This window comes from Labrus bergylta, chromosome 6 (assembly GCF_963930695.1).
Source record: "Labrus bergylta chromosome 6, fLabBer1.1, whole genome shotgun sequence".
Lineage (NCBI taxonomy): Eukaryota > Metazoa > Chordata > Actinopteri > Labriformes > Labridae > Labrus > Labrus bergylta.
Genome location: NC_089200.1, coordinates 32,917,025 through 33,061,203, shown reverse-complemented (window position 1 = coordinate 33,061,203; position 144,179 = coordinate 32,917,025). Strand labels below are relative to the sequence as shown.

At 40.9% G+C, this 144,179-nt stretch overlaps 6 protein-coding genes across 8 annotated transcripts; 2 read left to right on the top strand and 4 right to left on the bottom strand.

Moving 5' to 3' along the window:
* The first annotated feature begins 28,770 nt into the window (after nt 1–28,770).
* Nucleotides 28,771–60,617, top strand: LOC110001969 (carnitine O-acetyltransferase-like). Its single transcript, XM_065956255.1, has 14 exons — nt 28,771–28,918; nt 29,179–29,451; nt 30,996–31,114; nt 31,251–31,304; nt 50,608–50,770; nt 50,887–51,061; nt 51,170–51,348; nt 51,953–52,053; nt 52,157–52,282; nt 52,551–52,673; nt 54,516–54,651; nt 58,727–58,789; nt 58,922–59,059; nt 59,909–60,617. The coding sequence occupies exons 1-14, from the start codon at nt 28,892–28,894 to the stop codon at nt 60,128–60,130; spliced, it is 1,899 nt and encodes a 632-aa protein (XP_065812327.1). The 5' UTR covers nt 28,771–28,891; the 3' UTR covers nt 60,131–60,617.
* A 6,054-nt stretch (nt 60,618–66,671) lies between these two features.
* Nucleotides 66,672–71,371, bottom strand: LOC136179434 (uncharacterized). 2 transcript variants are annotated; one of them, XR_010666579.1, is made up of 2 exons: nt 70,024–71,371; nt 66,672–69,323 (listed from the first exon to the last, which is right to left on the bottom strand). XR_010666579.1 is itself a non-coding variant. In XM_065956254.1 (2 exons), exons 1-2 carry the CDS (start codon nt 70,466–70,468, stop codon nt 68,226–68,228), a joined length of 1,140 nt encoding a protein of 379 aa, XP_065812326.1. In that variant the 5' UTR covers nt 70,469–70,971; the 3' UTR covers nt 66,672–68,225. The 2 variants fall into 2 exon arrangements, 1 of the variants encoding a protein (XP_065812326.1); XM_065956254.1 differs by having other exon boundaries at nt 70,427–70,971.
* A 3,232-nt stretch (nt 71,372–74,603) lies between these two features.
* lonp1 (lon peptidase 1, mitochondrial) lies at nt 74,604–96,058 on the bottom strand. The gene is made up of 21 exons (XM_065956252.1): nt 95,493–96,058; nt 95,153–95,241; nt 92,419–92,538; nt 92,070–92,229; nt 90,733–90,846; nt 90,535–90,596; nt 90,291–90,420; nt 89,848–89,931; nt 89,691–89,759; nt 88,891–89,042; nt 86,514–86,652; nt 86,174–86,352; nt 85,117–85,204; nt 84,111–84,233; nt 83,859–83,975; nt 83,083–83,223; nt 82,644–82,809; nt 82,460–82,546; nt 82,203–82,330; nt 81,766–81,930; nt 74,604–75,270 (listed from the first exon to the last, which is right to left on the bottom strand). Exons 1-21 carry the CDS (start codon nt 96,054–96,056, stop codon nt 75,115–75,117), a joined length of 3,033 nt encoding a protein of 1,010 aa, XP_065812324.1. The 5' UTR covers nt 96,057–96,058; the 3' UTR covers nt 74,604–75,114.
* Nucleotides 96,059–96,627: 569 nt separating this feature from the next.
* rsph4a (radial spoke head component 4A) lies at nt 96,628–103,721 on the bottom strand. Its single transcript, XM_020657090.3, has 7 exons — nt 103,425–103,721; nt 100,899–101,121; nt 100,193–100,474; nt 98,672–99,121; nt 98,015–98,159; nt 97,061–97,178; nt 96,628–96,970 (listed from the first exon to the last, which is right to left on the bottom strand). Exons 1-7 carry the CDS (start codon nt 103,526–103,528, stop codon nt 96,736–96,738), a joined length of 1,557 nt encoding a protein of 518 aa, XP_020512746.2. The 5' UTR covers nt 103,529–103,721; the 3' UTR covers nt 96,628–96,735.
* Nucleotides 103,722–104,225: 504 nt separating this feature from the next.
* On the bottom strand, nt 104,226–110,641 carry dohh (deoxyhypusine hydroxylase/monooxygenase). 2 transcript variants are annotated; one of them, XM_020657093.3, is made up of 6 exons: nt 110,539–110,641; nt 108,979–109,088; nt 108,190–108,357; nt 107,156–107,232; nt 106,403–106,658; nt 104,226–105,407 (listed from the first exon to the last, which is right to left on the bottom strand). In XM_020657093.3, the coding sequence occupies exons 2-6, from the start codon at nt 109,082–109,084 to the stop codon at nt 105,097–105,099; spliced, it is 918 nt and encodes a 305-aa protein (XP_020512749.1). In that variant the 5' UTR covers nt 109,085–109,088; nt 110,539–110,641; the 3' UTR covers nt 104,226–105,096. The 2 variants fall into 2 exon arrangements, with proteins under 2 accessions (XP_020512749.1, XP_020512748.1); XM_020657092.3 differs by having other exon boundaries at nt 110,556–110,635.
* Nucleotides 110,642–111,429: 788 nt separating this feature from the next.
* Nucleotides 111,430–127,205, top strand: cherp (calcium homeostasis endoplasmic reticulum protein). The gene is made up of 20 exons (XM_020657094.3): nt 111,430–111,608; nt 112,451–112,624; nt 114,271–114,309; nt 116,385–116,554; nt 116,962–117,099; nt 117,183–117,334; nt 117,497–117,608; nt 118,305–118,394; nt 119,540–119,735; nt 119,984–120,147; nt 120,817–121,071; nt 121,185–121,380; nt 121,471–121,781; nt 121,909–122,042; nt 123,755–123,841; nt 124,637–124,789; nt 124,885–125,001; nt 125,097–125,191; nt 126,112–126,297; nt 126,401–127,205. The coding sequence occupies exons 1-20, from the start codon at nt 111,584–111,586 to the stop codon at nt 126,436–126,438; spliced, it is 2,832 nt and encodes a 943-aa protein (XP_020512750.2). The 5' UTR covers nt 111,430–111,583; the 3' UTR covers nt 126,439–127,205.
* Nucleotides 127,206–144,179: the final 16,974 nt, after the last annotated feature.

Here is a 144,179-nt window from a genome sequence, read left to right as displayed (position 1 = left end):
GTCTTGTCGACGTTCAGGAAGAGGTTGTTGTCTCTGCACCACGTGGCCAGTTGGCTGACCTCCATCCTGTAGTGCGTCTCATCGTTGTTGGAGATGAAACCAACCACTGTTGTGTCGTCCGCGAACTTCACAATGTGGTTGCTGCTGAAGGATGGAGCGCAGTCGTGGGTCAGCAGCGTGAAGAGCAGGGGGCTGAGCACACAACCCTGGGGGGCCCCAGTGCTCATGACGATGGTTTTTGATGTGCTGCCGTCGACCCGCACTGTCTGAGGCCTCTCGCTGAGGAAGTCCAGCAGCCAGTTGCACAGGGAAGTGCTGAGCCCCAGCTGGTCCAGTTTGCTGATCAGCTGCTGAGGGATGATGGTGTTGAATGCTGAACAGCATGAACAGCATTCTGACGTATGAGTTTTTGGTGTCCAGGTGGGTGAGGGCTGGGTGAAGAGCAGAACAGATGGCATCCTCGGTGATCCTGTTACCTCGGTATGCAAACTGTTAGGGGTCCAGGGTGGCGGGTAGGGTGGATTTGATGTGGGCCATGACTAACCTTTCAGAGCACTTCATGGCAATGGGGGTCAGTGCAACGGGTTGATAGTCATTGAAAGTGGATGGTGAGGGCTTCTTTGGAATGGGTATGATGGTGGTGGCTTTGAAGCACGACGGAACAGCAGCCTGACTCAGAGAAGCGTTGAAAATGTCCGTGAAGACATCTTTGAGCTCCTCTGCACAGTCCTTTAGCACACGGCCAGGAATGCTGTCTGGACCTGCAGCCTTGCGGGTGTTGATCTTGGAGAAGGTTCTCTTCACGCTGGCTGCAGTCAGGCACAGGGTCTGGTCGTGGGGAGGGGGGGTGGTCTTCTGTGGGGGCGTGCTGTTGTGTGCTTCAAACCTGGCAAAGAAGCTGTTGAGGTCGTTCAGCAGAGAGGTGTTGCTGTCACAGGTCTGTGGCTTGGGTTTGTTGTCCGTGATGGTCTGGATACCACACCACAGGCTCTGCGCGTTTCTGCTGTCCTTGAAGTGTCCGGTTATTTTTAGTGTGTAGCTGCGTTTGGCTTTCCTGATGCCACGGGACAGGTTGGCCCTCGCTGTTCTCAGGCAGGCTGCGTCCCCAGCTCTGAAGGCGGTGTTCCTGGCCCTCAGTAGCCCGCGTACCTCTCCTGTCAGCCATGGCTTCTGGTTAGCCCGGGTGGTGATGGTTCTGGTGGTGGTGACATCAGCAATGCATTTGCTAATGTAGGAGGTAACAGTGTCAGAATACTCCTCAATGTCTGTGTGGTTGTTGTAGGTGGCTGCCTGCTTAAACATCTCCCAGTCTGTGGTATCAAAGCAGTCTTGTAGTGCAGCAGAAGGCCCCCTCTGGCCGCACACATACCTGCTTCAGAACTGGTTTGGTGACTTTAACCCTGGGTCTGTAAGCTGGCATTAGCATTACACTGATATGGTCAGAGTGGCCAATGTGGGGGAGGGGTGAAGCTTTGTAAGCACCTTTAACTGATGTGTAAATCATGTCCAGAATGTTACCTTCTCTTGTGGGAAAGGTCACGTGTTGGTCTTTAGATTTGCATGGTTAAAATCCCCAGCGATGATGAAAAATCCGTCTGGGTGGGCTGTCTGTTGCTCACTGATGGCGTTGTAAAGTTCCCAAAGTGCGTCGATTCTATCAGCGTTGTTGGTGGTGGGGGGAATACACACAGCGACCAGCAGTGTCGCTGTTATCTCTCTCGGTTGATAGAAGGGGCTGCACTTAATGATCATAAACTCCGTCAGCGGTGAACAGTGTTTACATACCACAGCAGCATCTCGACACCAACCATCACTGATGTAAACACAGACTCCACCACCTTTCTTCTTTCCTCCTTTAATAAGGATTCTGTCCGAACAGTAGCATGTGAATTGTTCAAGCTGAACGGCAGAGTCTGGGATGTGTTCGTTCAGCCATGTCTCTGTGAAAATGTACGCACAGCCGTCCCTCACGTCGTGGTGCGCAGCTCTCAGTAGCTCTATATGGTCCATTTTATTGTCCAGAGATCTTGCATTTGCCAGTAGAAGAGTTGGAAGAGCAGACCTGTGTGGTGTATTAGCCAGTCTCGCTTTTATGCCTCCACGTTTACCTCGCTTTTGTTTCCGCTCGCACCGTTTACGTCTCCTCTCCGGGGGGTAAACCGGCTCGCAAAGCAGTCCCAAAGTTTGAAGCTGTTGTCTCTGTGATTCGGGTAATAACTCCACAGAAAGGCTGTTACTGTTTAAGTCCAGTAAAAATCGACGGCTGTAATTGTGTTTTTTGTGTTTTTAGTAAAACACGGAGAAAAGTCAAAAGAAAAGTTAGAAAAGTTAGAAAACACCGCTCTATCGGGAGAGAGGGGGGCCGCTGTGACTAGTCGCGCCGCCAGTCAGTCAAAGAAAGGCGTGTAGCTGACCAGCTTGACAGGTGCTGTCTCTGCAGCTCTCTGGGCACCTCGACGGACATGTCACTAATAATCCACACTGTGTCTATAGAAGAAATACAAAGGTGTTCAATTAATGCCTCAGACAAAACAAAATGTACATGTGACAGCTCAGGGTGTTTTTTTGTTGTTAGCCACATCTGCAGGAATAATATTGAACAAGGTAGCTGCAACTCATAATAAAAGATGCCAGTCTTAAATACTATTTTTTCTAATACTTACAGTTTTTGGTGTGCAGTTGACACTGGCCACAGACTCCATGACTTCACAGGGTTCTATAGAAAACAAATGTCTTGAAAACAAATGAAAACAAATAAATACTAAATATTAATTTTTCAATTGTCACCCACATCGCTGTTGACATCAGTAAATATAAGACACAGACATGTCTCATATTTATTTACAGTCTAACAGTAGTTTTATCAACAATAACGAAAAGAAAAAAGACACCAACATCACCGTCTTTTATCGTTTAAAACAGACTTCTTATCCTTAAACATGTTCTTCCACCCAAGTAATGATTTGTAACACAATGTGAGAATTTAAATGTAAAGATTAGCCTCAAAATGTTTCTTACATGTTATGATAAAACTTTGCTAATGTATTGCTCTGCTAACCCGGACAAAGTCTAACTGCTCTGACAAATAACTAATAACCATAATTGTATATTTAACAAAGTGTAGTTTTAAGACTTCAATAAAATATTTGGGTTGAATATAATTTGTTTTAACTGTTTTGTAGAAAAGTTAAATGTTAACTTACTGTTTATAGAGTTTTCTCAGGACGAGCAGGAAAGCCATAGGGGATGATAGCAGCCTAGCCGTTAACTATGCTGTGAAGTGGACTGCTAACGTTGAACTGAATGGGTGGAGTTAAGTCCCGCCGGTCCCGCCTTACTGCTGTTGCTAGGTTGATCCGAAGTTAGGTTGAGACTGCAAATCCAATATGGATCAGCTGTCGATTGGACTCATTTGCTGCCTATGTAACAGACGGGTCAGGGTTGGTCCAGTAATATTTACAGTCGATGGTTGTCAGTCAAGCATCTCCCCTGACAAAAGACAAATGCGTCATCAGGGAGAGACAGGGTTTCCTACTGCGCGAGACGCTAGCTTATGTCACCACTGTTAACATTTACGACGAAACTAATGAATACCTTTATATACAAAACTCAAAACTTTGTAAAACTGATACAAAATAAAACAAATACGATCCTAAACAGAACACCACAGTTTGATTACATGTAAACTATTGAAAAGATACTTTTAATTGTGTTTCTGGACGGAACTGACACATCATCAACTTACCTCTAACCAAGCTGCTAACGGCTCTGACCATAGCGTGCACATACCGCGCACGCACATACCTCCGTCATCACACAGACTCCAAAATAAACAGGCAGGAGAATCATTTAAAACTGTGAGGTATATGATGAAAACAAAAGTGTTTTGATGAAATTCACATCAATATCAACCTGTTACAGTTCATTCATTGTATTCATCAATATACTTTGATGTTTTTGTAGGTCTGCAGGTGTTTGCTGAGTTCCATCACGTCACAAATATGAACCTTCATAACACCTGCTACAGCCAGCTGGACACACACTCAACGACATGAGAGACAGTAGAGGCGCTGCAGGAGGATTTATAAGATGTAGGTAAGTTACATACATGAGAATAATCATTTTAACCTAAAGGTGAGCTTAATAATGATTATTTATTCCTATAGTCATAATGAGAATTTTAAAATGAATTTATATTTTCACCTAGGAACAGCATGATACACATGCGAATCAAAATCAGAATCAGCTTTAATAGAGATCAGCGTAAGTGTAGATGCCATTTTAATCATGGTAACATTAGTTTCAGAAGTATGGTTTAAGTTTGTGTTAATAGAGTATATTTTTTGTGTTGTTAGAAATAAGTATTAATTTATGAGAAGTACTTGATTTGACATGGAAACCTTTATGGTGAATAAAGGGCATATTTTGGCAGGTATTTTGTGTTATGGGTGGAGATGAGTTAATTAATTTGGGTGCGATGCACAGGTGGTGAGGAAAAAAAAGTAGATCGTTTTGTTTGTGGACTGTGGTGGAGGTATAGGAGCCACACAGCAAATGTTTTTTGATCGTGACCTTTTGTTATGAGTTTTGATATATTCATTTTGGATCTGTTCTGGAAAAAAGTGGAATTACGAAATAAAATAAGAAATCAAGTGAAACAACGGATCTGTAAGTATATTTAAGTGGACATGCATCAGGAACGAACAGGTTGGCTCCTATGACACAAGTGACAATTTTTATATGACACTTAAGAAGAAATTGCCACTACAGTAAGTTCAGACAGGAAGACTGATTATATTATTTCACAAATTCATTCATCCTTTCACTTCAATCTAAACTACTTCCTCTGTCTACCTGCTCTGGTGATCAGCTGATTATGGGCATGTATCCTTTAAGTAATTAACCTACCAGATTCTGCATCAACTTCTCTCAAACCAATTCTAAATCAGTTCTCTCTCGTCCACAGTCATTCTGTCTTTTCAGTTCAACCGCTGCAACTCACTTCCGCCCCAGTGACCTCCATTCCAGCTCAGAGTTTGTTTAACACATATCAACACTAACATGTTGTCAGATAGTGTGTGATGTTAAAAACTAAAGATTCACCTCGGTGGTTAACCGCAGACTTATGGTTATCTGACGTTATGATGAATGTTATACTCCACGTAAAAGTCGACATTAAAAAACAAACTTTGTGTAGTAATTATCCGTCAGTACTTAACATAAACTAAACTCGACTGAACCTAATGTGCTGTGTAGGTTATAGAGGATGACATTAACGTTGCATGGTTGACGTAGTGTCATAAGATTTGTGCAAACTGTTCCCAAATTTAAAAAAAAACAACTTTGTATGAGCTCAGGGAAAAATAATATGGTTATTAATAAAGAAATAGTTTGAAGAATACAGCCATGTACCGAGCTCATATTAATAATAGATGAGCTACTGTATGTTCTGTACTAAAGCACAGAGAGTTGGGACCTGTTAATGATTTAAATAATTCAGGTTATATTTGTTTCATGTTAAGATGAAGTACTATCCACAATAAATTGCTTAATTTTTCCTAACACAAAATCTGAGACAATTTGATGTTGAATATCATTGTGCAAGTGAGTGAGAGAGCTGAAAATAGCATGATTACAATAAGGTTGATCTTCTTAACTTTAAATAGATGTTGATTACCTGAATACTGTACTTTTGTTGTCTGGGTAGTATACTGTTGAATTTATAAATGTGCTCTTACACACAGATGAATACAGAAAATGCACAAACAAATTGATTTAATGGATAACTGCTATTTTCTCTCTTTCTTTGTCATCCTGGATCCATGTCACATGCTCAAGCTTCTTCAGAATGACTTTTCAACAGTTAAAGTTCTGGTGAGAGAAGATGGCGAAAAGAAAAAAAGACGCCAAAGCTCTCGTCTTTTATTGTTTAAAACAGACTTCTTATCCTTAAACATGTTCTTCCACCCAAGTAATGATTTGTAACACAGTGTCAGAATTTAAATGTAAAGATTAGCCTCAAAATGTTTCTTACATGTTATGATAAAACTTTGCTAATGTATTGCTCTGCTAACCCAGACAAAGTCTAGTAATTGCTCTGACAAACAACTAACAACCATAATTGTATATTTTTAAAATAAGTGTAGTTTTAAGACTCCAATTAAATATTTGGGTTGAATATAATTCATTTGAATTGTGTTGTAGAAAAGTTCAATGTAAAATTACTGTTTATAGAGTTTTCTCAGGACAAGCAGGAAAGCCATAGGGGACGCTAGCAGCCGTAGCCGTTAGCTATGCTGTCAAGTGGACTGCTAACGTCGAACTGAATGGGCAGATTTTAAGTCCCGCCTTACTGCTGTTGTTAGGTTGATCCGAAGTTAGGTTGAGACTGCAAATCGAATATGGATGCGGCCGTCGATTGGACTCATTTGCTGCCTATGTAACAGACGGGTCAGGGTTTGTCCAGCAATATTTACAGTCTATTGTAGTAACTCATCCATTCATACACATTCACACACTGATGGTAGAGGCTGCTGAGTAAAGAGTCCATCAGTATTAACTAATCCATACATTCAAACACTGATGGTAGAGGCTGCTGAGTAAAGTGTGCATCAGTATTAACTCATCCATTCATACACATTCACACACTGATGGTAGAGGCTGCTGAGTAAAGAGTCCATCAGTATTAACTAATCCATACATTCAAACACTGATGGTAGAGGCTGCTGAGTAAAGTGTGCATCAGTATTAACTCATCCATTCATACACATTCAAACACTGATGGTAGAGGCTGCTGTGTAGTCCATCAGTATTAAGTCATCCATTCACACGCCGCTAACAAAGCAGAGGGAGCAACTTGGGGTTAAGTGCCTTGCCCAAGGACACATTGGACATGTAGCTGTAGGAGCTGGGGATCGAACCTCCAAATCTTCAGGTTGAGAGACCACAGACTCTATCGACTGAGCCACAGCTGTCCCATGCATAATGCATTTTACCTTAATGCATAAGCAACAACAGTGTCTTTTGAAACACATTTTTACTCCCACAACTTGATCGAAAGGGTCATAGAGAAGTTGTTATTAATGCTTGTAATTACTTATAAGGACTGTTTTAAAGCCTTATAAATGCAATGTGCTTATGATGCATTATAAGTGGTGGGTTAAAATGATGTGTTACCAAAAAAACTTGTTAGACGACTTCAAGTTCCCCTTTAAGATTGACTGTAATATCTGTTGATGTTAATAATTAGTTAATACTTCTCTGAAGGCTGGACTCAAGTGTAACCCAACAAACACAGAAGCTGGTCTTAAGGGGGTTTATTGTCTAAAGGACGAAGCAGTAATCTGGATATCCAAGATATAAGCAAAAAAAAACAAAAACTTTAATTCTCAATTCAAAAGGGCTGACTCGGAGTACCTCTGTTGATGAGCAGACAATCTGGTGAAGAGTGGGGCTGCATCCGAATTGCAAAGTACCTACACAATCTTTCAGTAGTCAGTAGACAGTCCCTACTATCTGTGCTGTATACTTTTAATATCTACTTTTCAGTAGGCGCGCACAGTAGGCAGATATTTGTTACTACTTCGTCTGATTCATTCAGTATGGAAGTGGCGTCATTTGAAAGGTGCGTTACCCGAACCGGCCGCAGCCATCCTGGTTTTTTGTTTATTTTGTTTAGCTTTATTCAAGAAGAGTAATGCACATACACAGTCAGGTAAACAAAAATAATATCACGATTTAAATCAAGTAAAAGACAGTAAATAACATACAGTACATAAAGATCAAATGAAAGACAGAAATATACAGAATATAAAATAAACCAGTAAAGACGCATTTAAATATGAAATCATTATTTAAATAGAGGGGAAAAGGTTTTATAACAATGCAGACATTTGTTATATTTCCTGTTGTTAATTAATAGTAGTGATTTCAGTAGGGACTTTAACTCTAGATTAAAAATTGATTCAATTAATCCATGCTCGTTTGTTTTGATTTGGAGGAGCACGTAAAGTGACGTTTTACATTTAATTTTGCACAGCATTGTGGGAGTTAAAATATAACTCATTTCCTGAAAGGATGCATCCGATCCATACTGCATAAAACCCGGAAGTTAGTGAGGTGGACCCAAAAAATGCCTACTGAATGACCACAAGGGTTCAGTCTACTGAACCTCCCTACTGACAAGTACACACTGCCTACTGTGGATATTCAGAAAGGGCCTCTGCAGGATTGACTCTGAATGAGAAACAGGTGTGCAGAAATGAGGAGGAGGAGGAGAGGCTTGACTAGGTAACAGACATAGACAAACACACACAGACAGAAACAGACAGTGTGGAAACACGAGAAAATACAAGTAAAGCTGAGGTTGTGGTCGACGCTGTAACACTCTATATCCCTTTAACACACTCCTCAGATTCTGATCCAAACATGTCATATGATGTCTGAGCAAACACATATGCACAAAACACAAAAATATGCCCATCAGCCCCTCATGAAGAATCTGACTAAAAAATACTTTTTCAATCCCTGGGGGAAAACCGGTCGGTACAGTTGCTCTTACACAATAACACGATAGAAATATGAATAAAATAAGGAAAGTAAGTAAGAGATGAAGCAATAAGTACAAGAAAGAGTGTTGAAGAAATACAGCTTAATGTTCCAAACTCGTGTTGTTGAAGAATATGGTTTGTATAAAGTCCGTACTCTAAAACAATCGTCGCGGAATTTTGAAAGAATATGGCGCTCGACCAAAATGGTAGAATCTCGTTTTTTCTGGCAGGATAGTCATAAAAGATATATGAAGGCTCTACGTCATGCCCGAGCTGCCTACTACTCCTCTCTAATTGAGGAAAACAAAGGCAATCCTAGATACCTTTTCAGCACTGTAGCCAGGCTGACATAGAGTCATGGCTCCATTGAGCCTTGTATTCCTCTAGCCCTCACCAGTAATGACTTCCTGAGTTTTTTCAACAACAAAGTTTTAGACATCAGAGACAAAATTGGTAACCTCCTGCCCTTACCTGGTGCGGATACGTCTGATACGGCAGAGACAGTTCCAGGACCAGATATTAGTCTCAACTGTTTTTCTCCAATCAACCTTTCAGAGCTAAATTCAATTATTTCTGTGTTGAAACCGTCAACCTGTCTTTTAGACCTAATCCCAACCAAGCTGTTTAAGGAAGTTTTTCCCTTAGTTAGCAACTCTATATTAGATATGATCAATTCATCTCTACTGGCAGGCTATGTACCCCAGGCATTTAAAGTAGCAGTAATCAAACCTCTACTTAAAAAGCCTACTCTGGACTTAGGAACTCTGGCTAACTACAGGCCTATATCCAACCTTCCTTTTTTCTCGAAGATCCTGGAGAAGGTGGTAGCTAAACAGCTGTGTGACTTTCTCCATGACAACAGTTTATTTGAGGAGTTTCAGTCAGGATTTAGAGTCCACCATAGCACTGAGACTGCACTAGTTAGAGTTACAAACTAGTTAGAATCTACTCCTAGCCTCAGACAGGGGACTTCTGTCTGTGCTCGTCCTGTTAGATCTTAGTGCTGCTTTTGACACCATTGACCATCGGATCCTGTTGTACAGACTGGAGCATTTGCTTGGAATTACAGGGACTGCTTTAAGTTGGTTTGAATCCTACTTATCAGACCGATCTCAGTTTGTACATGTTAATAATGAGTCCTCTATGCACACTAAAGTTTGCCATGGAGTCCCACAAGGTTCAGTGCTTGGACCAATTCTCTTTACATTATATATGCTTCCTCTGGGAAATATTATGAGGAAACACTCCATACAGTTTCATTGTTATGCAGATGATACTCAGCTTTATGTATCAATGAAGCCCGATGGCACCAGTCAGTTATGTCAGCTAGAAACGTGCCTTAAGGACGTTAGGACCTGGATGACCAGAAATGTTTTGCTACTTAACTCAGACAAGACTGAAGTTATTGTGCTAGGCCCTAAGAACCTCAGAGAGACTTTTTCTAGTGATTTGATTGTCCTTAGTGACATCAGCCTGGCATCTAGCACCACTGTTAGGAATCTAGGAGTTCTTTTTGATCAAGATATGTCTTTTAGCTCTCACATCAGTCAAGTTTCAAGAACAGCTTATTTTCACCTCCGTAATATATCCAAGATTAGGAATATCCTGTCGCAAAATGATGCGGAAAAACTAGTTCATGCATTTGTTACCTCCAGACTGGATAATTGTAACTCTCTTTTGTCAGGGTGCTCTGGCAAATCTCTAAAGACTCTTCAACTGGTCCAGAACGCTGCAGCTCATGTACTGACCAGAACCAGGAAATGGGACCACATCACTCCTGTCCTGGCTTCTCTGCACTGGCTCCCTATACAGTCTAGAATAGAATTTAAGATCCTTCTTCTCGCCTACAAAGCGCTAAATGGCCAGGCACCATCCTACTTGAAGGAGCTACTAGTGCCGTACTGTCCCTCGAGAGCGTTGCGGTCCCGGAGTGCAGGCCTGCTGGTGGTACCTACAGTCTCCAAGTGTACTATGGGGGGTAAAGCCTTCAGTTATCGGGCTCCTCTCCTCTGGAACCGCCTTCCAGCCAGGGTCCGGGAGGCAGACACAGTCTGTATTTTTAAGAATAGACTTAAAACTTTCCTTTTTGATAAATCTTATAGTTACTGCTGGTGTAGACCAGCTCTTAGTGCTTATAGGCTTAGACTACCGGGGAAACTGGCACCTTGAGCTCCTCTCTCTCTCTGTGCATACACAGTACATCATATTACTGCATGTATCTATCTGTAAATCTCAGTCACTAACCACCTACTTTCCTGAGAGCTCTTGAGCTCTCTTAGGCTCCTCAAGATCGTTGGTTGACAGCCTGCCAGAACAACCCCCACCCCTACCCCCTCCCCACCGGATCGTTGGTTGACGGCCTGCCAGAACAACAGACACTGCTGTCAGAGAGTTCAGCTCCACTCCAATAAAGTCAATGGCCCTGCAGGTTGTGTGTTACGCTCAATTAGTTAGCATAACACACAACCTGCAGGGCAAGCAGTTGGCAAACAGACTTAGCCAGTAAACACAGCAAACAGTAAACCAACTGACAACTTAATGCAAAACAACGCACACATTGTGATGTGCAGTGTACACCAGACAAAGATAAGGACAAGGCAGGACCCGAGGACCATCCACAATCTGTGAGTGGCGGTGATTTGCTGTACTTTGGAGGCAGGGATAAGAGGTGTGGATTCTGGCTAGAGCTGTCAGGCAACAACTTGTAGCCACTTCCATCCAAAGGTTGTGGCCCACAGCTTCAGCTAGAGTCTCTACCACCAGTCTCTGCCACACAAAAAATGGTGTCACATCCCCATTTTAAAGTCAACACATGTGCAGTCTGCACCCTTACTTTTCTAACCTAAGAAAAACTGCCAAATTTTCAATTTGTTATATTGGGTTTTTAATGAGTTTGATGGTTCTTAGGATCATCAAAAGTTTTAAGTTATTCTCATAACATGGAGAATAATTTAAAACTTCAATTCGCTTAAAACACTAAAATAACAAAACAAAAAAGTTGGTTTAAGCCTGACAACAGCAGTCTGCCTCAAGTGTTGCTGTCTAAGAACATTATAACACACACAATAAATATCAAAATATTTGGTTGTAAAAAAAATAGCATCAACTATGAACTTAAGTATCTCCAACAAGTAAATTGACATGAAAAAATGTTTGGCCCTTCAAACAGTTCCAGAGAGTTTAGTCTTCTTTAGTGTAATTTTCATTCACTTTCAGGTTTTATTAAGACCTTATAAATATTTGACTCATTATATTAGTCAAATTATCCACTTCAACTTCAAAAAGTATGACTTCATCTCTTCACACCAAAAAGTTTGGACAGCCCTTTAACTCTAACTGACTTAGAGTGAAGCCAGCCAAGAGAACATCAACTAGGCTATGTGCTATGAAAGGGGCTCATGAAGTAAGGATGCTTCAGAGGAACCATTTAGCCTACTGAGGTTTGCCCGATTTGACTTAGATCTGATTGTTCATACTGCACAGTCATCTCTCTGTTTCTCAAGTTTCCCAGCATAATTACATTTAAATTATTGATGCTCCGTGCTGTTATCATGTATTTGTGTGTGTGTGTGTGTGTGTGTGTGTGTGTGTGTGTGTGTGTGTGGGCGTGTGTGTGCGAGAGCATGTGTGTTGGTTTGACCTGTATATGAGGACTATAAGTCGTTTTACATACTTGCATTATAAGCACATCTTGTAACTGTGAGTACAAAGGCAATGTCCTCACAAGTCAAGTAGTGTTTCGGCATTCAACAAGCTGCAACCAACTCCCTCTCGCTTTTTCTCGAAATGTCCCCATATCCCAAAAAATCAATGTTATTGTGTGTCAGTGTGTGTGAGTGTGTATCAGTGTATCAGCGTCTACTTTGGAGGTGTGGCTTCTCCCACACGTTTTCCCGCATTTCCACACACTGAACGAGCGCCGTTCATTGGCTACAGATCCCTGGTCAGGGATTGGCTAAGTCACTCACTCTGACTGATCAGCGAATGTCTGCATGAGTTTATGTCTAAGTTCACGACGCCATTACAGGGAACAGCAGCGAAAGAAAGGACTGTTCATCGATAAGTGTTAGGTGGGGGTTATTTCTGTATGAGATGGACAATTATGAAATCGTGAAACAGACTGTGGATCATCTTAGATTTATTCAGCCATGGTCAGACAACACAGAATCACAACACACATGGCTGACAAAGTGCAGACCATCGCTGACCCATACTGACCAAGATCTCACAATCATTGACAATCATTGACAAAGTGGCCATCATGGGCAAAATGGCAAAATGGCAAAATGGCAAAGTCTTCATCACACAGTGTGGCTTATATTCTGCTAGAAGGTACAGCCCACAAATTCCTTTCCATTTGGGTACATCACTATAAAACAATAAAGATGACATGACACTGATTTGTATACGTAACAGATGTAGACTCTCTGTCTAGCAAACAGTTGCTAACAACATATAGTTGGCTCCTATCCATATATAGATCTGCTACTACTTAGGTGCTTCACCCATATAAGGTTACAGCTTCACAGACCCAAAGAAGAATTACTGTGAGATGGTTGACACAATTTAAAGATATGTCCACAAAATTATCAAGATAAATGAATCCATGAAAATACGTACTAACAATAAGGATATGTAAAGAATAAGCTGGTAAGTAATAGTGTTTTCGATACTCTACCCACTAAATATATCTTGGGAAGATAAAAATCCTACCCTCTTGTTTGACGGTGAAACGAAACTACATGAAGCTAGCATCGTGCTTAGAGTAAATCTACGACATTGGTCGTCATTGCTGGTCGCTCGGGGTCCTCCGCTCTCAACTGCTGCTGTCGAAGTGGTACAGGGCTCGGGGGAACAAACAGGCCGTGCCTCGCTACCTGCTTGGCGAGGAACAAACAAGCCGTGCCTTGCTACCTGCTTTGGCGGAGAGAAAACAAGCCGTGCCTCGCTACCTGCTTGGCGGGAAGCAGACAAGCCGTGCTTCGCTACCTGCTTGGTGGGAAGCAGACAAGCCGTGCCTCGCTACCTGCTTGGCGGGGAGCAGACAAGCCGTGCCTCGCTACCTGCTTGGCGGGGAGCAGACAAGCCGTTTCCTGCTACCTGCTAGGCGGGGAGCAAACAAGCCCTGCCTCGTTACCAGTGGGCGCGCACTGTATCTATTCCCACTCAACGTTCTTGAAGCCAAAATACGCCCCTTACGTATTGAAAATACGTGGGCTGCTGGGTCCGTTTTTGCTAAAATCGTTCTATATTTAAGCTAGGTTAGCACCACAGACCGTAGGCTACAGGTGGTAAGATATGTTGTATTTTGTTAGAAACTGATAGTCTGCAATGTGATTCATGTCTGCTTTTCTAATATATTTAAGTGAACAGTAAATCAATTGTTTTTGTATCTTCATTTAGGCAAAGAAGAGATAAAAGCAGCTGGTCTGACATCTTCCACAGAGGCCAAGTGTAAGTTAAAATCATCTGTTAAAAGTTATATATATATCCTGTGATTTTTTTTTTAAGTTTCATAAGAGGATTGTAAAAACAAGCTATTGTTAACAATACAGTCTTCTAAAACAAAATAAAAATCACACTGAGTCATACACCAGCTAAATGTTAAATAGAAAGGTGATGTTTTCTTTTAGATTTTACAATCAACAGAACCTAAAAATGACTAATGTCAACCTTCGTCTGCACACCCATTACAGTGGTCAGGCTGGGGTCACATATTTTGAAGGAACCTCCTCCCTTTTTTCACCTGTGCTTGGACTAAGAGCTGTGCCAGATGCCCTACTGTGGTAGAAATGACCTTACACCAGTGTTACACCCCTGAATAAGGAGAGAAATAATCACGAGAGTGATTCAGTTGTGTTTCCTCATCAAGAGCATTTAGTGTAATGAATTACATGTTTACAGAAATATAACAATGTACAAAAGTACACATTTACAACATCTTTCACATTTCAGAATGAATAGAGGTGGAGGTAGGATATACACCTTTTCCTTTCACAAACAATAACAAACAGTATTTTCCTGCAATAAATCTTTTCCTCACATATTTCTTTTAAGCATCAAATATAAGTCTTAAACTCGTATTGAGCTAATAAAAGTGCATGAGTCTAACTACATAAGAAAATGAAACAACTTAAACACATCCTCACTCCTGTGAAACAGAAGACCACACAGAACACTACACACAGAACACTACACACAGAAGACCACACACAAACCACGCTGCGGCGCAGCTACGGGTTGTGCTGTGGCTCTGAGCATGTGCTTGTATGCTAGCAAACTTACTGTTCTCAAACTTAAGTTTAAACTTACTCAAACATCGAAATTACTTAGTCATGAAACTCTTTACTTGTTAGTAAGTTATTTCGGACATGTTAGCTGTGTTTATGACCATAAACATACCTGAATAAGGAGAGAAATAATCACGAGAATGATTCAGTTGTGTTTCCTCATCAAGAGCGTTTAGTGTAATGAGGAAAACACCGCGATTTCTCCTGGTATGTGGGCGGAGACAAAAGCAATCGCTCCCAGATAATCTAACTCAGACAAGTCAGTAGATCACAGATACACATCAACAAATCTTACTTTTAACAATAAAGAATGAACTACATCATGTCTATTAAATATTTTAGCATCTTTAACCTTTTCTTTTAACATAAAATATATTTAAGCATTTTAACTCATTTATACTTTTTAATCACTGTCTATATAACTTCTTGTGACTATGCAATGTTTTTATACACAATCAATTATTTAACCCTGTAACAGATCATGAACTCTGTGTTTTATTCTTAACTGTAAGTGCATTCCTTTTTTAATGTGACCACACCAGCAGCTCTCACAGATGAAGAGTCCTCTCTGCCATCACCCAGAGGAGCTGATCGACGTCTGCGCAACTGAAGAAGGTGGACAGAGTCTGGTGCTTTGCGACAGTGAACAGTGAGAAGGCTACCATAGTCATCCTCAGATAAAACACAGAGATCCTGGTCAATATTCAATGGTGCTATGTTTCTTTACATGATGTTGCCCTGTGTTTGAAAGGCCAAATGCTGGAGGGTTGTGTTGGATTTGCTTTTCCGTCATATTTTAACAGTCAAACAATCATCCAGGATCTCTATACTTTATTTGATTTTTGTTGTGATTTCTTTGTTAAATTATTTTTTATACTTTCTCCTATGTCCCAGCAATTCGACCTGATGGTCTCCCTTACTTATTTTCCACATGGTTAATTGAAGCCAGGGGTTGTTTATTGAAGTTTTTTTTTTTCATAAAATGTTTAAATAAACTTTTGAATTGAATTGAATTGAAAATCTGAATTGACTGTCTCTGATTAACTGGAGCACTACAAAGTGTTGGTCACAGTAAAATAATTTAGCAGTTAAGTTTATAGCTCACATTTGAAAAGGCCTTGAACTGACATTAATGTCTTCTTGACTAACTCAGCATGTCACAGCCGGTCTCGTCTGAGATAAATGGCCTCCAAACTTACTTAATATTAAACATTTAAAGCCAATAAGCATAGCAAGATACGCATGAGATTCCATTTCAATTTATTCAATCACAGACTTGTCAAACAGTCTGGCGTTTTGTGCTACTGTTTTCAAGAGTTAATGACTAAAGAGAAGAACTCCATCGAGAGAGGACAAGAAACGCTCAGGGGACGAGTCCTCCATGTTGTTGATGCATCTGAATCTGAGGGCATCTTCTGTAATAAAGAAGAACAATCATGGAGTTAAATGTAAAGTATAATGAATTTTACTGTGATGTTTATGCCTCAGACCTGAACTCAGATCTGTCCTCAGGTTCTGCTAAACTTCAGCTTCTAAAGTTTGTTTTTAAGACAGGAGAACTATTTTTGAGGAAAAACAAAATATATAATAAGACAGGATGAATCCAATAATATGATCAGCTTTATGAATTTATGTTTTAAGACAAAAGTGTTCCTGCCACTTTCGATTGAAGATCATTTTAAACTGTCATCACATGGGTCAGCCTGATAAATTAAACTAATGTTAAATATTCTCATATAATCAGACAGCCAATTTGTGTGCAGAACCTCAACAGAGCTGGAATCAGAGTCTGGACTGCTGTTTTCTTTGGGCACTGATTTTCTTGAAGACAGAAAGAGGAACAATTTAAACATGAACTAGAACCATAGAGGCTGTTAAAATCTTCTTCTAGTCTTCCTTACATTTTAAGAAGATTATAAATTGTTACTAAAATTACTTTGATGCTGATAGCAGTTACAATAACACAGTCCAATCATATGAGAGATAATTTTACCTTGGAGTCCTATGTGAAGGCGTTCTCTTCAGAATCAGCACTGCAAAGACAAGATGATGGCGTCCACCTTCACAACCTGCTGCTTCAGTCTGGCTGCATCTGTCATGATTCGGTATTATTTAGTTTTGTATTTTCAGTGTTTAGTGTTTTTCTATGTTCTAATGGGTTTGGTTCATTCTTGAGTTCTGTGTGTCTTCAGTGTTTCATGTATTTTATTTTGTAGTTGTCCTCAGTGTTTCTTGTGTCCATTCCTTCCTCTGTGTGTTTCCCTTCATTGTGATTGCCCTCATTGTCTTCACCTGTGTTATTAGTCTCACCTGTGTTTGATTACCCCATGTCTATTTAGTCTCTGTGTTTGTTCCCTTCTGTGTCAGTTCATTGTATGTGTTTGTTGGTGTCGGTTTACCCGTGGCTCCTTGTTTTCTCCTGTTTGGATTTTTGGAAGTAAGTTTTTGTTTGATTAAATATTTTTGTTGATTCTGCATCTGGGTCCTCCTCTTGGTTTTCCCGATGCATGACAGAATGAACTGACCAGAACAATGAACCCAGCGGAAACCTTTGAAAGAATGGATCCTTTTTCAAAGATAAGGTATTTCCAGGACATTTTTCGTTTGGCCAGGAGCACTGCAATAAAAGAGCAGTCTCCTTTGACAGGCACCCACTTGGCTATTTTTAATGGAACCCTTGGAGGCCAGAGAAGAAGGACTGGAGGCCACGGGGCCCGTCGTCCTCTCCTTCCGCCACTGCCCAGCACCCCAGAGTCTCTGCCTCAACCCCAACCTCAACCCAGGCCCCCACTCAAGCCTCAGCCTCCCTGTGCCTCAGAGCAACCAGTTCTGGCGGGGCGCTGTCTGCTCCCTGTTCCAGCAGAGCGCTGTCTGCCACCAGTGAGTTTTTGTTTGATTAAATATTTTTGTTGATTCTGCATCTGGGTCCTCCTCTTGGTTTTCCCGATGCATGACAGCATCATGGTCACCTACAGGAACACCAAAGAAATGCAATCAAAGTACTTCACTTTATTTATCAGAGGATGTACTGTACTGTGACATGTTCAAGGCGGCTGCTACGGACAATCACCAGACGTGTGTGGAGGAGTATGCCGAGTCTGTGTCTGCATACATTCAGAAGTGCATGGAGGATGTTAGTGTGATCAAGAACGTCTCCACACGGGCCAACGAGAAACCCTGGATGACTAGTGAGGTACGTGCAATGCTGAAAGCCCGGAACGACGCTTTTAAATCTGGCGACATGGTGGCACTAAAAACAGCCAGAGCCAACCTGAACCGTGCCATAAAGGTTGCAAAGCGTGCTCACAGTCTGAAAGTGCGGGACTTCTTCGAGGATCCCACGAACACCAGACGAATGTGGCAGGGCATCCAAGTCATCACAGACTATAAAGCTACTCCTCCCCCCTGTGACAACAACATCAACTTTCTCAACGACCTCAACAACTACTTTGCGAGGTTTGAGGCACTCAACACCACTCCAGCGAGGAAATCTATTCCTCACTCCGATGAGCAGCCAATCAGCCTGGACACAGCTGATGTCCGGAGAACCCTGAGGAGAGTGAACACCCGGAAAGCAGCGGGCCCTGACGACATACCGGGACGGGTGCTGAAGGAATGTGCTGACCAGCTGGCTGGGGTTCTCACAGACATCTTCAACACCTCGCTGATCCAGGCTGTGGTACCTTCATGTTTAAAGACTGCTACAATTATACCAGTGCCTAAAAAATCCACAATCTCCTCGCTCAGTGATTACCGCCCTGTAGCACTAACCCCCATCATGATGAAGTGCTTTGAGAGGCTGGTAAAGGACCACATTGTCTCCAGACTTCCCCCCACATTCGACCCGTACCAGTTTGCTTACCGCCCAAACCGCTCCACAGAGGATGCCATCTCCTCTGCACTCCACCTGGGCTTACAACATCTGGAAGAGAAGGACACACATGTGCGGATGTTGTTTCTGGACTTCAGCTCAGCGTTCAATACAATCATCCCGCAGCATCTGGTGAGCAAACTGGCCCCCCTTGGTTTCAGCACCCCCCTATGTAACTGGCTGCTTGACTTCCTCACAAACAGACCCCAGTCTGTGCGGGTGGGCAACAACACCTCCAGTGTCATCTCCCTGAGCACCGGCTCCCCTCAGGGCTGCGTCCTGAGTCCGCTGCTGTTCACCCTGATGACCCATGACTGCTGCGCCAGGTCCACTACTAACCACATCGTGAAGTTTGCAGACGACACAACAGTAGTGGGCCTCATCCGTGATAACAACGACATGGACTACAAAGAGGAGGTGAAACATCTGGTTGACTGGTGCAGAACCAACAACCTGACCCTGAACGTTGATAAAACCAAAGAGATCATCGTCGACTTCAGGAGGCGCCAGCCCAGCCACACACCACTCCTCATCAATGGCACAGCAGTGGAGAGAGTTAGCAGCACAAAGTTCCTGGGGGTGCAGATAACAGACACTCTGACCTGGTCCCTTCACACCGGCGCTCTTGTGAAAAAAGCGCAGCAGCGCATGCACTTTCTGCGTCGGATGAAGAGAGCACACCTCCCTCCTCCTATTCTCACCACCTTCTACAGAGGCACTATAGAGAGCATTATAACAAACTGCATCTCTGTCTGGTCCGGAGCCTGCAGTGCCTCCGACTGGAAGTCCCTGCAGAGAGTGGTGAGGACGGCAGAAAAGATCATTGGGACTCCACTTCCTCCCATCCAGGAGATCGCAAAGATCCGCTGTCTGACCAGGGCTCAGAAAATCAGCAGAGACACCTCCCACCCCCACCAAGGACTGTTTTCGCTGCTGGACTCTGGAAAGAGGTTCCGCAGCCTCCGAAGCAGAACTTCCAGGTTCTGTAACAGCTTCTTCCCACAGGCCATAAGACTTTTGAACAGGAAAAAATAATCCCTCCATTCCCCCTCAAACCCCCACACAGGACTACCTCACTGGACTGTAAAACACAATATAACGTGCAATATATTTATCTGTATAGTATTTTTACTCATAGTTTTTCTTTTTATATCTATTTATATCGGCACCTTATTTTTAATTTTTATATGTATATACATGCTGCTGTTTTTATCCTGCACTACAACGGGCCAAATGCAACGAAATTTCGTTCTTATCTGCACTGTAAAGTACAAGTTTGAATGACAATAAAGAAAGTCTAAGTCTAAAGTTGTCACGCACATACTCATATGCCTTTGGAGAGTAAAAGTGCAGTGTGGTGGCAAACTGCTTATAAAATAGTATTTTATTGGTGAGTTGCCCCAGTCAAAGCGCCGTACAGAGTAGCAGCAGCGGGCTGTAGAGGCAGGAGACGAGCGCATTATGGAGAGGAGCGCACCGGAGGGGGCGAGCTGGGGGAGAGACGTGCAGCCCGAGAAAAAGGAAATCCCCAGTTTAAAATGTAATGTTGGCGAAAAGAGGAAAATAGGAAGAAATAAATGTCAATGTTGAAATTCTTTTGAATGCAGAGGCTGTGGATGTTCAGTTTTGTTTAAATAGGCAACAATATAGTTTAATCATGGTGTTTCTCTTCGTTAATGATTACAGAAGCGAAATAAATGACATTTAAAACATATGAACATATGTGGGGAAAAACGTGATCTTTATGCCTACTTTGATGTCTCCTCCTAACATAACAGCAGCCTGTTGTGTGTAACACTGGTCTCCTGCATTAGCACCTTCCTTTCAAAGGTGTTAAATACAGACACAATCACAATCACTGCAAGTTTTGTCAGGTTTTGTCAATTTTTAGTACAAATTCTCAATAACTGTACAGTCAATGAACCGCATCTGAGCGGATTTTTCATCACGATTCTTGGTTTTAAATACAACTTCAATCACAATAACGATATAACAATTTCAAGAAACATAGCAATAAAAAGATAAATCATGCCGGATAAGTAACCTAGCTTTACAACATTTCAGCTAACCTTAGACTGCTTATGTGTTAGCTAGCTAGATAACGACTTTAACCAACCAATGACACATCAATCACACTTTTATACTTACCGAAAAGATCCCTTAGATCCCACAGGTCGGTTAGAACAGTTTACTGCAGAACAACTCATTTTGCCAGCTCAAAAAAGACGGAAAAATTCAATGGCGTCTCGCCTTTCCTTGCTTACTACGTAACTTTTACTATTCACAAAGAGAGCTACACAAGATCCGCGGCTGTCAATCATCGTCAAATATGACGTAAAATCCCTTTTTTTTTAACGGTTTTGTCTACCGGTGTACTCGAGGCTAAAGATAAATGTCCCAGTTTGAAGATAATTAATAATACTCATGGCAAGGTAGTAGGCTAAATCACTTGCGTTCGTGTGCTGGGACATGCTTTAAAGACTCTTAGAAACAGTGACAACGGGGCTTCGATGCGTTCTCATCTGTGCCCTACAGCCCCACTATTTGCGCTTTAATATGGTCTTCCAAAATGGCGGAGCTCTGGCTGCTCGCGTTACGTGATGACTGCTATGTGATCACGGTCGGCACTTACAGACGTAGTCGTGGAGCACTGTCATGTTACTTGCTTAAGGTGAACAATATAACGATGAATATAAAATTAAAGGTTATGCAGACTAAGTCTAACTGTAATGTAATGAATGATTCACACAGATACATGGTTTTAATCCCCAGATAGCCCTGGTTTTATTATCAGGGGATACATCCGCACCTTCGACAGATCTCCTTTGAGAGACCTTGATCTAACAGAACTTGCTGGTAAAATACAGATGAAAACTTTGCAGTCATTGCAATGTAAATTATCTAACTTTAAACTAGAACATACTTATTCAGGGCTGAGTGCTTACATAATTACATCTGCAGAATTAAGAATTATGCTGCAAATGTCTCTACATTGAAATACTTTTAGATCCATATGATTTGTGTTTTATTTGTTTTACTGCATGTTTTATATTTGAGATTATTTATTTCCCGATCAAACTTGGAGCAAAGAGGATGCTGGTACAATATACGATCAGTAGAAGGTGAAAATATGGGGAATATAACACATTTTGAGAAGAGCGCTTCCTGAAGTTGAACAATTTTCCACTTGAGCGGCCGCACAAAAACGGCAGAGCGCTTGTTAAAAAGACCCGGTGCTTTTCATCCAGACTGGCGCTTTCGGCTGCGAACGCTCCCTACTTATTGAAAACAGCAAAAAAAAAACACTAGTAGGACACAGGGCCTAACTTGAGTATTATCTATAATTTCAAAAATGTTTTTAATTCGGGATATGTTTATTCATAACTTGATGTTATTTCTAAGACAAAACTGATGTGATTTGCCATGAAATGTAACTGTCAACATTTTCTAGAGGTGAACTGCTTGCATTTTTGACATTCATAAATGTCTACCTCTATTCTGTTATTTTGTGATGCTTTTTTACTGAAAGAATACACTTACTTTGAATGTAAATGTTTTCTTTAATGCTATCATTTCAAGATGAGTTTAATACTCAGCGTTATCTCTGAAAATTATTGCAGCAGAGAGGATGAGGAGAAAGACTCCTGAGCAGGATGCTGTGGAGCATATCAATCTTGGGCAAGATAAAGCTATGCTCGTAGGAAGATATATCAACACATTTAAAGGTAAGTTTTCATCTGGATGTAAAACAATGCATTGTTTTTTGCCCTTGTGTGGTTCGCAGAGTAAAGAAACTTATGCAGAGTCAAACAGACAAAAAAAGCACATGTACACAACAACAAAGTGTAATTTAGTCAAGATTTCATGGACTGCGCTGAAAGAAATGGGAATCAGAAGAGAGCAAGTCTACCGTTGTCAAATCTGATAGTAAATATGCCAGCATTGGGTTGCTGTGCAACCTCTTCAAAGACGTCTGCGTCGATCTCAGTTCCTGTCTCATCAAAAACTCTGACACCTTCGGTGACAGGAGGGATGGAGAACTTTGTGAAAGCTTTGGGGAAAAAACACAAACAGGGAGACACCTGATATGAAATGCTTAAGATATAAGCATACCCCTGCAACCCCCTCAGTGATACCGTTAGTACATGCTATGCTAATCTGGTCACACCATCTATCCTACCAAGTAAAAAAACAGTGGTCTCTAGATGCCACACTGATAGGTGAGAAACAAAACTTAACTCAGCTGACCAACAAAAATCAGCCCTCGATTACTGTGAATGACATATGTAGACTATATTAAATTGATACAAAAATGATTTGCATTTAAAAATCATCAACAATTTTCTATTGTTTGTACAATGGTGTGTGACTGATTGCTTACCAGAGTTCAAGAACTCATTCAAGCTGGGTTCACTGATCTTGACATACTTCTGTTTGTTGTGGATTTTTGTTTTAATCAACATGGTGTCTGTAAAAACAGTGAAACTAAATCCTTATTATCTACAACACAAAGACACTGACAGTAACATCAGCTACGCTAGAAAGGCAAATTGTATTGGTTGATTTGAGATTTAAAAATACAGTAATAAAAATTGTCAAATATAACATTTACATCCCCAAGACAATGTGGAATTTCTGAGGCTAGAAATCACAAACAATTTTGACTTGTAAACAAAGATAAATACTACTATTAACTTGTAAAAAAAAATGTTTCTTACCATCACCAGATTATAGCACTGAACAGAAACAGAAAGAAATCTGGAAAACAAAGCAGAATCAATCATTCCATGAATTAGTTAAAGGAATAAAGGTAAAGTAATTTTGCCCCTGATCATTTCTTCAACACAAACCACTGCTTTGCTCAACCTGAGCGTTTTCTCATGCGTCTTTGGTGGCCCTAATTTTCAATTTCAACTAACAGTCTGTATCTTTCAATTCTGGTCACAAAATATTACAACATAAATATTATAGTCTAGTGAGTAAATCAACAACAATTGTTTGATTCCTTTCTTTACTTGTTGTTTCCTATATTATATTAGAAATCCTCAAATCATGTGCATGTACATTATGTGCTGTTATGTTAAAAGGAGAATATAAAAGTTCCAACATTAGTGTTCAAAAACCTTAATAAATCAAATAAATTTGTCTCATGTAAACCACGTTTTTATCACAGACTTTGATAATCAGGTGAGCCCCCCCCTCCACCACCAAAGTATCTTCAGATCAGATGAAGGGAATACATTGGAGAAAAACCATATCAGTCTATTTCTTTTAATGTCTTGTCAACACTGGGGTGCATGTTACTCAAGCTGTTGTTAGAATAACTCTGACAGAGTATCAGAACTTTATGACTGCATATTTAACACTGCTGATTTTACTGGGTAGTGAAGAGATTCAATCATTAGTTTAAGACTTTATAGATTACTCCTACCCCCCCACTACTGAAGGCATATGTAAGGCTGTCCAAAATATGAGTTTTATCTTTGAAATAACAGCAAAAAAGCTGAACTGAAAGTACGTAAAAACAAAAGGAAAATAACCAAAAAGAACCAATGGTTTGACAAAGAGTGTCAAAATCTGAGAAAAGAAGTCAGAAAATTATCAAATCTTAATCCAATTGGCTGTTCTCAAATTATTCAATTTAATGTGTGGGATATTTCCCCGAGAGTTGGAGTCAAGGTCTTATTACACCGATATTTAAAAGTGGTGACAAAAGTGACCCTCAGAACTACAGAGGGAGATGTGTCACCAGCTGTTTGGGCAAAGTGCTCTGCAGCATCATAAACTCCCAGATCGCTGACTTCTTAAAAGAACACAACGTCCTGCATAAAAGTCAGATTGGATTCATGCCTCACCATTGCACATCAGATCATATCTTCACCCTCAGCACTCTCATTAACCACCATGTACACCAAAATAAAAATAAAATGTGTGCTTGTTTTGTAGACTTCAGGAAGGCCTTTGACTCCATTTGGCATGAAGGACTCTTTTACCGATTACTAGAAAGTGGCATGGGGGGAAAACCTATGATTTAATTAAAACCATGTATGTAAATAACAGATGTGCAATTAAAATTGGAAACAACAACAAATTATTTCAGGCAGTACCGTGGGGTGAAACAGGGCTGCAACATGAGTCCAACCCTCTTTAACATATATATTAATATATTCACAGAAGAACTGCAGAAGTCCACAGCTCCTGGTGTGACCCTGCAGGACACAGAGGTCAAATGTCTGATGTTTGCTGATGACCTGGTTCTCCTGTCTCCCTCCCCAGAGGGTTTACAGTAGAGCCTGGACATCCTCCACAAGTTCAGCCAAACATGGGCACTTACTGTCAATATGAACAAGACCAAAATAATGACCTTCCAAAGCAGATCCAACTCTCAGAGAAACACATTCACATTAGGAAACATAGAAATCCAGCACACCAAACAATACACATATTTAGGCTTAGTCATCACTCCCACTGGACATTTTGGCATGACTGTGAATGAACTGGAAGAGAGAGGAAGAAGGACTTTTTATGCCATCAAAAGAAAAAATCAGATTGACATTCCAATTAGGACCTGACTCAAAATTCTCAATTCAATAATAGACCCAATCATTTTATATGGTAGTGAAGTATGGGGCCCATTAACCAACCAAGACTTCCCCAAATGGGAAAAACACCCGCTGGAAGCCCTGCATGCAGAACTGTGTAGAAACATCCTGAGAGTCCACAGACACACGGCCAGTAATGCATGCAGGGCAGAACTCGGCCAATACCCTTTAATCATTAACATCACATTCTATAAACACCTCTAATCCAGTGACCCCCACTCCTACCAGTTAAATGCCCTTCAGTGCCAAGAGTTGAACCCAGATAAGAGTCCCCTCTGCCAGCTGATCCTGAAGCTCTGCCCTCAAACACCAGGGCTTCAGGACACACTCCAAACAATCTGGCCCAACCAAATTATCTCAAAACAAAAAGACAATTATATCAAATATTGGAAGGAAAGCACCAAATCACAAAGTAAATTAGAATTCTATTTGAGCCTAAACAGAGAGTACAAGCTGGCATAGTACCTGAGCACAGTGAGGGATGTGAAACTAAGGAAAACCATGACAATGTACAGACTGAGACACTCCATGGCTAACTTTGGTGTGCATAAAGGACTTATCATTAACATGTACAAACTGAGATCAGTCTGATAAGTAGGATTCAAACCAACTTAAAGCAGTCCCTGTAATTCCAAGTAAATGTTCTAGTCTGTATAATAGGATCCGATGGTCAATGGTGTCAAAAGCAGCACTAAGATCTAACAAGATGAGCACAGAGAGAAGTCCCCTGTCTGAAGCTAGAAATAGATCGTTTGTAACTTTATACAGTGCAGTCTCAGTGCTATGGTGGACTCCTGACTGAAACTCCTCAAATAAAGTCACACAGCTGATTAGCTACCACTTTCTCCAGGATCTTTGAGATAAAGGGAAGGTTGGATATAGGCCTATAGTTAGCTAGAGTTCCTGAATCTAGAGTAGCTTTTTTGAGTAGAGGTTTGATTACCGCTACTTTAAATGACTGTGGTACATAGCCTGCCAGTAAAGACATATTGATCATATCTAATATAGAGTTGCTAACTAAGGGAAAGACTTCCTTAAACAGCTTGGTTGAGATTGGGTCTAAAAGACAGGTTGACGGTTCTGCTCTCAAAGGTCGATTGGAGAAAAACAGTCTAGACTTACATCTGGTCCTGGAACTGTCTCTGCCGTATCAGATGTATCTGCACCAGGTAAGGGCAGGAGGTTACCAATTTTGTCTCTGATGTCTAGAATTTTGTTGTTGAAAAAGCTCAGGAAATCATTACTGCTGAGGGCAAAAGGAATACAAGGTTCAATGGAGCCATGACTCTCTGTCAGCCTGGCTACAGTGCTGAAACTAAGGGAGCCTCGATTAGAGAGGAGTAGTAGGCAGCTCGAGTGTGACATAGAGCCTTCATGTATTTTCTATGACTATCCTGCCAGAATAAACAAGATTCTTCCGTTTTGGTAGAGCGCCATATTCTTTCAAAATTTTGCGACGCTTGTTTTAGAGTTCGGGTTTCTGAGTTGAACCATGGAGCTAGTCTCTGTCATTTGATAACCTTCTGTTTTAGGGAAGCAATCGAATCAAGAGTAACTCTCAGCGAATCCACTGCACTATCAACAAACTGATCTCGCTGAGAGGGACTAAAGCTATCATAAGAGTTTCCAACTGGCTTGAAACACGGTACTGAATCAAAAGCAGCTGAAATAGCGTCCTTAAATCTAGCTATAGCACTATCAGATAAACTTCTAGAGAGCACATTTTTATTAAGCAGAGATAATTCTGGTAGGACAAAGTCGAAAGTAATAAGGAAATGGTCTGATAGAAGATGATTTTCTAGGAAAACTGTAAGGTTTTGGATTTCAATGCCATAAGCTAAAACAAGATCCAGGATGTGGTTAAATGTAAAAAGTAGGTTCGTTTACACTCTGGGTGAAACCAATAGAGTCTAATAATGACGTGAAAGCTGTGCTAAGGCTATCATTGTCAACATCCACATGGATTTTGAAGTCACCTCCAACAATTATTCTATCACTGCTAAGGACTACATTTGATAAAAAATTCTGCAAATTCAGATAGAAATTCAGAATATGGGCCAGGAGGGCGGTAAACTACAACAACTAGAACTGGCTGAAAGGTTCTTGAGACTGGATGTGAAAGACTAAGAACAGGCTTTCAAAAGAAGAAAAATTCAGCTTTGGTCGAGGGTTAACTAGAAGCCTAGAATTAAAAATAGCTGCTACTCCACCACCTCGTCCAGTGTCTCGAGGTATATGAGTACTAAAATGACTGGGAGGAGTGGATTCATTTAAACTAACATATTCATCTCGACACAGCCAGGTTTCAGTCAAACAAAGTAAATCAATATGCTGATCTGTTATCAGATCATTCACTAAAAGTGCAACAACACCACAGGTAACTGAACCCAAAAGCACGACTCACAACGCAGTCTTTGATTGGGGGGGAAAAAAACAGTCTTTACTCTTTAAGCAGACACAATCCAGAAAAGTGATCAAAGAGGAAACAAAAGGCTTGAACGCTTCTCACGGGTCAAAGACGAACTGGCATAGAAGGAAGGGAAGCTACAGACTAAATACTAGGGTGAGGGGGAAGACAACGAGATGCAGCTGGGAACAATCAGGGCGGGGCAGACAATCACACAGGTGGGAAACACGAGGGCAGGAAGTGAAGGATCTGAAACGAGAGGAGAAGTTAGTGACCCAAAACAGGAAATAATACAAGGTAGAAATAAAAACAACCTAAGACACTGAGCTGGACATGACAAAAAGAGATTTGGATGCTAAGGACCTAATGTTCAAAAGTCCGCAGTGAATTTTCAGATTTTTTTGCAAAATCGTATTCGTAGTTTTAATTCTAATGAGAACACGAGTCAGAAAAACATGAGTCAGAGAACACAAGTCTGAGAACACGAGTCTGAGAACACGAGTCAGAGAACACAAGTCTGAAAACACGAGTCAGAGAACACGAGTCAGAGAACACAAGTCTGAAAACACGAGTCTGAGAACACAAGTCAGAGAACACAAGTCTGAAAACACGAGTCTGAGAACATGAGTCAGAGAACACGAGTCAGAGAACACGAGTCAGAGAACACGAGTCAAAGAACACGAGTCTGAGAACACGATTCAGAGAATACAAGTCAGAGAACACAAGTCCCTTCTATGACCTAATACGATGTGAAAAACATGTTTTTAGCAGCTCAACTGAAAACAGCCACGTTTTCATCCATGCCTTTTGGTGTTGTAATATAATCAAGCATTAACTAATTCCACCGCCATTATTCAACAAGGTTTAGTATAAATGTGAAATAAAAATGAACCTGCAAGTTGCTCTTTAAGTGAAATAAAACATTTTAAACCTTCACCTTCTCCTTTCTGTTGCTTCATCTCCATACATTTGTATAAAAGCCTGCAGCTTTCTGTTTTCTGTTTGGTTGTTCAATGTCAGCAAACACAGTTCAGAAAGACAAATTGACTTTAGTAAGAATCATCAGTTTGACAGTTTGTGACATCATCAAGTCAGGTCACTTCACTTACAGACATTCACTTCCAAACCTGCAACACTCGTAGAAAGTAGCGAGAAGTGTTTCTGATTGAAAGATGTTGAGAATCTGCAGCAGAAATCTGGTGAGTAACAAACTTGACTTCATTCTTCTAGTTCAGCAATGTGTTTGAACATAATGTGACTCAGTCTGGATATCCTGTCACTCATTCACACTTTGACTTTTTCAATAAATAAACTTGAGAAGTTAAAATAGGAGAGCACAACACAAAAGCAGTTTTTATATACTTTTATGTTTTTTGTTTCTTAACCGTTTATTGAGTAAAGACGTTAGAGGATGTCATATGTCACAATTATTAACTAACACATTTGTTGTGTCCCTCAGGTGAAGGTGGGGATGTTGAAGCCCAGTAAGGTGATGAGACCTGCCGCTCTGCTTTCATACAGAAACATGGGTCAAGAGCAGGGTCTGCCCAAAATGCCTGTCCCCCCCCTGAAGCAGACCTGTGAGTTGTACCTGGAACTCCTGGAGCCAGCCGTGGAGCCGGCCGAGCTGCAGAGAACCAAAGAGCTGCTGGAAGAGTTTCAAAAAGCAGGAGGAGTCGGAGAGAGGCTGCAGAAAGGTCTGCAGAGAAAAGCAGTGAGAACGGACAACTGGGTGAGACTGATAAAAACACGTTTACTGAGATTCATCCTGCAGTTTTTAACTCTTTATTCACTAAAACACACATGTTTCACTGTAATCTCTGCTTTTGAACTTCAGATTCATTCTATGAATTAAGACAGGCTCACTGTATCAGCTTTGTTTACTTATATATTAGGTCTTCATGTGAGAAAGAGATGAACTAAATGAAGAATATACAGTTGCAAGAAAAAGTATGTGAATTCCCAAGTTTATCAAGACATTTTGCAGGAAAACTTAAGGCCATCTGTCCACCAATTGAAGCTCAACAGAAGATGGGTGATGCAACAGGACAAAGACCCAAAGCACATAAGTAAATCAATAACAGAATGGCTTCAACAGAAGAAAATACACCTTCTGGAGTGGCCCAGTCAGAGTCCTGACCTCAACCCGATAGAGATGCTGTGGCATGACCTCAAGAGAGCGATTCCCACCAGACATCCCAAGAATATTGCTGAACTGAAAAAGTTTTGTAAAGAGGAATGATCGAAAATTCCTCCTGACCGTTGTGCAGGTCTGACCTGCAACTACAGGAAACGTTTGGTTGAGGTTATTGCTGCCAAAGGAGGGTCATCCAGTTATTAAATCAAAGGGTTCACATACTTTTTCCACCCTGCACTGTGAATGTTTACATGTTGTGTTCAACAAAAACATGAAAATATATAATTGTTTGTGTGGTATTAGTTAAAGCAGACTGTGTTTGTCTATTGTTGTGACTTTTATGGCCAATTTATGCAGAAAACTAGGAAATTCCAAAAGGTTCACATACTTTTTCTTGCAACTGTAGATTTCATCAGCAGCTGTTCAGGTCACAGCTGGGACTGTACCTATGTGGTCTGATCACAGTTGAAAACTCAATCATAGGTTTAAAACATCAGCGATGACTTCCAGTTAAACAGCCACATGGAGTAGAAGCAACGGAGAGTAGCTCCTGTCTGTTTTCACCTTTAACATTTCACTCCAACATTTTACAAGTTGAAATTGTTGTAATTTGTTGGTATCTATTATTATTTCATGGTCTCACATAAAATTACTTCAAAACATCTTTTAGCCTGCTTGAAGCTAAGTTTGATTAAGTACAGTTTACATTGGAACTGCAGGAGACAGACTCTAGTGGACACTGGAGGAACTGCAGCCGTAAAGTTGGACATTTTTCTCCACAAGTAGCTCAAGAGGGTAATAAATTAGTACCTAGAACTATAAAATAAAATAAAAATGGAATTTTGAAATTTATCAAGACAATAAACTCCCTATGAAAAAACCTGCCATATGTAGTAACACTCAAAATGATAGAAAGTGGAAAAATTCACCCGTTTGGACAAAAATGTCCTTAGTGATACCGGAGGGTCAAATGTGAAATCAAACAAAATTCAACTTGTGGCTGATTGTTAGAAACTGTCTCTTCTGTCCATTGTGTGTGTGTGTGTGTGTGTGTGTGTGTGTGTGTGTGTGTGTGTGTGTGTGTGTGTGTGTGTGTGTGTGTGTGTGTGTGTGTGTGTGTGTGTGTGTGTGTGTGTTAGCTAACAGATGATTACGTAAAGAACATCTACATGAAAAAACGGAACCCTTTACCTATTTTTTCTAATATGTCGGCGATGTTACCGATGAAAGACTACACAACTATCCAGGAACAGATCGGGTAACAGAATTATTGAAATTAAGAAATGTGAAAAACTGGAAAGATGCTTCTGTCTGAAAAAATAAACAAAAAGAGAAAATCAGATAATAAACAGAATCTATAATCTATAATAATGATCTATCTTCACTGTGTTCAGGTATGCTGCTGACATTGTTCTGGGTTTGTTGGACTATAAGGAGAAACATGAAGCGTGAGTTTGTATTCAACATTTTTATTGGTTTTTAAACATGGAATTACAAAAAAAATCCAATTTCCCATATCGTACATAGAATCTTGTACTTAACATACAAAAGAGAAACGGACATAGACAAACAAAGCAAAAAACAAAAATTTTATAAAAAATTTATAAAATAAACAAAATAAAATAATAGTGCACACGCTGTTTCCCCAGGTTAAATACATCTGTCCGATATTAAAATGAATCAAATTACTAAATTGACCTCTTAAGTTATAGACACTGAAAGCCAAGCAGTAAAAGGGCCCCACGTAAGCATATATTGATCTAGCTTGTCCAACAGAGAATATGTTACTCTCTCATAAGCTGCTAATTGAGCCACAGTTGGGGCCCATTCTTCATAAGGAGGTGGGCGTTTCCTCCTCCAGTGTCTCAGAAGTATTTGTTTAGCTATGGTAAAAGCCAAAATAATCCATCGTTTTCAAAAGACGGGTGGAAACTAATCAGGGATGAAAAAGGTGACATGTAGCCAAACCTCCAAGGGGGGTTCACGGGCATGCTCCTCCGGGAAGTTCTTTTTTTAAATATCAGCTTTAAAATGTGAATTTACAGACGATTTTAGCATTCAAACCGACTAAAGAAGCAGTGCAAACAATAAGAAAAACACAATTGCTTGTCGATATCTATGTTCTGTTATAACTTTTTGATAAAGCTTCAGTGAAACATGAAAAACCTGTGCTCCTAACCTTCAGTCCCTTTTTATAAATGGGATGAATTTGCAGAACAGGGCTTACCATGTTCCACTAAGGGGTGATGTGAAGGGCAGTCACTATGCAAGTAGCTCTCAGAGCAGAGTCTGAGAGAGCATCATAATGCAGTCATCAAGTATGACAATAATTCTATAATTAAATATGTAACATTATCAATATATGAACCTGATGTTTTGCTCCTGCTGATTTTCATTAAGTTTATATTCTCTCTCTTATTACATGTGTTGACCAGCTGTCACTTTAATGCTGCCTGAGATAATAATGAACCAGAGAGCTGTATGAAGTTACTTTCAAGCACACATTTCTCTCATCATCTTTACCTATGGCTACCAAACGGTAAATATGATCAGACAGTATGTTTAACAGAAAGACGGGCTTGCTAGCCAGACTTCGAATCTTCCCACAGAAAAATAACATTATGTAAATTAGCCATGTGCTGCACATTGCGACTCATTGAATCAGATTTCATGGTTCTTGAGGTCGGCGAGAATGGTCCGCGGAGGATCTGAGCGCCCAGCCAGTTCAAAACGAACGAATCATCTGGGTGAACGAACTGAACTGAATCACTTACTGAAAAGAGTCGTTCATTTCTCAGTTGTGCTCTCCTCTCTCCCGTCTCGTGTCTCTCTCTCTAGACCGTAAGAGTCGCTCAAAGCCTGTCCTCCCTCTCCCTTTCATGTCAGTGATACGTACTGACTGAACCAACAGGACGGAGTCGGTCGGGAGCTCTGTGTCACTAATAGTAGAGGAACTTGGGCCCCTAAAAGTTGAGAGACCCCTACCCGAGGTAGAACAAAGCACAACCATATTTTTTCATAACTTGAACATGTCTAGTTTATGAAACGGATTGTTGTATAAAAATATTTAACTGCAAAATAACTTTTTTTGGATGTTTTATGCATCTTACCAAAAAACGAAAATAGGTCAAATTAGGGCTTCTCCAAAAGGGACAGCTCTAGCCTTATCTGGCTAGTGTATCTCTGGGAATCGGAATCAGAATTTCACCAAATTTGGACAGGATGTTCACAGATAGTTATTAGTTACAATTATGCAAAAATTTTATCAATACCATTTTCCATTTTTTAATTTTTCACACTTAAACACACATGTAGTTTAGGCGGAAATTGAAAATTTTAAACAAAAGTTCAAAAGGTATGTATATCAAAGTCTGTCATTTTTTAAGTAAGGACACCAAACATTAAAATATGTCATTTGTATCTTCTTTAGACTGTTATCTCAACATAAAAGCAAGTTATTTGACTTTTCACTTGACCCTATGCTGTCACCAGCCCCTAACAGGAAACTAGTGTAGCCAGGATTTCATGGCGACCTGGTACAATGGGGCCCTATGGATGTGTATGTGGGAGGAGGTGGCCACAAACAATTGATTAAGACTTAACAAGACACAATATAATTGTATTCTGTAATATATATAATTAAACATTTTATAGTTATTCCTAATACACTTTGTCTCATATTTTCTATCTTACATATGATTTATATGATGACACTCAGAGTCAACCCGTTGCTTTCAACAATATTGTCACCTATGACATTGTTTCTACTTCATAAAGCATTGTCTTGACATCAGTTGTGAAATATTAATGAACTAAAAAACAGTATTGATATATATAACCTTGACTTCTTAGAAATTAAACATACTTCATATAGTCTATTTGTATATCGCCCATACAGCCTGTTGTAGTTTTTTTAATGTATTTCAGTCATATAAAGATGGTGTGTAGTCACCATATCTCCTGCTTTTAAGATGAACCCTAGTTACTCCAGAGGATACACTGGATGAAGGGATAGTTTTTATAATACCATAAGTATGATAAAATGTTAAAAAAAACTACAATAGCTATTTTTGTTGAATGATTTATCAGGCAACCAATGGAGCTGGGATACAAAACAATTCTTATGATGGCTTAAATGTGTGTAAGGTAAATTAGGATAACAATCATGCAAACATGTTTATAAAAAACTTCTTTATACACTTATTTTACTTCATTACATATAATGACATTTGATTTTAATTACAAAGGATGATTTCCACTTTTAGCAAAAATGACTGTGAACCTGAGAGCTTAACACCTTGCAACTAAAAACCTTTGTGTCACACTAAGCATCCCCTGGGGACAAAGTTTGACCTCTTACCTCACAGGAGCTTTAAGAAAACAATTGCTGCAGAAAATAACCATCAACAAAGTCAACCAACCAAACATCACAAACAAATCAAGGCATCACAACCAAATCAAGACAACACAACCAAATCAAGACATCACAACCAAATCAAGACAACGCAACCAAATCAAGACATCACAACCAAATCAAGACAACGCAACCAAATCAAGACATCACAACCAAATCAAGACACCACAACCAAATCAAGACAACACAACCAAATCAAGACATCACAACCAAATCAAGACAACACAACCAAATCAAAACAAAACACCACAACCAAATCAAGACATCACAACCTAATCAAGACAACACAACCAAATCAAGACACCACAACCAAAGACAGCACAACCAAATCAAGACACCACAACCAAAGACAACACAACCAAATCAAGACACCACAACCAAAGACAGCACAACCAAATCAAGACAACATAACCTAATTATTATTGATGATGATGGTAATGACGATGGTTATTGTTTGATAACCATGAATTTAAGATGGTTTCTATACTGATTGAGCTCCCAAGAACAGCTGTCAATGTTGTGCTTTGCCTCTGTGCACTGCCTGTCAGCATTAGTGTCCGATCTGACTTAAAGCTGTTCATTTGCACTTACTGACATCGTTTTCCTCCTCTCTAGATCCTCGCTTTTGGTTTACTTACTCTCTGATGTACGTTGCTTTGGATAAAAGTGTCTGCTAAATAAATTGTAGAATTGTAGAAATGCATTCAACACAATCAAATACAGCAAAATAAAGGCAATAAAATAAAGATTATATGAATGGAGAATCCGAAGGGGGCTATTATCTTTGGAGGCAGGGCAATGTTGATCAGACGCTAAATGCTCATCAGACTAAAGCCAGTGGGTGTACAATTGATTTTGATGCCCGCGTAAGGTTTTGCCATTTGCATTCTTTTCTATTGATGATTTGGTTGTGGTGTCTTGATTTGGTTGTGGTGTTTTGATTTGGTTGTGTTGTCTTGATTTGGTTGTGTTGTCTTAATTTGGTAGTGTTGTCTTGATTTGGTTGTGGTGTTTTGATTTGGTTGTGATGTTTTGATTTGGTTGTGTTGTCTTGATTAGGTTGTGATGTCTTGATTTGGTTGTGGTGTTTTGTTTTGATTTGGTTGTGTTGTCTTGATTTGGTTGTGATGTCTTGATTTGGTTGTGGTGTTTTGTTTTGATTTGGTTGTGTTGTCTTGATTTGGTTGTGGTGTCTTGATTTTTTTGTGGTGCCTTGATTTGGTTGTGTTGTCTTGATTAGGTTGTGATGTCTTGATTTGGTTGTGGTGTTTTGTTTTGATTTGGTTGTGTTGTCTTGATTTGGTTGTGATGTCTTGATTTGGTTGTGTTGTCTTTGGTTGTGATGTCTTGATTTGGTTGTGATGTCTTGATTTGGTTGTGTTGTCTTTGGTTGTGGTGTCTTGATTTGGTTGTGTTGTCTTTGGTTGTGGTGTCTTGATTTGGTTGTGTTGTCTTAATTTAGTTATGGTGTCTTGATTTGGTTATGTTGTCCTGATTTGGTTGTGTTATCTTTGTTTGGTTGGTTGACTTTGTTGATGGTTATTTTCTGCAGCAGTTGTTTTATTAAAGCTCCTGGGAAGATTGTTTTGGTTGGTTATGGAGCTCACTTAAACTGATATCGTGAAATGGTTTACAAAAGCAAACAAGACCTTAAGATAGAATATATTAAGATAGAATATATTTTCTTCTGTGAAGTTATTCTTATTCGTTACTGCTTTCAGCGGGTTGGTGTCATTTTCTACAGCCAAGATTCAGAGTTAGGGATATATTTGGTGGTCTTAAAAGCAGGAGATATGGTGACTACACACCATCTTTATATGACTGAAATACATTAAAAAAACTACAACAGGCTGTATGGGCGATATACAAATAGACTATATGAAGTATATTTAATTTCTAAGAACTCAAGGTTATATATATCAATACTGTTTTTTAGTTTATTAATATTTCACAACTGATGTCAAGACAATGCTTTAATTTTTTAGAATGAAATAGAAACAATGTCATAGGTGACAATATTGTTGAAAGCAGCGGGTTGACTCTGAGTGTCATCATATAAATCATATGTAAGATAGAAAATATGAGACAAAGTGTATTAGGAATAACTATAAAATGTTTAATTACATATATATTACAGAATACAATTATATTGTGTCTTGTTAAGTCTTAATCTATTGTTTGTGGCCACCTCCTCCCACATACACATCCATAGGGCCCCATTGTACCAGGTCGCCATGAAATCCTGGCTACACTAGTTTCCTGTTAGGGGCTGGTGACAGCATAGGGTCAAGTGAAAAGTCAAATAACTTGCTTTTATGTTGAGATAACAGTCTAAAGAAGATACAAATGACATATTTAAATGTTTGGTGTCCTTAATTAAAAAATGACAGACTTTGATATACATACCTTTTGAATTTTTGTTTCAATTTTCAATTTCCGCCTAAACTACATGTGTGTTTAAGTGTGAAAAATTAAAAAATGGAAAATGGTGTTGATAAAATTTTTGCATAATTGTAACTAATAACTATCTGTGAACATCCTGTCCAAATTTGGTGAAATTCCGATTCCCAGAGATACATGTGATAAGGCTAGAGCTGTCCCTTTTGGAGAAGCCCTAATTTGACCTATTTTCGTTTTTTGGTAAGATGCATAAAACATCCAAAAAAAGTTATTTTGCAGTTAAATATTTTTATACAACAATCCGTTTCATAAACTAGACATGTTCAAGTTATGAAAAAATATGGTCATGCTTTGTTCTACCTCGGGTAGGGGTATTTCGAAAACTAAAGCCTTTTTTGGGGGTTTGTTCCTCTACTTTAAAGACCGCCCCTACTTCTCCCTCTCATGTCTCCAAAATTGAGGAAGTAGCAAATATATTATTTAACATTTAGGTGTTGCGAAAATGTATGTGCTTTTAATAGCTGCTGTCAGTTTGCAAACGGCTTTCACTCATTTTCACTCAGCTGACTGTTTTAACATCCACTAACGATGGTCTCAATTCGATTGTGTTTCAGTCAGTACTGTGTGTGTATCAGATCAGAAGTTAACTGTCTGACAGCAGCTGATGATCTGCTCTCTGTGCTATGTCTTGGCAAGGATCTGTCTAAGTCTTGGTCAAGAATTTGATTGAAGTCGCCGCCTAATATTATTTTATCACTCCTCAGGTGTGAGTGCAATAGGTGTTTCAAAGAGTTGCCCAAGTACTATTACATACCTGCCATCTGAATCGGATATTACTTTTGTTTCATTAAAATGTACTTTGGATTAAAATAGAAACCCTTCTACTTTTGCCATTTCTTGGGCTGGAAAATACTTTCCCTACCCAGGAGCATTTAAGTTTTAAAGATTCATTTTTGTTTAAATGAGTTACCTGTACAAAGGCTATGTCGACTTTGGAAGATTTCAGATATGTCAAAATTTTCATTTTTTTAATAGCATGGTTAAGCCCTTTAAGATTCCAGCTGGCTAATTTTAAATCAGCTATATTGGTCATAGCATAACTAAGAGGTAATTCATCCTGCATGGACTATATCTTTGTATTATTAGGGAAGTGGTCCAGTGTGACAGAAATGTCCTAAAACAATAAGAGATCTAGGTAACAACAAGCAAACTATGTACAAACCCATCAAGAACAAATGAGCTAGAATGACAAAACTTAGAGCAAAACATAAACATAGTAAACTGGAAGACCTGAGAGAATCATCCGCACTCAACTCTCCACCAACCCGACACCTTTCACTATAAGGCACCCTCCTGATTAATTCAGTGGGAAGCTAAAGCATCAGACTGTGGCCTACGTCGCCCCCTGCTGGGGGGCAGCTATTGTTACATGTACGATCTGCTACTCATTCTAAAGTTCAAACATAAACATAAATTAGACAGGAGGCCATTAGATAAACAAAATCCCCATCTATTACATGTTTGGCTCACTTGCGGACACTGAAGTTAGTCAGTTGTCTTTGACGAATCTCCTCTTGATGAATTCTGATGCTTCCTCGGGCGAGTTAAAACGATGGCGTGCTCCGTTGTGTTTTATCTCCAGGGTAGCAGGGAAGCAGAGCATGAACTCCACTCCCTTCTTCTTAAAATCAGCTTTAACTTGTTTAAAGGAGAACCTCCGGTCCATCACTTGCTTGGAGTAATCCGGGAAAACCATTATTTTGGCTTCTTGCCAAACGATTTGCCCCTTCTCCCTCGCTGTGCAGAGTATCTCCTCTTTTACCTGGTATCGAAGCATGTTAACCATGACTGGTCGCGGTCTATCTGCATCTCTCCGGTCACGTCTCAGCGGGCCAGTGGGCACGTTGAATCTCCAGTGGGGACGCAAAATCATGCTCAAGCATGACTGGTATTTTGCGTTGCAGAAACTGAATCATATCCTCTCTTTCTTTCGACTCTGGGATACCCAAGATTTTAATGTTGCAGCGTCTTCCCCTATTATCCAAGTCATCGATGTGGTCTCGCAATTTCCGCATTTCTGCTTGGAAAACCTCAATTTCTTGTTTGGAAGTGTCTGCGGTGCTCTCCAACGCGGCGATCCGTACTTCTGCTTCATCCACACGGGAGCTCAGCGTGCCAATTTTATCCTTGATGTCCTCCTCAGTGACTTTTATTTCTTTTGTGTCATGTTCAATATTCTGTGTAGACACTCATAGTGGGCTCACCAGCAGCTGCACTTTGTGAGGATAATGGGTCATCTGGATGCAAGTTCACGAAGGCATCCATGCTCTTGCTAGCTTTAGCCGGCTGTGACTGACACAGATCTTTGAGACGCTGGGTCTTCCGAAGTTCTCGGTTAGGCATTGATATTTTAGCTGAGAAGAGTTACCGTATGTTGTTCTAGTTGCAAGTCGCCTTAAATTCAATTAAATGTGCTAAATAAATATCATTGGCTCTACTTTAGTGACAGGTTTTGCGGAGCAACTTTTGAAGCTGCCGTCTCCATCGAGAGCCCACGTGCTCCCCAAGCGTGAGTTTGAAAAACCAAACAAAAACTTTTCAACAGATTTTACTCTGTGTCACTTCAGTCATTAAAATATGTAAAATGGGATCATCTAAAGATGTTAAATTACATACACACCCATTCAACAAAGCCTGTTTTTACAGCGGAGATTAACATGTTTACAGCCTGGTTCAAAAAACCAAATGGGGGGGACTTCCGGTGATGCGGACCAAGTGACAGCGCCTGGCGAGAGCTCTCGCATTTTCAGTGCAAATGTCCAGATTTTTTACTTCTGTTGCAGCCCAAACTAGCATTAAACATTGTCAGAAGTTTATGGGATGTCCCTGGAGCAGTGCTGGGGAAATTCGCTTGTTAAAATGGCTTCCAAAACAGCTAAGAAGACTCAGGAAAAGAAGCACACTTTGGCTAGCAATGCTGACAAAGCACAAGATGGTGTAGCGGAGTCAACAGAATCGGAGCTGCTGCAGGAGCGCCTTGATGACCAGGAGGACAGAGGCAGACGCAAAAATCTTAGAATTGTTGGCTTGCCAGAATCAACAGAGGGCAGCTCAGTGTTACATTTCATGGAGTTATGGATCCCCAAAGTCCTGGCACTCACCACCAAGGCTGGGAAAATTAAGCTAGAAAGGGCGCACCGAGGGTCTGGCCGGCGTGGAAAGGAGCCGGGTCTCCGAAGCCTTATCCCTGCATCATGATTGTGAGGTTCCATCATTTCGGCTACCGGGCTCGGGTGCTGGAGGCAGCCAGAAGGGCGAAAAATTTAAATTTGGAGGGAAACAGGATTTTCTTCTTCCAGGACTTCTCCAACGGGACCCAGAGAAAGCGTTGGGCTTTTGATGAGGCAAGGAAGAGGCTCCAAACACACACACAATATCACACCAAAAGCACAATGTTTTCTGTAAACTTCAAAGTAAATCCCCATAGACTTTACATTTTTGTAGGAAAGTAGTCTATTTTTTTTAAGGACATTAACTTTAGGCTGGCTTTCAGACCATCTAGCTCAAAAAAAACATTCGTTGAAATACCTCAAATGTCAGTTCTTTGGGTTTGTGAGGTTGAGTTGTATACCAGACCCATCAGCACGGCACAGCTCCGTTCCTTCACTATCTTTGCACTGGCTGGATCAGACATTATGGTAACAACAATCTCCATATCTTTCACTTAAGAATCTTGGCATAAGGAAGTCAGAATATGACATGTTAGTTTTTTTAAGTCATCATGGTTTAAAACAAAAGTTACACAAGTAGTGTTTCAAATTTAAGTATTAAACGAACATTTCAAAATATTTAACACAAAAATAACTTTACCATTCTGCCTTGAACATGGCATTGTCTAAACCTCAAAAATATCCTAACCTCCATTTGTCACAGGTTACTACACATGAATGACAAACGTAAGCTAATGCAGACTTTAAATAATAAGTAAATAAAACACTGTTCCACTTACCTTTTCAGTGTCTAAACAAACAGACAGCAACATGTCAATGCTACAGTAACGTTAGCTTAGCATAAACATCACATTTATTTAAGTTTAGAGCTGTGTTAAAAATATCTTTGAACTGTGTGCAGGTACAGTCATGAAAAATAGTGAAAATAGCTACTTAGAGAGTATCTGAATGATTTTTCTGTCTGAGCAAATTCACACGTGACAGCTTTGAAAAGATGCATGCAGTTGAAAAAGAGGAGGTTCAAGTTTGTCTTTATTATCCCTGCGGCAATTAAGTTATACTAACTTCTGCAGTTAACTGAATTTCTATTTTGTTTTCTCATTCTCATAATTTTCTTCAATCAGTGTGGTTAGGGTATGGCTGTTCTTTTTCCCATGATTTTCTTTTCTTCAATGTACCATTCGGTTACCCTTTTCCTTTTTTTTCCCATTTTCCACTTATTTGGTCAGGGCTTTATGTTTTTTTCTGTGGTATGGAGAGGAAGCAATTAGGAGAAGAGACTTCCTTATCATTGAGCCATTAGCAGAAAAAGTTAGATCCAAAAAGAAGACTAAAGGTGTAGAAATTGGAAATCAGATTCATAAGACTTCAATCTGCTGCGTTGACATCATTCTTTACTTATAAGATGTGGACTGCTCTCTCAGTTATCTTAATCAAATTGTCACTCAGTATGGCTCACTCTCTGGATACAAATTTAAATGGAGTAAATGTGAATAATTACCACTTAATAAACATTGCAGTAGTACATGTGTAAAAATTCAAAGATTAAATGGAAAACAACTGAGATACTTAGGATTTACAGTTTGCACAGACACTCATTGGTCCTTTTTAAATAGTGTCATTCATTTAGAAAAAACACATTCCAAAACATTTGAAAAAAGGTGCGAAACCAAAAAACCCCAGAAGAGGGGGGACTTCCGGTTTCAATCCATTACACTTTAACACAGTGGTTATCAAACTATGGTACGTGTAGCACCGGTGGTACGCGGGTACTCAAAGGAATCTCCACAATATAAAAAACAAACCCGTTCAACATAAAACGCCAATTTGTTTTCTTTGTCGTACTCTTATCTTATCTGTCTTGTATCTATTGGGTTGTATTTATATCAAATGTGTTTCCCCTCTAAATTAATCTAGTTTTTGCAACAAACAACTTTAATCAATTTATGCCCGCACGTGCACAGACATAAAAACCAGGAGTACGCCTCGCGTTTTGAAAAGTTCCACTCGATATTCTGTTATTTATAGGAGTTCAGTATTGAATCAACAGAAAGCAGCTGTAGGTCTACATTAACAGATATTCTGTTATTTATAGAAGTTCAGTACTGAATCAACAGAAAGCAGCTGTAGGTCTACATTAACAGATATGCTGTTATTTAAAGGAGTTCAGTACTGATACAACAGAAAGCAGCTGTACATTAACATTTTTAAAACGGAGCCAGGAGATGCTTCCGTTGTGATGCATGTACAAGAGTGTACGAACAGTCGCTCCCCCTTTTTCTCTTGCTCTGAAGCTGATCTGATTCTGCTCTATTTTGCTGTCTTAACTATGCGCAGGAGTCGAGGAGGATTTTTTTAAAGGGAGTTTTGTTATGTTGAACACAGAGACTTTTAATACAGAGGCTCTGGTTGCACGGAGCCTGCACTCATGCGCTCACTCTCTCTCTCTCTCCCCCGCTCTGTCTTTCCCTCTCGCTCTCACGCAGCAATTTTATGAATAAATAAAAAATGAAATAAGAACAGGTCATAAATATACTTGGGCCCAGGTATCATCTTTGTGTGGGAAACACTGCAGACTAAATATTTTCAAACAGGTTGTTGGTATAAAGTTTTCATTTTTATTGTGCTGCACATTTTTTTGATTTTGTCAAATGTCAGTGTTGTGTGGAGTTTAAGTACCAGTTCTAGCGCTAGCCCTTAGTAGGCCTACAGTGCCAACAGTCAATAATAAATAATATTATTTTTATGAATATATTTGCCTCCTGTGTAAAATGTGTGTAGAAATAGGCCTACAGTGTATTTTAACGTCTACCATGATTGTGGTACTTGGAGAGCCAAATATTTTCAGAGGTGGTACGCAGTCTAAAAAGTTTGAGAACCACTGCTTTAACACAAACGTCATGGAGGGGTGGGAGGGAGGAAGGAAGGAAAGATGGGTGGGTGGGGGTTGGGGGGTCAAAGGTCACCATCAATCAAATTTTATGAGCTATACTTACCTTTTTGACAGAAGGTGGTGTATTAACTCTCTGACAACTTTTTTCATCCTTTACCTCTAACAGTAGAGGAGTTTGTATCCTTATTAACAAAAGACTTTCATTAACACTAGAATATTTTACTAAAGACAATGCGGGAGATATGTTTTAATAAAGGGACGTCTGTTCAATGAAAATATCTCAATTTTAAATATCTAATTTCCGCCGGGACATGCTCCTGATCTTGTCACAAAGGCTTTCTCAGAGCTGGCAGAACTGGATTGTGCACAGTCAGTTGTTGGCGGGGCCCTTATATGTATACTTGACCCTCAAATACATAAACTGCCTGGAGAAAAAACTAACCCCTCCAAACGAGCAAGAACAAAAGCTGATACATGTAAGGAGTTGGGTTATCTGGACGTCTGGCGAACATTAAATCCTGGCAACAAAGAATTTACATTCTTCTCTGGGGCTCACAAAAGCAGCTCCAGAATCGACTACATGTTTGTCCCTAAGACAATGTTGTATTCTGTTCAGTCTTGTGATATTGGTAGCATCACAATATCGGATTATGCACCTGAAAAATTTCACATGGAGAAGCCCGAAAGTGTTTGATTCTATAAACAATACACCACATGTATCTCTTTATGGGAGACATGTAAGGCATATTCCCAGGGCTTAATTATATCATATGGAAAAAACAGAAAACAGAAGAATCTAGAAGAACAAAGGAAACTAGAATTGCATTTATCTGAATGCGACTGAGTGCATAGGACCCAAGTGAAGCTAACCTATAAGCAACCTACAAACAACTGTTAAGGGCAACACTTAACTCATTACTAACTCGTATAGCTGAGTACAATATAAGAATGTCAAAGCAAAAATGATATGAATTTGGTAATAAACCCAGCAAGTATTTGGCAAATTTAGTAAAGAGAAGGACTGAATCTCAAAACATCTCCACCAGGTTACACCGGATACCAATGACATAAATAAGGTTTTTGGAGACTATTATGAAAGACTGTACACCAGTGAACAGCCAGTAGGGGTTTCAAAATTGATGGAGAGTTTTTTGTCCAAGTTAACCATTCCTAAGCCCAACAACAGACAAAAGACAGAACTGATCCGCTCTATGACATTAGAGGAAATATCTGAAGCTGTAGGCATGTTGCAATCAGGGCCCTGATAACTTCAGTGTTGAATTCTATAAAAGATTTTGACCTTTGTTAGTAAAGCCACTCCTGAACATGTTTAAGCACTCTTCAGGCTCTCTTCCAAGAACACTCACAGAAGCAAACATCTGCCTGATTCTGAAGAAGGGTAGACCAGGGGAGGAATGTTCTTCTTTTGACCAATCAGCCTGTTAAATGTAGATGTCAAGTTTTATCTAAAATACTGGCTGTAAGCCTGGAGAAAATCCTCACACAAATTATAAACAATGATCAAACAGGATTCATTGCTGGGAGGAACCCCTGTTATAATGTTTATAAGGCTGCTCAATATTAGTCAGTTGTGTCAGAATAACAATCTAAAGTGTCTAGTGGTCTCGTTGGACCGCAGAGAATGGAATTCTTTGTTTTTCACACTTAAAGAATTCGGTTTAGGCAAACATTTTACTGACTGGATACAACTGCTATACCACGAGGGGCTGTTATTACAAACAATAAATGCTCTCCATATTTTTCTCTGGGAAGAGGCACAAGGCAATGCTGCCATCTCTCGCCTTTGCTGTTTGCGATTGCGATAGAGCATAGGATCTCATTGTATGCAGACGATGGTTTGTTATTTATTATGTTATGGATATAAAATAAATTTCAGCAAGTCAGAGGCAATGCCGTTGGGGCAAGTGCATTACACTCTCTCTCCTGGAGTACCCCCGTTCGGATGGGCGACAAGGTTTTGTTTATCTTGGTATATTTATCACTCCGATACTTCAAAAAGTGTATAAAGCCAATTTTCAACCTAGAAAGATGGTTATCTATTCCACTGTCAATGCTGGGAAGGGTAGCTCCGATCAAGATGAATATCTTGCCCAGGCTGCTCTACCAATTTCAAATGATTCCGATCCTGCGATCCTTAAAAGTGGTTTAACTGAGTTTACTTAGTTAAAGAAGTTGAACTCCACACGGAGCTGATCAGACTGCAGTGCGCAACGCTGAAGGATCAATTCAAGTCTGTTGGTTTGGAAACATTTGATCATTTTATAATGCCTGCTACTAAAATACCTGAAGATGACTTCGGTCTTGCATCAAAGACACTCTGTGTGTTTGTGATAACTTATTCATGTGTGCAGGTTTTATCTGTAATGAACTTAAACAAGTGCAAACTGTGCTGTGGCCTGACACACAGATCTACAGTCAGTCAGTCAGTCAGTCATGTGCCAACATGCAGTTTGCAATGACAGTTAACCCCTCTGCTTAATGTACTTTTACATTTTATGTGTTAACATGCAGTTTTATTTCTATACAATCTTACATTAGCCTATATATCCATGTGTTGAGTTATAGTGATGTCTGCAAAATTAGTCCGGCCCACTGGAGGTGTCATTTGAACAAATCCAGCCCCCGACCCAACAGGACTTTGACACCCCTGCTCTAAAAGAACATTTCTGGACCACTAGTGACTAAAATGTACCTTTTCAAATGGTACAAAAATGTACCATTTGAAAAGGTACATAATTGGTACCTATTGATGTACAGCTGGAGCAACAGGCTATTTTTTACCTATATGTGGCAAAAACATACCATTAAATTAATACGAGACATTTTCAGTTAGTCATCAAAATTTATTAAAATAATTAGTTAACATCTTAGAAAAATCCATCTTTTACATGTTAACCAATCCCCTTACAGTGATTTTAATTCATGTGTTGTTCTGATAGAAATGATAAAAAGTTCCAGCACACCACAAAAAACAGTTATTTTCAACATTAAATTTAAGCTATGGTCCAAGCAGCCATTCACTAATCACAGCCACAAATACTCCATTAAATAACTTTGCTGAGTAAAACCTAACCTCAAAAAATACAAACGTATAACTCAAATCCAAGGTAAGATACAATTCTCTCAGTTATCAGTCTTTGAGCCACTTGTTAAACTGTTTTAAATGCTAAACCAGTGTATACTTCACACATTTAAACAATAAGCATGACAAATTGTGGGTATACAGTAAAAAACATTGAAAAAATGCAACTTCATAACCTATATACCAGATATGAATCCTGTATAGATAATTAAATAATATATTAACAGGTGGAATGCACTTTAATTCCTTTAGAACTTAAACACCAAATCTAATGTTAAAACATAGTGAAGGCTGTCATGAAGGCCTCATCAAGAAGTGTGTACCAACACATGCCTACTCCGTCTTCTTTGACCACATGGAACCCTCTTGTTGTCCCTCATGTCCATCAGCTGTAGGGTTGGATAGAGTGTAGCCGGTTCACCCTTCATAAAAGAAAAACATGGAAAAATAAGAACATACAACTTGTAACCAATCACTAAATTACTTTGTCAAATCTAAATTTACTTGCACTAAAAATGCTAATTTTATGTTACAGCTGCTAATGTTCATGCAATTGCTAGTTGGATTTTTTTTTATTTACAGCACCAAAGTATGTATTTTCAGTGATTTATTGAAATATATATATATATTTCTTAAAATATATATATTTTTTAAAATATATAACATGATTTTTTTTGTTTCATTTATACATGACTACTAACAGAATATGTATACTGAAAATTCAATCCACACAGATAGGTGGAGCATAACAGAAACACCATACATTCTTTATTCATAACTTAATGAAAGAACAAGCAGAAAATATCTAGCAAGCAACCTTTTTTCTGTGCATGTATTTATTTGAGGTCTATCAGTCAGTACTATAAAACAATCTGGATGCCTACCTCTTGCACAATGATGTGGTGTTCAATTGTTTCTCTGAAGAGGGATGACAAGAGGAAAAACCTGGCCCAAAAGTATTCCTACAATAGAGAAAATAAAGCAAGAATATATTCATGAAGATAGTTTATACAATGCTTTTAAAACTCAATACAGTTGCCTGTAAAGATTATATAACCTCAAATTTAAGAAATGGTTATTTTGCTCGCTTTTATTGACAGAACTTGAGGCGCCGTGTATTTCATTAAAATCACAGATTTGATAACACTCCCCTGTAGTAACATTCATATGTTTCAATGATACTCACTCTATCATGTGTCCTTAAGAATGGGGATTTGTTGAGCAAATTCTTTAACTTTGTGACATCAGGCCTCATCTGGACATTATGGGAAAGGATGAAATGACAGTCACAACACAAGTTGACACACTACTGTAATGCAAAAAGATTAAATCAGCGTTTCATGTAATGGGTTGTTAAAAGGGATACTTCACCCAATTGCATTAAGCTTTGTATCATTAGAAACCTGGTAGTATTTTTGAATGGTCGTGCATCCCGCCCTCATTTTCCCCTGAGACGGGAAAGCTCTGTATTTCTTGTCTGAAAAGGAGCCTCTGATGATGCAAGAATTGTCATTTAGCATCAACAGAGGCTGCTCTGGTTAGAGGGGGTGAATCTACATATTATAATAATAATTAATTTAGAATTTGCCAACAATTATTTTTTTTTTTGCCCTGCTTATATAATTTAAAATATAACTGTTCTGGCATAGGATATATTTGTTGCCATGCATATTTTCTGCTGACATGTAGCCTATATTAAGTTAAATTATTTGTCATTCACAAACTGAAAGTTGCTTTAACAGGCACATACATTTTTGCGACACCCAGCCTAATTGTTATTAAAATATTTAGTTCCGTACTTCCTCGACTTCGAGAGAATTGAGACCATTGTACTAGTCAATGTTCAGTGTACGAACCATTGACTGACTGATGTTCAGTGAGTGATTCGTTCACTGAACGGGAGCTCTGAGTCTCTCTCTCAGTCAGTCGTTCTTCTCAGTGCACAAATGCTTCATGCAAACACTCCCGAGCGCAAAGCCAGCGCTTTCCTGCCTTTTCTTGGTCAAGAAGGCACCAATTTCAAAATGTATTTCACATTTCTACTACATATATGACCCAATTTCAATACAGATTCATGTTTCAACAGTGAAGTAGCCCTTTGAACAGCGGGCAGCATCAATATAAACTTATATGCAAACAATAAACTTGGAAAACTGATGTTTAGCACTTTTAATGCCTCAAAATGATGCACTTGCCTTGGATCAGTGTAAAGTAGTTTGACACAAGTGTCTTGGAAGGTGATAGGAAGGCAAACTCAGCAGATGACAGGCTGAAACTGAAGCTCTCATGGTCTCACCCTCCATGTATTGGTAAACTGTATTTCATTGGCTTTTAGAAGAATCTCAAACAAGTTTCCGACCATGTGAGTCCTGTTTGACAGTCCACTTCATTTTCTGAGATACAAAATTACAATACAAATATAGGTCAATAAATGCATCACACATACTTGCTTGTGGCCAAAAGTGAGGGGGCAAAGACGACAGCCATTGGGAATTGCCGAGTGTACCTTACCTGTAACTCTAGCTAGCTAGCTAAACCATTATCAGTGTCTGCCATGATACTATAATCCCCAAGCGATGTCAAAACACACCGCATTTGTCCGCTCACATGTCAACAAGTCACGGACCTTTCATCAAAAATCAGCATTACATAGCATGTCCGAACATAAAGACGGCGGCAAAATTAAATTTTAAACTGACAGAAATGGCGGTAACCGTCCATAACTCATCAGACTACAAAGCATAAATAAGTAACAAATTAACCGCTAAAGTAATATAAATGCTTGAACGTCTTTAATTGAGTTAATAATGTTTTAAAAGCGACTTAGCAATGACTAAAACACAACTTACCACGAGGACGTTTCACAGCGGAGTCAGGATGTGCTGTGAAGGAAGAAAAAAAGGGTCGCCCCTTGCAAGTCCGCAGGGGCTCCGCAAGTGCATAAAAAAAACTGTCAGGAAAAAAAGACCTCAAAGAAGAAAGAGGGCAGTTAGAAAAAAAAAAAAATCTATGAATCCGTAAAATAAATCACAAAATAGAGACTAACGGTGAAAACTGTGGACATATTCTATTCTGCTAACAGTTGCCTGACTTGTATGTTTACAAAAAATAACGGCTCTGTGGGAGGAAGAGTATTGCACATGTTTAAAAAGTCCCACGGCGGCTCAGTCATAATTATTTTTCTTTTTGTAAAAACGCCCTTTGTAATATGAAGTACCATGTCAAAAAAGGTATTTGACTAAAAGGCCAACATCAGTCTAGAATAGCTATTCTAGCAACAAGCCATAATGTGCTTGATGGATTTAGTTCAACTTAATTCATTTAAAATAGCCTGAGTTAGCCTTGTCAAAGACTTTAAAATAATTTTAAAAGTTAAAGGTCCAGTTACTTACCCCTGAAGTTTCTTGCCTCTTCTTCATTCATTTTTAATCCAGCTTCAATTATTTTTTGAACAAGGTATTTGTAGACAAGCTTGACAAAGCAGGAAAATGAATCGCAGCTTGTAGTGTACAATATGTAGGCTACATCAAATGTTACTGTTGAGTAAAGACCAGGAAACCTACGGGGAACCAAGGCTGGAACAGTGCCCCTGCTGGTCTTTTGAAGTAATGATATGAGAGTGAAACCTTTGGGTTTTTCTGTACCATAAGCTTGTTAGGAAGTACAATTATGTACCCTTTGCTGTCAGCAATGACTTTGTACCTTTAAAATGAAACAATGGCCCACAATTATCACTTTAAAGACCATTTATGTACCTTACAGGGTACTTTTCTGAAAAATTTACCTGTAGGTACAAAGGTGAGACCCTTATTTCTTTGTGTGTAGGTTTGTAACAGGACGTTGCTACAAGGCCCTTTATAAGTCCAGTAAAGTAAATGATGCACTTCTGCAAACATGGGCTCAGGATCTTGGGGTGGAAATTGATGAGGCCACTGGGATAGGTAGAGAGCATGCTAATAACATATCAGTATGTAACAGAGCAAAAGAATTACAATTTAGGCTGCTACATCGCCTTCAGATATCGCCTCAGCTTAGAAATAGGATGGACCCTCAGAAGACAGCCATGTGTACTAAGTGTAGCAAGGAGATCGGTAGCTTTAGACATACCGTGTGGTCTTGTGTGCATATACAGGATTTTTGGGGGAAAAAGTTGAATGTGATTTTTAACAAGGACTTCAGAATGGACCCAGTATGCCTTCTGTTAGGGATGACACATCCACAAATCATCTTTATTGTTAAGAAAAATATTCAAAAAAATCAAAGAAAAAAAACCCAAATAGGTGTGATTAGCTCATGTCTCGATCGACACACACTGTACGGGGGGGTGAATGTTTTGATGACTCATCAATTTTGATTTGATGAAGGATAAGAGTTATTCACAATAAGGTGTGTAGCTGACCTGATTGACAGGTGGGCGCGGTGTAACGATTTGTCAGGAGGTTTAAAACCCGCCTCAGCTCCAGCTCTCAGCCTGTTGTTAGGTTGACTGAAAGTTAGACTGAGACAGCATTTCCAGTATCGACTTTAGAGAGGAGGGAGAAGGGGCAGACAGCGCCCTCCAATGTTTTGAATTTGAACTGCAGAAGCACTTTTAATCATTAGGTGTCAGAGTGACATATAGGTCCATTAAGTGATTTTCATTATCAGAGTTAATGAATTCATTGTTTTTGATCAACAGCACAGGATATTATTCGATTTAATGTTTTTGCAGTGGTAGACTTCATGTGTCTATACAAGGGTCCCCGCTGTGTATGTCCCAACATGACGGCGTACTCGGGTCCAGTAGGATCCCACATCCGGAGGTCGATTCTCTACTGTTCTTCTTGAAAAAACCCAACCCCCCCATACATATGAGCGTGGTTCACAATGGTCAGGTGAGCAACATCTGTCTCTTTTTTTGTTATGAAACCTTTTAAATGCAAGCTCCAGATTATCATCACACTGATACAGTTAGAGGAGTTTGTGATGCAGTTTGTATGTGTGGTTCCAGTTCTTCGCGATAGACGTGTACCACAATGACAGGTCTAAGCTGAGTAAGGACGAGCTCTGTGTTCAGATGGAGAGAATCTGTAACTCAGCAGTACAGCCCAACCAGGAACCTGTTGGCATCCTAACCTCTCAATGCAGAGACATCTGGGGGAGAGTTTATGAGGACCTCGTCAAAGGTGACAAATAACAACCCTAACACCTAACAAACATCTACATTGATTGCTACACAAGAAAACACAACAGCATCGTCTGAAGATACAACTTGTCTGTTCTCATGTGTGTAGATGAAACCAACAAACAGTCATTGTACGCCATCCAGAGCAGCATCTGCACCATCTGTCTGGATGGACCGACGCCCCCTGTGGCCAACAACAGTCAATGCAGCAACGGGATGACGCAGATGTTGCACGGAGAAGGAAGTAGCTGGAACAGCGCCAACCGCTGGTTTGACAAGGGTGCACAGGTCCACACACACACACACACACACACACACACACACACACACACACACACACACAATTTCAAGAGTTTGAAATTGGGGCAAGTAAAGAGTGGAAAATGACATGCAGGAAGGTAGCCACGTATCGGATTTGAACCAGGGCTGCCTACTTTGAGGACTTAAGTCTGTGTACTGTGGCGTGTGAAATAACGCAGCGTTGTGCAACTGAAGTTCGGGATCCAAGAATTTTTATTTGTGAAGGTTTTTTTTAAATAATGCAATCAGCTTTTCAGCGTGATGCAGAGTCTGTCAATGTGTCTTGGAAGAACTAAGACAAACAGGAAGGAGCGGGAAGGCTGGGTATAAGTAGGCTTGTCAAGTGATTGAAGGTGTGGTTAAATGTTGTTCAGTTCCTGGGTTACCCTAAGTAAATTGACGTAATTTACAGTGGTTTCTTTTATATCTTAAGAGGTACTAATTGATATGTTAATCTTTGATTTCATTTTCATGGCTGCAGCATGGGTGAAGAGCCCAAGACAAATGTCTCACCTTGTGGAATAAATAATGTTAATCTTGAATCCTAAGTGATTTAAATAATTTTGATATAAGTTCTACTTATTTTGAACAGCTCATTGTCGGAGTGAACGGGACAAGCGGGCTCCATATCATGCATGCAGTGGCTGATGGGATTGTTGGCATGGAAATTCTTGAAGTCATGGTTGATTATATGTAAGTCAACCAAAAACTTAAAAAACGGCCTTTAAAACATTCATTTTCTTCAATGTTTTAAATATGTCAGGTTAGATTTTGAGTTGTTTTCTCTTCTGCGTAGGAAAGAAGAAAAGCCAAGTACAGTCGTTTCTCCTGTCAAAGATTTACCTCATCCCCAAAAACTCAAGTTCAACATCACACCTGAGATCAAGAAGGAGATCGAGAAGGCTAAAAAGCACATGGACACGTGAGAGACAGAAATACAAACAAAAAGCTGATGTTATCATTTTCGTTAGCTTGTGATGCTAGGTGAAACATAAGCTACATAAAGCATACATTCTTACAGATTTCACTGCAGGTTATGATTGTTTTGTTCATAAATTCATCATCTGTATTATATACTGTATGTGTAAGATAAATATGAACAATTAAAATATAATTCCATGTTTAAGCTCACAAATGAGCACACATCTAAATAAGTTTTTGTCTAATATAGAAAAATCTCATGCCAACAGGTTGGCGAGAGGTTTTGATCTGAAGAACAAAGTGTTTGAGCACTTTGGTAAAAACCTTCTTAAGTCTCTGAAGACCAGTCCCGATGGTTTCGTGCAGATGGCGGCACAGCTGGCATACTTCAGGTGAATCACTTCTTTGTGCCACAAGAAGGCACAAAGAGACTGACTGTCTTTTTCAATGTTAGAATTTTATTTATTAAACACCTTTGTCCAAAGAGACGTAAATCTGAGAGTAAAAGTAACACAAGCAAGGATCTACACTGCACTGTAGCCAGGCTGACAGAGTCATAGCTCCATTGAGCCATGCATTCCTTTAGCCCTCAGCAGTAATGATTTCATGAGCCATTTTAACAACAACATTCTAGAAATCAGAGACAAAATGAGTAACTTCCTGCCCTTATCTGGTGCAGATACCTCCAATAACTCTGATATGGCAGAAAGAGTTCCAGGATCTGATATTAACCTCGACTGTTTTTCTCCAATCGACCTTTCATTACTAAATTCAGTTATTTCTGTGCCCAAACCGTCAACCTGTCTTTTAGACCCAATCCCAACCAAGCTGTTAAAGGAAGTATTTCCCTTAGTTAGCAGCTTTATATTAGATATTATCAATATGTCTTTACTGGCAGGCTATGTACCACAGTCATTTAAAGTAGCCGTAATCAAACCTCTACTTAAGATTCAGGAACTCTAGCTAACTATAGGCCTATATCCAACCTTCCTTTTCTCTCAAAAAGATCCTGGAGAAAGTGGTAGCTAATCAGTTATGTGAATTTCTCTGTGACAACAGTTTATTTGAGGAGTTTCAGTCAGGATTTAGAGTCCACCATAGCACTGAGACTGCACTAGTTAAAATTACAAATGATCTCCTTCTAGTTTCAGACAGGGGACTTCCGCTGGTTTTGACACTATTGACCATCAAATACTATTACACAGACTAGAACATTTACTTGGAATTACAGGGACTGTTTTTTTGGGGGGCTTTTTTTGTGCCTTTAATGGATCGATAGGACAGTGGATAGAGTTGGAAATCAGGGAGAGAGAGTGGGGAATGACATGCGGGAAGGAGGCCACAGGTGGGATGTGAACCTGGGCCGCCCGCTTGAGATGACAGCCTCCATACATGGGGAGCACGCACTAACCACTGCGCCACCAGCGCCCCGGGACTGCTTTAAGTTGGTATAAATCCTATTCATCAGAGCAATCTCAGTTTGTGCATGTAAGTCCTCTATGCACACCAAAGTTAGCCATGGAGTGCCACAAGGTTCAGTGCTTGGACCGATTCTCTTTACATTATATATGCTTCCTCTGGGTAATATTATGAGGAAACATTACATAAATTTTCATTGTTATGCAGATGATACTCAGCTTTTTGCATCAATGAAGCCCGATGGCACCAGTCAGTTATGTAAACTAGAAACGTGCCTTAAGGACGTTAGGACCTGGGTGACCAGAATCTTTTTGCTATTTAACACAGACAAGACTGAAGTTATTGTGCTTGGCGCAACCCTGCCGGAGCACAACGCATCCATTTAGCATTGAAAAGAACAAGCGGGATGGAAAGTCAGACATCAATAAAACATCGGGTTCATTTTCAGAATAAAACACTACATTTTGACGGTTCAGAAATTCGTATATGTGTTTGTAAGGTTTTCATTGAGTTTTATACCACGTACATCATATTATCTCTATCTTAATGAATCTGTACAATTAGCGCAGGAATTCCTTTGCCTCCGCACTCCAGTCGGTGGGTGTTGACGGACAAGGGTGCACGGAGCCGTAACAGACCGGAGCGGATACGCAATGGACACATATCTGGTGGAAGTTTGGGTCGTCTACCAGATAGCTGATTACCTATGGGTTCCAAGATTGCTTTCATCTTAATCAAACTAGAGAGAAACATAAATTAGGGAACTCAGACTGTTTGACATGTTTTGTTTGTTAAAACATGTCTTCTCTCATCAGGATGCACAAACAGATTGGTCTCGCCCTTGAACCTGTTACTCTGCGAATGTACAGACAGGGACGTTTAGGAATCATCAACGCAACTTCAAGTGCTTCCACCACCTTCGTCAAAGCCGTCGATGACTCCAAAATACAGGTCTGACAGAAGGAAACTGAAAATTGTATTTTGAAAGTATTATGTGCTGGTTTTAAGAACCAACAGAGGCAGGTATAGGTTCAGATGAAGTATTTAAAACAATACAATTGTCATGGTCAAGTTGAAAAACAAAAGCGGTGGACCCAAGTGCAGAATTAAACCGAAACTATTTATTAAACAAAAGGCAAACAGAAAGTTACTCAAATCCAAAACTGGTAAGCACAGGTAACGAGAGACTGGGAAACAACTGGCATGCAAACGGAGTTCACGGAGACATGGCTGAATGAACTCACTCCGGACACGCTCGTAACTTTGGGCGGCTTTCACCTCGTCAGAGCGGACTGGAGCGTGAGGGAGAGCGGTAAGAAGAAAGGCGGGGGAATAGTGATGTATGTGAATGAGAGGTGGTGTAACTCTGGGCACATCACCGTTAAAGAACAGTGCTGCACTAAGGATGTGGAGCTGCTGGCTGTAAGCATTCGGCCATATTACCTGAGTTATCACACGTCATCGCGGTGACTGTTTACATCCCCCACTCGGCAGACGCTGCTGCAGCCTGTGAACTCATCCACAGTGTAGTGTCTCAGCTACAGACATCACACCCCCAGTCTCCTCTTCTCATCTCAGGAGACTTTAATCACACTTCCCTGTCTGCCACTCTCCCTACTTTCACTCAGTATGTTGACTGCCATACCAGGGACAATAAAAATTTGGACTTACTGTATGTAAACACCAAGGATGCATACAGATCATCACCCCTCTCCCCCCTGGGCCGCTCAGACCACAACCTGGTGAGACTGCAGCCCATTTACATACCTATGGTGAAAAAACAACCCCCCACAACCAGGTATGTGAAGAAGTGGTCTAAGGAGGCCACTGAGGCGCTGCTTTGACACCACTGACTGGGAGGTGCTGTGCAGCCCACATGGGGAGGACATCGACGGTTTAACTCACTGCATCACAGATTACACAAACTTCTGTGTTGAGAACACTGTACCCACCAAAATAATACAGTGTTTCTCCTACAACAAACCCTGGGTTACCCCTGAGCTGAAAACCCTGCTCAATGAAAAGAGAAGGGTTTTTAGATCTGGAGACAGAGAGGAGCTGAGGAGGGTGCAGAAGGAGCTCAAGAGAAAAACCAAGGAGGGGAAAGCCAGCTACCGGGAAAAGATGGAGGAGCATTTACAACATAAAAATGCAAGAGAAGTCTGGAGGGGCCTGAATAACATCAGGTCACAGCAGAAGGCGTGGAAGGGGCCCTGAAGCAGGAGACAGGGAGTGGGCAAATGAACTGAATCTGTTCTTCAACAGATTTGATTCTGCTCCCAACCCCACCCCCATCCACCAGAGCGCAGACCAGCCCGTTTCTCAGACACTCCATCTGAGTACCCCGAGTACCCTGCTACCCCCCTCAACAGCCCTTTCCTTCTCAGACGACCCCCCAACACCCCCTCCTCCTCCTACGACGGCCTCTCCATAACAGCTGATCAGGTGAGAAGCCAGCTGAGGAAGATCAAGGCGAGGAAGGCCACAGGTTCCGACGGCATCAGCTCCAGACTCCTGAAGGACTGTGCAGACCAGCTCTGTGAGGTTCTTCTGCACATCTTCAACCTGAGCCTGAGACTGGAGAGGGTACCGACCCTGTGGAAGACTTCCTGCGTGGTGCCAGTCCCAAAGACATCTCACCCCAGGGAGCCTAACCACGTCAGAGCTGTGGCCCTCACCTCTCACCTGATGAAGACCATGGAGAGGATCGTCCTCAACAACCTCCGCCCCCTGGTGACTTCAAATCTGGATCCTCTGCAGTTTGCCTACCAGCCGAACATCGGGGTGGATGACGCCGTCATCTACCTGCTGCAGAGATCCTGGACTCACCTGGAGAACACCGGCAGCACTGTGAGGGTCATGTTCTTTGACTTCTCCAGTGCCTTCAACACCATCCAGCCTGCACTGCTCAGGGGGAAGCTAGAGGGGGCGGGAGTGGACTGTCACCTGGCTGCATGGACAACGGACTACCTCACCAACAGACCACAGTACGTGAGGCTTCAGGACTGAGTCTGACATGGTGGTCTGCAGTACAGGGGCCCCGCAGGGGACAGTTCTCTCCCCTTTTCTCTTCACCCTGTACACCTCGGACTTCTGCTACAACTCTGGGAGCTGCCACCTGCAGAAGTTCTCCGATGACACAGCCATCGTGGGGTGTGTGTCTAAGGGGAGCGAACAGGAGTACAGGCAGGTCATCATGGATTTTGTCGACTGGAGTGAGCTCAACCACCTTCAGCTCAATACCAGCAAGACAAAGGAGATGGTGATTGACTTCTGCAGGAAGTCACCCCAGACTGCACCGGTGAACATCCAGGGCTTGGACATCGAGAGGGTGGAGACGTACAAATACCTCGGTGTTCACCTCAACAACAAACTGGACTGGTCACAACACCGACGTCCTGTACAAGAAAGTCCAATGTCAACTTCACCTGCTGAGACGACTGAGGTCCTTTGGAGTGTGCAGGACTCTGCTACGGACTTTTTAATGACACTGTGGTGGCGTCTGCACTTTTCTATGCAGTGGTCTGCTGGGGAGGAGGGAGCAGAGAGAGACAGGAAGAGACTGAACAGATTGGTCAGGAGGGCCAGTTCTGTCTTGGACTGTCCTCTGGACTTTGTAGAGGAGGTGGGTGAGAGGAGGATGTTAGTGAAGCTGACATCCATCATGGACAACCCCTCTCACCCCCTGCATGACACTGTGGGGGCCCTGAGCAGCAGACTCAGACACCCACCCTGCAAGACAGAGCGCTACCGCAAGTCATTCATTCCATCTGCCGTCAGACTGTTTAACAACATCACCACCTCATGCTACACACTGTGTGTGTTTTGTTAATAACAAGTTACTGTGTAATTTTACATTTCTGTATTTTATTTAAATGATGTAAATATGTTTGATCTGTTTTTTAACTTTTATAAGCATATTCCTAGCCCCTGTTTTCTGGAGCTGCTGTAATGCACAAATTTCCCCCACGGGGGATCAGTAGAGTTTCTTTAAACGCGACAACTACTAACAATGATCTGACACAGAAGGGAAGAAACAGAGACTAATGACACAGGTGAAAACAGTGAGGGCAATCACACTGGAGGGAAACACAGAGGCAGGAAGGAACACAAGACAAGAACTACAATCTAAATACTGAACACACAGAGAACTCAAGAATTGAACCTAGTATGTAGAATTAAGCCTTCCCTAACCCACACTAGGATAAGAAACCACAAAATAAATCAGGAAACACCAAACCAGGATAGGACAGGACTTCATTGATCCCCAGAGGGGAAATTCAGGCATCATAGCAGCACAGACAAGTAAGGTCAAAATACACATTAAACAGAATAGATTAGATAAATAAGGAAAGGGGGTATATACACAAGTACAAAATGAATGATGATGTAAACTGCAGGGAATTGAGACAGTATGTGCAGAGAATTGCAAGATAAAGTGATTATTAAAGTGAAACATTGAAAGAAACACAATGGACACAAGCAACACTAGGGAAGAATACAATAAGAAAAACTACAACAAGAAGATTTAAATAAAACAAAACCTGACTAAATCATGACAGCACTTTGTGGGAATGGAGCAGAGTAAGGCAGGCGAGTTTGCAGGGGGCGTGCTGGTTAGTTCACGTCCAGAGATATGTGCTGATACAGGTGGAATCAAGTAGATGAAGTAGTGGAATGGAGTTGAGCAGAGAATAGCTGCAGGCAAAGGAGCAGAAGTGGGAGTAATTTGTATAAAGTTGGTAAACAAGATTCTGAATGGCTGGAACAAGACTTCAAGAGAAAACTGGGTTTACGATCTGGCAGAGCGGAGGAGTAGGAGCTCAATGTTTGGAAATGATTTGCAGCTGCAGTCCAACTCCTGCACACCTGATCCCACTACTGCAATCAAACACATTTATTCATTAGCACAGAGTCTATAAAGTTATTTCAAAGTGATTCATGTTTAAAGTTACATTGATATTATTAATGTTAGGGTGATTAACATAAAGTTAGAGATAAACATTGTTTCTCTTCTGTTGAACAGAACTTGGAGAAACTTGATCTGTTGGAGAAAGCTCTTGAAGTTCATAAAAGGAACATTCACCTGGTGAGTTCAATATTCATCTGTCAGCAGAATGTTTCAAGTTTTGTGGAGTTCTAAACATTTCATGAACATCACAAGAACTACAGTTCCTAGAAGTCTTCCTGTGATCAGAGTTTTTTCCCCCCAATCTTTCAGGGCCACCGTGGACAAGCAGCTGATGGACATCTCCTCGGTCTGCAGATGCAGGCTGAAAATGAAAAAATCTCAACTCCTCAAATCTTCACAGATGTCTCCTATGAAAAAGCTTTCAACTTCCAAATGATAGTTGGTCAGGTAAGGAAGAGTTTAAACCTCATTTACATGAGGTGTGTTCGATTCTCTGTGGCCTGATATAATTTATCCATGTACCTGAATAAAAATGGAGAGTTCATTCAGTTAATCTCCAAACTCAGTCATTGATAGTTATTCAAATTCCATTTTAGTTTACCAACTCTAGTTGTTACATTCCCCAAGATGGCTAGGGAATGAGGGGAGTAACACAAAATTAAAAACCCAGGGAAAAGAAATAGGAACTAAATATAAGTAAAGTTAAAATGGACTTATTAACAAACTAAAGCAAAATGTGCAACACAAAACAAACAAAACAAAAAAAACACCTAACAAAAGAGAAACCAATCTATCTTAAATACAATTCAAAACTAACAATCAAGAGATAAACAACAAGGCCTTAATCAGAACACAATCCTTCCACAGACGCATCAGACTAAATTTCTTGACGTCAAAGACACAGCAATCCAACGACCCACTGGTAACTGGCAGGCTCCTCTCTCCTGCTCTATATAGTTTTCTCCTGATTAGTAATTAGCCACAGGTATGGCTGGGCACTCTGAGGCTTAGGAGCAACACCTGGGGAGCACACACACAGGAGAGAGAAAACACACACAAAACTATGGCATGTAACACTAGTGGCATGAATGTAATGGACAATATTGTATGGATAACACATATTACAGAACACAAAAGTTAAAAAACATAAGTAATTGTTTCAAATCACAAAAGACCCACACGCAGAATCACAGGGCAGAGGCTGGAGTAAGGCAAAAACTAACCCTAACCCTATCTCGAGTATGTATCAGAGATCTCCATGTTACAAACATAACTTGCTTTTTTCTTAATCTAAAGGTTACGGCATTCAGGAATGGCATTGTTCCATGTTCTAGTCCTGAAGACCTGGGACTGTATGACATAAACTACGCTATTAAAAACGATCACATGGAGTTTTTAGTGTCCTGCTTTGAATATGCTGAGACGGGCAGAGAAAAGAATTCAGCAGAGATGATTAAAGCTGTGGAAGATGCCATGTTGGACATGAGGACCCTGTTGGAAGAAAGAGCAAAACTATAAATATAATTCAGCCATATTTGTTTTTGAAAAAACAAAATACCATTTGTTGGGCTGAAACAGTGAAATAAAATCCAATAATCATACATTATAATTATTATATAAATGTGTTATTTTACAATATACTGTTTTTATCAATAACTGTGTTTGAAGCCAGCTTCTAACTTCAGCTGTTTATTTTAAATTGAAGTGTTTAAAAACATTGTTTTGTGTTCATGTTTATTGAAGTGTGTTAAATACATAATTTTTGTTCAAGTTAAAGCTCTGCTGTGACTGTCTGAACTGAACTAATGACTCAATGCTACATGTAAGAAACACAAGTGATGGAAAGGGTTGTATGATTCATGTAGGGAAAAGGGAAAGAGGGTTTTAACCAAGATGCAAGGGGGTTGCATGTTTGAAATTTGAATATGTGTTGATGGTGTCATGGAATTTTCTGTTTGATGAATAAAAGATTTCAAGTCAAGCCATTTGTCTTTGTGTATTTTATTGCAGATAATAGATGATCTTTTGCAAAAGGAGGAATCAGATACAGAAGTGACAGAGGTCACGAGTGCATAGCAGAATGACGGGGCAGTCCCGTTTCTGGAGAGTATTTATACATGACTAGAAAGAGTTAATTGGCTCATGCCGCTGTGAATATGTGTCGTCAGCAGGTACTCTGCACAGAGACAGGGGTCATTGATAAACTTTGGCCATGTTTGGTAATGATGCTGAGCACACAGAAGAGGATACGAACAATAGAAGTTCTTGTGTTAGTGTTATCTATGAGTTAGCACTTAGTGTTCTTTCACTGTAGCGCACCTAGTGTACATGATGCTCTTGTCCATCTGATGCACGAACATCTGTTGCAAAGCAAGTCAGTGTGACTGAGGTTATGTACGGTCACAAATGAACAGCAGAAGTAAGCACAGTATTTTTCCACTACAATGGGAAGGTGGTACGGACTTGAAACCAAGATGCAACCCCCCATTTATGGGCATGGCCTTTCCAACGGCACAACCCACAAGTGTCCACAATGTCAGGAAGTGGTGTAAAAGTGATCGGTGGATTTGTATGTGGTATCTGGGTTAGTGTAGAGGAACTGAGCCCGTCTCAAGGAAGGGACAGGAGGTGCACGGCCCAACCCCCGGTTGAACTTGTTGGTGTTTTCTGCCGTGACGGACCTCCGTCTAACCCTCATCAAAGTACACCATGTTTGTGGCTTTTTTTTTTTTTTTTTGATTTGTGTGACGTCGTATTTATTGATAATGTTTTGTTGTGTTATTTATTAAGTGGATATAAAATACAAATAAAATATTTATTAATGTGTTTTTAAATCAACTTTTTTAGATAAAAAGGACTTACAATGAAATGAAATAAAAGTGTTGTTTTTAAAGAAAAAGAAAATTGTTTTTTGTTTTTTTTAAATGTGTGTGCCACAGGCAACGTTTTCACCACTTTTTTGACGTCTTCTTCAGGCCAAGGCACACTAGCTGGCTGTGTATGCTGGCTGGAGAGATGTTGTCTCTTCTAGTGATGTGTGAAGGAACTGAACTGAATCACTTACTGAAAAGAGTTGTTCATTTCTCAACTTCAGTTGCGCTCTCCTCTCTCCCGTCTTGTGTCTCTCTCTCTAGACCGTAAGAGTCGCTCAAAGCTCGCCCTCCCTCTTCCTTTCATGTCAGTGATACGTACTGACTGAACCAACAGGACGGAGTCGGTCGGGAGCCCTGTGTCGCTCAAGCCCGCCCACCCATCACCCTCTCATGTCTCCAAAATTGAGGAAGTAGAAAATATGTCGCGAAAATGTATGTGCATGTATACTGCAGGAGTCCTGATTATCTCTCTCTCTCTCTCTCTCAGTCAGTCAGTCGTTCACTGAGCATACTGAACGAACGGGAGCTCCGAGTCTCTCTCTCTCTCTCTCTCTCTCTCTCTCTCTCTCTCTTAGTCAGTCAGTCAGTCATTCACTGAACATACTGAAATATACAATACACATTATAATCATTTACATATGAAATTAAATAATGAAGAAAAATACAATTACCTAAAAGAGTAATGGAAATTATTTACAGATGAGTAAACATGTCTTATATTGTGACCTGAAGAACCTTGAATATAAATAACTTACATAGAACCCTCTCTCACTCGATGACATACAAACACACATTCTGCTGATATCTCTACAGTCGAGCTCTCTTCTCCCAGAGTGATTCTCCTCTGTTCCTCTTTAGGGAGGGAAAGAAAGCCGAGGATTCGATCATTAAATCTGGGAAAGAAGGTGTCTCTAATGTCTTTATATTTGGGGCAGCTAGTGAGGAAATGAAGTTCAGTTTCCACCTGTCCTTTTCCACAGTGCACACACACTCTCTGAGATCTCTCTAACCATCTCTTCTACAGCCAGTGTGTGATCACTGAGCCTGTATTTAGTCACTGTTTGTCTTTTAAGAGGTTCTTTTATTTCTCTTAAATATTGGGCTAATTTGAATTCCCTGTCCAGTAAACTATAGCATTCTAATCTATGTATTGTTTGGATTTCTAATTTCCACTGATTCATATATTTCTGTTTATTATCTTTGTCTGTTTGGAATAGAATAGAATAGAATAGAATAGAATTACTTTATTGATCCCAAACTGGGAAATTGTGGCGTTACAGCAGCAGGTTATCCAACACACAATATTAATAAAAAACACAATGTTAGCAATCTAAACACAATATAATATTAACTACAAAGTAAATAAGTACTAAAAGATATAAAAAATAAGAATGTGAATATATACAACCAGGATTTTACTAAGCATTACTAGGCTTAAATAGGAAGATTAAATATGAAAGATTGAATGTAAATGTGCAAAAACAGAGTCGTAGATGGTTGTAAATTAAATATGAAAGATTAAATGTAAATATGCAAAAACAGAGTCATAAATGGTTGTAAATTAAATATGAAAGATTAAATGTAAATATGCAAAAACAGAGTCATAAATGGTTGTAAATTAAATATGAAAGATTAAATGTAAATGTGCAAGTGAATTTGTGAGTTGCTTTGATATGTGGAGCTATGTGTGGTGTTTCTATCAGTGATCAGAGAGTGTGTGTGTTCTAAATAAGCTCTGTGTTGCTGTGACTCTGACTCGGACTCGATCAGGTGGTTCATGAACTTCAGCCTTCTTTTTTTAATGTGGATCAGTAGAGGGAACTGGCCCAGCTCGGCTCTGCAGCCGTGGTTTGGACAGTTTCTGTGGACTCGTAATATGTTTTTACAAAACTCCAGAGGACTCTTTCCACTCAGTTTGAGTCCCAGAGCTGCTCTTTGATTAATGGGCCCCAGACTTCACTTCCGTATAACAGAATTGGTTAAATCACACTTTTGAAAATTTTGATCCAAATTCTTATTGGGGGGGTTGAGTTTGAACAAGTTTGTTCTTATGCTGTAATAAGCCCTACGAGCTTTATCAGCCAATGTACTCACAGCCTTACCAAAATGTCCTTATGCAGTTACCACTAGGCCCAGGTACGTGTACTCCATTGTGTGGTTTAATAATGTATCTCCCAATTTAAACAGATATTTTTGGCTTTGTGATCTTGCTTTCTTTTGAAATATCATGACTTTATTTTTTTCTAGATTCACACTGATGTTCCAGTTTTCACAGTACTGATGGAGGATGTTTAGAAGCTCTTGTAGACCTTGCTCTGTTTGTGATAACAGTAACAAATCATCTGCATAGAAAAGACACTTCACGTCTTGTCCCTGTAAGTCCAGTCCTGAGGCTGGACAGTCGTCCAGTAGCTTGGCCAAATGGTCGATATAAATGTTGAAAAGTGTCGGTGACAGATTACAGCCCTGATGGACCCCACGACATTGTTTAAAAAATTCAGTTCTTTTTTTGTCCAATTTTTACAGCACATTGATTTTCAGAGTATTTACATTTAATCAGATCATAAACTTTTCCTCCTACACCGTTTTGAAGCAGCTGACAGAAAAGGCTGTTGTGCCAAATGAAATCAAAAGCTTTCCTGAAATCTACAAAGCAAGCGAAATTTTCCCTTTCTTCTTCTGCTGTACATGTTTGTGGATGAGAGTCTGGAGAGTGAAGATGTGGTCTGTTGTTCTGTGTTTGGGGAGAAAGCCAATTTGGGATTTACTTAGAATGTCACCTTCAGTCAGGTAGGACAGGATTCTTGAATTTAATATACTACAGAACAGTTTCCCCAGATTGGAACTGACACAGACTCCTCTATAATTATTTTGATTCAGTTTATCTCCATTTTTAAAAATAGGAGTAATCAGACCCTTGTTCCAAATATCAGGGTATACACCACTTTTTAAAACTAAATTAAATAATTGAAGCGCAGCTGCTTGAAGTTTCCTGCTGCCATGTTTTAACATCTCCGCTCTGACACCATCGATACCACACGCCTTTCCATTCTTCAGGTTAGACATTTTGTCCTGTAGCTCTTCCATTGTAATCGGACTGTCCAAATTATTTTGATTTATCTTTTATTACATTTTCTAATGATTTTAATTTGTCTATTGTGGTGATCTGATGTGTGTTTAAACCGAATTGTTCTTGATTTTGATATAAAGTGGAGAAGTAGCTTTTCCAAATGTCGCCGTTCTGAATGGCGATGTTATTTTTATGTTTGCTTGGATAAAAACATTTCCAAAGTTTCCAAAAACAGTTTTGGTCTATTGCCTTTTCGATTTTCATTAATTCATTGTCTGAGTTTTGAGTTTTCTTCTGATTGATTATCTTTTTGTATTGTTGAAGGGCGGTGTGGTATTCATGACACAGTTATTTGTTTTCAAGGACTATTTCTGCTTTTGTGTCCAGTTCTGGGATGTGCTCAGCAAGGTGATGGAGATAAGGCTGGTGTAAAACTGCGCTCGGGTTTGGAATCTCAGACCGATTATTTGGGATCTCCTACATTCAATGAGAGGAGGAAGAGAGATGACAACCTTTCCATCCAGCGACTCGATCTGGAATCCTTCTGCTTTCTTGCCAGATGTTTCCATAATGCCAGAACAAGTTTTAAGAGAGTATAGGAATGGTTTGCTCTCCACACCAAACAATTCAAAGAACTCTGGTCTTGCTAATGAGCGATTGCTCTGGTCATCTAGCATTACGTAAGCTTTGACAGCCATGTCCTTCGAACCCTTTGGGTATACATTTGCAAGGCAGATCTTTGCACATAATCGGCTCCACTGACCTGGACCACAAACTTCTGTGCAGCTGGTTCCTACAACATATCGGAATCCTCTTCTCCCTCCCCGCCGTTATCTTGTAATGGAGAAGGAGCCTTGAAAGTTTGAGCTGATGGGCCAGGCTGCATGGCTGCATCATGGTTGTTGCTGTCACATTCAGAGCACTTGACAGAGGACTTGCAATTCTTTGCAAGGTGGGAGACAGAGGAACAGCATTTAAAACATAATCCTTTCTCCTTGAGGAAGGCCTTTCTGTCGTCCAAGAGCTTATGCCTGAACATTCTGCATTTCCTGAGAGGATGGGGTTTACTGTGTAATGGACAGTTCTTGTTTGGGTTATCATTGCTAGCCGACACATTAATTTTGTTTACATAGATGGATTTGTTGGTGCCAAAATTCTTGGCGTTGTATTTTTCTGGTTTTGTGGATACTGTGATGCTGTGCCCGTGAATGAGGAGTGCCAAGCACGGTAATTTTCAGGTTTGTCATCAAAGTGGTACAGTCCTGAAGTGACGAGGTCTCTTCATGCCAAAAACTGTGCCAAAGGCTCCATAATAGGAGGTGTGCTAGCTGGAGGAATACGTGGAGGAGAATATGAACGAGCGTGTACATTCATGGTGGGATTTCTTTGTTTGTATTCAGGCTTTGTCTCACCTTTTCTCTGATAAGTTGAGCGTGGCTCAGGTAGGTGAACTTCATCAGCATTTCCGGAGTTTGGCTTAATATCAACAGGTTGTGGTTTCTGAACATCTTCAACAGGTGGGTTCCATGTCACAAAACTCTCTTGGGATTCAGCATGGGGTGGTTGAGGGATAGATGCTGCTAATAAGAGTGGCGAAGACGAAGGCAACCGTAGATTGATTTGGGATTGTATGCATTCGCTTGTGCGTTCAAATTTAATCTTTTCTGAGTGAGCCTTTCCTTCTTCATCTTCTAAATTAACTGCTTCAGCGTTTTCAAGTATGTGCGCCTCCACTAAAGCTGCATCAGCTTCACGATGAAGAGTTAACACTTCCAACTCTGTGTCTATTCTTACTGTTTCTAACTGATTTTGGGTGTCCCTTGTAATCCGTTCTGCTTCTCTGGCAGCCTTTTCCATTTTCAGTTTAGCCTCTTGGCTAGCATAAGACGCTCTCACCTTGGCAGCTTCTGCTCTAGCTCTGGCGCAGGCCACACTTGCTGATAATGCGGATGACATGCTGCTCTTAGCACTGGATACAGATGACTTGCCGCCTGTTGACATTTTGACCACGAAGAAACATCCAATGCTGCTTTTTCACTGTAGTGTTCTCGTGCAGGGTGTTGAAACTCTGACTAAACACCAAGTTAAACCAATGTCAATAAAGGAGGAGTCGGAGTAAGTCTTCTTCATTTACTGTCACAGATCGTTATTAACATGTTGGTGAAAACTGCAAAATAAAAACAATAAGACATTCATTGTATAATAATAGCTTAATGCTTACATTTTACATTTACGTGACACATAACTGTTACTTAAACAAACGTTTTCTTAAAATAATGATCAATACACTTTCTTTAACATCTCTTTGATCAAACAAATAACTCACAGCATTGCCTGTCCGATGATTTGCAGTGGATGGCAGCGGATTAACTTCAGAGCATGCGCCATCTGACTGAGCCTGCTGCAGCTCTAATATGAGCCCCGACAGGAAATGACATCATCATATAACAAATAAAAGCCGTGTCACGAAAGCTACGTCTAAAAACGTAACGAATACCATAAGGGCAACACAGGGATCTTCTTAAGGTACAGGACTGTAAAATTGGAGTGGCTGATATCTCGGACCACAATGCAGTGCACCTAACTGTATGCTTAAATAGCAAACAGAAGACCACTACTTGGAGATTAAATGTAGGACTAATGAACAATATATTATATTATAATTATAAAATATCAAACATCCCTCAAAACTCATCTCCTACAAGAAATCAAGACTACTAAAGGGGAAATACACAAAGTTTTGAGAGGAGAGATGGAAAAAAAAATCAGATTTGTGAAGCAAGAATATTACAAAGCATGCAGGCTACAAAGCTTTTGTCAAGACGACTTAGAAAACAACAGTTTAAATTTGATATATAAGATCAGGGAGCTTAACACAAGCAAGATAAGACACGATACCACAGAAATAGAAAACACATTCAAAGATTATTATAAGACTCAATACACACAATCACCCTCAACAACTAAGGAGGAAAAAAGGCAGTTTCTTAAGGCGAGACACTACAGGTGAATAGGGTAAAAAATTATAATAGATATCACCATGAAACTTTCTCAGTTGATTACTTGTGTTAAGATAAGAAAAAAATGTATTGCAAGTTTTTTGTATTTTAATGTATAAATATGCAAATTTTGGACTATCTAATTAAATATGCGCTAATTTGCATACATTTTAAAAAATGAAATCTGATCATGTGATAAAGCCAGCTTCAAAATTATTTTATAGTTTTGTTGACATATTAGATGGAAAAAAAGATACAGAGGGATTTTTTCCCTTGTTTTTTGGAATAAAATGTTATATAAATCAGGCTAATAATATATTAACAAATCCCTCTGTAAAAGTCTTTATAATGTAGCTAGAGTGTGAGAGAAAACTTATTTTGAGAAAACGGCATTTAAAGATTTATATTGTAAAATTCTAGACATTTCTAAAGGAAAGCATTGCTGACAAGCAAAACAACTTCTCAGTTCATTGGTTATAACAATGTAGACCATGTCTAGAACATGGACATTAACAATTGAATACAACAACATTACCATATAAGACCTTCAACTGTAGACAACCACAGAAAACCAAACAAATTTGCCACCAGAACTGCAAATCTAGCCCGCTGTATGTCAGAACAAAACATTTCCACGCAGAACACAAAGTTCACCCATGGGTTTTTACAGGCTAGATGTCCATGCCTGCACCATATGTAGGCCCCTCACCCCTCACTTTTTTAGCTGTGCTCTGATTCTTTCTGCGATGTTTTGCAGACTCAGACTGGATGGTGTCAGCTTTTGTGATCCTGAGCATGTCGGTTTCTCTGATGGTGGTGATGGTGATGATAGTGCTTTCAAGCCATAGCTTATCCATAACTGCAAGCATGGAAGAGGCCCCCTCATTAAAAGTTGTAATGGCCATACTTGCTGCTGCCTCAACCCTACTCTTCCCAACAAACACAGTTTTCGGACAGCGTGCCCATATCACAGAGTTGAGGCACTCATTAGCATTTTGAGTGCCACCATGTTGCATGCGCTGCAGCAGGCTGTCACTAGACATGCGGTGGTACACAGGGAGAAGCTTCTGGCCCACCTCCTGAGATAAAAAGTTCCCTACATGGAGCCTGTGGCTCTCTGGAGTTTCTCCATTTTCCTCCGCTCTCCTGTACCAGCACCAGGACGGGTTGCACCTGGTGTGCAAGGGTACATCGTCACAGGACATGCTGTGGAGGAGACCAGCCCATATTTCATTCTTCATCCTGTCTAGGGAACCCTGGTTATTTAAAATTGCCCCCCTGTAATGATTTTGTAATGTTTTACATTTACTGGCCGTTAATTTTCCCAGACCCTTCCCCCCCAATTTACGTTCAGCACTTAATTTGCGAAGGGCTGTTCCCATGCGCTTATGGGCATGGTTAATGCATTCTAACTTCACTACCTCATGCTCAGGGTATGGGTTGAGGGATACCACCTCCTTGAATGCAGCACTGTCCCCATCTGACAGCATCTGAGTGTATCTAAGCTGGTGACGACTCACAGACCTGGCCCACATCCTCTTCGCTGCCTCCTGCTCCATAGCCTTGCTTGAACCACAAAAGTTTCTTGCACAGTCGTGCTTTTCTCTCCAGATGTCAATCTTCTCCTCCGTAATCTTTCCCTCATGCCTGGCAGCTTCTTTAAGGGCACAAACGTGACAATAGGAGGATAGGACCTCAAAGTCGATCACCAGTCCTGTAAATATGTCAATGCACACCCCGATCCCATAGTGTGACGTGAACCCTCTTTTCTGCAATCAAAAAACACACTGATGTTAATCACAGCATCTGCATCCTCCCTCAGCAACTCTGCCACATCTGCATCAACATCTGCATAGGCCTGCCTGACCTGCTCCCTGGTCCTGTGTAGTGACTCCAGCCCTCTCTCAATTTCCGCAACTAAAATGAAATGTGCATTGTATCAATAACTGTTCATTAAACGGTGGAGTACGTGCTGGGGGGCGGATCGACATATACATATATTTTTTTTACTCATATCTCAGGGTATCCCTCTGAATTAATTTGATTTTTGCAACAAACAACTTTAATCTGCTTAATTTATCCACGCACCCGCACAGACACGACTACCCCTCCCGTTTGGAAAATGTCCAGCACAGCATCAATAGCAAGCAGCTGTACATTAACATTTTCTCTGAAGCTGATGTGATTCTGCACTTTCGTTTAGCTGTGGCTTATCTCTCCGCAGTTTTTTGAAACGGGAGTTTTGCTCCTCGCGGATCCATCCTCTCGAGCGCACTATCCCCGCTCTCTCTCGCTCTCTCGCGCAAAGAGCAATTTTATGAATGAATAAATAAATAAATACCCGCCAGGTATCGTCTATGTGTGGGAAACACTGGGTGGTAACAGCCACGCTCATCAGGGTATTTCTGACATTAGAAATTCTACAGACTGCTGCAACTTTTCTGACACAATCCTCTTTCCATAGCCTACCTGTCACTCTTTTGTCATGCCTCTGATAAGTTTTAAGGTGAAGGGCAGGGATCCCCAACACCTTGCTGATTTTTCTGAGAGCCGCATATCCCAGACCTAACTCATGTGCCAAGAGGACCATTCGCACATTCACATCAAACGCGACATCCTTCCTGGACTCATCTTGAAGTTGCATAGATGTGTACACGCTCCTGCGGCACTCGAGCAATAAACTGCTACAGAACCCATGATTCTGTGGATCTATATTTATTTTCAGCCCTGACCCGGCACAACTCGGGACAAATTAAATCACAAAGCAGCTCATTTAATCAGGCAACATGAACAAGCAGCCACTGCTGTGTGGCATTCACTTCCCTTTTATCTATTTCTAAATCACTCCCCCGGTTTGCCATCGACAGCTTACGTTCAGAAGCGCTTCCTGAGGGCATTTCACGGGGTAACGCATCACAAACTTTTCCTTTTACATCCCCTTGCAAGTGACAACTGTTGTTTTCTTTTCACTGATTTACCGAAAGACATTTTCATTCATTCCTCAAAGGTCCCGTGGAAAGATAAACAAGGAAGTGTCAAAGCATACCACGTGATGCGTCTGAACGAATCACGTTATCAGAAACCAAACACAAGCCAATGACATTACATTCTTAGCATTAAACCCTCCTCTGAACTTTCACGATTGGTTGCTGGTAGAAAGGAAGTGTCCTTATTTGGGTTACATAGCGTTGTGCAGGAGAGAGAGAGCTTTACAGAGATATCAGTCATGACGGGCAGCAGAGAACAGCCGCTATACTGCACATCACATTAGAATGATAACTTTCGGGCAAATTGACGAAGAATCTAACGCCGCGATCAGACAAAATGTATTAAAATATACACATAAATGTATAATTTGGATATTTTCTTTATGGTAGTTTGAAACATTACATGTTCAGGGAGTGATCTTGCCCAAAATCTCAAAATTGACCAGTGCATAAAAAATGGATGTTTTAGCCTGCCGTGTCTCGCCTTAAATCTCTTGATCTACCAAGTATTGGAGATTCACAGAATAAGAATCTCACAGCTCCTGTAACACCTGATGAAGTTTATAAAGCCATATCCAGACTTAAGGCTAATAGTTCCCCTGGAAGCAACGGTTCCAGGGGGCAAAATGAATTAATATACAAGGACAGAAACATATCATGAGCTTATTTTGGGATGATGTTATAATATATCTTGAGAGCCCTAATACAAGCTTTAACCACCTGTTGCATTTTATAGACACGTATGGTAGTCACTCAGGTTATAAAATAAATGTTAATAAAACACAGATTTAACTATATCCCCTCTCCAGAAATTAAAAGAATTCCCCATCTGAAATGGGACTGGACAACTATAAAATACCTGGGTGTAACTTTAACAAAACAACTCACCCATCTCTATAAAATAAAGTATGATCAGATTCACACTCAGATTAGAAGAGACATTGAAAGGTGGTCAACCTTGACATTGGACTTCAGCTCAAGAGTTGAAGTTATAAAAATGAACATTTTGCCCAGGCTGCTGTATTTTATTCAGTCTCTACCTATTAAGATCCCTGAAGAGAAATTTAAACTCTGGGATAAGATGATCTCTAGACATTAAAAAAAACAATAAAATATTGCACATTACAAATGGACAAGGATAAAGGCGGTATGGCACTCCCAAATTTAAAAGAGTATTATCATGCAGCGCAACTCAGACCAATTATCAAATGGTGTGATAAAGAATACAAAGCAAAGTGGAAAGATATTGAGGTGACTGTAGCATCCCAATCGAGTCCTTATTAGGTAACTAAACAAGTTAAAGTACTGCAAGATTCTTTAGACCCTCTACGACTCCACTCACTGAATATCTATTATTTTTTATTCCTGTTTTATGTGTATTTTATTTATTTCTTGTCTAATTGTACAACTTGATGTAAAAACAATTCTGAAACATGCATAATACCTTTGTATGTACCAACAAAATAAAATAAAAATGTAAGTGAAAAAAAACAAAAAACATTTCTGCTTGGTGTTATAAAGTTTAAGAAAGAATACATACGTTCATAAATTCTTATCTGTGATTAGCTTGTTGATATTTTTTTGTGAAACAACACTTGTGTAAATAAAATGATATTTATGTTGAAAAAAATCTGATAATTGGTCAAATATAAGAGTCACACATTTCCCACAGCTCCTAAAATGGTTCTTTAACACTTTCTCTGAAATGCAACAAATATTTGTTCTATGGGGTGACATTCAATGATTTACATAGAAATAGCCTATTATCTTATCTTAATCATTTTAGCATTTTTTTTGAGTTTGTGTTACTCTTAGCTTTCCTGTCAATCACCGTAAGTAAGACATACTTTATTTAGGTCTAGGAATAATCTGTAGTTTTGTAGTTTATTAACTGCTTTAAACTTACATTTTCAACCAACAGTTGTCAGACCAAACACAACAAAACTGAACTCTTCAATGGTTGCTCGAATAACGTTTAAATACTTAAATGTTTTTAGGAAAAAAAGCAACCAATGAGACCATCGTGGGCTCCACATAATGAGCCTCAGAAAAATACCATAATGATTTCCTGTTCCTATACAGCCTAATTTTTTACTCATTAACAAAAAACAGAACAAAAATATTATTGTCTTTAACTAAAATACTAAATTATCCCAAAAGGTATTTATTAATAGTTTAATGGCCTTTTAATTTAATCAATTAAACATGTTGCTCCACATAGAGCCTCAGAAATGTTTAACTTTAAATAACTTTTTACTCTTAAACAATTTAACGGAATATGATGATAGGAAAATTAATGAAATGGGGCACTTTGAACTATTTTCTCAGCAGGGAGTAACGTAAAAAAGACGAGTTGAGCGCAGGAGCTGGTCCTGCATTACGTTAATCAGCAATCAGGCTGAACAGAAAGAGAGGTGACACAAAATCGTTTTTTAAGAGAGATCGAAGGAGCAGTATTTCTTTAGTTTGATTTGCTCACAAGTTGCCAGAATTTGATCAAAGCTACGGGACTTAAACACAGGCATCCTGACGGTCTTCAGCTCTGTCCACACTTCTTACCAGTTTCTCCTGTCTTGACTGATGGAAAACAAAAGTTTGACTGATAATAACAACCACAAAGAGCAGCTCATCCAGATTAAAAACACTCCTCTCCGTCATGCGTAAACGGCCCACACATCCAGAACTCGGTGTAGGTTGCGAACACCAGCGTTGAGCCTGATGCATCTCCCGACTTATTTTACCTCAGATTATGGTAAAAACAGTCATATTAAAAGTCGTTTAACTGAGTTTATTGAGTTGAAAAAGTGGAATTCAACCCGGAGCTGATCAGACTGCAGTGCGCAACGCTGAAGCGCACGTCTGTTCGTTTGGAAACATTTGATCATTTTATAATGCCTAATACTAAAATACCCGAAGATGACTGTTTGCATCAAAGACACTCTGTGTGTTTGTGACAACATATTCATATGAGCAGGTTTTTATCTGTGATGAAGCTTAACGAGTGTAAACTGTGCTGTAGCCTGACACACACACACACACACACACACACACACACACACACACACACACACACACGTAAAGACTCTCTCTCTCCCTCTCTCTCTTCACTTACTACTACTCAGTATTATTAATGCACTGATCACAGGGCAGGTAGAATAACTCCCGTGTCAAGGTATCTAACCTAGAACAGCAATAATACAAAATATAGTACAGTTTGCAATGACAGAGATTTTGTGTTTTAAATCTAATACCAAAAAAAATCTAATTTGAAATAGAGCTTTTTATCATTTGATGCAAGGATAGCATAATAATTTATGCCTGACCTGTTTTGTTGCTGTTCACATAAAGTCCTCGATACAAGAAGCTTATTTAGATTTTAAAATAATAATACAGCAGCCCATATAGACTACATGATTAGTGTTATAGTGAGTCCAGCCCACTGGAGGTCTCACTGGAACAAATCCGTCCCCGACCCAATATGAGTTTGACTCCATGATGGAAAAATGCTGCTGACAGTTACACCACGAAGTAGGATTTTTAAGTTTGGCTAAAACATGTAGGCTACATAATAACACAACACTTTTAATATCAATGTAATATCATTGATACAAATCTCGAAGATATATTTATAAATACGTTTATTTATAGAAATTAGTTTATTTGTTTGTCACGTTTTTATATTTGTATATTTATAAATGCATGCATATTTATACATATCATTTCGATATGCATAAATCTTTTTGAGACATTTCTAGCTCCATAGCAAACAGACAGAACACAGTAAAGGCTTTAAGTGCAGACTGATTCAACCTTTTGTAAGAGAGGCAGGTTCAGAATAATGATTTAATACATTCTCTTGTATTAACTACTCTGGACACGATAAGTAATGTTCATCAGAAATGATTTATAGTTTAGGGAGGTAGGAGTTCAGGTCCCAGTTAAGGCCCCTCTCTGTCCCACTGTTTCCACCAAGCCAGAGGCAGATGGATGAACATGAAGAACAAGGCTCAATGAACGATAACAGTTATATCACTCTACAACAGAAAGAAAAAAAGCAGCACACACTGTCTTTGTTTAATTTATTTATACATCATCTTCAACACATTTGGCCCACAATAATATAAAATAATATAAAAATCTATTAAAGAGTCTTTTCACAGCTCTGTACAATGAGAGTTGTGGGTAAAGACGCTTCTCTTCCTCCAATGACATCACAGTCAATGACGGGCCAGTGTTCGTCATCACCATCTGTTTACTGTTTGCTCTTCTATGGCACAGTCGGCTGCATGGTTTCAGTCAATGACTGACCCCCCCTACTTTCAGGGGGTCCTGTAGTGGCTGAAACCAAAAAGATATATAACCAATAATGAATCAACAAGCCACCGGGCCTCTGGATCACTTCAGGAAAAACCAGGTCACCACCTGACCGGACCTCAAGAGTCAGAGAGCGAGAGTTGGATTCTTTACTAACTGCTAGCAGAGAGACAATCGGTGCTTGGTGGTTTTCTGAAGTGAGATGAGAAGACGTTCTGCTCCATCCTTGCTTGGTTTCAGTGCTGTTTGTGAAAGCGTGTTACGACTCGTCCTGTTGGAATACGATGGGGTATATTTGGCTGTAGTGATCCACAAAGTGGACCTCTATGCCCCGGGTGATGTAGTCTGGTAGGTCGGAGAAGTCCTTCTTGTTTTCAGCTGGTAGGACGATGCAGGTCACACCGGCCCGACGAGCCTATGGGAGAAGAAGAAGAAAATGTAGTTTAAATACTGGACAAGTCAGACTTTGATTTACTGTAGTCTATGAGACGACCCGGCCTTTAATCGGGACAGGAGTCATCATGAGACGGCCCTTTGATATTTTTAAACATGTTTTCAACCCGTGCACTACGACGGAGGATTAGGGCCACGTTAAAGAAAAAAACCCCTAATAATTCAAGATTAAACTTGTTAATTTATGAGAATAAAGCCGTAAATTTAGATTTATTTTTTTTCTTTAACGTGGCCCTAATCCTCCGTCGTAGTGCACAGCAAATATGGAAAGACTAAACAACTTTAACTCTACACCAGAAAGAATATGGATAAACAAATGGAGTTAAAATGACTGATTTCATTTTGCTCTTTAAGGCGAGACACTACAGGTGAATAGGGTAAAAAAAAAAATTAATAATAGATATCACCATGAAACTCTCTCAGTTGATTACTTAAAAATGTATTGCAAGCTTTTTGTATTTTAATGTATAAATATGAAATAATTTATTATTATTATTTGAAAAAAATAAAATCTGATCATATTAGATGGAAAACAAGATACAGAGGGATTTATGGATATATACAGTGGGTACGGAAAGTATTCAGACCCCTTTACATTTTTCACTCTTTGTTTCATTGCAGCCATTTGCTAAAATCAAAAAAGTTCATTTTATTTCTCATTAATGTACACTCAGCACCCCATCTTGACAGAAAAAAAACAGAAATGTAGAAATATTTGCAAATTTATTAAAAAAGAAAAACTGAAATATCACATGGTCATAAGTATTCAGACCCTTTGCTCAGTATTGAGTAGAAGCACCCTTTTGAGCTAGTACAGCCATGAGTCTTCTTGGGAATGATGCAACAAGTTTTTCACACCTGGATTTGGGGATCCTCTGCCATTCTTCCTTGCAGATCCTCTCCAGTTCTGTCAGGTTGGATGATGAACGTTGGTGGACAGCCATTTTCAGGTCTCTCCAGAGATGCTCAATTGGGTTTAGGTCAGGGCTCTGGCTGGGCCAGTCAAGAATGGTCACAGAGTTGTTCCGAAGCCACTCCTTTGTTATTTTAGCTGTGTGCTTAGGGTCATTGTCTTGTTGGAAGGTGAACCTTCGGCCCAGTCTGAGGTCCTGAGCACTCTGGAAGAGGTTTTCTTCCAGGATATCTCTGTACTTGTACTTCATCTTTCCTTTAATTGCAACCAGTCGTCCTGTCCCTGCAGCTGAAAAACACCCCCATAGCATGATGCTGCCACCACCAAGTTTCACTGTTGGGATTGTATTGGGCAGGTGATGAGCAGTGCCTGGTTTTCTCCACACATACCGCTTAGAATTAAAGCCAAAAAGTTCAATCTTGGTCTCATCAGACCAGAGAATCTTCTTTCTCATAGTCTGGGAGTCCTTCATGTGTTTTTTGGCAAACTATGCAGGCTTTCATATGTCTTGCACTGAGGAGAGGCTTCCGTCGGGCCACTCTGCCATAAAGCCCCGACTGGTGGAGGGCTGCAGTGATAGTTGACTTTGTGGAACTTTCTCCCATCTCCCTACTGCATCTCTGGAGCTCAGCCACAGTGATCTTTGGGTTCTTCTTTACCTCTCTCACCAAGGCTCTTCTCCCACGATTGCTCAGTTTGGCTGGATGGCCAGGTCTAGGAAGAGTTCTGGTCGTCCCAAACTTCTTCCATTTAAGGATTATGGAGGCCACTGTGCTCTTAGGAACCTTGAGTGCTGCAGAAATTCTTTTGTAACCTTGGCCAGATCTGTGCCTTGCCACAATTCTGTCTCTGAGCTTCTTGGGCAGTTCCTTCGACCTCATGATTCTCATTTGCTCTGACATGCACTGTGAGCTGTAAGGTCTTATATAGACAGGTGTGTGCCTTTCCTAATCAAGTCCAATCAGTTTAATTAAACACAGCTGGACTCCAATGAAGGAGCAGAACCATCTCAAGGAGGATCAGAAGAAATGGACAGCATGTGAGTTAAATATGAGTGTCACAGCAAAGGGTCTGAATACTTATGACCATGTGATATTTCAGTTTTTCTTTTTTAATAAATTTGCAAAAATTTCTACATTTCTGTTTTTTTTCTGTCAAGATGGGGTGCTGAGTGTACATTAATGAGAAATAAAATGAACTTTTTTGATTTTAGCAAATGGCTGCAATGAAACAAAGAGTAAAAAATGTAAAGGGGTCTGAATACTTTCCGTACCCACTGTACTTTTGTTATCCTATGCCATGTTTTTTGGAATAAAATGTTATATAAATCAGGCTACGAGTAATATATTAACAAATCCTTCTGTAAAAGTCTTCATAATGTAGCTAGGTTCAAGACTGGAAAGCTTGGTGTGTATAGGTGCAACTGAAGTGGAGATTTCGGACTTTGAGTATGATAGAAAACTTATTTTGAGAAAATGGCATTTAAAGATTTATATTGTAAAATTCCACACATTTCTAAAGGAAAGCATTGCTAACAAGCAAAACAACTTCTCAGTTCATTGGTTATAACAATGTAGACCATGTCTAGAACATGGACATTAACAATTGAATACAACAACATTACCATATAAGACCTTCAACTGTAGACAACCACAGAAAACCAAACAAATTTGCCACCAGAACTGCAAATCTAGCCCGCTGTATGTCAGAACAAAACATTTCCACGCAGAACACAAAGTTCACCCATGGGTTTTTACAGGCTAGATGTCCATGCCTGCACCATATGTAGGCCCCTCACCCCTCACTTTTTTAGCTGTGCTCTGATTCTTTCTGCGATGTTTTGCAGACTCAGACTGGATGGTGTCAGCTTTTGTGATCCTGAGCATGTCGGTTTCTCTGATGGTGGTGATGGTGATGATAGTGCTTTCAAGCCATAGCTTATCCATAACTGCAAGCATGGAAGAGGCCCCCTCATTAAAAGTTGTAATGGCCATACTTGCTGCTGCCTCAACCCTACTCTTCCCAACAAACACAGTTTTCGGACAGCGTGCCCATATCACAGAGTTGAGGCACTCATTAGCATTTTGAGTGCCACCATGTTGCATGCGCTGCAGCAGGCTGTCACTAGACATGCGGTGGTACACAGGAAGAAGCTTCTGGCCCACCTCCTGAGATAAAAAGTTCCCTACATGGAGCCTGTGGCTCTCTGGAGTTTCTCCATTTTCCTCCGCTCTCCTGTACCAGCACCAGGACGGGTTGCACCTGGTGTGCAAGGGTACATCGTCACAGGACATGCTGTGGAGGAGACCAGCCCATATTTCATTCTTCATCCTGTCTAGGGAACCCTGGTTATTTAAAATTGCCCCCCTGTAATGATTTTGTAATGTTTTACATTTACTGGCCGTTAATTTTCCCAGACCCTTCCCCCCCAATTTGCGTTCAGCACTTAATTTGCGAAGGGCTGTTCCCATGCGCTTATGGGCATGGTTAATGCATTCTAACTTCACTACCTCATGCTCAGGGTATGGGTTGAGGGATACCACCTCCTTGAATGCAGCACTGTCCCCATCTGACAGCATCTGAGTGTATCTAAGCTGGTGACGACTCACAGACCTGGCCCACATCCTCTTCGCTGCCTCCTGCTCCATAGCCTTGCTTGAACCACAAAAGTTTCTTGCACAGTCGTGCTTTTCTCTCCAGATGTCAATCTTCTCCTCTGTAATCTTTCCCTCATGCCTGGCAGCTTCTTTAAGGGCACAAACGTGACAATAGGAGGATAGGACCTCAAAGTCGATCACCAGTCCCGTAAATATGTCAATGCACACCCCGATCCCATAGTGTGACGTGAACCCTCTTTTCTGCAATCAAAAAACACACTGATGTTAATCACAGCATCTGCATCCTCCCTCAGCAACTCTGCCACATCTGCATCAACATCTGCATAGGCCTGCCTGACCTGCTCCCTGGTCCTGTGTAGTGACTCCAGACCTCTCTCAATTTCCGCAACTAAAATGAAATGTGCATTGTATCAATAACTGTTCATTTGGTTTGGTTTTATTGATACAGCAGTGTTTCCCACAGAATGATGCGATACCAGGGCGGTGGAGTACGTGCTGGGGGGCGGGGGGATCGAGAGAGAGAGAGAGAGAGAGAGAGAGAGAGAGAGAGAGAGAGAGAGAGAGAGAGAGAGAGATATATATATATATATTTTTTTTTTTTTAACTCATATCTCAGGATATATTTTAATATTAGGTTTGTATTCTCTCTCACGCAAAGAGCAATTTTATGAATGAATAAATAAATAAATACCCGCCAGGTATCGTCTATGTGTGGGAAACACTGGGTGGTAACAGCCACGCTCATCAGGGTATTTCTGACATTAGAAATTCTACAGACTGCTGCAACTTTTCTGACACAATCCTCTTTCCATAGCCTACCTGTCACTCTTTTGTCATGCCTCTGATAAGTTTTAAGGTGAAGGGCAGGGATCCCCAACACCTTGCTGATTTTTCTGAGAGCCGCATATCCCAGACCTAACTCATGTGCCAAGAGGACTGTTAGTACGAATTTTCATGAAATTCATTAATCTTGTAACTTCGTGAAATGTATTATTCAAGTCTGCCTACCACCTGTTAACACTCCTACCTTTAGGTGTCTGAAGCTGTAACCTTATATGGGTGAAGCACCTAAGTAGTAGCAGATCTATGTTTGGATAGGAGCCAACCATATGTTGTCAGCAACTGTTTGCTAGACAGAGAGTCTACAGCTGTTACGTATACAAATCAGTGTCATGTCATCTTTATTGTTTTATGGTGATGCACCCAAATAGAAAGGAATTTGTGGGTTGCACCTTTTTGACAGAATATAAGCAGCACTGTGAACACTGTTACTTTGTCAGCACTTTGTCAGTCAAGTGATTTGGAAGCGTGCTTGTTTGATGAGGTTGTCTGACCTCGGCCGATTAAATGGTGTTATAATCTCCAGTCTGTTTCACGATTTCTTCATTGGATTTATACAAACAGAAACAACCCCCACCTAACAAGGACCATTCGCACATTCACATCAAACGCGACATCCTTCCTGGACTCATCTTGAAGTTGCATAGATGTGTACACGCTCCTGCGGCACTCGAGCAATAAACTGCTACAGAACCCATGATTCTGTGGATCTATATTTATTTTCAGCCCTGACCCGGCACAACTCGGACAAATTAAATCACAAAGCAGCTCATTTAATCAGGCAACATGAACAAGCAGCCACTGCTGTGTGGCATTCACTTCCCTTTTATCTATTTCTAAATCACTCCCCTGGTTTGCCATCGACAGCTTACGTTCAGAAGCGCTTCCTGAGGGCATTTCACGGGGTAACGCATCACAAACTTTTCCTTTTACATCCCCTTGCAAGTGACAACTGTTGTTTTCTTTTCACTGATTTACCGAAAGACATTTTCATTCATTCCTCAAAGGTCCTGCGGAAAGCTAAACAAGGAAGTGTCAAAGCATACCACGTGATGCGTCTGAACGAATCACGTTATCAGAAACCAAACACAAGCCAATGACATTACATTCTTAGCATTAAACCCTCCTCTGAACTTTCACGATTGGTTGCTGGTAGAAAGGAAGTGTCCTTATTTGGGTTACATAGCGTTGTGCAGGAGAGAGAGAGCTTTACAGAGATATCAGTCATGACGGGCAGCAGAGAACAGCCGCTATACTGCACATCACATTAGAATGATAACTTTCGGGCAAATTGACGAAGAATCTAACGCCGCGATCAGACAAAATGTATTAAAATATACACATAAATGTATAATTTGGATATTTTCTTTATGGTAGTTTGAAACATTACATGTTCAGGGAGTGATCTAGCCCAAAATCTCAAAATTGACCAGTGCATAAAAAAATGCATGTTTTAAGACATCGATCCAACCTGCTGCACGGCTGGAACACATACCAGCATCAGGATGTTTAAATACTCTAACTAACCAACACTAAATGCACAGGGGCCTCTTATTGAACTGGGGAAGGGGGCTTTTATTTGGAGTTTTACAGTTAAGGCCACCCTGAGCAAAGCTTTGCTGGTTAATAAGTGGAGTGGAGAGACTACGATAAAAGCATGTAAAGGCTGGCTAACAGCATGGCCTCTGACCCTGACCACGCTCTGAACACCAATATGAACTATGACCATCAAACCGGAGATACAGGGTCCCACATTTTAATAAGGTCACACTGAAACACTTTTTGTTCACTTTTCTTCACACTAGCAAAGTTTGTTCTGCTTGAGTCAGGACGTTTCTGGGCGTTTCAGCCAATGAGAGCGCAGCAGGTGAGTTTAGGAGTGGATAAAAAATATAATCAGAGTGAGGAGAAACACCAAGTGGATAAAGCTCGTTCTAAAACGAGGGTTGTGTTGTCTTTTACCCGTGGACGTAGTGGCCCAGTTTGAATGTTAACAAACATTTCTACTGACTCCTCCTTTAAGGTCAAAGAAATGTCTTCATATCTCAGAACTGTTCATATCTATGTGTGAGTGTCTTGTACTTACAGCAATAGTTTTCTCTTTTATTCCACCTACTGGCAGGATCTTGCCGGTCAAAGACACTTCCCCAGTCATGGCTACATTTTGACGCACTGGCTTGTTGGTTGCCAGGGACAACAGGGCTGTAACAATTGTGCACCCAGCACTTGGTCCGTCCTTCGGAGTTGCCCCCTAGAAACAAGTGAGAGTTATAGACAAACGATAGGAACACTTACTGCCCCCAACAAAAGAGTGAAAAGACTTTTATGTTACCAGACAGGGATATTTAAAATCTACAGGTACCAGATTTAAGCACCTTCATTTAAAAGATTCAACATGATACATTTCTAAACTATCTTAAGTATGCTGAAGAATAAGTAAATCCTGAAAGATAAAAAAAAGTGATTGTAGATTGTAAATTATTAAAAATTAAATAAATTACAGTATTACATCATCGTGGTTACCTCAGGAACATGCAGGTGCAGGTGGGAGTTGACCAGGAAGTGATTTTCTGGTTCCTTGCCCATTAGGAAGGCTCGGGCGTAGGTTGAAGCGATCTTTGCACTTTCCTTCATAACATCCCCGAGCTGACCTGCAGAGGGTAAAATTAAAAGCTTCAGCATGTTCTCTAATCGGTCTGTGGTGAAGATACCAGGTGCTTCACAGCGTTGGATTATCCTTCTCCTGCAGAGTTTGTCTTGTTGAGGACCTCCTGACTCACCTGTGACCTCCAGTGACCCCTCTCCTTTAGAGTCCGCTCCTCCAGTGGGACGACGCAGCGACGTCTCCATGAACAGCGTAGTCCCTCCTAAAAGGACGACAAAACACAGAAAGTCCTTCAGTTTGTCCAGCTTTGTATCAGTGCTGGGTCGGTCGGTGCGTCTCTGTGTGTAAATATCTCTCACCAAGAGCAGTCCATGCCAGGCCCATCACCACTCCGGGCGGGGTGACGGTGTACATTCTGTCCACTGTGAAAACAGGTTTACCCACAAAGTCCTGCAGGTTGTCAGGTGTGACAGTCACTGTGTTCTGTTCACCGCTGACGATACTGAACGCCACTTTGCGGAAAACCTGACAGACGGATGGAAAAAGGATTACACAAGTTAACAATGAGATGAAGTGCTACTCTCTGATGTCGCTATTTAGATGAGTCCAGAGACCAAAAATCCATCTGAGAGTCACTGCCATCCAAATGAATACCCATGACTTTGAGAAGGTCGGATTTCTTGTACCAGGCCGTGAAATCCTCCCACTTAAATATTCTGTTGATTGAGACCAGAGTGTGTTCTGAGTGGCCCTGGTGCACCTGTAGTTTAGGAAGATCAGATGTTGACGGTGTTTTACCTTTTCAACTTGTTTCTGCAGGTTCCTGACTCCAGACTCTCTGCAGTACTGCCTGATGAGCAGGCCGAGGGCATCTGATGAGATAGAGGCCTTCTCCTCAGTCAGACCACACTGAGAGCGGAGCTGAGGGACCAGATAGCGCTGCACACACACACACACACGCACACGCACACGCACACGCACACGCACACGCACACCCGATGCTTTAGCTGTGAGAAAACTTTTATAAAATATACAATCATTAGACTTTGTAAAAAAAATGTACACGGCAAACATTTCATTTATTATAACCCCTTTTTCGTAGGGTACCCTTTATTTGACATATAATAATAATAATAATAATAATAATATGTCAAATAACAATATTCGTAGTCGTACACTGTGTCCTATCAGCACGCGATATCACATCGTGCACGATCACACGCCACGTCCACACAAATATTTCATTCTCTGCTCTGTGAATTTCAGTTTCCCTCACAAACAGTTTCACATCTAGTGCTTTTATTTTGAAGGTGGACTAACAGAAGTGTGGTGCATTTATTTTGAAGGTGGACTAACAGAAGTGTGGAGCATTTATTTTGAAGGTGGACTAACAGAAGTGTGGTGCTTATTAAGAGTAATAATCTTAACGGATGAATCCTTATGATAAGTGTTGGATACTCTTTAGCAAGAAAATGAGGAATAAACAGTGAGCAAACATCAATGTATAAATCTGTGGATCCACAGTGTTCACATTTCTTTCTCCACACAGTGTCATCAGAAGAAGCCGGTGTTACCTCAGCGATGGCCAGCTTCTCCTGGGCCACGTATCCTGACACATTGATCATCTCCATCCGGTCTCTGAGCGGCTCTGGGATGGTGTCCAGCACATTAGCCGTGCAGATAAACAAAACCTTTGTTGGGGAGGTCACAGATAGGAAAGGTTTAGAGAGAGAGAGAGAGAGAGACAGAGAGAGAGAGAGAGAGAGAGAGAGAGAGAGATAGTGATAGTAAGTGTACCTTTGGACTGCAGATAAAAAGTTTCTTACCTTTGACAGATCTACGGGAACATCAAGGTAGTGGTCAAGAAAGTTGGCGTTCTGTTCAGGATCCAGAAGCTCCAGCAAGGCGGAGGACGGGTCACCCTGGTAACCACGACCGATCTTATCCACCTGGTCATAAAAGGTAGGAGAAAGACTTGTCATCACCATATACCCTTTCATCTACAAACAACATTTACTAAAAAAAGTTAAAATGTGAATATAAACAGAATATGAAGATTTGAAAAACATTCAACTGAAAACAACAAATCAAATGTTTCAACTGAAGAACACATTTTGAATTTGATGCCAGCAGCACTTTTCAGAGAGTTGGGACGTGTCATCACTCTAATCCACCACTTTGAGTTTGGGAACTGAGGAGTCAGATTTTCAACACTTCATAGTCTCCTTTGTCTTTTTTTTTTTTCCACTTTATAATAACAGGTAACGATTCTCTAAACTCACGATCGTTTCAGGATACGATTCTCTCACGATTTATTTAACAAAATGAGACTGTAGACAAATAATGACTGTCCTTTAGGAGCTGCTAACCCACTTGTCACTGTGGTTTGACCTTTTAATGTTTATTTTCTCTCAACAAGGGGAGGTGATTTGAGCTTCTCGTTGTGGTGTAGATTAAATGCTGCATCATGTTGGTTGTTCTGTTTGTGTAGTTCCCTGTCTTCTTGTAATATCTGCACACAGTTTTTGTCTCGTCTGTTATCTTCTCACCTCTTTCATTTTCTGTCTTGTTGCAGCCAAAATGTTTCCACACCTCTGATTTAAAAGACGGTGGTGCGTCCTAAGTTTATAAATCTAGCTCTACAGCTGCTGACGCTCACCATGTTACTGCGATTCATTTTTCAGAGTACCGATGTGAATCTAACTCCTCAGACAGATATGTCTGAACTCTTTGCACGGCAGTTTCAGCTGAATGCAGTAACAGACTGTTTGTAGTGTTCCTGACTCCATGTATTTCACTGAATGGTTACCCCCCCCCACACACATTACTGACCTCGTCTATGAGCACCAGAGGATTTTCGGTCTTGGTTTTCTTCAGGCACTGGATGATCTTCCCCGGCATTGCTCCCACATAAGTTCTCCTAAAACACACCATCACACACAGTTTAGACAAAGACCACCATGTGTCCATGAGATAAAGCTAGCTGTGAAGATATACTGATGTCTGATGAGGAAATGTGATAACACTAAGAACATGAGTCTTTATAATATCTGGTAATACAGAGGCCTTACAGAGGACTTTGATGAAACCTGGTCCTGCTCTCTTTCTCTGATCTGCAGTTAGTTGAGCTGTTCGTAAAAGTAGTGTCTCCTACACGTGCTAGTCAATGAGCAGAAATCTGATGTCTCGCTCAGTGGTGATTTTGGAGTCTGTTGGGGCCTAAAGCTAAAAATCCCCAGGGGCCCCTCCAAACAGTGTCCATCCCCATTATGTTATAAATAATCTGACACCAGGACCATATGTTATTAAAATGTCTCTCGTCCACATTTAGTGCTAAACAAGCATCATTTAGTCACCTACAATTATACAAGTGAGTACTATGATGATACTAAGATGGGGCCACTTTAGGGAGGTCTCCTAATGTCATTGAAAAAGTTGCACATTTTGAGCCCCTACTGTGGTTTTAAGTCTATCATCCCTTTGGAGCCCCCCACCAAAAAGTAGCCTGCCTTGCCCTATGAGAAGCAGCGCCTCTGGTTACTCAGTCTATTCAACAAAAATGAAATAAGATGGTTACATCCGTGCATTGTCTATACCACGTGTCCCACTGGGTGGGCGTGGGGACTGGAGCTGATCCCAGCTGTCAATCAAATTGTAAATGATTTTGCATGAACTGTATTTTTTTGCATGTGGATCATTATTAAATTCATCAGACAGAATAATCTGGCCTGACTCTTTAATGTGAACCTCCACATAGGGCACAGTCTCTCCTCATCCAGCCTTTCAGAAATGATTTTCCAAACCCTTCAATGAAAAGCAGAGACTTGAATCTTTGCGCCCTCCTGATAAGTTAAACATGTTTCAGTAAAGGCTGTATAGACTCCCTGACCTGTGTCCTTTAATCTCAGCTACGTCAGTCATTCCTCCCACGCTGAACCTGAAGTACTGTCTGTTCAGGGCTCTGGCTATGGAGCGGGCGATGGAGGTCTTCCCCACCCCCGGGGGGCCGTAGAAACACAGGATCTTCCCCTGAGTGGAACCACGCAGCTGACTCACAGCAATGAACTCCTGCACAAAGACACAAAGGGAGTCAGCAGCAGATTGATGCATTTTCAAACTGCATATTGATTTTTTTTTTTTTTTGCATCGACGTGTCTAAACATTATCATATCAACATATTAAACATATCATTTCATTTCCTGGCTCATGTAAGCTGTTCAATTACTGACCAATATGCGTTTCTTCACATCATCCATTCCGTAGTGATCTTCTTCTAAAACCTCTTTGGCTGTGTCCAACAACAAGTTCTCCTCACTGTTGGTGCCCCAGGGCATGCTGGTCAGCCAGTCCAGGTAGTTACGGGTCACACTGAAAAACAGATAGTGGAGTTGTGTTCAGTATCCTTTTTAGTATCCTGTGTATCTTTCAACAAAAGAGATTACAGTTAAAGCTCCCCTGAGAAGAGTTTCCTCTCATGTTCTCTTAAGTAGTCAATGTTTCTCACCACACACTGATACATTTCATTACTCAAAAAACATTTGCATAGCCACTTTCTCTTTTTAAATTTTGCTGGCAAACTGTCTCAGGGCTCGACATTATAACATTATAACAGCTGATTGCACGTTCAGCTGACCCGCTCGGGCCAGTTAAAATACTGCCTGAAAAAAAATAGACTGTAACACGTTCTCAATTTCATACCAGTGTTTTGTCAGTAATTATTTTAAAACGTTGCACTAATGACTGCTACAGCATCAATGTATCATAAGCGCTCGTGCACGCTTGTGTGTCACAGTTGAAAGGCAGCTGACGGCCTCACTGCTGTCCCTCCCGCGATCGCGCTCGCTACACTTGAATTGTAAACTTGTACACATATCTTAGCGCAGGTTTTATCTACTAAAAAACATGTTTGCTAAAACGGTTTAAAAACCATCAGATCCCGACAAAAGCCGATCTTAAATCAGCATTCAAAGGAAAAAAATCAGGGCATGACGAAAACAGAACAAAGGAAAGTTTGATCCACAGTGACAGACAGCTGGAGGAGCTGGAACACATTACAGTTAAAGACTAGATCATGGTAAAGATAAAAGTTATTCACAAAACATCTTAGCCCTTAAGAGAGCTCCGAAAGTAAAGATCTAAGGATGAAGAGTTTCTCACAGAGAAGAAAGAAGGAGAGATTCCAGCTCTATCACAGCCTCATATTAATATCAGATTAAGTAGACTCTTACAGCAGCAGTTACCAGCATGGTGAATAAACAGGAGCACATAAATATAAGAAAAATACACAATATTTTTATAATTAGAGTTCAATTAATTAAATAAAGGGCCAGTGATCTTTGATCAGAGGGCCCAGAGGGCGACTGGCAAATTTAACTTAATGTCAACCCCTGCTGTCTTCTTTACTTCCTGTTGCTGAACCACTGAACAGTCAGAAACTGTAGTTGGTTTACTGACGCTCCCCCTCAAATTAAAAACGTTTTTCTGATTCTGAATCTTAATCAGGTCGTCTGTGAATTAACACAAGTATACACACGTGTCTTTGTTAACTTTAAAGACAGAGTCAGCAGATTGTTCCTTCAAAATAAAAGACAGACTTCTCCTAAAGTAAAGACAGAGACCCTTTCCGAATTGCCACAGTTCAGTAGTCTTTTCAGTATGGAGTTTCAGTATACTGAACTTTCGTGGTCATTCAGTATGCATTCTTTGGGTCCACCTCAGTATACTGAACATTTCAGTATGGATACTAACTTCCGGGTTTCATGCAGTATGGATCGGATGCGTGCTTTCAGGAATTGAGTTGTATTTTACCACCCACAATGCTGTGCAAAATTAAACGTAAATCGTCACTTCACGTCCGCCTCTAAATCAAAACAAACGAGCATGGATTAATTGAATCAATTTTTAATCTAGAGTTAAAGTCCCTACTGAAATCACTACTTTTAATTAACAACAGAAAATATAACAAATGTATACATTATTATAAAACCTTTCCCCCTCTATTTAAATAATGATTTCACTATTTAAATGTCTTTATTGGTTTATTTTACTTTATATTCTGTATATTACCGTCTTTCATTTGTACTTTTCTTTATGAAGGCTACTGTATGTTATTTAGTTATTTAATCTGCCTTTTATTAGATTTACATTGTAATATTGTTTTTGTTTACCTGACTGTATATGCGCATTACTCTTCTTGAATAAAGCTAAACAAAAAAAAAACAGGTGGATGCGGCTGGTTCGGGAAACGTAAATGATGTCACTTCCATACTGAATGAATCAGAAGAAGTAGGCACAAATATCTGCTTACTGTGCGCTACTACTGAACAGTAGGTACTAAACAGTATACAGCACAGTATTAATTTCAGCATCTATAGGCAGTGTGTGTGTGTGTGTGTGTGTGTGTGTGTGTGTGTGTGTGTGTGTGTGTGTGTGTGTGTGTGTGTGTGTGTGTGTGTGTGTGTGTATTAGGGGATCCTCATGATTTCAGGAATCATTCAACAAAGATCAATAAACTGAAACTACATTTGATGCCACTCTGTTAAGTTGTTTTCAGAATAACGTGACCCTCAGGTATTTGTGGACAAAGAGAAAGAAAGAGGCACCTACTTGAACTCTGAGGAGTGGTTGTCCAGCAGTCCCAGTTTGTTGAGTTCTTCGTTGATGACATCCATTATGTGCTGAGGGACAGTCCTGTCTTTGAGTCTTTCTCTGAACTTTTCCTCGATAGCTTCTTTGTCTTCTTTTTCCAAACCAAGCTCCTGAAAATGACACAGACAAACATACACTGTTTGAATGGCTCCATTTTTACAGACAGACATTGTTAGGACCAACACATGGTATGGATGTATGAAGGATATGATGGAGACGTCGAACTGTTGTCTGTGCTTTACTGACACACGTCCTTGGTTTGGATGTCTCACTGATATGTAAGTTAGAAGTTTAAAGCCTTGATGGGGTTTCATACCTTAAAGGTCACATATTCTTCTCCTCTTCAATCAGTTTAAATAAGTCTCAGAGCTCCTCTAAACATGTGTGTGAAGTTTCTTGTTCTAAATCCACTCTGATCCTGTATTTGATCATGTTCATAAACCCCTCTATTTCAGCCCTGCTCAGAACAGGCTGTTTCTGTGTCTGTACCTTTAAATATGTAAATGAGCTGTGTCTGACCACGCCCCCTCTCTGGAAGGGCTTGGGTGTACTCGGTCTTTCTCGCTCCATGTTCTATTGTTTAAGGTGAGAAGGCAGACTCAGAGGTTCAGAACAAACACCTAGCTGTGGGAGTGTCACCCACCTGGGGGAGGGGTTACTGCCCTTTGTGATGTCATGAAGGGAACATCTCCAAACGGCCCACATTTTCTGAAAAGTGGAGCAGGTAGAAGACGGAGAGGATGGACTTTTCTCTTTACCTTCTTTATGATCTTCAGCTGCTCCTGCAGCAGGTACTTCCTGTGAGTCTGTTTGATCTTCTCTTCCACCTGTGAGCACAGCAGGGAGCCGGATGAATAAAACAGGCAAAGCAGTGAATGGTTGATAGCTTTTATAGGTGTGGTGATGACCTCTGACCTCTCGACCCAGCCTCTGTTGCAGTTTGCTCAGCTCATACTCCTTCTTCAGCAGAGACAGAGCCTTGTAGAGACGCTTTGGGATCTGCAGAGACACAACAGAAAGTTTAAAGGACCCCTGCACACTCAGTGCAGCTTTAATACAGAGACATGAATACAGAAATATGTGTTTGATGTGCGTTAACAATTAACCAACAACTCCGTACTGCAGTCCTTTCTCTTTCAACCAACCTATGAAAACACACAGACACTAAATCTACATCTCCCGTTGGCTGGTGTGCTTCAAGAAAAAGATCCTTTTATATTTGTGGTTCATTGTTGTGGGAGTATATTAGGTTTAGCATACAGCATCTTCCCCAAGCTTTCATGTAGAAAATCATCAAACACTGTGTTCAACAGTCTGCCCCCTCCATCCCCCCTCCTTTAAGCATGCAGAACACTCACATTGATTTCTTCCAAGACATCCTGAAGCTCATGTGACTCTGCTCCCGTCAGAGCTGCCCCCATGTCGCTGAGGTAGATGGGATTATCAACAACTCTCTGACCAGCCTGCATCATCTGGAGGACTGACTCTCTGTCTCACACACACACACACACACACGATGCAGGCTCAGTGTGAACATCAGGCTGTATAATGGAAATAGAAACAGTATGATGGTGTGTGTGGTCAGACAGACTGAGAACACACCTGTAGAGGGGGTTGAGTGCGATGATGTCTCTGATGGTTTTCACGATCTCTGCCGTTAGCGCCTGAAGAACACACAGATCCAGTTTTTTAAGATGGTACTGGTGTTTTTACTGAGAGCATTTGTTTAATGAAATCTGCCACACAAACAGATAGTCACATGGTGAGTCTGGGCTCCATAATGTGATGAAGGTTTGGTACCTTGACCTCCTCGGTGACGGTGAACTGCTCATGCTGAACGTTGTCCACTTCCACCATCAGGATGTTGGACGAGGGCAGAGGCTGAAGTTCTGGTGTCAGATCTACTTCTGAAATCTGAGACACAACAGATTCATAATCACTCCCACTGATGTGAATATCAACAAACCCCACAAATTCTTCTACTGCAATACTGCCTCCATAAACACTACTGTGTCTCTAACCCCGGTGCAGACACATGTCAGTGTGTTCCAAACTCTGTGCAGTAGGGCTGAAATAGTGCAGCACCTTTTGACACTTTAACTCTGAAGGTCACTTTATCCTGCTTCGTTTTAAAAAACACCACAGTCACTTTTTATGCTTCTACAAATGTCTCTCTGTCAACTAATGTAGAGTTTATGTTCCTGTTGGTCTTTACTTGTCATTTTGTGTTTTCATGTTATTTGTCATGTATAGCAGGAATGTTTCAATTCATTTAATTCTGTTTCCCCCTGCTGATCATTTGAGATAATTTAATTGTTGCTCTTTATTTTTCACTGTATTTTCTGATTGGTCATTCTAAGTCATGTGACTCAGTTATGAGACTCTAGTTAGGAGGGGCTTCATTTATTTTCCATGTGGTCGGCCTGCAGCACAAGCCAGCTTTTTCTTTCCTTCCTGCCTGTGTGCCTTGGAAAGCATCCCTTGTAAGTTAATTCGGAAGAACAGATCTTTATATTTATACATACAAACTATTTGATATATTTGATGCATTTTGTATAGTTTAAAGACAGATAATTTACAAACTAAAAATGCTAATGTTTAAGATAGCATCCTTTAATTTGTGCTTGTTTTATTTTGTATTTTTTAGTTTTACAAAGAAAGAAGCTTCATGAGTATGATGACAACAGTAAAGCATTTGAATTTACTTCAGCCTCTCATTTCTCGCGAAGTCTGTAAGCTCTCTGTCAATTTGTCTACAGACACACACATTGAGGACAGAATATTGTTGTTGTTTTATGTAAATTTGTTTACGTGTGAACCACCAACCTGCCAGGTTGTTTGTGGTAACTAGATTACATACAATTGTATTTAAATAATGACAAATGGCTAAAAAGTATTTTTTGTCTTGGGGTTCCTCTTTATAGAAATTTAAGTAACCTTGCAGGAAAATCACCGTGTTCCTACTCACCAACAACTAAACAAGGACCTGGGTAAGTGACAAACTGAAAATAAGAAAACAATTGACCAAACGAAGAAGAAGGGGGAGTTACTGTTGGATTATGCTCGTCCTGCTCCATTTTTCTCAGACTAGAGAGCTTCTGATTGACAGCTTGCACAGGGGGGCTCATGTCACTGACCTTCTCCTCCAGCGTCTCTGTCGGAGAGCCCGGTTGGTCCTTGCGGCTGCGTTTGGCTTTGCGTCTGGGTGAAGGTTTGGGCTCTGCTTCAGTCTCTGAAAACACAGGGGACGCTGCTTCCTCCTCAACCTCCACCTCAAGCTGTTTAGTGATCCGGATTCTGAGAGAGCAGAGCACACACACACACACAGCAGAGGTCTGAACAGCAGAGTATTGCCTTGGGTAACGGACCGTACGACTCCACCACTGAGCCACAGCCGCCTTGTGGTTGATTAGACTCTAAAGATATACAATCTGATGTTCAACCATGCATTAAATCCAAAACACTGGAGCAGCAGAGATGTTATACCTGCGGTGTCCCATGACGATCATCCTCAGCTTGTCTCCCAGGTCCTGCATCTCATGAATCTGAACAAAAGTCCCTGTAGAGTAGACGGCATCCAGAGACTCCACCACGTCAGACTCATTACTGCAAGAGACAGAATCACTGCTTATGACTGAGACAGAGAGGAACAAGGAGCTGCATGTCAGGTTCTAGGGACATTTTGCTGATTACTTTATACTCTCATTTGCTGTATTGACCACAGACTGTAAATATTAATGGACAAAGCCTGAGTGAGGTCTGTTCCTGCAGGGGGCGCTGGAGTCCCATCGATGGCGGTCTCCATGCTGGAAATGCTGTCTCAGTCGAACTTTCAGTCAACCTAACGACAGGCTGAGAGCTGGAGCTGAGGCAGGTTTTAAACCTCCTGACAAACTGTTACACCATGCCCACCTGTCAATCAGATCAGCTACACACCTTATTATGAATAACTCTTATCCTTCATCAAATCAAAACTGATGAGTCATCAAAACATTCACCCCCCCGTACAGTGTGTGTCCATCGAGACATGAGCTAATCACACCTATTTGTTTTTTTGAACCAGGCTGTAAACATGTTAATCTCCACTGTAAAAACAGACTTTTTAGAATGGGTGTGTATGTGACTTAACATCCTGCAGCCAGCCTCTAGTGGACACTCCAGGTACTGCAGGATTTTACACTTCAGCGTTGGCTTCATTTTTCAAGACCGGGGATTTCCACTTTGTTTTGACCCACTACCATGTTAGATCATCAGATTCAGACTCAAAACAGCTTTATTCAAATGGCTGAGATGGTAAATGGACTTGAGCTTATATAGCGCTTTTCTAGTCTTCCAACTACTTAAAGCGCTTTTACACCACATGTCACACCCACCCATTCACACCCTTTCACACACTGATGGTAGTGATCGCTATGTAGTATCATCCATCAGATGATGGATTCATACACCACCACTGAAGCAGCGGGAGCAATTCAGGGTTAAGTGTCTTGCCCAAGGACACAACGGACATGTTGCTCAGCTGGGGATCGAACCCTCAACCTTCTGCTATCGCTCCTATTAACGTGATGTTTTATGAGTCATGTGATCATGTGATGTTTAATATTATCAAATAAAGTTCAAATGCTTTGATGTGAATATTTACAGCATAACTCTAAGTCATGACTTTGTAGGAACACACGTAACAGTCACCTCATTGCTGGAATCAATCATATAATGTTACATGACATTACTTACTGTATGTCTTCTTAAACTGCCTTTTTTAAATTAAAAACTGACTTTATTATCCCACTGTTTAGCCATGTAAACAACGGATCTACACCTAAAGGGAAACACCCAGTGGAGATTCAGGAGCCTGTTGGGCGACCCTCAAACCAGCGTTCATCACCATCATGTCTGCCTCGTCCCAGCGCTCACTCTTCCTACTCTTTTTATCACTTGTGCTTTGTTATTTTCTATTAATATTGCATGCAACGTTCAGCAGGGTAACGAGAGTGAGTGATGTCAGACGGGGCCCCCTTAGGGAGGTTTTCTACTGTCTTGCAGAATTTGCACATTTTGAGCCGCTGCTGTGGTTTAAAGTTTGTCAGCCCTGTCTCACCTGTTGACAAGCAGCGCCTCTGAAACACAGCTTCTTTAGTTTATGATATTTATGATGAATTAAAAATTACCTTCCAAGATGAACACGTGAGAATATAAAGTAATGTATAAAAACAATGTATTATCACTCAACACAACTTCGACATACAAATCCTACACAATATGTTATTTCTGTTTTGTTCTGTTTGTGTCTGTGTGTTAACTTTCTGTGTATCTGTTGTAATACGTCTTCATTGTGAAATATAAAAATAAATATATGAATGTAATGACATTTGAGTTCAAAATAAGTCGAGCTTATTATACCATGCTAAGCTGCTCATAGTCTGAAAGCTAACTCAGGAGCTAACCATTGCGACTGAGCTAACTTTGATTATTTGTTGCAGTGTTTCCCCTAGGTTTACAGCGTTGGGGGGGTGGGGACAAGCTGACATGGCGACACAAACACTTCAAGTAATCTTGGTGTTCATGTGTTACTTTTAATGACAGATGTCCTTTTCTATCTGAAAGGTATGCTTAAATGACTTCTTTCCCTGATTTCCGACTATATCCACTATCCTATCCCTACAATAAAGGCACAAAAAGCCCAAAAACTAATCTTTTTACTTGACCTTAAGGTGGGGCGGGCCGCCCAATATAATGGTAGGGGAAACACTGTGTTGTCATGGTTACACAGCAGCTTGATGTCCAATCACGTTTGGTTCTGATCACAGTTCAAACTTTCTGCGACTGGTTTAGTTACAGAACAAACGATAGTTACCTCTGGTGCAGACTTTACACTAGTGCTGGGTGATTAATCACGTTTTTATTTCATTACGGTTTAGTCTTCACACGATCATCGAGATTAAACGACTACTGTGCTGCACGCCGTGCTGCATGCCGTTTTATCCACAGGTATCGTCATGTGTAGTGAATGTTTCAAAGTGTTTGTTGTTTAGAGTTCAACACCTCAAAAACATACTTTATTCATTTAGATTTATTTATTATCAATAAAAAATTTTACTTTCATTCTGTCATGTGTTGTTTGTTTTTCAGTGTTCAAGTGTTTCAGTTGGATACATGCAGATGTTGTAGAATCGATGAGTAGCCTAATGGTGTTTAATAATCGAGTCATTATCACACTTACTTATCATCTCTCTTCAGGAAGACCCCGGCGTACGGCTGAGCCAGACGAACCTTCCTCCTCAACAGTTCCATCAGCTCTCTGTTCTTAACCTGACAGGAAGTCACACAACAAACACAAACACACTTTAAAAACTCATCACCGCTCTCTGGTCTGAGCATCAGATTGTGTTCCAGCTGTCTGAATGTCATAAGAGCTTTTGAATGTGTGACACACTTTGTTTAATCTACTTTTAAAATGCTCCTCCAACTTCTCTCCACATCCAGACTGTCATGTGATTGCATCATTTCGTGTCCTTGAAACTATCCAGTGGACAGGTCGTGAAACGTTGCATCACCCTCACCTCTATGATCTTAATGAAGCGGGGAAACACCGGGTTTCTGCTCACGGCGATCAGAGGGACATTGGGAAAGACCTCAGGAACCAGCATGGTGGTAAGAGCCGTCATCTGGGGTCCGTTGTACGGCACTCCCCCATCTCCACCAGACTCCTCTCCCCCAGAGCCGGCACTGTCCCCGCCGTCCTCCCCTGAAAAGCCGGCACCGCTGGCCCGGTTCCCGAACATCCTGTCCTGAATCATGTGGGGTCGAGAGTAGGGGGTGAGGAAATCTGTCTGGCCGCGGACAGCGACCCCGACCCGCATCCATCGCTGAGGTCTGGTGGACTGCCTGCAGCCAGCTGTCATTGCTGTGAACGGACTGGTAGAGAAGCGGTTGGTGCTGCTGTAGACCCGGGGGGGCTGCAGCCGGCTCAGGGCCGATGTGTCGGTCAAACAGGGGCGACAGCTCCCGGTCCTGAAGACCCCCACTTTAACAAGGGCCGTTTTACTCTGCAGATGTCTTGCTGCTCCGAACATCTTCATGCAGGCGGCCATGTTGATCTCGAGCTTTCTACAGCCTGTGACCATGTGACCGACCTTGTTCCGTCGATGTTTGATGACGTAGTATTAATACATTTTGTAACATGTGTCAAGGCTGCACGTCAAATATTACGTCCACAAATGTAAATGGAATAATAAAACAACAACCAAAACTACAAAAGTTTAACATGTAGATGGAGCACTACAACTGAAAGACAGGAGAGCAGAGAAAACATTAGACTGAAAACCTAAATGTTATTTCATTCTGTTGTACCATACCCCTTGTGTATACTTTGTATATAATATGCATAGTTTGTCTCTTTCTTTATTTTCTTATTTCGTTGTATGTGCTGTCACTTTATCTCAATAAAAGTGAGACAAAGTGATTTTTAATCTCATGGATTAGCTCTATACTTTCCTTGACTTCTGTAAAGCAGTCGACACTGTTGAAGCCCCTTGTGAATGTGTAGGTGTGACCTGTGGTGTAAAAGTGCTTTGAGTAGTCAAAACATTAGAAAAGCACTACACAAGCTCAAGTCCATTAACCGTTTAACATAAGTTACAGTGCCTCCCATTGGAACAGGGACCCTACAGACCCATATAAACAATATTTGTCTTAAAATACAACATTACGCCATTTTGCAGAGTAAACAGATTTATTTGGCCGTGACTTACAAATAAATACTTGACCGACAAAACAGAACTGAAATCTGTCAAATGTTTTTTTTCAGTCATTGTCCTCCTCCTCCTCCGCTTCGTGTGAATCCTCCACCTCCTCCTGCACAGCCTGCTGTTCTTCTAAAGCTTCTTTCAGGGCCTGCTCCTCCTCCAGTGACGGGTCCAGGGACTCGGTGATCTCTGGTCCACTTGAGTATTCTTTCTGTGGCAGTGGGGGGACAGGTGGGCTGTACCCTTCCCCACCATACTTCAGACCCCATCCAACATAGAAGTTCTCAAACTTCCTGAATAAAGAGACGGCGGGTTGTTTGTGAATTGCACCATTTCCTCTTGTGACAAATCAAACAAGAGGTGAGGATGTTCTTTGTACTTACTTTCCAGTAGCATATGCGTAAGCCCCCGGCCAGAGGTTAGAGCGCAGGACAGCAATCGCATGCTGACTGGTGAGAATGGACGACATCTTTGAGCTCCAGGGAGGCGTATTGAACATTTCTGAGACACAAAGAAAAGAAAAGAAAAACTTAGCTGCCTTTTTAAGTCATGAGGTCATGGGTTCATCACCAAAGTTTAAAACATCTGTGAATGTTATTTAATTATATCATTTGTATGATTATAGAACAAATAGTTGTGTAATAATTGTCTATGTGCTTTCTATGTGGGCATTAGTTTTTATTTATATTTACAAATGCTAACTCAAGACACCTTATAGAAGAGCAGGTAACAGACCGTACATTAACCACCCAACATAGATCCATCATGAGCACTGAGCAACATTTTGTCAAAGTAACAGTGGCAAGGAAAACGTCCTTTAAGAGGCTGAAACCTCGAGCAGAAACAGAGTCATGATGAACAGCCGTCAGCCCAAACTTTGCTGGGATTGGGAAGTGGGATAGAGGGAGATGCAGATGCACTGAATTATAAACCTCTACTCAAGATAAATGAATAAAGAAAATAAAAAAAACCTCAAAGTTAGATTACACAGGTTGGCTTTAAAACAACCTTTATAACAAATCAGCCATGCAAGCTGCTCCATGTGGCTGCATAAAGACAACACAAAGGGGGGACAGAAGTAATTTGTGGTAAGGGCTGTTGAAAGGAGAAGAGACACTTATAGATAAGTTAGAAGCAGCTGGGTGCACATTAAAGGTTGACGGGCGGGGGATGCAGAGCTAACGCATCAAAGCATCTCGACCACCTTGTTTTTGATCACTGTATGTGATATTTAAAAAGTATTTTATTCCCCATCCACACAGAACATTTCATCCTTGGTTATCTTTCAAACCATTAACTGGTTTTTACAGTAAATATGTCCAAAATCAAAGACTGACCTGCATCTTTTGAGAGGGGAGTGAGCAGAGGGGGTCCAACTTCTGGCTCAGCTTCATCGGGCTCCTCTTCCCTCTCCTCTGCTTCTTCCTCCTCAGGAGATTCTTCTTCTGCTTTTACAGACAGGTTGACCCTGGTGCAGCGGCCCTTATCAGAATCAGAATCAGAATCAGAATCTGGGTTTTATTGCCAAATACATTTACACATAAAAGGAATTTGACTTGATGTATTGGTGCTAAACAATTAAAAGGAAATAAAGCAGGACTAGCAACAACTTAAATAATACAGTATAAGAAGATATTACAATATATAAAATAGAATTTAAAAAAGTAAAATATAAAATATAAAAAACACAAAATGTACAAAAGGTGTAATGTAGGAGCTGTGCAGTGGACTATGACAAAACATCTTAGTGTGTGTAACTCCTCACAGAGTGCATGTAAGGAAGAAACATTTTTAAAGTCCAGTGGGCGTTAATGTAACGCATAACAGTTCAGCATTCACATTACTTTGATGTTTTACTGACTGTGGGGCTGATGAGAGTCTGGGTTATGTGGGAGGAGGGGGGGTGAGGGTTAAACAATGTATATTCATTTTGTTTGTATGTTTGTATGTTTCCATGTTTTAGCTGCATCGACCTGCTCTGATCAGACTTGTACCTGCTGGAGGATGTGCTGAACGTGGTGGACCCAGGTGGATAAGGACTCACACATCTCAGGAACTGGAATGCCCTCAAAGTCAGGATTCACTTCGCAGCTGTCTCGGGGCGCCTCTTCCTCCCCATCCCCCTCCTCCTCTCCGGCCTGGAAGAAGCCCTGAGGGCTTACCTGTGATCCAGCAGAGATACGAGCAATCTGCGCCCTGAGATAATTGGCTTCATTGCCGGGGAAAGGTGGGTAGCTCACAACGGGGCGGTCCAACTTTCCAGTGAAGAATTTACGGATTTGGCGTGCGATGGTGATCTGAGCAGGAGTGACTGGAGGGAGCTTCACCCAGGGGAGACCAGGTTCAGTGCACACAAAGTACACATACTTGTTAGCACCTGTTCCTATGACCTCTTTTTGGACTACGGGCGGGGGCTTAAAGGACGACGGGGGCGGCGGATCCACCTGAAGACAAAGTCAAAAGAACTACCATTAGAAAACACTTTTGAGTCATTTCCCTTCAAAATTTTAAGACAAGACAACAATATCAGTTTTTCTAATGCCAAGGTCAGATAAATCAACTGAGGGCATGCAGACAGGAAGTGCGGTTGTTTACATTTCTAAAATCAACCCAAGCATTTCTTACATTTAAACACTGGTGGTGTTGTGGTTCTTGCGGATGTTTTGTAAGGTGTATACTTTTTATACAAAAGAGTTGAGATTGCATTTACAGATCATTTCAACAGGACCAGTAAAACAGAGGTACATTTTACTAAAAGATGACACCATGAGTTTTGAGATATGTGTTTACATTGGTGTTCTCTGCAGTGTGTTTACATCCTGCATGTTGGAGCGGCAGTAGCTCAGTCTGGGACTTGGGTTGGTAACCAGACCAAATCTTGAAGTTGGTCTGGTAGCTGCCTCGAGAGGTGCCAGATCACTTCCTGAGCACTGCTGAAGTGTCATTGAGCAAGGCACCTAACACCCCCACCAGCTCAGGAGCGCTCGCTGTGAGCAGCCCCGTCCAGAGGATCCTGTGTGTGTGTTTCAGTCTGTGTGTGTGTTTCAGTCTGTGTGTGTGTTTCAGCCTGTGTGTGTGTTTCAGCCTGTGTGTGTGTTTCAGCCTGTGTGTGTGTTTCAGTCTGTGTGTGTGTTTCAGCCTGTGTGTGTGTTTCAGTCTGTGTGTGTGTTTCAGCCTGTGTGTGTGTTTCAGCCTGTGTGTGTGTTTCAGTCTGTGTGTGTGTTTCAGTCTGTGTGTGTGTTTCAGCCTGTGTGTGTGTTTCAGCCTGTGTGTGTGTTTCAGTCTGTGTGTGTGTTTCAGCCTGTGTGTGTGTTTCAGCCTGTGTGTGTGTTTCAGTCTGTGTGTGTGTTTCAGTCTGTGTGTGTGTTTCAGCCTGTGTGTGTGTTTCAGTCTGTGTGTGTGTTTCAGCCTGTGTGTGTGTTTCAGCCTGTGTGTGTGTGGCATAACATGCTCTGCCCCTATCAAATAAATGATCATCAATAAGAGAAATAACAGAGTACTTCCTGGTTCCTCACCTCATTCTCCTGGCTCTCTGCCTCTCTCTCCTCTTCCTCAGCTACATCTTCGCTCTGCTCTTCTTCTTCTTCCTCCCCCTCTCGGTACTCAGCTTCAGCGATGATGTAGCTCCTCCCTGTTCCCAGAATCTTGCCCCAGAATCGGCAACGCATCAGTGCCTGCATCTCAACAAGCTGCTTGAGAGCGAGGAAGACCCTCTGCATCTCCTCTCTGCCCAGACCAACCCCGGCCTGCTCCAGGTAGAACCCAATCTCACTCACATTGGGAATAGGTGTGTCCACCTGATGAAGACCCACAAAATCATGATTTTTTTTAATTTATTTTTTATTTTACCTTTATTTTACCAGGCAAGAATTGCTTGAGATCAAATGACCTCTTTTTCGAGCAAGGCCTGGCCAAATGAACCTGATATAACATCAACAACATGTTTGTCTTCTTTTTAAGATGAAAGGATATGTGGGTCAACTGCATCAATGAAACATCATATCCTTTAAGTCATGATTTGTCAGCAGTAAGTAGTAAAATCATTTTGCCTTTATAAAATAGGATATATGGTCAAACTGATGAAATTACATGTGTCAAATGGCTACTTCATACCAAAAAAAAACATTACAATCAAACATACCACTGTAAAGCCAGAATCCCCCCACCCCTGATCCCTGGAGATCACAGAAACAAAGTTTGCCGTGTAGGTATGACCATTACCAGTTCCTCCTCCTGATCCGTCTCTTCTGGTTGAGTAAACAGCAGCCGCTGCTGCTCAGCCAGCAGCTCAGCGGCTGTAGTCTGTGGAAGGTCTCTCAGGGTGCTCTGCTTGGGTTCAAACAATCCCCGTTTCACATCAAGGCTCATATCCTCGCATACATCCACCACATTCTGTGGACGCTCATCCATCACCTTCATCAGCAGCCGAGTGAGGTGGTCATAGCTGGAACATTACAGACCATCATCACTTTCAAATAAAAGCCTGTTGCTACTCCTAAAGATGCTGACTCAGTATTTATTCACACAAATACGCTCATAAGTACAATACCAATTTAATAAGATAGAAAACAGATATTTTACTTAGAAAAAAACATTATTGTTGGTTTAAGTACGTATTACATGAATGTATTCATCTTGATCATTTTGTGGATAGATCAAATACTTCTGTCAAACATCTAAGGGTAATTCTTTTAGGTCTGTGAGGCTGTAATACATAAAGATACCTCACAGCAGCAGAGTTATATTTGGACTGGAGCCAAGAGTCTGTTGTGAGCTGAAAAGGAAATGTGACTCTGAGACTGAATGTCTGACATTTACAAGTCAAGCTAATGTCATCTTTATAGCCTATTAGTGATGTACCCAAACAGGAAAGCAGAATATCAGCAACACCGTGAAGATGAAAACTTTATCAGCCATGTGTGTTTCTGTGTTGTCTGACCACGGCTGTTCACAGTCTGTTTCACCATTTCATTATTGAACATTTAATACAGAAACAAACCCCACCTAACAGCTGGTGACAAAAACACTTTTCTCTGTTAATGTTTGGTGTAAAACCAAATGAACAGAAATTAGAGAAAGTGCTGGCAATCAAAGTCAAAGTCAAATTTATTGTCAATTTCAAAATATGCCAGACATACAGTGAAATCGAAATTGCGTTTGTCTCCGTCCCACGGTGCAATACAGCCAAAATAAGGTAAAATAGATCAAATAAAATAAGGTAAAATAAGATAAATACTATTTACAGTAATACATTCTAAATAGTGCAAAAGGTACAAAACAAAATGGTAAATAAAAGAAAATTTAAAGAAAACGTAAACTTGAAATGTGCAATATGTGCAATGTGCAGTAACTGAGTGTACTTTTGAATGTTAGCAAGTTTATGTTCTGCACATTAAACTATTCTGGTTGATGTTAATGACAACAAAATAACTCTTAATAACAAGATCAGGGTCTCATGATGACGAGAAATAAGTAAGGACTTTATTAGGTGTCTACATACTGAAGCAGCCATGTCATCTTTGAATCCACATAGCTTTGTAAACTGACAGATGGATGGAAACCTGTTTCTTGGAACAGGATAATTATCTGATTAGCAAACCTGTTGTAAGTTGTAGGACTGCATCAGGTGTTGTTGATTAGCCTATAGATGAGACATTTATTGAACTAAATGTGGCGACCTTTCTAACTCCCTAAAGACCCCAGTCAGACCTTTATTAGTGTGAATGCTGGAAGCAACTCTTAATTTAAGCCCTTGAAATGAGCATCCAATAGGGAGACATTTTCCCCCGTTTTCTCATTGTCTGACTGCGTTTAAGCAGTATCTTCCACTTGGCCCCATTGAAATGAATGGGAAAATGTTCATGTTTTTCTCAGCCTCATAACTCTGGCTGTGTTCTGCCTAGAGACTCCATTTTTGCTTTAAAATGTTCACACACTTGTCCTCTATTCATATTACTTTCACTTGCTACCTTTTATACTTTTCAAACTGTACCTCCAACTGTTTTGTGATGTTTTTAACTGCTTTCACATTTTAGAGTGAGTGACATCATCACTAGAGTGGGACAGAGTTCTGAAATAGTTTCAAAATCTCCCGAACAAATTGCTCTCCTGACCACAATCTTCACCCCACACACATAAATTTACCCTCAAAATGTAGGAAAACTTGTCCTCTCTGACATATTGAGTTTTCAGGACAATTGGAGAAAAGCTTTTTCCACTGTGAGCTTCAAAGCGGCAGGTGGTCCAGAGAAATCTCCATCTGGGCTAATGTTAAACTTAGGCCTGACTTCACTGACCACACCTCTTGGGACTAACTTTTCAAATCGCTGTGGTTTCCACATTTCTTGGACCCCAGACATGAAAATCACATCAACGCGTTCGGCCATTTGTCCTCTTGCTCACAAAATCATCATTTATCTTAATTTAAGCCCTTGAAATGAGCACCCAATAGGGAGACGTTTTCCCATTTTTTCTCATTGTGTGTTTCCCTGTATGATTGCCCTGATTGTCCTCACCTGTGGCTCGTTAGTCTCAGCTGTGTCTCATTCCCCTGTGTATTTAGTCTCTGTGTTTCTTCCCTACTTTTACTCCTAATCTTCTACTTCTCCTACTTTTTCTTCATCATCTGCTGATTCTTCTTCATTCAGCAGTGTTTTGCAAAACATTTCAGCCGTCAGCATTCACACGCATTTTCCGCAGGTAAATGCAATTTCTAGTTCAGCTCTGGTTCCCTGACAGGATACTCACAGGTTCATGTTGCTTTTCGTGCTGTTTTTCAACATGAAGGATTTGAAGGAGGCAGCTGCCTGTAGACTCTGTTCACTCCTGTCGTTTCCGTCCGCAGTTTCCATCGTTCCTCACCTTCGTTTAAATATCATTCGTCTCTAAATCTCCTGTGTGAGCACTGACCGTCACTTTGAGATATGACACAGAAGGCTACAAGAAGTGTAAAACGTCTATACAGCTAGCAGTAAACATGTTTTAGTTCATTCGGGGGAAACAGTTAACGGTGTAGAGCCGAACTCCGCTGGTTGCTATGGTTACTGTAACAGAATGGTTGCTAACGTCGAGACTACTCCGCGCCCCCTGGTGGACAAATACAGAACAGTATATATGTCACCATAAAACCAATAAGTGCTTGACGGTTTTGACTCCTCAAGTTTGATCGAATAAATTAAAAAATACCGTGGCCATTTAGCACAAACAGTAGAGCAACTTCCCCAAAATGCATCAACAGACTAACATTCAGAACCTCTTTCAGTCTGTGATGAATATGACAGCCATCATTGACAGATATGTGGATGCTTTGTGACAATGTAGGCTACATGCAGCATGGCTTAAGACTGGCCTGGTTTCATCCCAGTGGGACACACAGCCTATCCCTCTGAAATGTTGACTTTACACAAAAGTGACAAAGAGAACAATGGTTTCCTTATTTCCTCCACAGGTATCGCATTGAAGTCAGGTGTAAAAAAAAAAGCCTCAATGTCGCACTGATATAAGAGATGAACGGCTTATTGAGAAAGTGAAATGAAAAGCAAGACAAAATCATGAGACACAGGATCGTTTTAATGTTTTATACATTCCTCACCTGGCTGAGAAGATGATAGACAATAATGAAGTGTACAATGTTTCCGTCTGCTGTTGTCTAATGTCGAAGCAAACACAGGAGCATTGGAGATTAGAGTTTGCTGTACATCCTTAACAGAAAGTCTGGTGGCTATTTGGTTTGTTTGATTAATTAAAGTAGAATCAAGGGATATGAGGCCCTAGTGACTTTGGGGACAACCTGGGTCTCAACTGAAGCCTTCAATACAAGCCAGTCAGCACTTTCTAATCTGCATTTCACTGATATTTATGATCCCAGATATCTCCTGGACAATAAATAAATAATGATGTAAATGATGGAGAGCAAAGAAATCCTCCTTCAGAGGAGAAGACCTCATGTTGAAGATGTCACACGTTACCTCTCTGAGCTGAGTGGAGGTCATCTGCTTTAGACTAAACTTAAAATAAACACACAATCAAGTGGTCTGAAAACAATTTATGAAAAAGTAAAATGAGCTGTTTTTGATGTCCAGACACTGATCCATCTGGCTGTGCGGTGCTGTATGTTGGTTGAATATTAACAGATATCATATTTTGTATCTTGAAATGAAAAAAGAACACAAAGGACTCTGGTCGTCTCTGTTCCCCTACACATCATCAAACACAATCCCAAAGACACAAGCTGGTGTCTGCAGCTCTTTGTTTGTTTAGACCTCTACACTTTAGATTTATCTAATGTATATATGCTCAGTAGCTTCCAGAAGGAACATCAACATCCCAGGAGATCAGTCGACCAGCTGCCTCTGCTGTAAAAGGTCATAAACTTCAGTAAAAGTGTTAAAAAAGAGAGAGATCTGTATGACTTTGACCTTTAACCCTGTAACCTGACCAACCCGTCTGCATATTGGAACTGGTCACTGTTTTCATATTCCAGCATGTCCAGAGCGACCTCACAGCTCTCCTTCACCACTCGCTCTGTGTCTTCACGGTATCGCTGCAGCACGGCCAGGCACTCGTCGTGTCCGATGGACCCGAGGGCCTCCGCTGCCTCGTGTCGGACCATGGGGCTCTCCCCGGAACGCTCCAAAGCTGCACGCAGGGCGGGGACCGCTGCAGGGTGTTGCATCTGACCCAGGACGTAACCGATCTCATGACGGAACAGAGCGCCGGAGCACTGCAGGCCTGGAGAGCGAGACATGAAGAGAAGTGATTTTTAAACAAACAGTGTTCCTATCATTACGAGGGTACCTCACTAAGAAACAATATACATGTATGACGTGTGCAGTCCCTGATGCCATGATCAGTGAGATTTTGAAAGATTACACCCTGGTCAATTTTTTTTACGACATTAGAAAACCTGTTACGCTGAATATAATTTAAATAATTATAAAGTGTCAGTGTTGACATAAATTACCCCTAGAAGTAAAACAGAACGTTACAGGTCCAATCATTAAGATGTGTAGTGAGTGAAATGATAAAGGTATCTTACTATATGATCATTAAGGAAACATGCTATGTTGAAGTGCTGGCTTCTCTGACAACAATGCAGCAGTCAGTATGTCCTCCTTCAAACTTTAGATTCTGGTCCTGAATGCTCTGGATTTGTTTGGACCAGAGAAGGTAGGCGCTTTTAAGACACCCCCCACACGGCTGTTTTGGACGGCCCTCGGTTTGTCAGATATGAGAGCAGTTATCAGGTCAACAGGTGTTGCAGCGATGGAAGCGGTCAAGAGAAGTGGTTCAGATAGAAGTGATTGTACCCGACCTAAAAAGCCTCTGCATGTTTCTAATAAGCTCCACGAGCAGAAACGTGCTCAAACTAGGATCACTATTGGAGATGCTTTTGAAAAAAAAACAGACTGCTTCGACATGGTTTTTCTGAGTAAAGTACGCTATGACTTTTTTTTGCATCTACTTGGAATATTTTGAGTATCTGATGATCTGACTGGCTGTTAAATTATTTCCCAATAATTCTTAAGAGCTTTGGAACTGAAGTGTTTGAGTGCTTATGTTCAGTAAATAACTACAGGGTGAGCTATGATATCATCGTCATCATCTTCTTAAGCATCAGCAATGAGCCTTTTTTTTCATATAAATGTTTGAATACACAGAAAAAATCTAAATTTGTCACAACCTAATTGGTAGATTGAAGAAAATACTACAGTACTGTCTCTTACCGTCTCCCAGTGCTAGCACAGCCTCCTCATTGCCTAGGTTACGCAGGGCAAACATGGCACGGTAACGTTCGAACAGAGGCAGGCTCTCGTCCAACAGGATGGAGCGCAGCTCTGACACGCTCTTCCTCTCTGCTGGAGGGGCTGGGTCCACAGAGCAGTACGGGTTCTTATCTGTACACGCTTCATTCAGCTGCTTGTCTCCTCCACTCTGCAGCCACTCTATCCGTCGAACAGCCAGCTGACACGTCTCTGCCACCTGGGGGGGGGGGGGGGGGGGGGGGGGGGGGGGGTTTACATTTACAGAAGGTTCCATGATTTACACACACATTTAGTTTCCAGATTTCAGACACATGTCTTTGTTTTTGTCTCAACTCAGAGACTGAATCAAAGTCACAAGAGCAAAACCAGGGGATGGGAATAATAAAGTGCTACTGTGCATCTGGATTTATGATTGGTAATAAAGGGTTCAGGTTCAACTAAACAAAGATGTTTGCTTTAAAACACTCTCTCTGTGTTCTGTCCAAAAGGTAATCTGGATGTGTCCTGGTTTTTAAAATCAAGTTCACTTTGAGCTTTTGTCACTGTTAACACAGACTCCAGTGTGCAGGTTTGTTTCTGCAGGCAAACACAGAGAGCCGCAGAGTATGTAGACAAGTCACACTTTCATTTTTTTGAAGTAGGCCTCGTTATGAAGCCGTTTTGTGGGAGATACTGAGTGCATCTCTTCTAGATGTGGAGATCTCATGTGCCTACCTCTGTGACGGGATCCTTACTGTACTCTCTCAGGAGGTCTAGAACCACAGCATCACCGATGGCTCCCAGTGCCTCCCCTGAAGACAAAGAGACAGAAGGATGTACAGACGTCACAAGACATTTTCACATCAGCACTACTGAAAATATCTAGATCATATCAGGAGGACTGCTCTGGATATTCTCCTGATCTGTCTGTTCAAACATGAACCTCACAGCGAGAGACTATCCATGTCAGACTGGAGGGGGGGCGGGGAAGCTAAAGAGTCCTCTATATGACTCTATAATGAGAATATGTGTATTTGTATCAATGCTACGTGTAGTTAAAGAGAATCTCAATGTAAACTGAAGAGTGGAGAAGAACATACTGGAGAACAGGAAACATGCAGCAGGAGGTTCATTAGAGCACAGAGATGGTAGAGGTGGCGTGCAGACAGTCTATGGTCGTGCAGTGATCACAGGGAATAAAGGTCACCACCCCCTCCCACTGGCTCCAGGTGAATTCTCCTGATTATATCCTGCTGTGTTCTCACATCAGATCACTCTGACTTTCTGCAGAATAAATACTCCTCGGGGTCTGACAGGAGATACTATCTGGATTTTTTTTTTTTTCAGGAGATTTCTGCAAGTGTGAAAGCCCGAATACAAAGATTCCTATTTCTTTGATTTCAGCTGTCAATTGTAAGCGTGAACGCTGATAAACCAAAGTCAGTCAGAGTTCCAAGCTCATAGAGCTCAACTTTTTGGTAAAAGTTTGGTGATTAATAAGCACCTTGCTAGTATTCTGACCAATCAATGCATGTCATTATTCATCCATTCACACAAAGGTATTCATGCACTCATCAAGTGCCCTACAAGACCATGAGTTAACTAATGATTCAAACATTCATTCAGTGTAGGCCTTCAGGGGAAGTTAGGGGTTCAACATATTGCCCAATGATATTTCAACTTGTAGAAAGGAAGAGCCAGGGGTCAGAGTATTATGTCGACAGTGAGCTGGCTCTTTTCATTCCCCACAGTGTGTGCTGCATGTGTACCTGCTTCGTGCCTGACCATGGGTTCCTGCTGTGTGTCTTTAAGTACGGCAGTCAGAGTCGGAATGGCCCGTCTGTCCTGCATCTGTCCCAGACAGTAGGCCAGCTCGTGCTTCAGGAGGGCGGAGTCATCGCAGAACGCCTTACTGATCCACTCTACAGCTTCAGCACCTGACAGAGAGACAGACAGAGAGACAGACAGACAGGCAGACAGACAGACAGACAGACAGACAGACAGACAGACAGACAGACAGACGCACGCATGCACGCGCACACACATACACACACACACATTAGTTCTCGCAGCTAGCTGCGTTCTTCATCGACGCACGATCCGAGTGTATATAATCAATCAATCTATCACATTTATTTATAAAGCACATTTAAAAACAGCAACAGCTGACCAAAGTGCTGTACATGAAACAAGAGAGCAATATAGATTAAAAACAAAACAAAAATAAAAATAACAAGGCAAAACTGACACAGAAATGTTTGCCTACACACATGCACAGGATGTGCTCATCGAGGAAACGATGAGGAGAGCAGAAACAAGTAAATATGTTTTGAGACACGAGACGTCCTTTCCACATGAAACGACGTCTTTAAATTTTTTTTTAAAAAGACCGATTCTCATCGTCATAAAATCCAAAAGAGCAAACAGTCTGAAAATAAATGATTATGATAATGAAGGACTCGATTTTAAGACTTAAAAACAGCTTCTCTTAAATGGTTCTCTTGTCTTTAATGATTCAAAATGTTTGTTTTTTCCTCAGTGAAGTGTGAAAGTTTTACCTCCAAGGTTCCTCAGGGTGAATAAGGCTCTGAACCGCCGGGTCAGGTCCAATTTGGGGTCCACCAAAACCTTTCCTACTGCTGTCACCTGCTCGCCACTGGCCATGATGCTACACAGAGAGACAGACATTTACAGAATTATATTAACATGTTCAATTATAACTTGCTCAGAGAAAATGTACATCACCCAGTCAAAGTTACCTCACCACGTCGTTCAGAAACGTGCTGTGGTATTCTCTGACCATTACTCACTCAGTATTATTAGTATAATATAATATCATTGGTATAATATAATATCATTGGTATAATATAATATTATTGGTATAATATAATATCATTGGTATAATATTATATTATTGGTATAATATAATATAATTGGTATAATATTATATTATTGGTATAATATAATTGATATAATATAATATAATTGGTATAATATTATATTATTGGTATAATATTATATTATTGGTATAATGTAATATAATTGGTATAATATTATATTATTGGTATAATATAATAGGTATAATATTATAGGTATAATATTATATTATTGGTATAATATAATATAATTGGTATAATATTATATTATTGGTATAATACTATATTATTGGTATAATATAATATAATTGGTATAATATTATATTATTGGTATAATACTATATTATTGGTATAATGTAATATAATTGGTATAATATTATATTATTGGTATAATATAATAGGTATAATATAATAGGCATAATATTATATTATTGGTATAATATAATAGGTATAATTTTATATTATTGGTATAATATAATATAATTGGTAGAATATTATATTATTGGTCTAATATTATGGTTATGACCAGTGGTGTAGTGCTGCCTGAAGAAGTAGGAATACTCTTTACTCCTTACAAGTTTTTAAAGTGTCCCGTCCAGAGGAGGATAAACGGCCTCGGTTACAAACAGTGACATATGAGTTGACCTAAAAAGTGGGCTTTTTCTTTTTATTTACACATTGTCTTTAAATTCTGCTGATGTAATGCGTTACAAAGCACTAGTGAACTCACATCTCTTCATGTGTTACAAGTTACATGACACATTGGTTTTGCAAAGTGTGATGTAGTTACATTTATAAAAACGTTATCTTATTGTATTCCCTGTTATCTTTGGAGTAATAGAAAAAAAAACAGAAAATCCCATATGAAATGCAATGTTTGAACCCTGTGGTTAAGTCATTGCACATGTAGGGGATTTAAAGGTGTTTATACTCTATGGAGTCTCCGTATGTCTGCGCACACCCTGCACTACACCACTGGTGATGACCATAGGAAATATTAAGGTTTTCACAGTTTCAGAGACATGCCAGCAGCCACATTTTGTAACGTTACCATGAAAAAGGTTTTCGTTACGTGACCAGCTGTGGTTATGAAAGGCTGACTGGACTGAAGCTGTTAGCTCCTCCAGTTAAACGTTTAGCAAAACTCGTCCAAACATTCCTCAAACCCCGTAAAACCAAAAGTTTACAGACATCAACACACGATGGAGACAAAAGCAGAACCTAGAGACGCAAAGTACCAACCTTCAGGGTTTACTCACAGTATCCAGTGTCTGGTGGTACGAGTCTGAAAACACATGGATGAGCTTAATTTTTTTTCCACTTCCGCTTGGATGACGCGTTTCCGAGATATTTTATCAAAATAAAAGTATTTCTACTTTTTCAACGGTGAATTTATTTTAAATAACCATTGTTCAACAAATCAGTAAAACATACAGGTGCACGGGATATTCTTTCAAATCTACACTAAATCAACTTTGGAAGGACATAGATAGACTAAATAGCATAGGGTCTGTATGTAGCAACCCCAGGACTCGAACACATATTTTTTAAAACTCCTTACCTAATTAAATAAGTTGCTATTTATTTTGTATGACCAGTCAAATTAACATGAATTAAAGCATCCTTTAAGTATTTATTTATATACTTTATTTTTATTTAATGTATTTCTCCCTTTGTGTTCTGTGCACTTATATGTATTTTGTTTATCCGTCTGTTATGTGCATATATGTATGTATGTGACTGATGTCCAGTCTGTTTTATTATGAAATAAAAATTACAAAAAAGAAATGAAAAATATCAAAATGGATGACCTCGAAACCCTGCTTTCACCGTTTTCTTATTGAAGTAAAACAGTACTGCACCTCAGCTGTATGTTGAAAGAAATTAACTTTGTTTGAGCAAAAACAAACAATGAACTGAATTAAGGAAATCGGACTCCCTGCTGGCCTGTTCCTGAGTTTGTTATATATCTATATAATTGTATATGGAATGTTTGTGACTGTAATAAGACCGTTTGTAATACCTCCTTGGTGTAAATAATAAAAAATAAACCAAACACTGAAGGGAAACATGTAAAGTTGCATTTCCACGCCTAACCACCGCGTGGCGCTGTAGACAAATCAGACGGCTACTTTCTGCGCCGCTGTACTTCCGGTGTCAGTTATAGGACGGTGAATGTATTCATTGGACTGATTTATAAACCATTTCAAGGCACAGAAAATAATTTAAGGGATCTCGGGATTAACTATTAACGTCCAGCGGGTTCGCTGTAACTGTGACGTCAGACATGGACATCCCAAACGCCCCCGAAGGTGAGCCGAGCTTCATTCAACGTTAGATAGCACACATGCTAACTTAAGCTTCTGCTAACATAGCCGCTGCGCTTAGCATTAACTTTAGTGATGCCGGGGGCTAATTGTCCTTCTAAAACGATCATTAGACACATTTGTAACTTAGCAATATGAAAAGGGATGTTATAACAAAATTGTAACAAGCATTTAGTTTATTTATACTACAACAATTTACGTGGTTATTCGTTAGTTCTTGTCCCAGCTTCAAACTGTTTATTTATCTGTAAATAATACACGATTTTATAAGATAAGATAATCCTTTATTATTATATCTTTACTTCTGACCACCTTGTTAACAAAAAAGTCTGTAACTTGCATTATTAAAAATATCAGTTTGAACCAGTTTTCTAAGATAAAACAGTGTTTGATAATCCAAACATGGATCGTAACCTGAAATTACTTTATTCAATTCAAACAACATAAACAGAGTTTCAGGGTGAATATATATGTTCTTATGTCTATGTTGCTTCATATTTGAGTTTCACGCATTTTCATTTTGAATCATGTTCTTGTTTTGTTTAATACAAGCACCTTTTATGTCATGTTAAAATGGAAAAGTGTAATAAAACAGTCTACTTTTCAAAAATATAATTTATTCTTTGTTCCTTTACTGGAATGTAATGATAGTTAAAGTAGCGATGAACCGATCCACTTTTTTTCATTTCAGAAACTGATTCCGATATTTTTACATCAAAACTAATATTGTTATTGGTAGTGTGTGTGAGGCTACACAGAGCTGACTCAGCATGCATACATTTGATCCGATCTGATCTTTGTGTCTTTGCTCTTCTCTCCTGTTGCAGATCAAGAGCTGAGGAATGTCATCGACAAGCTGGCCCAGTTTGTAGCTCGGAATGGGCCAGAGTTTGAGAAGATGACTATGGAGAAACAGAAGGACAACCCTAAATTCTCCTTCCTCTTTGGGGGGGACTACTTCAGCTACTACAGATGCAAGCTTGCTATGGAGCAACAGCAGCGTATGTAGTTAAAGGGACAGTCCACCATTAAACCATTTGCACTTAGAGTTTGATATGCTGTTGAAATATTCAGTTCTTCCAGTTTTCAAGATACTTCCTGTCATGAAAGACCTGAAATAAATGTTAATTAATTAAACAAATTCTCCTAAAATGATACTTTTAAAGTAGTATGAAGATAAGTGTTAAACATTTAAACAATCATATTAAATGAATGAAGTCGAGACCGTTTTACTTCCTGGAAGAAACTGATAGATCTCTAACGTCATATTGATCATGCGTACTCTGGTTTCAGGGTGGATGTTTTTGTGTTTATAGGAATGCAAAGCATGTCTTAGTGAAAACATAAACTGTACCCGGTCACCCTTACATGTTTTGATTGTCCTTGTTTTCCAGCTCACATTAGCTCCGCCCCTAAGGTAGTGTTTTAGTACTCGAAGTCGGTCTTGGTCTCAAGTTAGAGACTGGTTAGTTAGAGATGAGGTCCTGTCGTTGTGTTTTAGGTCATCCTTGCTGATAGTAATTATTATCTGCACACAATGAGATGTGGGTGCTCGTGTGTACCCGTGATGATAGACAACCACGTTTGTGTGCTTAAGAGGATTTAAAACATTTATTTAATTTATTTGATTTATTCAAACATCTGGGCTAAAAAATGTTGTTTAGGTGTTAAAACAAGAAATACCATTTCATTTTAGCACACAAGAAGTCTGTGTTTAACATCGACATTAAAAATACGAAGCTGTGTTTATGGGCTCAGCCAGGGGAAATGATGTGTTTATGAACTTGAGTTTGTTGTAATGTAAATACCAGTCAAGTATTTTCTACAAGTTTTACAATTGTAGTGTTCCTTAAACAGTGCTTCATTTTAGACTTTTAGTTTAAAATTAATTTAACCTCAGCCAACACTAATTATTGTCCTTGTTTACATCACATGATGTAAACAGTGAAAAGCCCCTTCAGGTGTTTTGTTGAGATGTCAGATATGTAAAGTTAGCATTAGCAGCCTGTTCATATTTGTAAGCTAGTTTTAATTAACTCACCATTAAGCGGGCCTCTGTGTGGCTCAGGAAGGGGCATGATAAATCTGGCCATTTTGGGAAACCAGCAGATCATGTTTCACACTCATTGGCTAAACCCTTTAAAAAGAGTCATGGACCAACATTCATGTATTATCTTCAATGTACTTCTTTTTTAATGACTCAAATTCAACAGTCAATGTCGACCTGACTCAATGTGTCAGTGCAACAAGTAAACAAAAAAAAAAAACATATTTTACCACAGCAACGTTATGGGACTTACATATATGTGAGTGTTTAGCTCACGTGCTCATTGTACAGAGGCTCCTCCATGTGGGCGCCCTGTATCCAGTCCGACCTATGGCTCCTTTTTCGCCTGTCATTCCTCACTCTCTCTCCCCCCACCCCGGTCTACTGTCCTGTTTCTGTAATAAAGGCATAATAAATATAAATATAATGAAAGACAAGGTACTGCACTGGGGCTAACGATGTTCAGATGATGGTCAGCGTGGTCATTGTATTACCTGTGTAATAATAACAATGATCAGCCAGGTTGCATGGAGCTGGTCTGTCAGAATCAGTCATGTTGTATCCCTGAAATGCATTAAAGTTTGCTTTTCCTCCATTTAGATCCCTCTACCCACGATGGGGAGGAATATAATTCTGAAGGTATTTATTGGAGCCACATTTTTCCAGTTGGAACGTCCCATTTTGTTTTTGCATATTTTGCTAGATTTGATGCAACCTGTGCTTGAAAGCATTCGCTTTGCATTTTACATGTCACTAATGTGTTCTTCTTGTATTTGTGATGTTTTGTTGTTATGAAGCTTCAGAAGATATCTGTCATATCTTCAAGATGGTGCAGATCAAAATGGGCTTAATCCTCCTTTTTTACACTTTCAGATACGCTCAGACAAACAGAAGAAGGAGCGTGATGAGTTGTATTTGAGGGAGATGCTGTTTCATTTGTTTTTCTCAATTCTTTGATTTAGGATTGAGGGCAGGTGTGGTTTCAACATGTAACAACACTAGTTTCACACAGTTATATACTGGCAGCAGTCAGGGCTAAACATAGACTGTAAATATTAGTGACGTCAGCCATCTGTTCCTGCAGGGGGCTCCGGAGGCTCATCAGCCACCATGTTGGAAATGCTGTCTCAGCCTAACTTTCAGTCAAACTTACGATAGACTGAGAGCTGGAGCTGAGGTGGGTTTTAAGCCTCCTGACAAACTGTCAATCATGTCAGCTACGCGCCTAATTATGGGAAAAAAAGTATTGTTTTCAAAATCAAAACAGAGCCGTTTAAAAATATTCACCGCTGTACAGTGTGTGCCAGTGATGACTAATCAGACTTATTTTGATTTTTGTACTAGGCTGTAAACATGTTTATTTATGCTGTTTTTGCCTGTGACTTGTATGTGACTTCCTGTGTTCCTGGAGTCAGCCTCGAGTGGACACTCAATGATCTGCAGGATTTGACACTTCCTCATTGGCTTCATTTTTCAACACCAGAGGTTGATGCTTGGGGCTAACACTTTCTGTGGAGTTGTTCACACTGCTGGGCAGGTGGTGTGAACATCCTGTTTCGATGTGTTGTGAATATTTCTAATGCTTCTCTTGGATAATCCAAAGAGATCAAACACCAAGATATCACCGCATTACTCATGACAGTCATATGATGATGAGGTTTTTAAGTGTGGTTGGACAGGGATATGAATGTTTTCTGAGAAGTCACATCTTGCCGTTAAAGTCCTACAAAGCTGATTTTATTTTGTGTTATTGGCAACATTTCTGTCAAACATGCCGCCTAAATTTCAAATTCATGGAGTCAGTATTTTGCTGAGGACGAGGAGACATTTTTGTAAACTTTCTTTCAACACATATGACACAAACAGCGCAGCGCTGTGTTGCTCAAGGGACACTCCAGTAGGAAGCATTAGATTCAGGCTGATGTTGTTGCTGACGCTTGCTCGCGTTGGTGCTGCTAGGACAGGCTGTTAGGTGAAATGAAGTGTTTCTCAGATGCATTGTGACCATGGATGATTCTGCATCGATGCAGTGACTGAACATTTCTGATTATTGCTTGTTGACGTTGCTTGTGGATTTTCTACATCATTTATTTATTTTGGTTTACAATGTAAAGATGTCTGTGTTGAATTCTAAAGCACTTTCTAAATGGTAAAAAAAAAGGAGTCCTTATTTATCTGACTGTTCATCTTCAATGATGAAAAAGCAGCCATGTGCAGTAGTAAAGAAAATTGAGGATGCAACGAATAGTTGACAGGATAATGGACTCGTGAGAGCAGTGACGATGAACAGCTCTGATGGCTGAGTCTCATCGTGCAGCCTGACTGTAGTTTAGTAACCAATAGTTTCACACATTTTCAAACCCGGGTGTTTCTGGTCTTTTGTGACTTAGATTTGTTTGTTCTTTCTGCAGGACTCAGAGGTTTAAATTAAAGATGGCGTTTGTGTAAATTAACTTTAAATGTCCTTGAAATGTTCTTCAAGCTTAGTACCTTAGAACCTTTGATCTGCCCGCTGTTTAAAAGCAAGTTCTTTTTTCTTTTTTTAAACCTGAAGTTAACTTATGTGTATCTGCCTTGCACATGATTTATGGAACACATTTTTCTCTTTAGGCTCCTCATCACGTCAGCAGTCATTCAGCCTCGAACGTCTCAGCATCAAGTCAGAAAACAAATCTTTCAAACTCTAAAGTTTCATATTTCATATTCTTTTGCAGACATGTACAACCCAGGAGCCAACGACGTGGTCGATATCCCTCCTCCATCACTGCAGATAATCGCTCCTCCTCCGATTCCTCCGCCTTCTGCGCTCTCTTTTGATGAGCTCGTTCAACAGAGTCAGTGGAATCTGCAGCAGCAGGAGCAACATCTGCACACTCTCAGACAGGTACATGACCTTAAAACCAGAGGTCATCCTCCTCTAGGAATAACTTTTTCCTTTTTGTTTGTTTTTTATATTTCTGCTTCTAAAGAGTTCTGCTCTTTTTGGGTAGTTCCCAACATTTCTGTGTAGCCAGCCTGATGTATTTATTTCATGTTCATATCTGTATAGGGACTAGGGTTGCACATTTCAGTCATTTTTCTTACTCGATAGTTGAACACCGTAACAATCAATTATCGATGAATCATTAATCGTTAATAAGCCACAAAATGCACGTCTGAGTTGCAAAGGAGAAGAACGCCCTTATTTAATTCTACTCCTGATTTCTTCCTATGAACTTTCTGTTACATCAACAGGCTGAGGAAAGATGGCGGTAGTTTTTCTTATGTTTTCTTTCATCTTTCTCCGTGTAGGAACAAGTGACCGCAGCCATAGCTCTGGCGACGGAGCAGCAGACCCAAAAGCTGCTGCTGGAAACTCAGTTAGACATCACAGAGTTTGACAACCTGCTGCAGCCCATCATAGACACCTGCACCAAAGACGCCATCTCTGTAAGCCTGCTGTTACTGATGTTTGATACATGAACCTCTTCAGAATATTCTAACAAACAAAAAAACTCCTCACTGGTTTTTAGGCTGGTAAGAACTGGATGTTTACCAACGCCAAGACTCCACAGCACTGTGAGCTGATGACATCACATCTTCGCAACCGCATCACCGTTGACGGAGCACATTTTGAGCTTCGCCTGCATCTCATCTATCTGACCAATGATGTCCTCCACCACTGGTAAAGCTAATTTAAAAAAACCACACTTTTCTCAGAGTAACAGTTAAGACTGTGACATCTTCATCAACATGATCTCTGATTACGAGTTACACACAGTGTAAAAGCTGCAGTTCTATTTATAACCTCCTCTTACTGTGATGTGGTTTCAATGTGTCCTTGCAGCCAAAGGAAGCAGCAGAAGGACTTGTTGGCAGCGCTGCAAAAAGTCGTAGTTCCCATCTATTGCACCAGCTTTCTGGCTGTGGAGGAAGAGAAGCAGCAGAAGATCACCAGGGTAATTACACACACATCAGAATCAGAGTGACCAAAGGGCAGATTTTATACTTCTAGTTTCAGCATATTGTCCTATTACAGATTACAGGGTAATATAAACTTCATGGAGCAGTAAGGCCCCGTGTCCACCTAGAGCGATAGCCTCTTTTTTTTCAATAGTTTTCAACGAGTAGAGAACACTTGCAGCAGCGGCCCGGAGAAAAAGGTCAGCGTCTTTTTTCTGGGAGCTCAGCCTTTTCTGTGCAGCCGCTCCAAGCGCTTACAACCTCTCAGAAACCCACTGTTGATGCCACCGTATGTTTTGCCTCCTTGCTCCGTGTCCAGACAAAGTAGGAGGGGAAACATCGTCCGTTTGATGCTCATATTGAATTATCTCAAATATACAACATGCAGTAAAAAGCATCAACAGACTGTTGTCATAGAGACAAGACGGATGTGCACAAACAGTCAGCGCCTTTCTGCCTGGGAACAATGCTATGTGTACATGGGGCCTCAGACTCTTCCTTTGGCTCAGAGCTATGGAAACAGAACTGACATAACTTGATCTCTGATATTTACTTTTGTGAGTTTGCTTTGGCAGTAATTCTGTTTCTGTGAGTAAAGGTTTCTCAGACGTTATACCTTCTTCTTTTATTGAATCACTCAGTAGTGGTTCTTAAGTCTTAATGTCTTTGTTGAAATCCCTCCTGTTTTGCAGCTCTTACAGCTTTGGGAGAAGAACGGTTACTTTGATGAGGAGACCATTCAACAGCTCCAGAATCCAGCACTGGGCCTCGGCCAATACCAAGTGAGTTGAAAAGTGGAACTGGTCACAGTTTTCTTTGATGGATACGTGCATAAAGTTTCTGACGTCATCTGGGGAAGATTTTTAACAGATGAGAGCTCTACAGAAATGTGGAGCCTGAGAAGTTTTGGATCCTCTCCATGCAGTGAAATAAATACCTGCTGTCATCACATTAACCCACTGTGGACCAGATACCAGCAGGACTTCTATGATCCATGTGTGGACCAGATACCAGCAGGTCTTCTATGATCCATGTGTGGACCAGATACCAGCAGGACTTCTATGATCCATGTGTTTAACCTACAGTCTCAGGTTTTACAAAAGGGACTTCTTTTAACGATTAACAGTAAAATCATTGAATAACATTTATTGAGCTGTTGATTCCATCCGAATCAGCTGGCAGATACTTTCGTCTACCTACAACCATAGCTATGCATCACTCTGCCGGAGTGTGACATGTTCAGTTTAGCTCTTGACAAAATCATGGACCTCTGCTTTTGAAGATTGAGGATGCTTTTTTTTTTTCTTTTTTTTTTACACCTCTTTCTGAAAAAATAGAACCCTGATTGTTTTCATCAAAGTCTGACTCAGACTGCAATCAGGTATCATCACACACATGAGGAGAATCTTAACAGATGATCTTATCCATGATCTCAAGCATGCACACACTGCAAGATATGAAAATAAAAGCACAGCACAGAGTACAAGATTTGATTAAGATTATCATGCATGACAGAGGAACGCACCACCTCACGTAAAGGTTTTGACTCTTAAGATGATTTCAGGTGTCCAGCACACCCGTCCTTTTATTACTGTCCTCTCTTGTACTTGTTGTAATCACACAGGAATTCCTCCAGACCCTTTCATGACGTAATCATCAACATTTTAAATCTACATCAAAACTGTCTGATATAAATCAGGGAGTCCCAGACGATCTCCGAGCAGATCAGTGACGTTAAGATTTGATCTTCATACGACTCCCACTATAAAACAATCTCTGTCAGATAATCGGTTCCGAGCAGCCTCGAGTCAGGAACACCTCGGCAATTGTTTGGATCAGGGTATGGGATCGACTATCCTGCAGTCAGGCTAACTGATAACATTTTTGTCTGTCCCCATGTTCACACCCTTTGCCCTCCTTCTTTCAGGCGTCTGTGATAACAGAATATGCTGGGGCTGTGCAGCCCATTCAGCTGGCCTTCCAGCAGCAGATTGCAGCTCTGAAGACCCAACATGAAGAGTTTGTCGGCAGTCTGAAGCAGCAGCATCTGAACGCTGCCCCTGTAGCGCAGCTAGCTGCCCCCGCTGAGGCTGAAAAAGCCCCACCTATGACCACACAGGCTGGTGAGAAGACATAGTCCACAAAACCAGATGTATTGTTTACATAATGACTAACCCTAAATGTTGTATATTACACAAAGCAGCCTCATTGTTGTTCAGTTTTAAACTGGCTGTTAAAGAGAAAAGTAAACACCATCATTTCATTATCTGGGAGGTTTTAGGTTTGTTAATATATGACTTGCTCCTCATATCAATACATGTCTGTTGTGTGTGTGTGGTTGTGCTATACTCTGTCCATGTGTTGTTCACAGGGGATGTGAAACCTCCCATTTCGGGGCCACCTCCAGGGGAGTTTGATGGAGCTTCATCCAGACCACAGGAGCCCAGCAACTCCAGTGGACCCTCAGATAACCCCTCCAACAAGTCTGGGTGGTTTGACCCCCAGCACATGGGCCCCTGGAACCCCAACCAGCCGGTAAAAACCTTTTAGTTTTTCTGTGTCCATATAACATCAGAATCATTGTTGGTGTTTTGACATGAAGGATCTTGGTGAGGTTCGAGACAAGAAGGTCATGGTTTATAGTCACGGACGGACCGGTCACAGGATTTTAAATGTCACCACCCCCATGTCGAGGTGAATTCTCTGGATAATATCCTGCTGCGTTCTCACATCAGCTCACTCGTACTAGGGGTCTGGTAGGAGAAACTCAGGGTGAAGTCTGAGTGAAATATGTGGCTGTTTTCTGCAAGTTTAAAAACCCTCATAGTGAAATTGACTCCTCCTGTCTTGATTTGGTTCTGCCCCAGACTACGATGTAATAAAACATACGACTGGAGAGAACAGGACCAAAATGTATCAGTTTGTAATGTGCTTCAGGGTTATGCTGTTATGCTGACACCTGTTGATGTTTGTTTTTACAAACATTGCACAGCCCTTTGTTTTCATAATGACCTTATTAATAACAGTTTGTTTATAGGGACTTTTCAAAAGGCACTTTTTGAAGCCAGCCTGTTGTTCTGCTAAACAGTGTGACCGTGATGTGATGGAAACAACAGAAAGCTTGCCCCACTTCCTTGCTTGAAGGATGTTGTGAAGTGGTTCTGACCCTGCTCCTTGTATTTTCTTCTTCTTTTTCTTCCCCAGCCTCCTTTCGACCCAAATCAGCCCCCCCCTCCATGCCCCCCCTGGAACAGCCACGAGGGCATGTGGAATGAACAGAGGGACCCTGGGAACTGGAGTGGAGCTCCACCCAGAGAAGGAGGTCCCTGGAGTGGTCCAGGTGGACCTGATCAAGGCCCTCCATCCTGGAACTCATTTGACCAACAGCCGCCCTGGGGGAACCAGCCTGACCAGCCTCCATGGGGCCAAAGAGAGCCCCCTTTTCCTCCACGCATGCAGGCATGTAGTAGATGTTTTCTGTGGTCTGATTTCTTTTTCTCCAGTGTATCACTCTGCTCCCTGATCTGCAGATGAATCTTCAAAGAATGATGGTATATATGATGTTATTACAGAGACCCCCCCATTTCAGGGGACCCTTCCCTCCCCACCAGCAGCCTCCTCCTTTCAATCAACCCCCTCCGCCACCACACAATTTTGGACGCTTCCCGCCACGCTTCATGCAGGATGACTTCCCTCCTCGACACCACTACGACAGGCCCCCGTACACTCCACACCGCTTTGACTACGCTCAGGGAGAATTTCCTGGAGGTGTGAAGTTAAGATCAATAACTTGACTTCCTGTTTGTGCATTCATCATTGGATTTAATAAATACTGATTTTGTGTCCTCCTTTTTCCAGACATGCCAGGTCCTCCTCCACATCACCATCCCAACCAGAGGATCCCTCCACCAGTAATGGGGGCGTCTGAGCATCCTCCCTGGGGGGGTGGAGGGCAGCACCAAGATTTTGGTCCACCCCCCCACGGTTTCAACGGCCACTCGCCCCACGTGCGTCACCGGCAGCAGCAGCAGCAGCAGCAGCAGCAGCAGCAGCCACAGCAACAGCCGCAGCAACAGCAGCAGCAGCATCCAGTCCAGGATGACCCGAGTCTGGTGCCTAACGTTCCCTACTTCGACCTGCCAGCTGGTCTCATGGCTCCGCTGGTTAAAGTAAGTCGCCTTCCTTTGATTGAGGTTAAAAAATTAATTTCTGAATACATCAAAATAATGAAAAGGAGAAAGTGGTTACCTCATCCCTGCATGTCTTCTGATCCTCTCTTTACTGTCTGCTGCTCAGCTTGAAGACTGTGATTATAAACCTCTGGACCCCAAAGACATACGGCTGCCCCCTCCAATGCCGCCTAGCGACCGGCTGCTAGCTGCTGTTGAAGCTTTCTACAGCCCTCCATCCCACGATCGTCCTCGAAACAGGTACACATAGCTTAGCTCTGTCTGCAAGAGGAGACATAATGCACCTTCTGCCATGTAGACGCTTTGCACGGGAAAGATGCCATTCTGTTTGACAAATGTATTCAGTTTAAAATGCATTTTTAAAGGTCCCATATTATGCTTTTTCTGGTTTTATATGCCCTTTAGTGTGTTTTCCAAGTGTCCTGTGCATGTTTAGGTACATTTATGTGCGTAAACGCGGCTTCTCCTACGTCCTCCTGTTAGCTGTAGCATTAGCTGCATGTAACGCTCGGTTCTAGCCCCCCTCGAAAAAAAATTGTGAGATCACTGATCTAAGCCCATTGGCTCGTTGTGGCAAGCCCAGCAGCTCATGTTGAAATTTCCGAGACGCGTGCTGAGCAACTGACCAATAACGACAGAGCGGATCGGCAGACCAATCAGAGCAGACTTGTCCCACGTGGGGTCTAACAGTGGGGGCTCAGCAGAGTGTAGCTGACAGACTCAGAGTGTAGAGGGAGCAAGGAGGAGCAGTACATGAAAACAGACACTTTTTTAGGACTTTAGCTATTGTGAACATACAAAAGTAGGTACATAGATTAAATATATACGAACCCCAAAAAGGGCAGAATATGACCTCTGTAAGACTTTTCTTACTTACAACATGTTTCAAAATGTGTATAAAACCAGCTGCAGGATTCAATCTCTGCGTTTGTCACTCTCTGCTTTGTTGGTCATCTGTTGGCTTCAAACCCGTTCATTTCTTTTTGTCACGTTCTCCTGTTTTTAGTTCCAACGCATCCAACATTTGAAAAGACTGACCTTTGACCTTTGTGTTTGTACCCGAGGATTTATTTATGAAGTCATCAAAAGTACTCCGATTAAAGCCTTCAAGTTGCTCCATAAAATCAGAAGATTTTCTTTATAGAGAACAAACCATATGACGTATTTTTGTAGGCCAACCCTGAAGTAGCATCTCCATGGGGTCTAACGAGAATTCTCCTGTGGGATTTTGGATTTTGGATCATTGCAGAAAATAATCTGTGTTAACACATGTTTCTGAAGCGTAGGCGTTTTGTTCATCAGGATAATCTTCACAGATGAACACCATTTTTATGATGTTTGAAGAGTTAATGCGGCCGACAGAAGTAAAAAGCTAACGTTATGCTAAAGCTAACTATACCATGGTCGGATGATTGTGACATCACTAGCGTTATGCTTCAGACGATCTCCGATAAACTAATCAGCGTAGCTTAATAAATAGTTTACTAACATAATATTCACCTTAACCTAAAGATTAAACATACAGGAGACATCTCAGACTAGTGAGAGAGTTCCCGCCCTCTGTGTCTGGCGTGATGACGTTTAATGTCCCCGACAACCACTGTAGTCACATTTAGTCTCTTGTTAGCAACCGCCTTTTTAAAGACGTGTAAAAACTTCAAAATTCACAAGTGGGGGTATTACCTAACGTAGTTTATGTGGTCTGACAAAACACCAACATCTCTTCAGCTTGTGTTAACCACAGACCTTATTTCAGGCATCGAACCACAAACCTGTTCAAAATCCCCGTTGACTTTTAGACGTTAGACCCCATGGCGCTCAAATGCTAACTTACTTCCTGGTTTTAGGACTCATTCCTGTGGCACTCTATCTGTGTGGACTCACTATCTCCTGATTGATCCTTCATAGTCATGAAGTTTACAGCTGGCTGTGTTTTTTTTCTCCACCTGCAGTGAAGGCTGGGAGCAGAACGGCCTGTACGAGTTCTTCAGGGCCAAGATGAGAGCCAGGAGGAAAAAAGGCCAGGACAAACGCAACATGTGAGCTTCCTCTTTAGTTTGAACTCTTCGTGTTTCATATATATTCAGATGTCTGGCTTCTGCTCACTCTTGTCAGTTATTGGTCACTCCAGGAGGCTTCAGAATCCCACCAGGGGGAGGAGTCACAGAGCGTGTTTACATGGACTTGAGTATCCCGGTTATGAGTCTTCTCCTGGTTCTGATCATATTTAGGATCTGGTGTTAAAATGCACATCCTGTTGGTGCAGCCATCTGTGATGTTTATTTTTTTAAAGCGAGAGACCACTGTGGCTTACTGCAGGCTTAGCACTGTGAAACGCCAACATAGTGACGGCGTATCCACCTGGTTTCCAGCAACCGCAAACATTTGGAAACATGTTGAAAACTGGCGTCCTGTAGCCTGTTCACCACACACTTGGGTCAGCATCTCAATTCTTTCTCTCATCTAAACTAACAATCACATGAAAGACAAAACTCAGAGTCTTCATCGCTCCAGATGTGAGACACTCTCATTGTGGCAGCCATCTTTGTTTTGCTGATGCGTCACTTGGCTGAGGCGGCGTCTGTGCAGATAGTCGGCAGCTGTCAGAAACCGGGGTAAGGCGTAGACATTTTCTCCAGGTAGCTAAATCTAGTTTCTCAACATCGGGTTTCTGAAACCAGGATATGATGATACTTAAAATACACGATCAAAACCAGGATACTCAAGTCCATGTCAACACACTCGTTGGATTATGGGAAAACCCTGAACCACATGTTTGTTCCAATGATTTAACCTTCACTCCCCCCCCCCCCTTCTCTGGCCCCCTCCCTCAGTGCTCGTGGAGGCAGTCGTTCCAGGAGTAAATCTCGCAGCAGAGGGAGGTCTTCTTCTCAATCCAGCTCTCGTTCCTCAAAGTCCTCCAGGTCCCGGTCCCGCTCGTCTCGTTCCCGCTCTCGCAGCCAATCACGCTCCTACTCTCGATCCAGGTGGGAACGACACATTTCACGCAGGAAGTTGTGTATGTGATACCAACGCTGATAAATACATTAACTGCATTTCTTATATGTTAACCTGTGTTAAGGTCAAGGAGTCGATCCAGGTCGTCTCATAGTCGGTCTCGCTCCAGATCGAGATCTCGTTCGCACTCACCCACCACCAAGAGACGGCGGGGACAGAAATCTCAGAGTGCCTCCCCTCCGTGAGTCGCCTTCACTGCTGTTCAAAAAGAACTCTGTTAGTCTTCATGTTTAAATGTTTAAATGTATTAAAGATGGCCTCTCCTTCCCTCCACAGCTCCACATCAGCGATGGGTACCCCGTCCTCCAAAGGGCCTGCAGAGAACCGGCTAGGGGAGGAAAACAAAGGCCATCAGCTGCTGATGAAGATGGGTATGCTCTTTGTTTCAACATTACAAATTTAGCCCTCATGCATCATTATGGACATTTTTGTCCATTTGGTCAAATGTTTCCTCTTTATCTGGACATCATTTTGTCTGTGTTAGTGCATATGGCACACATTTTTGTAAGAAAGTCTCTTGACACATTTTGGAATGCACATTTATATTTTTTTAATAGATCAATAGAATGCTGTGAAACATGTTTACTACCCTCTTAAGTCAAAAAAATGTCCACTTCCAAAGAACTGATATAAAAATAGAACAGATTGATTTTTTTTTGTTCTACTTTTTTCTGCACAAGTCTCTTAAACAACTCCAGCCCTGCTCAAAACTACCAAACATTCAATCATTTTTAGGAATTTAACCCTTTAAATGCCAGTTTGATTACTTGATGTCACTGTTGTTATTTAAGGAAAAAAACACAAAAATTAGTTATTTTCCATAAAACAAATATTTGATGGCTGGGGGATTTTTTTTAAATCAGTCTTGGATATGTCAAAGATTATCCAAAATATTGACTTTGATGCATTGTTAGTTTTTGTGTAGCATCAGATTTAAAATGTAGTTCCCTGTTTGGACATTGGAGGGCCAAATTGTCCAATTTCCAAAAACTGCTATAAAAGTAGAACAGATTAATATTTGTTTCTACTATTTTATGCAAAAAATAATACATATATCAATCTGTTCTATTTTTATAGCAGTTTTTTGGCAAGGACATTTTTGTCCTTAGTGACTTAAGAGGGTAGTAAATTAAACTGATGCCTGAGGGTTAAAGTGCTTGATTTGCCAAAATGGCTTTTGATGTTTCTGAATATGTAAGTTTTGATCCTGAAATTCAAATCAAAGTAAAATAATCTGAACGCTGTATTAGTTGTTTTTGATTATATACTCATGTTGTCGTCTTTGCCGTAGGCTGGAGTGGCTCGGGGGGTTTGGGGGCCAAAGAACAAGGCATCCAGGACCCCATCAAAGGAGGGGACATCAGGGACAAATGGGACCAGTACAAAGGTGTGGGGGTCTCACTGGACGATCCGTATGAGAACTATCGCAGGAACAAGAGCTATAACTTTGTTGCCCGCATGAAGGCAAGAGAGGAAGGTAGCTCAACTTTCTTTAATGTGTTGTTATTATTATTATTATTTAAAAAATCAAATACTTTGGTTATCTAACAAACTATCTGCTCTTTCTTTTCTTGATTCAGTGAATCGGGAACCTCCAGAGGCCCCTCCAGCTGAGTGATTTCATTATATCTCCTCATTCTCCCATTTGCAACAACCACCAAGAATCTGAACTTCACAGCACGGTTTCCAGTCAACAAGCCCCTCCTCCTTCCTCTTCAACTCAGAAAGCAGACTTGTACACTTCTCCTCCCATGCAGAGTTTAAGGAGGAGTTTGTCCCAGCAGTGAGTAAAGCAGAGTGAGAGCAGTTTTCAGATCACGTCTAATAACAAACACGGATAATTATCAGCCACTATTTGACTTTCTGATTGAAATTTGGGCTTTCTATGGCTTTACTGTAGAGATAAGACAGTGGACAGTCAGAAATCAGTGACAAAGAGAGAGGGGGGAAAGGAGCCACAGGTCGGATTCGCCACAGTCGCTAAGTTAGTCCATTCAAATACAATAAATAAGTCAATACATTTCCCCCTTGATGGTATCGCCTTTAAAATGCTTTAGGTTTTATTTACAAAGGATTTTCAAAATAAAATAATTACATTTTGGAAAAGTTATCATGTAAAAGCAGCCTACTTTGAAATGAACAACATTACACTGAAAGTATTTTGATGAGTGCGGTCAGACATCTCGTTATTGGTTCTGAAGTCAGTCAGTGATTGGCCGGGGAGAGAGGAGTAGTGAAACATGTTCTGCCGTTTGTATGAACTGACTCTTTGTGATCGTGTTCTGCTGATTATTGTGATACATTTTTTTATGTTATGACTTCTTCTATGGAGAAATACTGTCATTTAGTTGTAGTATTAAAATAAATCCTACAAGACAATGAGAATGGAGTCAGTTGTGACTGTGTCACCGTGACTTGTCTTTGTTTTCAGGATCAGTTCTTTTGATATGCATCAAAAAGGGAAAACACTGTTCTGCCACCTATAAGGGGTTGCTGTGGCTTAGAGTCTGCTTTCTCTAAACCAGAAGGCAGGGGTTTTGATACCTAGCTCCTGAAGCCACGTCTGATAAGTCCTTGGGCAAGACCCTCGCTGCTTCGTCGGAAGCGTATGAATGGATGAGTTAATACTGATGGACTCTTTACTCAGCAGCCTCTACCATCAGTGTGTGAATGTGTATGAATGGATGACTTAATACTGATGGACTCTTTACTCAGCAGCCTCTACCATCAGTGTGTGAATGTGTAGGTGTGACATGCGGTGTGAAAGCACTATTTAGCATTCAATAATGAGTCATTTTAATTCAGATGTTCAGAGGTCTAGGCTGGGTCCCTGTAATCCTGCACATGTTGCTCATGTAAATGTATTTGCAATGACAGGAGTATCCACCAGGGGGCCCTGTTTAAGCAGAAGACAACAGAGGCAGGTGTAATAAACCCTGACAGAAACAAGATCTGCCATAAACAAACTTACAGATTTTCCACTTTTAAAAAAACAAAAAAAGGATCAATGCACACAAATCTGAAAACTTAGAGCTCATGTATCAACAACATGACTCCAAACTGCTAAACTCTGAGCACAGATCAATTGCTCTAACTCAAATATCTTACTTAATCACAGGTTTGCAAAACTCTGAATTTTCATTATTTAGCACTCTTTGTACACAGAGAAATGCAACACCTTGATTTTCATGTAGTCTCACTCATGTTGCTCCTCTGCAAACTTAATTAGAAGAACACTTCAATCGTGTGTCAAAAAGAGGCTTCAGGTGACTTATGCAGGGACACAGGGTTTGGTAGAGGCCGCTGTGTGACCTTCAGAAGTAACTAAAACAAACGCTGATGAAGCAGCGGGAGCAACTTGGGGTTAAGTGTCTTGACCAACGACACATCGGACATGTAGCTGTAGGAGCTGGGGATTGAAACCCCCGACCTTAAGGTTGAGAGACGACAGACTCCACCACTGAGCCACAGCCGCCCCCTGCAGTGCATTTCAAAGATTTTCATTTGCCAAAGGAGTGGAGAAGCAGAGCGGGGTTTTCTGGCATTAAGGTGCATGAAGAGTGAAAGGCTTGAAGAGGCCAAAAAGCTCCAGCAACACCAAGACTTCCATTTGCCAAAGGGCACCAAGCAGAACAAGTTTAGGAACCACTGGGTTAAAAGCTCATGAAGATAAAGCAGCATGAACATGTTAGAGAAATGAAATGGAACAATGAGGATGTCACATACTGAAGCAAACGTGCTCAACCTCGTTGGACTCGAGCCACATTGATGAAAAAATATTTTTGCAATGTCCCTTTCTTTCCTCAAAGCCTTTGAGAAGCGTTATATACACACACTCACATTCAGTCACACTCACTCACTTACGCACACACACACACACATACAGACACTTGCACGTCCCACTCCTCTTTCATAGCTTTGTTTTTTTTGTATGTTTCTGTTTTTTTAAGATTAAGATTTACTTTTTATTGATCCCACAAGAGGAAGTTTCTGTTTTTACACTCTGTAAGTCATGAACACACACACAGGCTGAAATATACACACATGCACAAACAGGATCCTATGGACATGCACTAATGGAGAGATACCAGAGTGCCAGAGCTGCCCACAGCAGGCGCTCCTGAGCTGATGGTGGGGAGGGGGTTTGGTGCCTTGCTCAAGGGCACCTCAGCAGTGCTCAGGAAGTGATCTGGTACCTCTCCAGCTACCAGACCAACTTCCATATTTGGTCTGCACTGGGACTTGAACCGGAAACCCTCCGGTTCCCAACCCAAGTCTCTACAGACTGTACTGCTAATAATTTTGACAATATTCATTAGCAGTACAGAGAAGCTTCAGGTTTAAAGAGAGACATCACATCTGTGCATTTAGAGGCGGGACATACTGATGGATTCTCTCTCTCTTTCTCGCTCCTTTCTCTCTCTCTCTTGTGTGTACACAAAGGCTATAATAAACAGATATTACTTTGGGGAGGGGATGTAAACATGGGCATGGAAACAAAATCAATGTTTGTCTTTTTCAATACATTTTGGGGGCTTTGTTTTTCAAGTTAAAAAAAAACACAACTAGTCACAAACGAGTCACATGGGACACCGAGAGCCATGGGTTGAGTATCACTGTTTCTAATAAGACATGTTTCTAATAAGCTCCACGAGCAGAAACATGCTCAAACTAGGATCAATATTGGAGATGCTTTTGAAAAATGGAGAGAGGTTAGAACACAGAAAGGTTTACAGACCCATGCAGAGCTGGATAAACACTGAAGCTTCAGAGTCCACCACATGGTGACCTGTGTGAGCATCCACTCTAGAGAGGAGGGGACGGGGGGGGGGAGGGGAGACAGCTCTCTTCACCCATTTTAAACATTACAGTCAGAGTTACGTATCGCTCCTATAAAATCAGATTTCTGACTTATTTCTCAGAACTCTAAACTCCCTACCAATTATTTTTTCCAGTGGCTCTAATCCTCTTCTAACCTAACCTAACATTTCCTAACCTGTGGTTAGAAATGGTTAAATCTATGACTGAACTATTTGGAGCTTCACTACTGTGAAGTGTGAACAGTAAATACCCTCAGTTAATAATAGTTCTGTGTTTTTTTTAAAAATTGTATCAATCAAACTCTTGTTCTGTGTTTTTAAATGTCTGTTTGCTGAGTTTCAATCCAAATGTTTCTTGTCCTCACCCCTTTAGGTAACAGTGGGCAGTGACACAAATGATATCCAGGAACTTTCCCCAAACACAAGGGTCAGCTCTTTTTTTTTTAAAATCCAGTGTGGAAGTGGCGTCATCAGCCCGCCTCATGTTATAGACACTCTAGCTCAGATGTGATCTTCACAATGGCTCAGTAAATAAAACAAAATTTCACGTTGCATGAAAACAATTTAAAAACGTAACATTTGAAAGGTGCTTTAACTGAACCACCCGCAACCATCCTCTTTTATTTGAATCATTTTTCTTCCTCCTTTGTTTTGGAGGCTCATGTGAAGGGACATTTAATGGTTTAATTTTGCACAGCATTGTGGGTATTAAAATACAACCCATTTCCTAAAGGATGCATCCGATCCATACTGCACAAAACCTGGAAGTATATATATAAGTATATATTCACAAATACTGAAATGTTCAGTATACTGAGGCGGACCCAAAACATACTCACTGAATGACCATGAGGGTTCAGTCTACTGAAGAGTCTGCACTGCATACTAAACTATTCAGAGAGAGAAACAGTGACCACCACACATGTACGGAGGCCCAGAAGGGATGATGGAGCAGCTTTACTTTAGGAGAAGTCTGTATTTTATTTTGAAGGGAAAAAGTGACTGACTCCATATGTTTCTGGATATCAGTATACTGGTGAGAGTAATGTTGGTATATCTCCTTTAAATATTGGACCAATAGACTAAAAGTAAACCTGATTTGAAATCAACCTGAAATGATCCTTACATTGGAGCCGTGTGACGATGTGCTGCTGTTAGAGGGCTGACATCACTCAGTCGTTTAATCTCAGTTTGATTCTGAGGAAGTGGATAAGACGCAACCATTGTCTTGATGTTGGTTTAGTACAAGTGTAAAAATAAACTCCAGAGAGTCAGTTGTTGAGAGCTGAACCACAAACGTTCAGCAGCCCAGCGGGGGCTCATTGTGAAACCAGAGCCAGAGGCGGCCTTCAATTAGCCTGAACCCAGATCCACTTCACCTCACAGGCTTGACCTCAACTAATGGCACCTTGTAAAGACAGAGACGAGAGTGGGGGCGGGTGGCGGGTAGCTGGTGGCGGAGAAGCCGCACTTTTCCCAAAATAGCTTGATGGACTGAGATGAATGGAGACATCATTAGAGGGATGCTGCCATTAGCTGTTACAAGGCCTGCTATTACCCAGAGATCACTTGTGATGAGGAGCTGTAATGTGGCCTGAGGCAAGATGAAGCAAGACCCCCAAGGTCCGTGCTAGTACCACACACACACACACACACACACACACACACGCGTATGTGTGTGTGTGTGTGTGTGTGTGTGTGTGTGTGTGTGTGTGTGTGTGTGTGTGTGTGTGTGTGTGTGTGTGTTCTTGTGTTGTGAACCACATTGGTCTTAATTATATAACATGGTAAGAATCAGAGAGTGTCAAAGTGTCGGTTCATTCATCAGCCTGTCTCTACTCGTTGGCCACATCGAGTAATTGATGCCATGTCCCATATTTTGCAGTTTCTTTCTGAACCATGAGTGAAAGAAATCACGTTAAACTCAAACTTCTGTATAAAATAAATGCAAATCCCAGGAAAATGATAGTGAACAAGTCAAAGAGGTCGTATTTTACTTCATCTTCACAACACAACTTCCTGAATATAAGAAGCTTGAGTCAGAGAGGGGTTAGCTTAGCTTAGCAAAACTGTTGAAAGCGTTTGGAAGAAGTTCTCCAGCTACACTTTACTTATGGTAGGTCAGATCATCAGACTCAGCACTGATCACATCCATCAAGTGACACCTTGTCAGGGACATTGTTCATTGAATTACATGAATTTCTCTTCATCCTAAACAGTCTAACTTTATTTGCAGTGTTTCCTGCATGAATTCATTGACTTTTCTTGTTTTTGTGATTTGCTGACACAAAAGAACATTCATTAGATTTTTTATCAGGAGGTGATAAAACATCGCTTATCTGGTCTCCATGCATTTTCCATTCATGTGTTAGTTTCATTTCCAAGAAACAGACAATCCCGACTGGACTCCATTGTCGAGGTAAAATCCATATCACTTCATATCCTCCTGTCTGCCTCAGCACATCTGCCCAACAACTGCACCCGGAGCTAGAACCTTTATATCTAAACATGTAACCACCTCGTAAAACACATTCATTTAGAAACATCTTGAACCAATTTCTTCTTGCTAAGATGGATCGTTGGCAACTCTTACCGAGCCCAAAACAGAGTGTCATAAATAAAACCCTCCTCTGACTCACTGCCTCTGAGCAGGTACGCCACCAAGATCATCCAGAAGAGCGGCTACCTGACCAGAGGTTTAGAACCCTTAAAGTCTTTATATGTGATGTTTCACACTTAAATATAATAGAAATCAAGTATATCCTCTGAAAATAACTCTGTGAGTCATGACTGTCTACAATGGGTGTAACACCCGAGTCCCACTGTCTGTGATGTTTTCAGAGTTTTCAGAGTCCTATCTTCACTTTGTTTACATCGCCCTGACTCCTCCCCTCGTGTATAAAAGTTGCTTAATTGAGGGACTAGAGAAAAGAAGAATAACATACTGTACTCACTGCTTAACTGTGTTTCTAGATCACGCTCATTTCAGGTAAATTTACATGCAGTGTGAAGATACGAGCATAATAAAGATCGCTAGCATTAGCATGCTAACACAACAATGCACGAGTTGTTTTGGTTTCATGCTGGTGCTCAAGGGCGACATCTGCTGGATCAAAAAATTGCATATAAAGCCTTTAAAAAAGACACACGATTTAATTTAAGGCGATCTAGCTCAAGTGTTCATAGAATATATATTTTGATCAGGTTATAAGACGATCTATTTTAACCTTTAATTTGGTTATTCACTGTGTCAATGGATCCGCTGTAACAGTCTGAAAGTGTCCCATCTTGTACCCGATGATCGCTAAATGTTTAAGGATTGTAAAAACAATGGAGCCCAATCTCTCTGGGTTAGAGAGTCTGCTTTACTCCACAAATTCCAGCTAAAAAATTTTGCTTGTAAATTGGAAGTGAGCCAACATTGAAATCCAATATGACCTCTAGTCAGTGACCTGATGTAATTCACTTTAACAAACACCATGAACAACAGGCTGAAACTCTGCTTGTAATGGTTTCCATCAAGAGAGCTATCATTAAGTGTGGCAGTATGAATCCTCCCTGGAGTCCCAGAGGAGCTGTGCTGGTTGTGAGTTGAACTGTGTATGTCAGGTCTTGATTTGTCCACATGTTGAAACGTTTAAGAGATGCTACAACTCCTGACAGTGATACAATATTCTGCAAGAGAGAGCAGGAGAGAAAAGGAAAAAAAAACATTTGTAGAGGAGACTAACAGAGGAGGGGGGAGGGGGGGGGTCTCAGCGTCTGCAGGGACACGAGACACACAGTGAAGGATTGGGCTTCTCTGTAGCATTAGAAGCAGTCTAACCTAAAGGTCAGTGAGGACCGCCATGCTCCCAAATGTTGCTATCCGCTCTCTTCACTGGGCGTCTGCCAGAGCCCACAGCCGAGGAATCATTCTCTCTCTCTCTCTCTCTCTCTCTCTTCATTGGAATGACAGATCAACAATCCATGTTGACAAAGTAGTACAGAAAAGTATGATTCACAAATGATTAGTCAAATATATACAGTAAACAATATCATTTATCCTAACAAATAAATTAAAAGACATCAACAATATGAATCCTTTTTAAGGGGTAAAAGATTGAGTGTAGTTTGTTTTGATGTGTTTGTGTGTTGTACACACAGATCGGGGAGATGGATAAACTCAGGATACATCATTATTTATTTTAAATAAAACCTCTTGAATCTCTATGTATGTCACAGTGTAGTAGGAAGTGAGATTCTGTCTCCACTTGTCCTCGATGACAGAGTGAACAATATGTCAGAATGTCCTTCCCATTAAAGGGATAAACTGTGATCCACCGTACAAAGTATATTTCTATCCAACGAGCTCACCCAAGCTCGATTTTTCTTTCAAGTTATGATGCATAAAAATCCCTGATCCTTCCAAGTCATCACCTTATCACTTCATCCTGAACAGTCCCACTTTTTTGCAGTTTTTTCTGCATGAATTTAATGACCACTGTTTTTGTGAGTTGCATACTTTACAAAAGATCAGGTTAAAGACCTTACTCTTCTTTATTTTACAAAACCCAACATTAATCCACCATGAGCACTAAGCAACATCTAGCAAAGATTGCAATTGGTAAATGAATAGACCATTCCATGATTTAATCAATTATAAAAGCTCAATGAACAAAACATACAAACATCACCCCAAACCTCTCTCTCTCTCTCTCTCTCTCTCTCTCTCTCTCTCTCTGTATGTGTGTGTGTGTGTGTGTGTGGCTTTGAAACAATACCAAACCTGAAACCTTGAGTCAGCAAAAGGGCAAAAAGGCATCATGTAAAAGTACACACATGAACATCACACTGACACACAAACAGAACCGTCTGCCTCGCATGCGTCTCACTTGGAGTGAGGGGGAGAGGGGCGTATTTAGTAGCTCAAATTAAAGACCTCCCATGAGGTTTTTCAGTTGAAGGACCCCTCTTTAAACACCAAGCTACCAATTACCAGCAGCCTCCAGCCCTACCCCTCTATTACCACATCCAGAGGAGAAGTGAGGACCTCAGCTGTCTTCCTCTCCTCCCTTTCATGTTCCCTCGCTCCAAAGCCTTGTAGGAAACCAGTAACAGTGTTTGATGGTTGCAGGACAGCCAGTTAAAGCTGTGGTTAGAGGAGGGGGGCGCTCTAAAGTCCTTTCATTGTCTGCCCTGGCACGCTGCTGTACTACAATTACAAACACACTGACAGACTGCAGACAGCTGCAGCACCAGCTACACACCAGGTACATCAGGTAACCTGAGGCACTGCTTTGTGTGGCATGCTCCTTTTCTTTTTTGGGAATATTTGACCAACATTTACAGAATGACAGCAGCTTAATGGTTGACTGAAATGTAAATCATTTAAACAGAAGAACAGATGATGCAATCTTCACTTTGTTTAAAAACAAAATTCAAGATGATTTAAGTATTTTAGCATGAACAAAAGACAATACAGGTTAAAGGAAGAATGTGCGACTTTTTGATCCAGTAGATGACGCCGTTGAGCACCAGCATGGAACCAAAACAAACTGCAATTTGGCCACACCTCCTCCATACTGAAGCCTCCGCTCTCCTCCAGAGACACACCTCCAACCCCTCTTCACTCACGCTCACATGAAGGAGTTATCAAATGGAACGCACCATAATTAAACACCATTAAGCACAAGTGGCGGACAAACTTGTCCTTTGCTCGAGCTGCAATCACCTGTGTCCTGCATTGTTGTGTTAGCATGCTAATGTTAGCGCTCTTTAGTTAGCTCGTAGCTTCACGTCACCTGTGTCCTGCATTGTTGTGTTAGCATGCTAATGTTAGCGCTCTTTAGTTAGCTCGTAGCTTCACATCACCTGTGTCCTGCATTGTTGTGTTAGCATGCTAATGTTAGCGCTCTTTAGTTAGCTCGTAGCTTCACATTTCATGTAAACTGACACAGAATGAGCGTGATCTAAAAACTCTTACTAACATCCAAATAATCAGTGAGTATGTTCTTCTTTTGTCTAGTCCTTGACTAGTTTGGAAGTTCATTCCACCACCGGGGGGCGACAGAGGAGAAGAGTCTAGTCAGCATCTTAGGACCCTGTTGTGAAGGTTGGATCAGACGCCTTTCAGGGAATGTAGAAGGGAGTGTAGACCTGGATGAGGGAGCAGTTTTTGTTGCTGTTTTATACGGGAGCAGCAGAGTTTAAAATGTTATGCGAGCAGTAACTGGGAGAGAAGGGAGGAACATGAACAGCAGAGTGACATGTGGAAAGGTTCAGCAACGGCTGAAATGACGGGCATTTAGAAAACATAGCATTTCAGAAATGCTGCACATTTAAAGCAAATCCAAAGAAGCACAGTGGTGTGTGTGTGTGTGTGTGTGTGTGTGTGTGTGTGTGTGTGTTTGTGTGTGTGTGTTTGTGTGTGTGTGTTTGCAGCAACAACATATGGCATGAAACAGTCCACACTGAAGAGAACTTGGCAGGTAATTTCTGTAAACTCACTTGTTAGCTTAATTTGAGATATGCCAGCACATTTTACTATACAGCTGTGGTATTGTTTCCAGGGTGCCCCTGGTTGCCCCTAGCAACGCTCAGAAACACAGAGCTGCCATGGGCTCTGATTCTAATTGCTCTTAAAGTAGATCTGATTTAAGGTAAATGAAATCCAGATATGCCAGGCTTATAGAGCAAACAATTTCACCACTCCTGTGCCTAGCCTTAAGCACACACAACTGTGTTTCCATAACAAGAGCCATGTGTGTGCGCCATGTGTGTGTCAATGAGGCTGCGTGTGTGTTATTGTTATCATTAGAAAAATCATAGCTTGTGTTCTTTAGGTGGCTGAGTGCAGCTTTGGAGCAGTTTCCATGAACAGACCGTACTGATCTCCAGCTTCATGAGTTCATAAATCTGCAAGACAAGTGTGTGTGTGTGTGTGTGTGTGTGTGTGTGTGTGTGTGTGTGTGTGTGTGTGTGTGTGTGTGTGTGTGTGTGTGTGTGTGTGTGTGTGTGTGTGTGTGTGTGTGTGTGTAGGTGTGTGTGTAAGAAAGAGCAGATGGGAAGCTACCCTTACTCTAAATTCCAAAATTCCTTAAAAGATGAGGAGCTGGTCAGCTGTTGTTCATCAGAACAGCCATGAAACATAACTTATCTCACTGATATATGTGTGTACATGTATGTGTGTACATGTTGGTAAGTTGTTTTTCTTACTATCCATTTCAAATCTGAAGATCCAAGCCCAGCTGACCAAGCTCCAGTCGAACCGAGCAGGCTGCTGCGGAGCTACTGTCTGCCTAGAGATTAAGAAAGACAAACCTCCAGTAAAGATCAACTCAACACTCAGGGTGCTGGTGGTGCAGTGGTTTGTGTGCGCACCCCATCTACAGAGGCTTTGCTCTTCCAAGTGGGCACCCCAGGTTCAAATCCCACCTGTGGCTCCTTTGCTACATGTCATTCCCCTCTCTCTCTCGCTTTGATTTCTGACTCTATCCACTGTCCTATCTCTCCATTAAAGGCACAAAAAGACCAACAATAAATCTTAAAAAAACAAAAACAAAGATTAACTCAGAGTCCACTTTTAGAGATATAGTGCTTCCACACTTGCAGAAATCTCCTGAAGAACTCAGGATATTTTCCGGAGGAGCTGTATATGTGAACGCAAACAGCTGAATGTTTCGCTCTGACTTCACCCAGAGTTTCTCCAGCCGGGCCCAAAGTGTAAACGTGAATGTGAAAACGGCTTTGTTAAGTCTCTTTGTCATAATATCAAAATGTTCTAGTTCAAGTCTTTAGTGTCACCAGCCACTCTTTGGCTCTGTTAAAGAACGCCATGTACTACTGCCCCATAATCCAACAGAAAAAATGGTGGCAACTTACTGATTTTAAAAGGACAGCAGTGAGACATTTTCACTTTGCTAATGTCATGACAATGTTGTTCTACCGGGGGAGGGGAGGTACGAGATGTTCTGTTTATGTTTGTCCAAATTAACAAGGCTGCTGGCATTGATTAGGCATGTACCCCCTTGTTTCTCTATTTTTTAAAACCCTTTGAATTGTTATTAAAAGGCCTGAATGAATCTAAATATTCGCCATACTGGGGTAACAGTACCAGAGCCACAGACACATGGCATGATATCAAGGGTTTGTTGTGAAATACAACCATTACACCAAACTATCTGTATGCTATTAAACTACAAGTCTTGGCGTAATTACCAGATAACCATTAACTTTGATTGTTTTTCATTGAATGGCATCAGCTCCCCAACTAAAAGGAAGAATGTGCAACTTTTGATAAACCGGCTTCTCGGCCTCTATGCATACAAGGATCTGTCTTTCTTGGACAGGTGTTGCAGTTCCTCTTTATTATCTGCGTCTGCAGCTTTTTCTCCTTATTTTTGATCCACACACTATTTCAACTTTAAAATCAGAGGGGGCTCTGATTGAGACCGGCCTTTATCAGTCCAAACATGTGCAAAACCCTGCAGGATAGTAAATTGGGACAGGCTTTTATTTGAAGTTTTACGGTATTTACAAAGACCCAACCAATCCTGTTAGAGCCATTTATACATACGTAAGTGTAGTATATCTTTTGTGTGCTTCAGTGTTAAGTAGATCAGGCCAGTGCTGTATGCTTAATTGAAGGTAATTAAGGCTCCAGTCAACTCTGGCTGCTGATTGGTTAAAGCTTGCAGCATGCTGCCAGTACTGGCTTGCCTGTTTTATTAGAAGCTGTGGCGCTACAGTTGCACACTGGTCTTTGACTGTGCTTTACATTTTGTTTGATTGTATTTTTGTATATAAAGCTTTCAGTAAAGTATTGAAACGTAGAACTTGGACTGGAGTTTTTTATGAAGCGCGCGTCAGCCATCTGTTTTCCAGCTCTGCAGTTTGTGTGCGCATTTTTTGGAATAAGACAGAGCCACACTAACAAATCCAATGAATCCATCATGAGCAGCACTGAGCGACATTTAGCAAAGACACTTCCTGTTAGCAGGCAGAAACCTCGAACAGAACCAGACTCATGATGAACAGCCATCTGTGGAAACTGTGCTGAGATTAAGAAGGGACAGAGGAAGGTGCAGGAAGAGAGAGTGCAGACAAACAACAACAAGCACAGCATAAAAGGTGATGTTATGGCAATTCCGCATTTTGAACACCCGAAGATTGACTGGGATGCAGCAGACTTATATCAGGAGTTTTGATAGTACGTATTTTCATGAATTCATACATTTTGGTAACTTTGTGAATGAACCATTTAAATCTGTCTACCATCTAAGAGTAACTCTTCTCTTAGGTTGAAGCTGGAAGCATATCTATGCAAAACATCTCATAGCAGCAGAGTTATATTTGGTTTGGAGCCAACTGTCTGTTGTAAGCAAAGGTTTGCTAACAATGAAATGTATATGTCTGACATTTACGAGTCAAGCTGATGTCTTCTTTCTTGCCTTATAGAGATGTACCCAAGTGGAAAAGAATTTGTAGGATGTACCATCTAGCAGACTATAAGAAAGTCTATTAACATAGAAACGTTGTCAGTACTTTGTCAGTTTGTGATTGTTAACAAAGGGTGTTCTGTTACAACTGTCTGATCTCGGCCGATTAAACCACGTTATAATCCACAGTCTGTCTCAGAATTTCATCATTGAATTTATACAGCAGCAACAACCCCCACCTAACAAGTTTGATAGATTTTGAAGTCACGCTGCGTTCATTTTTGACGGACCGCTGTCAGAGCTAAGTGCTAAGCGAAAAACTGGATGGCTGGGCACGTGGATAGGAGAACAAGATGCTACAAAACGGTTGATTGGGCAGATGGTGAGAAAGACGACCCTATGAAAGTACTGGATAAATTTGCCGGCTACATCAGGCCGAAGAAAAATAAAAGAATAACTCGTCATCGCTTCAAGCAGAGGAAGCAAGGGGCAAGTGAGACTTTGGACCACTTTGTCAAAGATCTAAAACTACTGTTGATGGACTGTGAGTATGCTGACACTGACAACATGCTTGTGGACGCCATTATAGCAGGTGTCCCTGAAAAAAAGTGCAAGAAAGGCTGCTAGACAGAGGGGAGGACCTGGCGTTAGCTAAAGCCTTAGAGATACCACAACAATATGAGATGTCTCAGAAACAAATGAAAATAGTCAGAGATGATGCTGCCTGTCATCAAGTGTCTCAGCTATCAGCTAAACCCAAGAAATTTATCCAAAACCAAAAGACATTTCCAGACCGTTCAAAGCTAACTCAGCAGAAACCTACGGCCAACTGTACAAGCTGCGGCAAGCAAGCAGACCACAAGTGGAATAACGGCTAAAGGCTCAACATGCTCCTACTGTCACAAGCCAAATCATCGGATGGCTGTGTGCGGTAGACGCACATTGAACAAGTTTGGAGCCTTCTGATGATGAACAAACGGATGAAGAAACACTGAGCATCAACATGAACAGAGTTGTGGCTCCTGTAAGCTCATTGACACAGGATGATAAGTGGTCAGCATGCGTCACTATACTGTCACAGGAGGTCCAATTCACAATAGATACAGGTGCAAAATGTAACACGCTAACACTGGACAGTTATCAGCAACTGATGCACACTGGTGAACTGAGACGCTCCAAAATACTGTACGCTCATATTCCAACCACAAGATCAAACCTGTTGGTGTAGCAGATCTGACAGTCCAGTATAAGAACTGAGTCACTACTGCCGAGTTTGAAGTAGTCAACATAGTACAAGAGAGTGTACTCAGTGGAAAAACAGCAGAAGCATAAGGTCTGATAGTCAGACTAGATTCATTGCAGAAGATGGCTGTAAAAAAAAAAAAACAATACAGACACTGACAACACTCCTCAAGAGAGTGTTCCAGAAGGTCTATCTGATTTTCCAGAACTGACACGTACCACAGGGACTTTGCCAGGTAGATACACCATTAAAATAGAGGAAAATGCAAAATCACATTACTGAGGGATCACATTACTCCTGTGTTGGCTTCTCTGCACTGGCTCTCTATACAATCTAGAATAAAATTCAAGATCCTTCTTCTCACCTACAAAGCTCTAAATGGCCAGGCACCATCTTATCTTAAGGAGCTACCAGTGCCGTACTACCCTTCGAGAACATTACGGTCCCAGAATGCAGGCCTGCTAGTGGTACCTACAGTCTCTAAGTGTAGTATGGGAGGTAAAACCTTCAGTTATCAGGCTCCTCTCCTCTGGAATCATCTTCCAGCCGGGGTCCGGGAGGCAGACACAGTCTGTATTTTTAAGAATAGACTTAAAACTTTCCTTTTTGATAAATCTTATAGTTAGGGCTGGTGCTGGTGTAGACCAGCTTCTAGTTATGCTGCTATAGGCTTAGACGACCGGGGGAACTGGCACCTTGAGCTCCTCTCTCCCTTTTAATAAGGCAGTTTTTTCTTACCACTGTAACTTTTGCTGCTTTGCTTAAGTGCTCATGATGTAACGTAACAATGAGTAAGGTCTTTTACCTGCTTTTTGTACCATAACAATGAGTAAGGTATTTTACCTGCTTTTTGTACCATAACAATGAGTAAGGTATTTTACCTGCTTTTTGTAACATAACAATGAGTAAGGTCTTTTACCTGCTTTTTGTAACATAACAATGAGTAAGGTCTTTTACCTGCTTTTTGTAAAGTGTCTCGAGATAACACTTGTTATGAGTTGATGCTATACAAATAAAAATTGATTGATTGATAAAAATTTAACCTGAGACTCAACTTCAAGAAGTGTCACATTCGACAAAGCCTGGTGCCATATGTAGGGCACTTGCTAACAGCAGACGGTCTAAAGCCAGACCCAGCAAAAGTGGAAGCAGTCCAGGGCGTGGCTGCACCGACAGACAAGGAGGGAGTGCGGCACTTTCTGGGGTTTGTCACATATCTGTCCAATCATTCCTAGCTTCAATGAGTTTCATATATTGCATTTCCTGTTGCATTATTGCACATTGTTTATAGAATGTCTCTATTTCAAGAAAGGGATATGTAATCTATCGTTATAGCGCTAGAATGCTAGATGTTGCCCAAGGACACATCGGACATGTAGCTGCAGGAGCTGGGGATCAAACCCCCGACCTTCTGTTTACGAGACGACCGACTCTACCAACTAGGAGCTGGTCCTAGCCCAACTATACGCTGTCTGCCTCCCTGACCCTGACTGGTAGATGATGTAGTTAAATTATTATTAGAGTAATACATGTTGAATATGAATAACAGCTTCTTTTTTATTGCAGCCACTAAAACATGTGTGTAAGTGAGGTCGCATCCAGAAAAGTCACTCAGGAAGTTGTTTGGATTTGGCCACAGTGAGGCGGCCCTCTGATTCACATTCACACAAGCAGCCAAATGTGCACACACACAAGTTTCATAAAAAGCTAAAAATAGATCTCATTATGTGGCAGTGTTCTTCGAGCACGACTCTGTAATTAAGTGTGACATTGTTTACTGAGGACAATAGAGCTAAACTGGGTTCAGCCTCAGACCCTGAGAAACAATGTCATCCAAATACAAAGACTGTTCCATGACATGTGTGAGTAACGAACAATGATTCTACCTGCCTAATGTTTAAACCTCAGAGAGTGCAGCATGTGTATTAGATCATCTCTATGCAGTTTCTCATCATCAGGGACTATGAAAACGCTTTAAACTTTTAGAGTAGTTTAAAGGTCACACATCCTCCTCTTCAACCAGTTTAAATAAGTAATTCAGTCAGTCAGTCAGTCAATGTGATATTAATTTGTCAGTCAGTCACATATTAATGGTCGGTCCGTCATATTGATGTTCCCACACACAGAGTTAGAGACACTTCATGATCATGCTGCAACAGTCTTCCACAAAGACACCCATTTCCAAGGAAATCAGCATTTCAGTGGTGTAATGTTTGGTCAGTGTTATTGTTGTTACCTAACCTCTTTGGCCCTCCTGTCAGTTCCACAAATCAGCTGCTGACTGCCAAGAGCTCAGACTGTGTGACTGAGATCATAATGGATTGTATTTGAAATCCTGAGAGAGAAACATTGTGTAAAGAATTCAGGTTGGAACGTCCTGATATCTCCTCAAACAGCTGCATGCTGTACCGTCATACAGTTTAACCCCCTGAGATGAATCTTCTGTTTTTCTTATAGGTCACTCGTTCAGAATGACAGAATACACACTGAGTCAGGGACCTCCTTTAAAGTGTTATCAATGAGCAAATGAAGCCTGCAAGAAAACCAACTGGAAGAGGCTTCTAAAGTCTAGCTCTGAAACTAAACGTATTGAACTTTAAGTTTTAAAATGGAAATAGAGTCAATGAAGTTTCTGTTTTGATCAACCTAAATAATCACATTCAGTGATTTTCACCTGGTAAACCTTGAATGGTATTCAATGTAAGTCTAAATGAACTGGGAACCTTGTGAACTTTAAGGGAATAATGGATAAGACCGTTCACTGCTAAACACATATTACACACCGGCCCCTGCTGCCTCATCAGGCTATTTAAGATTCAGACACTCCTGGCTGCTCAGTGAAGCTGTTATCAAGGCAGAGCCCCCCTCTACTTACTGGACATTATTTGACACACTGCAAGTTGCAGGCCAGAGCACATTGACCCAGACCCCTACAGTACATGGATACCCCCAAGCTACCATATCTGGACATGAGACAGAGCTATAGTATATGACATCAGTGTTCTTTGACAATAGTGCAGTCCTCACCAAGCCATGCCACAAAGCTCTAGGATCAGAATGTAACACCTGAGTGTGCATTTTGAGCATAACAATTGAGACCCCAGCTCCTGCAATCAGACTTCAGAAGAGTAGAAATGCGCTATACAAGCTATTAAGTCTATTTACCATTTACTTTAAAACACACAGTAAAGTAAGTACTTTACTGTACTAGTAATACTGTAAGGTGAGTGTGTTATTGATGTCGTATCCAACAGAGTTACATGTTAGGCCTTATTGTATCCCATCAGCATTCCTAAATGTGCATCTTCGGTTCAGTTCTTGATTTGGGGAATTCTTATGGAGGCCTCATAGGAAACTGATGCATGTGATTATCCTGGCTCTGCATAAATGCACAATAAGCTCAGCAGGGTTTTTGGGATATGTGCTTCTGGTTGCCAAATGGAATTCTTTCCAACACATGTCTGCACAGGGGAAACTGTTCAGGAGACTGATTAGCTGTGTGAAATCCCCTGATTCACTGATTCCTCATACCTGCAGTGATCCTGGCCAAAGTTAATGCAAACTATAGACCAAGAATAATAAGAGAACAAATGAAGAACATGTCGTTCTGAATGTATCAACCAGTAATCATAATTATCTCTAACCTTGAAAATGTTTTATTAGCAAAATATTAAATCAAAATCAGGAAGCATGTTTGTAAGAAATGGCCGTTGCAATTGGCTCAGTGGTAGTGTCGTCGTCTAAGGGTTCAATCCCCAGCTCCTGCAGCCACATGTCCGATGTGTCCTTGGGCAAGACACTTAACCCCAAGACGCTCATACTGCTTCATTAGCGGCGTGTGAATGGATGAGTTAAAACTGATGGACTCTTTATTCAT

Bases quoted from the DNA above. Each gene is read 5' to 3' on its own strand.
- LOC110001969 (XM_065956255.1), top strand. From the start codon at position 28,892: ATGTTGAGAATCTGCAGCAGAAATCTG. The intron at 50,771-50,886 runs GTGAGCAACATC...GTGTGGTTCCAG, and splicing joins GCGTGGTTCACAATGGTCAG to TTCTTCGCGATAGACGTGTA. The intron at 54,652-58,726 runs GTCTGACAGAAG...TCTGTTGAACAG, and splicing joins TCGATGACTCCAAAATACAG to AACTTGGAGAAACTTGATCT.
- LOC136179434 (XM_065956254.1), bottom strand. From the start codon at position 70,468: ATGCGTTACCCCGTGAAATGCCCTCAGGAAGCGCTTCTGAAC. The intron at 69,324-70,426 runs GTAAGCTGTCGA...TTTTGATTGCAG, and splicing joins CTCAGGAAGCGCTTCTGAAC to AAAAGAGGGTTCACGTCACA.
- lonp1 (XM_065956252.1), bottom strand. From the start codon at position 96,056: ATGGTCACAGGCTGTAGAAAGCTCGAGATCAACATGGCCGCCTGCATG. The intron at 90,421-90,534 runs GTGTGTTCTCAG...TGTGTGAGACAG, and splicing joins GCACTCAACCCCCTCTACAG to AGAGTCAGTCCTCCAGATGA. The intron at 82,547-82,643 runs GTGAGAGATATT...TCGTCCTTTTAG, and splicing joins CCTGGCATGGACTGCTCTTG to GAGGGACTACGCTGTTCATG.
- rsph4a (XM_020657090.3), bottom strand. From the start codon at position 103,528: ATGGAAACTGCGGACGGAAACGACAGGAGTGAACAGAGTCTACAGGCA. The intron at 97,179-98,014 runs GTCAGTCTTTGA...TTTGTGTCTCAG, and splicing joins TCCCCTCTCAAAAGATGCAG to AAATGTTCAATACGCCTCCC. The intron at 96,971-97,060 runs GTAAGTACAAAG...CTCTTTATTCAG, and splicing joins TACGCATATGCTACTGGAAA to GAAGTTTGAGAACTTCTATG.
- dohh (XM_020657092.3), bottom strand. From the start codon at position 110,593: ATGTGTTTTCAGACTCGTACCACCAGACACTGGATACT. The intron at 106,659-107,155 runs GTAGGCACATGA...CCCCCCCCCCAG, and splicing joins GTAAGGATCCCGTCACAGAG to GTGGCAGAGACGTGTCAGCT. The intron at 105,408-106,402 runs GTAAGAGACAGT...CTCGCTCTCCAG, and splicing joins TGTGCTAGCACTGGGAGACG to GCCTGCAGTGCTCCGGCGCT.
- cherp (XM_020657094.3), top strand. From the start codon at position 111,584: ATGGACATCCCAAACGCCCCCGAAG. The intron at 118,395-119,539 runs GTGAGTTGAAAA...TCCTTCTTTCAG, and splicing joins TGGGCCTCGGCCAATACCAA to GCGTCTGTGATAACAGAATA. The intron at 125,002-125,096 runs GTGAGTCGCCTT...TTCCCTCCACAG, and splicing joins TCTCAGAGTGCCTCCCCTCC to CTCCACATCAGCGATGGGTA.